The sequence below is a fragment of the Coenobita brevimanus genome, chromosome 46, assembly GCF_032717465.1.
Source record: "Coenobita brevimanus isolate Jiangsu-jjx chromosome 46, ASM3271746v2, whole genome shotgun sequence".
In the NCBI taxonomy this organism is placed as follows: Eukaryota; Metazoa; Arthropoda; class Malacostraca; order Decapoda; family Coenobitidae; genus Coenobita; species Coenobita brevimanus.
Window position 1 is genome coordinate 22,612,739 of NC_136999.1, and position 144,179 is coordinate 22,756,917.

Below are 144,179 nucleotides of genomic sequence, written 5' to 3' on the forward strand. Positions count from 1 at the left end.
AAGCTAAACTCTTAAACCTAGGAAAATACGAAAAGGAAATACTGGTCAGAGAGTGGAGTAAGCGGATGACTAGGTGTCGTTGAGGAAGAACACTGCACTCGCTGTCTCTCGCCAATCAGCTATGTGGACTGTGGGAACTAGGTGTCATTGAGGAAGGACACTGCCACACACAACCTACCTCTGTGACACTCAAATCTTGACTGACTAACTCGTGGGAAAGAAGGGAGCACTGTGGCCTGATTTCTAACGGCTAGAATGAGCGAAACACTCCCAAAACATATCGCTCAGTGGAAGCACTAATGTCTCACACAAAGACGATCACTTATGACAGTGAAAAATTGATTTGAAAACACTCCCGGCAGAGTGAGTGGTTAACTGAACGATAAACTGGGATTCCACTAGAGTTCGCGGTTTCCCACAAAAGGCAGTGTCACTATCCGACTTGTGACACTGGGCAAGTGTGGAAGCGTGCATGGAAAAATTAGAAAGGAATGGGAGAGTGTTTTTGACTGGCGTTATCAATAGTAAAGTAGGGAATGTGAAGGTAGATAGAATAGTTTGTGACTAGGGTGGGTCTGTTGAGACAGATGAGAATGGCAGTGCTTTAGTGGACATTTGTGCCGGGAGGGGGTTGGTAATAGCCAATACACTCTTCAGATACAAAATGATCCATAGGTATACGTGGCGAGTGATGAGGAGGATGGATGGTGAACTGAATGAACGGAAGGCAATGATTATGTGTGTGTTTATGAATGGATGAAAGTGTCTAATGGATGCAAGAGCATACAGAGATTCGGGGAGTGGACTTTCGGACCATCACCTGGTGGTGGTGAGAATAAAGGTCCAAGTGAAATGGAGAAATAGAAGATGTGAACGACAGGAGGAAGTAGTATATGCAAGGAAGGTGGAATAGTTACATGAGGATGGAAATAAGGCAGAATATAAGAGAGAAGTGGAGGAGCCATTGGGTAAATATGGATTGGAGCAGATGGGGGACGTGGAAGGTGTGTGCAAGATATTCACAATAGAAATTTGTGCAGCATGTGAGGTGGTGTGTGGGGTGAAGAGAAGACAAAAGGGGGTGCAAGGAACAGTATGATGGAATGAAGAGGTGAGAGAGGCTGTGGTACAAAAGAAGAAAGCATATAGTGAGTGGATGAGAAATAGGGACATGGAAGAAGTCAAGGAACAGAAGAAAGAGTTATATGTAGAGAGGAAGAAAGAAGTGAAAAGATTAGTAAGAGAGAGGAAGAGAGTGGATGAGGAATTTGGAAGGAATTTGAGTGTAAAGTGGAGGGAATGTAAGAAAATGTTCTGGAAGAGGTAAAGAGAGTTCGACAGGGTGCCAAAGAAGTTAGTCTTGGAGTGAAAGATAAAAATGGTAGATTACTAGTGGAGAAGGGAGAAAAAGTGAGCAGATAGAGAGAACACTTTAAGGAATTGTTGAACGTAGAGAATGAAAGTGAGGAGAGTATAAGTGGCTGGGGAATGGCTGGGAGAGGGAGGGATGTGACAAGAGAGGAAGAAATCAGTAGGATAAAGTTGTGGTAGCAATGAAGAAAGTTAAAATGGAGAAAGCCCCAGGAATAGATGAAGTGTGTGGTGAAATGCTTAAGCATGGGGGAGAGATAGTAGTAGAACAGATGTGGAAGATGTGCAGATTGGCCTGGGAGGAAGGTAGAGTCCCGGAGGATTGGAAGTCAGGTATAATTATGCCGTTGTACAGAGGAAAAGAGGAAAAAGAAGTGTGCAGTAATCATAGGGGCATTTGTCTTCTTAGTGCTATATGAAAAGTATAGGATAGGATACTTATTGACAGAGTTAGGGAAATAACAGAGGAATTAGTTGGAGAAGAACAGGGAGGTTTTAGCAAGGGAAGAAGTTGTGAAGATCAGATATTCTTTCTCAGATCTTTAATGGAAAAGTTTCTAGAGATGGGAAAGAAGTTGTATGCACCCTTCATGGATTTGGAGAAAGCATATGACAGGGTGGATAGACAAGGGTTGTGGAAAGTATTAAGAACATACGGAGTAGATGAAAAGTTGTTGAATATTGTGAAGAATATGTATGAGGTTGGTAAGGTTGCAGTGCATGTAGAAAGTGAACTGAGTGAATTTTTCTATTTGAAGGTTGGCTTGAAACAGGGATGTGTCCTGTCTCCATGGTTGTTGAATCTGTACATGGATGGGGTAATAAAAGAGATACAAGGTAGCGTAGTGGATGTTGGAGTGGCCCTAATGAAAGAGGGCAGTGTTTGGAAACTCCCTGTACTGTTGTTTGGAAATGGTACTGTGTTATGTGAAGATGAAGGGGAGCTGCAAGGCTTGGTGGATGAGTTTGGGAGAGTGTGTAAGAAACGGAATCTAAACGTGAATGTAGGGAAGTGTAAAGTTATGGTCTTCGAGCAAAGTGAAGTCAGGGAATGTACAGTGAGACTGGATTAGGAGGAAATGGCAAATCTGAGTGCATTTTAGTATCTCGGTAGTGTGATGAGTAAGGATGTAACTTAAGAGGGTGAAGTGTTTGAAAGGGTACAATAGGGAAGAAAGGTTGCTGGTTCCTTGAAAGCAGTGATAAGAAACAGGGAAGTGAGCATGGAAGTGAAAGAGTTTCTGCATGACAGTATTATGATACCAGCTCTAACGTATGGAAGTGAAGCTTGGATCTTGTTGGAGGGACAGAAGTAAAGGGTGAGAGCAGTGAAAATGAGTTATTTGAGAAGAGCATGTGCAGTCACAACGAGAGACAGACTGACAAATGAGGATGTGAAGAGACGTTGTGCTGTTGATGTGGATGTGATAAGATGCGTTAGGAGAAACACATTGAGGTGTTCGGCCATGTGGAGAGGATGAAGGGTGAGAGACTGACGAGGAGAGAGTATGTGAGTGAGGTGGAGGGGGGGAGATGGAGGAGGAGGCCAAGGATAAGATGGAGGGATGGAGTGGAGAGGTATATGAGAGAGGGGTGTGTGAGCTGGGTGTAGGGCAGCGAAATGGAGGGAGACAGGGTGACGTGGAGGCGATTGTTTTGAGGCCACCCCTTACGAGATTAATGTATCTGGCAAAAGATAGACAGAATACAAATTTTAGGCCTGATCCACCTAACACTGACCCCCTACCGCTAACGGGAGAGTCACCACCCCTGATATAATGTGGCATGTTGTAGGATGAAGATTTAAAAGATGGACATTTAGGTTTTGGTTTCTTGTCGGGATGGCGAATTTGAAAGAACTTATGGAAGAAAAAAGAAAAAACGAATTTTTACCCATATTTTTTACATTTTATGAGCCTACAGCCTGTGCCTTGCCCAATTTGGCCCAAAATTTAATCCGGGGATCAGAATGTCATAGCCCTTCAACCCTGTAATTTTAGTCAAAATCGCACTAGGAGTTTGCACCTAAAGCTGTTAACAGACAGACAAACAGACAGACAAATCGAGTGAAAACAATATCCGTCCCTGAGCCCCTCCGGGACGAGGACGAGTAATAATGGAGATGAAATAAATATTAGCACTGATAATATATATTTTTACTCATAATGATATTCATGGTAATGGAGAGGCAGAACAGAGGTGAATTCTGTCGTGTTGATCAGATGATGTGTTGGTTCCTGGTGGGTGACAGTCGTAGAGGGGTAGAGTGAGGCAGCCTGTTATGTCTGTGTCGATCAATCTGTATTATAATAGTAAGCTACTATCAACACTGAGAATGGAAAGGTGTGAAGAAGCTCCCAGCATTTGACAATAATTTCTGAAGGATGTGATGATGATAGAACATGTCTGACCTTTCTGTATTGCTGCTGACTACACTCTTTAATGTGGGGTGCAACCTGATCACATCCAGTCTACTGTACATAAAAGATCACAAAAAATAAAAGGGTTGAGTCTTTTTCAACTAACTTTTAAATAACGAACTGACTGCCAAGTTTGTCTGGATATGTTTCCGGCCTTGGGAAGAATCCTGGCTGGACCCGTTATAGCCGCTGGCAAGACCAGATGAGTCAGTATCACAAGGACAAGACCCTGCCACCCTGCCCCACAGCTGTCAATGCAGTGGATAGTGAATGGCGAAGGATTATAGCGTACCAGTTTAGCCTCAGATGCTGATGGAGGGGGGAAAGGAAATGGAGTACACAGTGCCCAGCAATGCAGAGAAAGGAAGTCTGTCCACACTGTCAAAGTCGGAGGTATACGAGTAAACCTCATGAAGGCCACAGATGTCGAGGTTAGTCAGGAGACAAATAATTTTTTTTTTTTTTTTTTTTTTTTGTCTATTAAAATACCATGCTTAGAGGAAAAATCACTGATTTGCAATGGATGGGCTCTGCATCAGATCTTAGACCCTGAACTGGTAAATATTTGTGTTTGCGATTATTTACTATGAGTAAGCACTGAGATCTGACCAGAAAGTATCCGACCATAGGCTCTTAAAACAATAAATAGCTATCCAGTTGAGCGAGGACACTAACTTCTATCAAAGTAGGCCCCTTCTGACTTAACACAAGTAGCCCAGCATTGTATGCGCTGCCTGAAACATTTTTCAAAGCTTGTTTTCGGTATGTCTTGCAAGTGCTTCACTCCATTCGTCATGATCTCTTTCGTCTCAAATCTGGAAAACTTCAGCGGAGTTTTCAGCTTGGGGAATAACCAAAAGATGCACAGAGCCGTTTCTGGTGAGTACGGAGCCTGTCGGACCTGTGGGATGTATGCTTGGTCAAAAATTCCTAAATCAGTTGAGAAGTATGGGCAGGGGCATTGTCATGGTGCAGCTGCCCCACTGGTGGAAATCTTTGAAAAGCATGGGGTTAGTTCCCCCAACTAAAAGCATATAAACCGAATTCTGGTTCTCATTGCTCACTCTTCATGCCAAGTACGCTCTGTGCTGTCTTTTGCTAGTTTCCACCCACAAATGTGAATGGACAGGTGATCTAAACTCTCGAAAACATGATTTTTTTTTTTCAAATACATTGGGAAAGCTCAATTCCCTATCCAACATTGCATTTTTGCATGACACCACGTTCTTCACCATCCTCTTGCTATGGGCCCCATTGTTCGTCGGGGTTGTTCCTGTGACACTGATACGTAGACAGCCACTGCAGCATACAGCTGTTGTCTTTTCCTGAGGGGCTGAAGGCCCACTCTTTCTCAGACAACTCCAGTGGGTAAGGCAGACAGGATCTGAGTCCGTGCACTCTTCCAACGATGAATATTGTGATTTTCAAATATTCAGTGTTCTCTATGCTCCCGTTTAGAACGAATTCAAGTCTTTCATGGAGATAATCAAGGAAGTGTTGTAGAACTACTTCCGGTTTATCCACCGACACATTAATGCTCCTAGTGATGAGGGAGAAGTATCGTGTTTGGACGTTCCGACCGTCAGTTAGTTTTACCAGAATGGAAGCATGGCACCCTACGCTCAGAGACAGCACCTTTCCAATCGTTTCTTACACATTTCAGTCAGCATTTCGAGAAAATAACTGAAATGACGCTGTACATACATGACAGGGTCTTGGTTCTCATGTTTAGGAACGGAAAAAATATGGCTATGTAAATATCATTAAACATCTCTACTATGTTAAAAACATGGGGAGCACATTATTATCATCTTCATCCTGTACAGCCTTCCCCTCTTCCTCTCCTCCCTCCAATACTTTCTCCCAAACCTGGGGCTGGTTGTTCTGTACAACGTATTTCCCATGACTGTGTCATGGGTTGGGGGATATCACTCTTGCTCGTGTTGGGGGAGTGTAACCACTCGGTTTTGGTTTGGGGGAAATCACTCTCACACATATTGGAGGTATGCATTCGTTAGAATCCGGAAGGGATTAAATCGCTCTCGAGCATCCAATTTATTACCATTATTCCGGGAAGTGAACCCGGGACTCTCAGGCCCACAGTGGGGGCAGAGGGACTTTGGTTACAAGGTTGTGACAATGTGAGATAACTTTTACCTGGTCGTGACGCTGCAGATTGTTGCCTGACTCTCAACATTTTTTTTATGCAAGGAAGAAGAAACAAAAGGCCAGGAGCCCGCAAACCGTTCGTTCCAAGAAAAAACACAAAAACAATACAAAAGAGAGCCAAATTCAAGATCCGTTCATTTCGAGATGCTTGGACACACTGCGTTTGAAAGACTGGAAATCGTAGGAAGTAGGAAATACAGACAGAGGGAGAGAGTTCCAGAGTTGATCTGTTGCATAATTTAAGGACTGGAAGTAATGGTCCAGGGTTCGATTCCTGGCATAATGGTAGTATATTGGATGATTTTTCCTGTGTAAAGTAGAGGTTTTTCTCTTCATTCTGGCTTGCTGTAAGTGCTCGAGATTGATTTAAAGCATCGAGGCTACTTACCCGAGTGCCAGGGGGTTATCTCACCCTCTTCAGACCCACAACTGGGGCAGAGGGACATTGGTTACAATATTGTGACAATGTGAGATGACTTTTGCCTGGTCGTGGCATAGTTGATTGCTGCCTGGCTCTCACCAGAGAATTCTAAGTTCGATTCCCGCCATAATGGTAATATTTTGGGTGATTTTTCCTGTGTAAAGACAAGAGGATGAGTTAACCCCCTGCCAGGGGGTTAACTCGACCTCTTGACGCCCACAGTAGGGGCGATGAGACATTGGTTACAAGATTGTGACAACGTGAGTTAACTTTCACCTGGTCGTGGCGTAGTGGTACGTTGCTTGGCTCGCACCCGAGAGTCCTGGGTTCGATTCCCGGCATATTGGTAATTTATCAGTTGATTTTTCCTGTGTACAGTACAGGTTTCTCTCTTCTTTCTGAAAACTGTTATCACTGGAGATGAGAGTTGGATGCACAGGTACAACCCAGAAACTAAAGCACAGTCATCCCAGTGGCAGGGTCGTCTCGCCTACAAAAAGCATCACAGGTCCACAGAGGGGTGAAATGAATGTGGATAGTGCTCTTTTTTTTTTTTTGGACTACCGTGATGTGCATCAGGAATACGCACGAGGTCAGACTATCAACAATCATTACTACCTCGACGTTATCCCTTGCATTCGTGATGCAGTTTGTCAGAAGAGACCAGCTCTTTGGAAAGCAGCAGGTTGCAAGCTGCACCATGACAATGCCCCTGCCCATACTTCTCAACTGATTTAGGGATTTTTGGCCAAGCATACATCCCACAGGTCCGACAGGCTCCGTACTCACCAGAAACAGCTCTGTGCATCTTTTGGTTATTCCCCAAGCTGAAAACTCCGCTGAAGTTTTCCCGATTTGAGACGAAAGTGATCATGACGAATGGAGTGAAGCACTTGCAAGACATACCGAAAACAAGCTTTGAAAAATGTTTCAGGCAGCGCATACAATGCTGGGCTACTTATGTTAAGTCAGAAGGGGCCTACTTTGATAGAAGTTAGTGTCCTCGCTCAACTGGATAGCTATTTATTGTTTTAAGAGCCTATGGTCGGATACTTTCTGGTCAGATCTCAATGCTTACTCATAGTAAATAATCGCAAACACAAATATTTACCAGTTCAGGGTCTAAGATCTGATGCAGAGCCCATCCATTGCAAATCAGTGATTTTTCCTCTAAGCATGGTATTTTAATGGACAAAAAAAAAAAATTATTTGTCTCCTGACTAACCTCGACATCTGTGGCCTGCATGAGGTTTACTCGTATACCTCCGACTTTGACAGTGTGGACAGACTTCCTTTCTCTGCATTGCTGGGCACTGTGTACTTCACTTCCCTTCCCCCCGCCATCAGCATCTGAGGCTGAACTGGTACGCTATAATCCTTCGCCATTCACTATCCACTGCATTGACAGCTGTGGGGCAGGGTGGCAGGGTCTTGCCCTTGTGATACTGACTCATCTGGTCTTGCCAGCGGCTATAACGGGTCCAGCCAGGATTCTTCCCAAGGCCGGAAACTTATCCAGACAAACTTGGCAGTCAGTTCGTTATTTAAAAGTTAGTTCAAAAAGACTCAACCCTTTTATTTTTTGTGATCTTTTATGTAGACTGGATGTGATCAGGTTGCACCCCACATTAAAGAGTGTAGTCAGCAGCAATACAGAAAGGTCAGACATGTTCTATCATCATCACATCCTTCAGAAATTATTGTCAAATGCTGGGAGCTTCTTCACACCTTTCCATACTCAGTGTTGATAGTAGCTTGCTATTATAATACAGATTGATCGACACAGACATAACAAGCTGCCTCACTCTACCCCTCTACGACTGTCACCCACCAGGAACCAACACATCATCTGATCAACACGACAGAATTCACCTGTGTTCTGCCTCTCCATTACCATGAATATCATTATGAGTAAAAATATATATTATCAGTGCTAATATTTGTTTCATCTCCATTATTACTCGTCCTCATCCCAGGGGGGCTCAGGGAAGGATATTGTTTTCACTCGATTTGTCTGTCTGTTTGTCTGTCTGTTAACATCTTTAGGTGCAAACTCCTAGTGCGATTTTGACTAAATTTACAGGGTCGAAGGGCTATGACATTCTGATCCCCGGATTAATTTTTGGGCCAAATTGGGCGAGGCACATGCTGTGAAAGATAGAAATGGTAGATTACTAGTGGAGAAGGGAGAAAAAGTGAGCAGATGGTGAGAACACTTTAAGGAATTGTTGAACGTGGAGGATGGAAGTAATGCGAGTATAAGTGGCTGGGGAATGGCTGGGAGAAGGAGGGAGGTGAGAAGACAGGAAGAAATCACTAGGATAGAAGTTGTGGAAGCAATGAAGAAAGTTAAATCGGGGAAAGCCCCAGGAATTGATGGAGTGTGTGGTGAAATGCTGAAGCATGGGGGAGAGATAGTAGTAGAATGGATGTGGAAGATGTGCAGATTGGCCTGGGATGCAGGTAGAGTCCCGGAGGATTGGAAGTCAGGTATAATTATTCCCTTGTACAAAGGAAAAGGGGAAAAAGAAGTGTGTGGTAATCATAGGAGCATTTGTCTTCTTAGTATAATAGGAAAAGTGTATGGTAGGATACTTATTGACAGAGTTAGAGAAAGAACAGAGAAATTAGTTGGAGAAGAACAGGGAGGCTTTAGGAAGGGAAGAGGTTGTGTAGATCAGATATTCATTCTCAGATCTTTAGTGGAAAAGTTTCTAGAGAAGGGAAAGAAGTCGTATGCGGCTTTCATGGATTTGGAGAAAGCATATGACAGGGTGGATAGACTAGGATTGTGGAAAGTGTTAAGAATATATGGAGTAGATGGGAAGTTGTTGAATGCTGTGAAGAGTATGTACGATGGTGCGAAGGCTGCAGTGCGTGTGGATGGTGAACTAAGTGAATTTTTCTCTTTGAAAGTTGGGTTGAAGCAGGGATGTGTCATGTCTCCATGGTTGTTCAATCTGTACATGGATGGGGTAATAAAAGAGGTACAAGGCAGGGTAGTGGATGTTGGAGTGGCCCTGGTGAGAGAGGATGTGTTTGGAAACTCCCTGTACTGTTGTTTGCAGATGATACTGTGTTGTTGAGTGAAGACGAAGGGGAGCTGCAAGGCTTGGTGGATGAGTTTGAGAGAGTGTGTAAGAAACGGAATCTAAAGGTGAATGTAGGGAAGAGTAAAGCGATGGTCTTTGAGAGAGGTGAAGTCAGTGAATGTACAGCGAGGTTGGATGGTGAGGAATTGGAAAATGTGAGTACGTTTAAGTACTTGGGGAGTGTGATGAGTAAGGATGGAGGTTTGGAGGGTGAAGTGCTTGAAAGGGTACAGCAGGGAAGAAAGGTTGCTGGTTCTTTGAAAGCAGTGATAAGAAACAGGGAAGTGAGCATGGAAGTGAAAAAGTTACTACATGACAGTATTGTGATACCAACTCTAACGTACGGAAGTGAAGCTTGGACGTTGTTGGAAGGACACAAGTCAAGAGTGAGAGCCGTGGAAATGAGTTATTTAAGAGGAGCCTGTGGAGTCACATGGAGAGACAGGCTGACGAATGAGGATATAAAGGAGCGTTGTGGTGTTGATGTGGATGTGATAGGAAGCGTTATGAGGAACACACTGAGGTGGTTTGGCCATGTGGAGAGGATGGAGGGTGAAAGACTGACGAAGAGAGTGTATGTGAGTGAGGTGGAGGGGGAAAGAGGGAGGGGGAGGCCGAGGATGAGATGGAGAGATGGGGTGGAGAAGTATATGAGAGAGGGGTGTGTGAGTTGGGAGCAGGGGAGTGAAATGGCGGGGGACAGGGCGACTTGGAGGCGATTTGTTTGTGGCCACCCCAAACGGGATTGAGGCGTCTGGCAATAGATAGATAGATAGACATGCTCTAGGCTCAAAAAATGTAAAAAATAGGGGTAAAAATTTGTTTTTTCCTTTTTCTCCATAAGTTCCTTCAAATTCGCCATCCCGGCAAGAAACCAAAACCTAAAGGTCCATCTTTTAAATCTGCATCCTACAACATGCCACATAATATCAGGGGTGGTGACTCTCCCGTTAGCGGTAGGGGGTCAGTGTTAGGTGGATCAGGCCTAAAATTTGTATTCTGTCTATCTTTTGCCAGATACCTTAATCTCGTAAGGGGTAGCCACAAAACAATCGCCTTCACTTCACCCTGTCTCCCTCCATTTCGCTGCCCTACACCCAGCTCACACACCCCTCTCTCATATACCTCTCCACTCCATCCCTCCATCTCATCCTTGGCCTCCTCCTCCATCTCCCCGCCTCCACCTAATTCATATACACTCTCCTCGTCAGTCTCTCACCCTTCATCCTCTCCACATGGCCGAACACCTCAATGTGTTTCTCCTAACGCATCTTATCACATCCACATCAACAGCACAACGTCTCTTCACATCCTCATTTGTCAGTCTGTCTCTCATTGTGACTGCACATGCTCTTCTCAAATAAATCATTTTCACTACTCTCACCCTTTATTTCTGTCCCTCCAACAAGGTCCAAGCTTCACTTCCATACGTTAGAGTTGGTATCACAATACTGTCATGCAGAAACTCTTTCACTTCCATGCTCACTTCCCTGTTTCTTATCACTGCTTTCAAGGAACCAGCAACCTTTCTTCCCTGTTGTACCCTTTCAAACACTTCACCCTCTTAAGTTACATCCTTACTCATCACACTACCGAGATACTAAAATGCACTCAGATTTGCCATTTCCTCCTAATCCAGTCTCACTGTACATTCACTGACTTCACTTCTCTCGAAGACCATAACTTTACACTTCCCTACATTCACGTTTAGATTCCGTTTCTTACACACTCTCCCAAACTCATCCACCAAGCCTTGCAGCTCCCCTTCATCTTCACATAACAGTACCATTTCCAAACAACAGTACAGGGAGTTTCCAAACACTGCCCTCTTTCATTAGGGCCACTCCAACATCCACTACGCTACCTTGTATCTCTTTTATTACCCCATCCATGTACAGATTCAACAACCATGGAGACATGACACATCCCTGTTTCAATCCAACCTTCAAATAGAATAATTCACTCAGTTCACTTTCTACATGCACTGCAGCCTTACCACCCTCATACATATTCTTCACAATATTCAACAACTTTTCATCTACCCCGTATGTTCTAAATACTTTCCACAACCCTTGTCTATCCACCCTGTCATATGTTTTCTCCAAATCCATGAAGGCTGCATACAACTCCTTTCCCATCTCTAGAAACTTTTCCATTAAAGATCTGAGAAAGAATATCTGATCTTCACAACCTCTTCCCTTGCTAAAACCTCCCTGTTCTTCTCCAATTAATTCCTCTGTTATTTCCCTAACTCTGTCAATAAGTATCCTTTCCTATACTTTTCATATAGCACTAAGAAGACAAAAGCCCCTATGATTACTGCACACTTCTTTTTTTTCCTCTTTTCCTCTGTACAATGGCATAATTATACCTGACTTCCAATCCTCCCGGACTCTACCTTCCTCCCAGGCCAATCTGAACATCTTCCACATCTGTTCTACTACTATCTCTCCCCCATGCTTAAGCATTTCATCACACACTTCATCTATTCCTGGGGCTTTCTCCATTTGAACTTTCTTCATTGCTTCCACAATTTCCATCCTACTGATTTCTTCCTCTCTTGTCACATCCCTCCCTCTCCCAGCGATTCCCCAGCCACTTATACTCTCATCATTTTCAATTTCTATGTTCAACAATTCCTTAAAGTGTTCTCTCTATCTGCTCACTTTTTCTCCCTTCTCCACTAGTAATTTACCATTTTTATCTTTCACTCCAAGACTAACTTCTTTGGCACCCTGTTGAACTCTCTTTACCTCTTTCCAGAACATTTTCTTACATTCCCTCCACTTTACACTCAAATTCCTTCCAAATTCCTCATCCACTCTCTTCCTCTCTCTTACTAATCTTTTCACTTTTTTCTTCCTCTCTACATATAACTCTCTCTTCTGTTTCTTGACTTCTTCCATGTCCCTATTTCTCATCCACTCACTATATGCTTTCTTCTTTTGTACCAAAGCCTCTCTCACCTCTTCATTCCACCATACTGTTCCTTGTACCCCCTTTTGTCTTCTCCTCACCCCACACACCACCTCACATGCTGCACAAATTTCTACTGTGAATATCTTGCACACACCTTCCACGTCCCCCATCTGCTCCAATCCATATTAACCCAATGGCTCCTCCACTTCTCTCTTATATTCTGCCTTATTTCCATCCTCATGTAACTATTCCACCTTCCTTGCATATACTACTTCCTCCTGTCGTTCACATCTTCTATTTCTCCATTTCACTTGGACCTTTATTCTCACCACCACCAAGTGATGGTCCGAAAGTCCACTCCCCGAATCTCTGTATGCTCTTGCATCCATTACACACTTTCATCCATTCACAAACACACACATAATCATTGCCTTCCGTTCATTCAGTTCACCATCCATCCTTCTCATCACTCGCCACGTATACCTATGGATCATTTTGTGTCTGAAGAGTGTATTGGCTATCACCAACCCCCTCCCGGCAAAAATGTCCACTAAAGCACTGCCATTCTCATCTGTCTCAACAGACCCACCCTAGTCACAAACTATTCCATCTACCTTCACATTCCTTACTTTACCATTGATAACGCCAGTCAAAAACACTCTCCCATTCCTTTCTAATTTATCCATGCATGCTTCCACACTTGCCCAGTGTCACAAGTCGGCTAGTGACACTGGCTTTTGTGGGAAACCGCGAACTCTAGTGGAATCCCAGTTTAACGTTCAGTTAACCACTCACTCTGCCGGGAGTGTTTTCAAATCAATTTTTCACCGTCATAAGTGATCGTCTTTGTGTGAGACATTAGTGCTTCCACTGAGCGATTTGTTTTAGGCGTGTTTCGCTCATTTTAACCGTTAGAAATCAGGATACAGCGCTCCCTTCTTTCCCACGAGCTAGTCAGTCAAGATTTGAGCGTCACAGAAGTAGGTTGTGTGTGGCAGTGTCCTTCCTCAACGACACCTAGTTCCCACCGTCCACATAGCTGATTGGCGAGAGACAGTGAGTGCAGTGTTCTTCCTCAGTAACGACACCCAGTCATCCGCTTAGTCCACTCTCTGACCAGTATTTCCTTTTCGTATTTTCCTAGGTTTAAGAGTTTAGCTTCTGAGTGAGCGAGTGAGTGCGATCTCTTTATGTTGAATTCATTTTGAAATGTAATGTTAAATTTATTTCTTTGTAATCAATAAATTTAACAGTTCTTTTTCTCGAGCTTAATGTAATGTAAACTCGTGTTTCATTTCTCCATACTAAGCTTATTTCTCTATTAGCTCCTAGCTTGCATAAGCGCTTTGCTATTCATAACTGGTACTTAGGCCAGTCTTGTTGTATTAAGCTTAAAATCTGTTGTGCCTTCTAGGAGTTAACACATCAGCAAGAACCTGATATGTATTAGTTATTTATTGTCAGGGGTGAAGTCACTTTCTCCAGAGGCTAACAGGACTAATAAACAGCAATTGTGAGTAATTAGTCTCTGCTGTGTACTGTTGAGAAAGTTTATAAATTCTCGTTCTGAGAGAATTGGCGAAGCAAGCTGGCATAGTGTAATCATTGCTTGATTTAGCAAGACAATCATTGTCCCTGCTCATCAGTATTATTGAACATCATTTAATATTGTATAATCTTAAAAACTCCATGACAATTGGTGACCTCATTCCAGGATATTAACTCCTAGCTCTAAAGCTATTCACGAGATAATACTCACTTTTTCATACTTAGGTATTTATTATTAAGGTCTATAGGCACTACCTTACTAGTGATTATTGATTCATTTTTATTATTTTACATAATAGTTTTGACAGTCAGTTGTTTGTTCAATTGTCGTTCTTTACCAGTTTAATTAGATAAAACTGGTCACCACTAAACCGTGCCTATATTCTTTATTTTTTATTATTGGTATCTCTCTGAAAAAAAAAAAATCGCAGTCAGTACTGAGTTGCTAGTTATTTAGACTGAGCTAGCATCATGGCAGCCAGTGTCTATGTACAGGAAGCTAAAGATATGGGCCTCACTGACCCAGAAAAAAATCAAAGTTACGTCCTCTCATGGTTTAAGTACGAGCAAGAACGTGAGAAAGATGCTCGTGAAGAGCGTAGAATCCAACGCGAATACGAGCGAGAACAGCATGAATACGAGCGAGAACAGCGTGAACACAAACAAAAACAACGTGAACTCGAGTTAGAACAAGAGCGACAACAACGCGAACACGAGCAGAAACAACACGAACTCGAGTTAGAACAAAAGCGACAACAACGTCAACATGAGTTAGAACAATGCAAGAGAGAACGTCAACACGAGTTAGAACAACGTGAGAGAGAACGTGAATACGAGCGTGAACAACGAGAACATGAACGTGCCGAGCGAGAAGCACGCGAAAAACACGAATTTGAAATGCTGAAGCTCAAGCGAGATTCCTTGGCTTCAGACACATCTGGTGCAGTTGGTCCAAGCTCCACGACCGTTCTCTCTGCACATGTTATGGCGACCCCACACATCAAGCTTCCCCCATACAAAGATGGCGAGCGAATTGAGCCATACATAGCTCGTTTTGAAGACATGGCTCAACTGTACCAGCTGGATGATGCAGCTAAGCGGCTTCAGTTTCTTAGCGTGTTTGAGGGCCCTGCCCTCGATATTCTCCACAGAATTCGTGGAGACAATTTCACGTATGAGATGATGAAGGCCGCACTTGTCAAAGCGTATGGTCTCACAGTTGACGACGCCAAGAGTCAGTTCATGAGGGCACGTTTACAGGATAGACTGCCGTTCAGTTTCTTGACCGGCTTACTGCTTACTTAGATGAGTGGATGGAGAAAGATGAAACTCCTTCCACGTGTGAGGGGATAATTGACGTTATGCTGCGCACGCAGCTAGAAAAGTCGTGGCCTGCTGAACTTATGGCTCAACTTAAGATCTGGCAGTTAAGAGATGCCAGCCAAATGGTGAAGAAGGCTGATGCATATTTCACTGCATACGGGTATCAAACTCGCAAGCAGCATACCTGGAACAGAAAATCTGATAAATCTGGGAAACCGTCTCAGACTGAACTCCAGCAACAAGGCCGTTTTCAGAAAAATGGCCAAGGTCCGAAACCGCAGAAAAAGGACCATGAGCAAAACACTCACAAACCTGAGTGGAAGCGGTATGATAAACAGAACCCTAACCAGCAGCAGTACCGGTATTTCAAGCAGCAGCAGGGCAAGGACAAACCACGTAACCCTCAGTCAGGACAATCGACTTTAGTGTATCGGAGGCAGGATGCAAATGCAGCCCTTATGCCACAACAAGCGTACAGTGGTGCCAACCCCACCAGTACAGGTACTTTGCAGTTCACTAGTTCCCCAACGACAGTGAACCCTTCTCCACATGTGGTCAATGCTCCAGCCCTTCAGATGGTGAGCACGACCCCTCAGGTACCAAGTTCTTAGGGCACCACATTTGCTGCATGGTTTATTCCGCAGTCTCACTAATGACTGGCTGCTAGCTCCTCAGACCCTTCCACCAGTAACACTGCCTTTCTTGTTCAGCCAGGGTTTGTGGGAGGTGTTTCTGTAAATGTCCTGAGAGATAATGGTTCCTCAGGGTGCTCTGTCAAACAAAGTTTAATTCAGCCCGACGAGTACACGGGTAAGCAGATCCAAGTTAGACTTATTGATGGTCACTGAGATTGTTCCTTGATGCACGTATCCAGGTGGCATCTCCTTTCTACACTGGCTTGACAGCTGCTGTTGTCATGCCAGAACCCTTGTTTGACCTCATTATCGGCAAAATACCGGGCATCAAAAACAGTTGCGCCGTAGATGTTGCTACTCAGACTTCAGCTGTTACAGTAACACGAGCCATGGCCAAGGCTCCGAATCGTGTCATCCCATTGACCGTCGCAACGCCGCAAGATTTGATTCGTAGTCAAGACATTGTCCAAGAATAACAGTCTGACACGACACTTGCCTCAGTGCATAAGAAGCTAGAGGGTAAATTGATTAAGTATTCACGGGGAGTTCAAGCCAGGTTCCTTCACAAGCGAGGACAGCTGTACCGTCAGTCACAAACACCCCAGGGTGAGGTTCGATTGCAGTTCGTCGTTCCCACGAAGTATCGCCGGGCAGTGTTCGAATTGGGTCATTGTTCAGTCATGGGAGATCATATGGGCCAAAAGAAAACCTCTGACCGCATCCATGCTGACTTTTTCTGGCCAGGAATGGGACAGGAAATAAAAAGGCTTGTGCGTTCCTGAGATGTGTGTCAGCGTACCACTGACCTGGGACGTGTCCCTCCTGCGCCATCGAAACCAATGCCTGTAATCTCTGAACCGTTCGAGAGAGTAGCAGTTGACATTGTTGGGCCAATCTCTCCTAGGGGTTCGCAGTTCACCTCTTTAATGATGAACTAAGCATTCAGGTTGTTGTCCATCCAAGGCCTGCGAACTACACCTTATCATCCCATGTGTAACAGGCTATGTGAGAGGTTCAATGGGACTCTCAAGAAGATGTTAAGCACATGGCTGCCGAACAGCCAAAGGAATGGCCGCGGTTCTTTGCTCCTCTTCTGTTTACTTATCGAGAAGCCCCACAGCACTCCTTGAAGTTCTCACCCTTTGAACTGGTGTATGGAAAGTCGGTCCGTGGACCATTTCAAGTCCTTTGCGAGTTGTGGGACGATGAAGAACCTGATCCTGAAGTCAAGACCACCTACACCTACGTCCTTGATCTAGCTGAGCGCCTCCAGTCGACATGCGAGTTAGCTAAGGAAGAATTGATCAGGGCGCACGAAGTTCAGAAAGCCTATTATGATGAGAAGGCAAAACTTCAGAAGTTTAGTCCAGGCGATAAGTGCCTGGTGTTACTCCCCACTGCCCAGAACAAGTTGTTGGCGCAGTGGAAGGGTCCATTTGATGTAGTAGAGCGCATTTCAGACCTCAACTACATAATTCAGATGGGGAATCTTTGCCAAAGGTTCCACATTAAGATGTTGAAGGCTTATCATGAGTCAGACCCTGAGGAGACTGGCCTACGAGTAGCTGATGATAATGACCAGCCACTGGAAGAAACCGGGGCAGCTGCGGTGATCCCAGCTGATGACCATGATGACGAGCCCTTAACCGCTCAGTCCCATCAGGAAGAGACTGTCGGAGATGTTTTACTTAATGCTGACTTAGCATTAGGTGATCAGAATGCCATAAGGTCACTGCTCTGTCAGTATACTGATGTCTTCTCTGACCAACCTAGACTTGCAAAGGTTGATTGTCACAAGATTGAGTTGACCAGCGATACTCCCGTAAAGGTTAAGCCATACCCGATTCCCATGCGACTACTGGGCGCAGTAGACAACGAAATTGCCGACATGGAGATTGCATGTATTATTGAAAAGTCCTCATCTCCTTACTGCAGTCCAATGGTAGTAGTTCGCAAGAAAGATGGTGGAGTCAGGATTTGTGGCGACTATAGAAGGCTCAATGCAATCACCAAAGTGGATGCTGAGCCGATGAGTGACCACATTGCCATCTTCTCCAAGCTGGCAGGGTCAAGATATTTTACAAAGCTCGATTTGGCGAAGGGATTCTTCCAGATTCCCCTTCACCCCGAGAGCCGTCAGTTCACTGCCTTTGCTACTCCTAGGAGGTTGTACCAGTATAGAGTCCTCCCATTTGGACTTACCAATTCCCCAGCAGTATTCAATCGTGCCATGAGACAAGTGCTCCATGGTATTGTAGGAGTAGAGATGTTCGTTGATGATGTCCTCGTTCATTCCACCACGTTGGAGGAGCACCTCAGACTCTTGGAAATTGTCTTCAGTAGAATCCAGAGTTTCAACATGACTGTGAAGCCTAGCAAATGCAAGATTGCTCACAGTGAGGTGGAGTTCCTCGGACATATTGTTGGCAACAATCACTGCAGGTGTCAGGGTGACAAGATCAGGAAGGTTAGAGAAGCCCCGAGACCCATGACCAAGAAACAGGTTAGGGCATTCCTTGGCGTAGTGGGATATTATAGGAGTTTTATCCCCAACTTTGCTCTCATTGCCCAACCGTTGTAAGAGGTGCTACGGAAATATGCTCCAAACACCATTGAATGGGGAGAAGCGCAAGAGTGATCTTTTATCGCTCTTAAGAACATGTTGTGCAAGGAGCCTATCTTGTAGTTGCCTGATTCCAACAAACCTTTCATACTGTGCACTAATGCTTCACAAGATGGAGTAGGTGCCGTATTGATGCAGGAATCGGAAGGTGGAATCTTCCCAGTGGCATACCACAGCCGTAGGCTAAAACCCGCCGAGAGGAATTACAGTACTGTTGAGACGAAACTCTTGGCTGTGGTTGATGGTGTTAAAAAATATTATTATTATTTGTTTGGGGCACCATTCACTCTGGAAACTGATCATCTGCCACTCACTAGTCTTAGCACGACCAAGATGGCTAATGCAAGATTGACACTCTGGACACTGTATTTACAGCAGTTTAACCTTGTTGTGAGATACATCATGGGAAGTGATAACGTAGGTGCTGACCTGATGTTTCGCCTGCTAACTGATGACTAACACGGGTAACTTGTACACTGATTCTGGAAGGCGTCCTCAGAGATTTACGTAATCCAAGGACCAGCCTAGTTTCCATATCTGGATTCGCGAGCCCTCTGTGGCCGTGAACTCTTTTGAATTCATTGTTAATAGTGTACCAGTAAGACCTGATGTCTCGCCCGTTGGTCCCACAGGACACATTATGTCCAAGACCTGTATACACGTGTTCCGTAGTTTAAGGGGGGGAAAGTTTGAGAACCCGCAGAGGCGACCCGAGGCTGTGTCTGCAGACACACGAGCCCGAGTTTGCGTAAGGATTCTCAGCTGTCCCGATATTGTATATACATGTGTACTCTAGGCTAAAGGGGGGAAGTTTGAGGACCCATGTGCAGTCCGAGGCTGTGTCTGCGGACACACGAGCCCGAGTTTGCACAAGGATTCTCAGCTCCCTGATATTAATATAAGTACTGTAGGTTAAGTGAGAAGTTCGAGAGAGAACCCCACAGAGGCGACCTGAGGCTGTGTCTGCGGACACATGAGCCCGAGTTTGCATAAGGATTTTCAGTTGCCTGATATTAATATAGGCACTAGGTTAAGAGGGAGGTTGAGGACCCGTGTGCTTTCCGAGGCTGTTTATGAGGACACACGAGCCCGAGTTTGCACAAGGATTCTCAACTTGCCGACACTAATCGTAAGTGTAGAGTTAAGTTTAACCACTAAACTACACGAGTCCTCGAGACCAACGGCGTCCAAGGACTACGTTTCCTGGTTAATAATGTACCTAATGAATTAATGGCGACCTCGAATGTACGAAGCGTAGGCTGTCACTCGTATTTTTCAGCTAGAGCGTACCTTTCATAGCATGTACTGATTGCTAGGCAGAGAGAGTAATTGTAATGTAATAAGAATTTTTGTCTTATTGACACTTTTGATGCTCCACCTTAATTGATTTTGCAGGTACAGCGATGGGTTTAGCAGTTTTGCTGTGCGGGCCAGCTGATCGTCTGCCGCACGCTGCCGCCTCTTCTCCTCTGCCTTCGTCGTCGCCATATTATTAAATTTACTGTATCATTTTACACGTAGGTACAGTTACATTACAACTGTCACACCTACACCGTGTATCACATACACCACGCTACACAACAATTAGTTGTCAGTGTAAATGTAGCGAACTTTCGCTCAGTTTGACCTGAGTACAGGATTTTCACCGTCGTCAACTGCAGTCAGCCTCACACCGCCGTTCACTATAAGAGTTTTATTTTGTTGTGCAACGATGAAATAAGATTTACCGAATCTTATGTAAGAGGTAAATAAATCGCTCTAAATTTCCGCAACTGCTACTCCCTAAGGCTTCAATCGATGACAGCAATGCACTAGAAGTCAATGAGTGACTTACGTTTGTCAGGTTAAACAGGGTTTAATAATGGCGATGGAGATAGTACGGGAGTGTACTGTTATACTAGATAAAAAAGAAAAAGTTATCATGGCACATAATAAGTAAACATAAAGCTAGAAACGAAGGAAAAATTAAATGAAGTTCTGGTATGCAACAAGGAAATGTAAGGGCATTAACTTGCGAACACAAGCCACTTCTCAAACACAAGCAGTCCTGACCTCACCCATCCCTTGCACAGAATATATAGGACCTTCTTTAAACTAGTTTTGGAATACCTAAAATAATGAGAGAGAGAGAGAGAGAGAGAGAGAGAGAGAGAGAGAGAGAGAGAGAGAATGATTTTATACATGCCTTTAGTACTGTACCTCCAGGCTTTGTGTTGTGCAAGCAGGTTTTGTTGTACTTGGTGTAGTGCTTCGTTGTATATTGTGGTGTGCTTTGTTTTGCTTGTGTGACGCTGTTCTTTTTTTTTTTTTTTTTTTTTTTTTTTTTTTAGTGTTGTGTTGTTTTCTGTGAATAGGTTGGCGGCATTGTTTATGCCGGGGTTGTACCGTGCCGAGTCCACTGTTTTCTGTAGTTGTGAAAGTGACTGTGTGTGGGTGTGTGTGTGTGTGTGTGTGTGTGTGTGTGTGTGTGTGTGTGTGTGTGTGTGTGTGTGTTTTATGGCTTGACAATCACAGTGACATATTTGTTCGTTGCAGAGTAGGATTACGTCACGTTAGGAAGAGAAATAACAGCTTTTGGACAGACATCACAGCCTATGATGCTAAGTTTCATCCTTAACATCTGTTGGTTTTCCTCAGTATCTGTTTATCGAGTAATATGGAAGGTACAAGCTTACACAGTGCCAAGGGTGGTTAGACTTATAGTATTTGATGAAGCTCAGTGTAACTGATTGCTGGTAATAAGAGTGAAAAAAACAGTGTGATCATGCTGAAGCGTTTAATGAAATATTATTTATAAATTATTCTATGCGAGGCTTTCCTTAATCTCATGGATAAAATCGGTTTGGTAACAAGAAACAAAACTACAGTACATGAAAGAGGTATTAGGAGTGAAGGGGTTAATGTTTGTTTTGATGGCTATTTCTGTTGCAGGGAACTAGAGCTTTAATGAGGTCCTAAAAAATTATTCTCGTATTACAATTCCAGGAGAACATGAAGCTAAACGGCAAAAAATGAGGTAACAGCCAGCAAGGCTGTAACCTTTGCTCAGAAACGTGAAGGACTACGGAGACTGGAAAACAGAGGAGTATTGTGAACAACTACAGAATTAACGATAAATGTAGGGAAAATTACATAAGGGCATTTAACCAGAACAAGAAAGGAAAGACTTTAAACTATTAAATTGTTATAAAGAATGCAAGAAAGAGTTGGAAAAGATGGGAAATCAGACAGAAAGAGGATTAGTGATAAGGAAAAGGAGAAAATGATGACCAGGGTAGTGTAAAAACTGTAAAGGATCTGAAAAACCTTAACTGAGATAATGGATGCGTGGAAGAGAAAATGAGAGACGAAGAGACAGAGTAAAGGTAGAAGTTACAATAGGAAAAAGTGGCTTATCAGTGATAAGAGAGTTAATTTCAGCAGGATCACCAACGTAATACAGACACTAGGTGAAAATCTAAAATGTGGAAAAGGGATATATGGAAATTAGATGAGAGAGTAGCGTGAAGAAGAAAATACACAGAAATAATAAGCTACATCATTAGTGAGGGTAACAAGGGAGTGATTTGAAAAAAAAAATAACAGTAGGAATGAAATGTGTGTGGGAGGACTGTTATCTGTCACTTTCATCAGGTCGAGCACAGAAAATCAAATGTCAGAGGGCAGAGGTTTGATTCAGTGAAGGAAGGAAAGTGACTTTCATACTGTAGGATGCTTTGATTTCATTGCCATTATTATTCATAATTATCAATAGTCTGCATAACATTCATTGCACGACACTGCCAGTTAACATCTCTGCTTTGACCTTATGATTGTCAGCTTGTTAATCCTCTCTCATTCCATGTTTAGCATTTTTAGGTTGGTAATCACACTGTGTTACTACTGCTTGTACTACAAGTAAAATATACGTTATAAAATATTAGTAACAGTCATCAGCTGCGGAATTACAAACTAATTGAACTGTCATATCCACGGTTACTAGACGTACGTAAAAAATAAATGGTCGAAGTAAATAAAATCCAATCTATAATCCAAATATCCGTCATAGTGCGAACCTTTCAGTTTTCAGTTACATATTAACACAATGAGCGATGGTGTTCTGTTAGAACTCCATATTTGCATGAACGGTCGCTAACCCGTGTGTGATATTTGTTGTATAAACAGTGGAATTACTGATGCTGAATATGGACGGATATAACAAGCGTTTTGCCTCACTCGCTAGTGTTCTCTGTGTGTGGGCGCGCGCGTGCGTGCGTGCGTGCGTACGTGTGTGTGTGTGTGTGTGTGTGTGTGTGTGTGTGTGTGTGTGTGTGTGTGTGTGTGTGTGTGTGTGTGTGTATTTTCGTTCCAGCGTTCAGGTAGGTATGTACCAGTGTGTTTACTCATTTAAAGGTGTTATGCTCTTTACATTTTACGCTCCCAGCCACCTCATATATCTTTAATAATTACATTTTGCCATAAATCCCGAAAAGGAAGTGTAGTGTGTACTGTGCATGTAATTTGGTGCTGACAGTTTGAGAAACTTGTATTGGAGAGCATGCTGGCCTACTCTCTGTGTTACTGAAACACTGAAAAAGTTCAGCAAAAGGGGATGGCCAGGAACTAGTCCCGAGGACTGATGAACGGGAGCTCCGGCTCTCCCTGTTATCAGCTTTACACCCACCTTGGGAGTACTGCTCTGCTCGACTGGTGCTACGGTCTACTCCTCTACAGGTATACTCCAGTTTAATGATGTAACTGGTTGGCTAAAAACCCATCGTTAGGCAAGGTATCATATATCGGGGTGGATTTAACATGTAAAGTAATGGAATGCATTTTTCAAGCTAGGGTTCCCCCCTCCAAGTCCAAAACCCACCCAAATGAGCCCCAAAATAAGTTTCAAGTCAATACAAATGGCCCAACAGCTGTAAAAGAAGCTAACTTATTCCTAACACCTGTAAATAATTCACTGATTCCAACAACAAAAATCTGAAAATCGTCAAATATGTCTGGAAAAAATCAGACTTAGTAAACAGTACCCCAAAATGACAATGTTCACCTCATCTGTGACTAAAACATTAATCTAAATTTAAAAACTGTTTATAAATCAACATAAACATATAGTGTTAGTCAAAAATATCATCAAAATCGGTGAAAAAAAAAAAATAAAAACCCATCATTTAACCTTGGTTTGTCCAGCGTTAGGTGGGGTATGGTGGTATTTCTACCCCCATCATTAAGCCAGGGTATTGCATCTAGGGGTATCGTATATCGGGGTATTACTGTACTAAATGTCAGTATTCATTGACAATCACTGCATTGGTATAGGGGAAAATAATATTCGAATATCTGTTCTCTGCCTTCTACAGTATTGTATTTCCTTTGTTTTTCTTTATTTAGGAGGTTCAACAGACTGAGAATGAGACCGTAAAGTCTGTATAACAAGGCATGCATCATGGTTTCTCAAAATGAGGAGATAGGTGGTGAGATTCTGATCAAAATGAAGGTGTAGGCCATGATACAGTATTGAATGAGGAAAGATTTTCACTAATTATGATATTTTTAGGTTGATGTAGCCAATTTACTTCGTAAGATGAGTACAGTATTGTACTGAAACCAAAGATGTCCATGCTGTATTTATATATAAATAAAATATCATTTTCTCCTTACAGATTTAGCTTTGGAGCAGCCTGGAGCCAGCACACATGATGGTGCAGTAGACAGTAGCCCAGGAGATGACTGCTCATCAGTACATGACACAGTCACAAATGTACTGCATGATTCCCCGACTGATGACAGTTATACGGTGGTCAGTACAGATTCTGAGCCATCATATGTGGACAGTCATTTCAACAATAACAATGGAGAAGAAATGTTAGAAAATCTTAATCATGTATTTGGTAAGATAAAGCACAGAACTGTATGGACTATTAGGGGCAGACCTTATTATACAGAGTGAGAGGAAACTGTTAAAAACAGCTTTTCACGCCAATGTTAAAACTGGTTATGTGCCAAACTGAATGAAATCAGGACAGCAATAGCCACAAATAAGCTGTTCCACCAATTTGCCATAAAGCACCCTAAAATAGACATAAAAATCAAAGGAGCCTTGCAAAACTTTATAATGAAAATAGAAGAATGTAATTAAAACATCATTCATGATGGTCATAAGACCCATGGGAAAATCCCCCTTCCAAGCAATTCTGTAAATTAAAATGACTAAGGTTGTGAAAGTGTTTGTGTATGTGTATCTGGTGTGTGTGTGGAGGGGTGAATTGGAAATTCATAAATTTATTGTCCAGTTTATCTTATTTTTGAAGGCAGCAGTGTGGTAGGTGGGGGCACTCAACATCCACTCACTCGTTTATATTCAAGGGGTGGCTTGGATTTATTGCTCATATGATGCCATTCAGGGATGAGTGAGGCTGGTCACTCATAACTGTCAGGCCTAACTTGTCTAGCCCCGGGCTCCTACGCTCCTCATCGGGCAATGTAGGATTGAATGATGAATGAAATCATATCAGACAATTAGGTATACCTGGTGTTGTGTATGGAGCAATTTTTGTGTTAAATACTATGTAATAGGTTTGTTTCAGTACATTTTGCCTAGTAACTGATTTCCATAATTTTATTACTGTATATCAATGTTTCTTAAAGTGTGGTCCGTGGACCCCCAGGGGTCCGTGGAATGTTCCAAGGGTTCCACAGGCTAATCTGAGTATAAGATAAAACATGTAATAAATTGTAGAATGAATAATGTTATGACAGTTATGTGAAGTAAAATTTGAAAAGTTACTTTCAAGTTAAGCCATTAATATATAATTCAGTACCAATGTTATTATATTATAGTCTACAAACACCTTTAAACTCAAGAGTCAGGGTAGGAGGGAAATCTACTCATAATTAAGAGTCCACCACATGATTAGTTTTAATAAAAAGGGTCTGCTGCACGAGAAAGTTTAAGAACCACTGCTGTATATGATCTGGACTAGTGTTATATGTGGCCAGATCATCCCACTTTTGTGACCGAACTATCCTGACAGTGAGTGATGGTTCAGACGTTTTAGATTCCTCGCTTTGACATCCTCAGCAGAAACTTAAAGCACCAGAGGTTTGAATATTACACATTTTTTGGCCGAAGGATGGGACAACATTTTGGCATTAAAGCGTTGTAGTTGCTGTTAATACCCTTTTTGACAAATATTTTCCTTAAAAAGTTGCCAAACCATCACCACTCTCCGCTACATAATGTAATTTGCAGATTTAATAAATCATTTTCTTGTGTAAAAGATATTTTCCTTAGTTTATATCACAGTATACTATACTGCAAGTAGAGAATTATACCTGTACTATTATTAACATTATGTCCACAGATGTCTCCAAAATGAGGATATAAACATGTTTACTTTAAGTGATTAAGAGTCTTTTTTCAGTGGAATATTACTCGTACATTTCACTACGACTAAACACAACTATTTTGCCATTCATTCGTCCTTCCTTCATTGTGACTGCATGAGGCGACTTGCTGTGTTGCCATGATACGTGGCAACACACTCACAGTACCTTTATCTTTAGTATTTACCCATTCTGTTGTAAGATTATTTGTGTACGACTCAATACATTGTTTGTGGCATTTTTAAAATTAATCTTTATTGTTCATGAATACTTATGGTAATATAGGTTAGTAATGAACAAGTAAAATTACGAGTACTTTAAGCATATGTAGACTCCCTTACATGGGCTAACAACAAATGGAAGTCATGGATTCAAGATTACTCCTTGTAAAATATTAAACAGATGAAGAAGAAAATGAACAAAAAGGTGTTGTTGCTTAACCCAGGTCTGTGGCAAAACAGACACGTCAACCACATGTAAGCAACTGCCTCTGCGGAGCAGTCGTACAGGTAGGAACCAGTGCCTCACAAGGGTCCCTCCGAAGAAGAGGAACAGGGTATTGTGAGGTTTACCTCCTGTGTGGACATCACAGCGGCTTCTCTCCACCCAGTGTACACAGGGTCTCCACGTGTTGGCTCCTCGTTACCCTCTAAAAGAAGTGTACAAGACATTAGTGGTAAGGAGAGGAATAGGGAGGGGGGGGGAGGAAAAGTGGAAGAAATAAAGGAGCTGGGGATGAAAGGAAAGGGTTTATAAAGAAACAGGGTCATGATGGAAGCAGAGAAATAGGGAGGGAAGGAGAAGCGAAAATTATGGAAATGGATGGAAAGAGGTAAGTAAAGGAGGAACGTGGTGAGCAGTGAAGGAAATGGTGAGTAGAGAAGGAGAGTTGCGAATACGATAGGAATGTCAGCAGGTAAAGAATGCAGTCGAAAGTCACCAGTAGGGAGGAAAAATTTTTCTGAAGGTCAGGAAAGCAATCTGTAGGGAAGAAGAGTGGTGAGTAGGGAAGGAGAATGGCGAGCACAGCAGGAACGTGGTCAGCAGAGAAATAAAATTTTGATGAGTGGTCAGCAGAGAGACTTGTCAAAAGTGGTCAGCAGGGAAGGACAGTGGCAAGTAAGGAATGAAATGGTTAGCAACGAAGGAAAATGGTCAGCATGGAAGGAAAAGAGTCACTAGGGAAAGAAAGTTCCCAGCAAGGAAGGCAAGTGCTCAGTAGGGAAGGAAAATGGTCATCAGAGAAAGAATGTGGTCACCAGGGAAAGAATATGGTCAGTACGAAAGGAAAGTGATCAGCTGGGAGGGACGAGGGTAAGTAAAGCAGGATAGTGGTCAGTAGGTAAAGAAAATGGTCAGTTGGAAAGGAAACTGATCAGCAGCGAAGGAAAAGGGTATGTAAAGAAGGAAAGTGTTCAGCAGGAAAGGAAAGAAGCTGGTAAGGAAGGAAAGTTGTCAGTAGGGAAGGAAAGTGGTCAGTGGGGAATGAACGTGATCGGTAAGGAAGAAAAGTGGTCAGTGAGGAAGGAAAGTGGTCAGTGCGGAAGAAACGTGGTCAGTAGGGAATGAAAGTGGTAGGTAAGGAAGGGAAGCTGGTCAGTTGGGAAGGAAAGTGATCAGTAGGAATGGAAAGTGGTCAGTTAGGAAGTGGTCAGTAGTGATGGAAAGTGGTCATTTGGGAAGGGAAGTGGTCAGTAAGGATGGGAAGTGGTCAGTTAGGAAGTGGTCAATAGTGATGGAAAGTGGTCATTTGGGAAGGGAAGTGGTCAGTAAGGATGGGAAGTGGTCAGTTAGGAAGGAAGACGGTCAGTTGGGAAGGAGAGTTCAATTGGAAAGGAAAGTGGTCAGGTGGAAAGCAAAGGTCAGTTGGGAGAGAAAGTGGTCAGGTGGGAAGGAAAGTGATCAGTACGGAAGGTTAGTGGTGAGACGTCAAAGTTCAATGGTAGACTGATAGTGATAACAAGAAATATATATAAATATGGAAGAAACAGTAAAAATGAGATGATGGTGTAACGGCGAGTTAAGGAGGATGGGAAGACTCAAGTAAATGGAAGAGATTGAGAGTAAAATGACAAACATGGCAGAAACAGCTAGGCAGACTACTGATAAATCTGACACCCACTCTTGTACATAGGTGCCTAAAGTGTACGTCAGTAACGATGAAACCTAGTGTTTCGGTGGTTCTACATTGGTTTTTCATGTTTCATTGTCTGGCAAGAAGTCTTGGTTGTTAAATAAAGTGTTTGAAAAAGTTTCATTCCCAGTTTTAACAGAAGACAAAGGAAATGTCAATATACAACAAGGAAGCACTAGTCATGGAATTAAAATGTCCACACACACACACCCTAAAGACGTGTTTTTATATAGTTTAACGGAAGCTGGTCTTTCTTTTTCTTCCAGAATTATTTTGTATAAGTGGTTTTTGAGCACATACCCAAAGTTCAATGAATTCTATCGATTTTTAACACAAATATATACAAAGCACAATAAGAGTGCCAGGCTGTGCACCGATGCTCTGACGAGTGTCTATGACGAACTTAAAAACTCTACTGCATTTTTTGTGCCTGTAATAATCACAGTAATAAAAAATCGATGGAGGTATTAGAGTTATTTTTATCTGTGTGCATCGGATATTGTATAATCTGAAGAAATGAAAAAAAAAAAAAAAAAAACAATACGCTCCTACAGAGAAGTGAGAAATCGAATATTACTAGATTTAACCCCTCAAAAACATATTTTAATATCAGCTATTCATCAGTTTGACCACTACATATGAATTTTTCGTCAAAAATGTATAAAGTAACACCTTAACCATAAAAGGCCAAAACCTACAACCACGAATTAATCGACTCAGAAATAAAACATCTTAAGTAAAGCTCGTTCTAATAATAATAATAATAATAATAATTATACTAATAATGATAATGATAAAAACAACAGCAACAACAACAACAACAACAACAACAACAACAACAATAATAATAATAATAATAATAATAATAATCGAAGACAAGAAGAATTCGGCATTTAAAAGATATCATCGTAATGAAGGAAATAAAGATATGCTTTGAAATATATATGTTTTTAATGCTTCAGTACAAGTGGCCATGTGAGGGTAACAGAAACCTGTGAAAGACGTCCCGGTACTGAAAGGATTAAATTATTTGTTGACATGTTTTATCTTGTTGGAATTTTGTTCTGGTGAATTTTTCGCATGAGTGTGTGGTCAGAATGCTGTTATTTCGGTTACTATCGTGGGATGAATTTATGGAATGTAAAGTAAATTTGGATGATGATAGGCTGCACAGTTTGTTAGTAGGCTACATTTACAGCATCTGGTTAGTAATCGTAGTGACTGTACTGTATGTGTTATTTTCTCTACAAAGCGTGAGATTCAGTGTACTGTATATGAAACTTATCCATGAGGATCTAAAGGATACCGTTGTTTTCTATGATGCATTAATCCTGTGCTGATAGAGAATTTATGAAATTTGGCATCTGTTGCCAGGTTAAATTAATCTTGGCATCAAAGATGATGTTATGTCTGATTGCAGAATAATTAGTTCAACAGTCACGCGCATATAACAAAGTTACTCTTGCCAGGAGAAACAAAATTCACACGAATAGACACATTTGGCTTTTATTAGAGTGTGATGAGCTCTATGAAAGCTTGTATACTGTGTTATAATTTACCAATGGATTAGGACTAATAAGCTCTTTTGCTTTCTTTATAGTGAAAGCATACTAAAACAACATTCATATTTAATGCAATGGATAATGCTGCATTAAAAGAACATTTCAAGAAGATGTAGTTGTCAAATTTAATGAAAGTATTTGTCACGAATCAATTCGCGACATTTCCCTTTTGTGAGAAGCCACGAACTATTAGTGGAAAACTCATTGTGTATCGCTCAGCTAACCGTTTCTCCCTCCATTTAGGAGTATACTTTTCAAAACATTCGTCACCGTTTTCAAAAGTGACCGATTTAATGCACGTCATTAAGTGCTGTACTGAGCGATACTATTGTTTTTTTATTGTTCGCTCCTGCTCACTCGACCGTTAGAAAATGCGGCCTAGTGCTCCGCTTTTCTTTCCCACGACTTGGTCAGTCTAGTGTTTGCTGTGATGGAGAGAGGTCCTGTGTTCCAGAAGTGCGAGAGAAGAGGTCGCTAGCGCCCAAGCTCCACAGAGTACGGTTTCTTCAAACTCCCACCTTGGTGATACAAAGCATTCATCGACTATAGTATTTCCTTTTGTATTTTGTAGTCTTAAGAGTTAGTTAAAGTGTTTTTTTTTCCTAGGCGTAAGTATTTAGCTATTGCGTGAGTGAGTGAGTGCGTCTCATTAATTTGATTTGAATTGTAACGTTAAATTTATTTTTTGTAATCAATAAATTTAACAGTTCTATTTCTTGAGCTTAATGTAAAGTAAAATCTTGTTTCATTTCTCCATAATTAAGCTTATTTTCCATATAGCTCCTAGCTTGCATAAACGTTTGCCTTCATAACTGGTACTTAGACCAGTCTTGTTGTATTAACTTAAAATCCGTTGTGCCATAGGAGTTAAGCATCAGCAAGGACGTGATTATTATTATTAGTATTAGTTGTTTATTGTCAGGGGTGAAGTAACTTTCTCCAGTGGCTAACAGTACTAATTCAGCATTTGTGAGTAATTAGTCTCTGCTGTGTACTGTTGAGAAAGTTTATAAATTCTCGTTCTTAGAGAATCGTTGCTTGATTTAGTAAGACAATCATTGTCTCTGCTCTTCAATATTATTGAATATTAATATCAATTTAAATAATATTTAAGCATTTATATTCCAAAATTACCGTGATATTATAAAAACCCCGTGACAATTGGCGACCTCATTCCAGGATATTAACTCCTAGCTATAAAGCTATTCACGAGATAGTGCTCACTCGTTCATATTTAGGAATTTATCATTAAAGTTTATAGGCACAAGTTTACTGGTGGTTACCGTTGATTTAGCAAGTGAATTTTTGCTTTATTAATCAATAGAGTACTTAACTCTAGTTTATTCTTGGTAACGCCAGACGATTTTATTCGCTCCTGGGTAGCCGCCGTACCCATTGTGTTAATTATTGAGAGTTCTTAGTTATTCGCATTTTTGCTTTAATCTTTGCCAGTTAACTAGATAAGACTGGTCACCACTAGCTCGTGTCTGTATTCTTTACTTGTGTTTATTAGTATTCGTCGCTAAGCAGTCAGTACTCAGTTTCGGTTACTTAGTAAATTGAGCTAGCATCATGGCAGCCAGTGCTTATGTACAGGAAGCCAAAGATATGGGTCTCACAGACCCAGAGAAAATACAGAGTTACGTTCTCTCACGGTTCAATTACGAGCAAGAACGTGAGAAAGATGCTCGTGAAGAGCGTAGAATTCAGCGCGAATACGAGCGAGAACAGCGCGAACACGAGCGAGAACAGCGCGAATACGAGCGAGAACAGCGCGAACACGAGCAGAAACAGCGCGAACTCGACTTAGAACATGAGCGAGAACAGCGTGAGGAACGAGAGAGAGAACGTCAATACGAGTTACAACAACGTGAGAGAGAACGAGAGCACGAACGTGCAGAACGTGAGGCACGCGAAAAACATGAACTTGAAGTGCTGAAGCTCAAGCGAGATTCCTTGGCTTCAGACACGTCTGCTGCAGTTGGTCCAAGCTCCACGAGCGTTCTCCCTGCACATGTCCTGGCGACCCCACGCATCAAGCTTCCTTCATACAAGGAAAGCGAGCGAATCGAGCCGTACATAGCTCGTTTTGAGGACATGGCAGACTTATATCAACTGGATGAGGCAGCTAAGCGGCTTCAATTTCTTAGTTTATTTGAGGGCCCTGCCCTCGATATTCTCCACAGAATTCGTGGAGACAATCTCACATATGAGATGATGAAAGCTGCACTCATTAAGGCGTATGGTCTCACAGTAGACGACGCCAAAGTTCAGTTCATGCGAGCTTGTCTCCAAGACAAGGAGACAGCTGTGCAGTTCCTTGATCGTCTCACAGCTTACTTAAATGAGTGGATGGAGAAAGATGAAACTCCTTCCACGCGTGAGGGGATAATTGACCTTATGCTGCGTACACAGCTAGAGAGGTCGTGGCCCGCTGAGCTCATAGCACAGCTTAAGATCTGCCAGGTGAAAGATGCCAGCCAAATGGCAGAGAAGGCTGACGCATTCTTTACTGCATACGGGTATCAAACTCGTAAGCAAAACACCTGGAGCAGAAAAGATACTGCCAAGTCTGGGAAGCCGTCTCAGACTGAACCCCAGCAACAAGGCCATTCTCAGAATAATGGCCAAGGTCCAAAACCGCAGTGGAAGGACCAGAGGCAAAACACTCAGAAACCTGAGTGGAAGAGGTACAACAAGTACCCTAACCAGCAGCAGTATCAGCCACGCAACCGACCGTCGGGACAAACTTTTTCATCACCAGATCAAAAGAGGCAGGAAGCGAACGCAGCCTTCATTCCTCAGCAGCAGCATGGTGGTCACGTCCCTACCAGTGTGGGTACTTCCCCACAGTTCACTAGTCCCATAGTGACAGTGAACCCCCCTCCACAGATGGCCAATGTTCCATCTTCCCAATATAACCCTCAAGGGACAATGTTTGCCACATCAATTCAGCAGCCTCATGAGTGGCTAGCTGCTTCCTCCACAGGCCCTCCCACAGGTGACAGTACCTTCCTTGTTCAGCCAGGGTTTGTGGGAGGCATTCCTGTGAAGGTCCTGAGAGATAATGGTTCCTCAGGTTGCTCTGTTAAGCAGAGTTTAGTTCGGCCTGAGCAGTATACAGATCGACAGATCCATGCAAACCTTATTGATGGATCAGTGAGATTGTTCCCTGAGGCATAAATCCAGGTGGCATCTCCATTTTATACTGGTACGACACTTGCAGTTGTCATGCCAGAACCTTTATTTGAACTCATCATCGGCAACATTCAAGGAGTCAAGGATAGTTGCTCCGATGATGATGCTACTCAGACTTCAGCTGCTGCGGTAACACGAGCCATGACTGAGGCTCCAGACTGTGTCACCCCAGTGATCATTGAATCGCCACAAGATCTGATGTGTAGTCAACTTGTTGTACAAGAACAACATTCTGACCCGACACTTGCTGCCGTGCGGAACAAACAAAAGGGTCGAGTGATTAAGTATTCACGGGGAGGTCGAGCCAAGTTCCTTCGCAAACAAGGACAGCTCTACCGTGAGTCACGAACACCCGAGGGCGAGGTTCGACTGCAGTTTGTCGTTCCCGCCAAGTACCGCCTAGCAGTGTTACAATGGGGTCATTGTTCAGTCTCAGGAGGTCACATGGGCAAAAGGAAGACCCAGGGCCATATCCGAGCTGACTTTTTCTGACCAGGGATGGGACGGGACATAGATAGTTTTGTCCGTTCTTGCAGTGTGTGCCAAAGTACCACCACTAATCAGGGACATGCCCTTCCTGTGCCATTTGTAACTACACCTGTAATCTCTGAGTCAGTTGAGAGACAGGGTAGTGGTGAAGTGGGTGTAGATCTGATGTCTCGCCCATTGGCCCCACAGGACACAGTATGTCCAGAGCCTGTACATACATATTATGTACCGTAGGTTAAGGGGGAAGTTGAGAGGCGACTTGAGGCTATGGAAGACCCGAGTTTGCACAAGGATTCTCAGCTTCCCGGTACTAATAAGTACTGTACGTTAAGGGGGAAGTTCGAGAGAGAACTCCGCAGAGGCGACTTGAGGCTATGGAAGACCCAAGTTTGCACAAAGATTCTCAGCTTCCCGATAATAATATAAGTACTGTAGGTTAAGGGGGAAGTTAGAGAGAGAACCCCGCAGAGGCGACTTGAGGCTATGGAAGACCCAAGTTTGCACAAGGATTCTCAGCTCCCCGATACTAATATAAGTACTGTAGGTTAAGGGGGAAGTGAGAACTCCGCAGAGGCGACTTGAGGCTATGGAAGACCCAAGTTTTCACAGGGATTCTCAGCTTCCTGATATTAATATAAGAACTGTAGGTTAAGGCACAGGTTGAGGACCCGTGTGCAGTTCGAGGCTATGGAAGACCCGAGTTTGCACAAGGATTCTCAACTTGCCAACCATAATCGTGTGCGATAATTAATGGCGACCTCGAATGTACGTCGTAGCACTGACTGCTAGGCAGAGAGAGTAATTGTAACTTAATAAGAATTTTGTCTCACTGACACTCTTGATGCTCCACCTTAATTGGTTTTGCAGGTTCAGCAATGGGTGTAGCAGTTTTGCTGTGTGGGCCAGCTGATCGTCTGCCGCACGCTGCCGCCTCTTCTCCTCTGCCTTCGTCGTCGTCATATTATTATTATTGTGTCATTTTACACATAGGTACAGTTACACTACAACTGTCACACCTACACCGTGTATTACATACATCACACTACACAACAATTAGTTGTCAGTGTAAATGTAGCGAATTTTCGCTCAGTTTGACCTGAGTACAGGATTTTCACTGTCGTCACGGAGTTTTTCCCTCAAGCTTGCTTCTATTAACGTAAATACGAGGTTTTTTTGCTCACTGGCGACTGCAACTTTCTCCTGTAGCAGGATAGCAGACACACCACAGTGTGAATCTTGTGCGAATGACTTAGGATGTGTACATATATATATATATCCACAAATTTTTTCCCATAAGGAAAAAATTTAATTTTGTAGGGGCGTAATGTCATGAATCAATTCGCAACATTTCCCTTTTGTGAGAAGCCACGAACTATTAGTGGAAAACTCATTGTGTATCGCTCAGCTAACCGTTTCTCCCTCCATTTCGGAGTATACTTTTCAAAACATTCATCACCATTTTCAAAAGTGACCGATTTATTGCACGTCACTAAGTGCTGTACTGAGCGATACTATTGTTTTTTTATTGTTCGCCCCTGCTCACTCGACCGTTAGAAAATGCAGCCTAGTGCTCCGCTTTTCTTTCCCACGACTTGGTCAGTCTAGTGTTTGCTGTTACTGAGAGAGGTCCTGTGTTCCAGAAGTGCGAGAGAAGAGGTCGCTAGCGCCCAAGCTCCACAGAGTACGGTTTCTTCAAACTCCCACCTTGGTGATACAAAGCATTCATCGACTATAGTATTTCCTTTTGTATTCTGTAGTCTTAAGAGTTAGTTAAAGTGTTTTTTTTCCTAGGCGTAAGTATTTAGCTATTGCGTGAGTGAGTGATGCGTCTCATTAATTTGATTTGAATTGTAACGTTAAATTTATTTTTTGTAATCAATAAATTTAACAGTTCTATTTCTTGAGCTTAATGTAAAGTAAAATCTTGTTTCATTTCTCCATAATTAAGCTTATTTTCCATATAGCTCCTAGCTTGCATAAACGTTTGCCTTCATAACTGGTACTTAGACCAGTCTTGTTGTATTAACTTAAAATCCGTTGTGCCATAGGAGTTAAGCATCAGCAAGGACCTGATTATTATTATTAGTATTAGTTATTTATTGTCAGGGGTGAAGTAACTTTCTCCAGAGGCTAACAGTACTAATTCAGCATTTGTGAGTAATTAGTCTCTGCTGTGTACTGTTGAGAAAGTTTATAAATTCTCGTTCTTAGAGAATCGTTGCTTGATTTAGTAAGACAATCATTGTCTCTGCTCTTCAATATTATTGAATATTAATATCAATTTAAATAATATTTAAGCATTTATTTCAAAAACTACCTTGATAATAAAAGAAACCCCGTGACAGTATTGTTACGTTCCAATCCTAACACTGCCACTGGCTCCAACAGCAGTAGTACAGTGTAGGAAGGACGTTGCCCGGTGAGTTGTTCTTCTTATGGTCACCCTTTAGGTGTGCAGTACACAAGATCAGTTGAGGGGAAAATAAACAATGGCTTCTTAAAGTTCACTGTCTTCATTTTCCAAATAATTCCACTTAAATCTTTCCAACTTCACTGTTCTCACAAGCACTGGAGCTACTCACTTTACCGATTGCAGTTACACTTAATGTTTAACAACACTTCACAGTTAGTACATTTAATGCTTGCTAACACTTCACTTATTACACAAGTACTGAAAATAATCTTCAATGACAGTAATTACACTTAATACACTTTACTGACTTCTTAAGTTCCATTGATATACAAACTTCAATAACACGTCACTGTTTGCCACTGTTTTCACAAGTACCAAAAATATACAATCCTCACTTACATTAATTACACTTATGACTGCAAAGCAACTCTTCCCAAACTTCACAAACAGCACTGCACTGACACTACACTAAAACCGACTGATCTTCACTCAAACTGACCTGAAACCCGACTGAACTCCAAACCGACTGACTAACTAACTAAGCTCTTCCCTATCCTTATATAAAATTGCATTGTTCTAGAAAGACCTACTTCTCAAACATTCTCGGATGTGCTGGTCTTGCATCAGCCCTAGTAACAACAGTTACCAACTAGGAGACATCAAAACATCCTAGAGCTGTCTCACACTACATAACACTCTAAATCATTTACCATACGAACTTAAATTACATAATTTAACAAGCATTCACTTAACCCACGCCGTCCTGGCGACGTGAATTAACGTCCGCACATGATGTGCACTCATGTCCCGGCGACGTGAATTAATGCGGCAACATTGCAAGGTCCCTAATTTGCACAATTTTGAATTTTCGCGAGTGATTTCGCGAGTGATTTTTGGCATGTATACACGGGACACCTTCCCCTATTCCTCTACAAGATGCCAAGCAAGGACAATGCCTTACACCGCATAACCTCCCCCCCCCTGCACGCCATTGTCTCAGCAATTCACCTGTTACCAGTGACCTGGCCAATAAAGACATTCAGGGCCAGAGTGATTCCCCAATCGATGACAATGTGGAGGACAAAGTTTACATAGCATTAGAGGAAAAAACAGTAAAAAATGATGATCAGGTATTGTGGGAAAAAAAAGGTCATGAATGGTGATGAGTGAGTGAAACAATGCTTATAATGCCTATATTGCTGTTTGAAAACCAATATACTCTTGTACTACATATAATTTCGTACCAAGTAAATAAATAAATACTGTTTATGAGTGGATAAAATAGTTACCCTCCCATAGAACTCGTTTTCTTTAGTGCCAGCCTGTTAGAAAACCCAGTCAGGTAAGGAAGTACTTGTACATAGATCGAGTACTTTAAACCTCAGGTGAGTGATTTCTCTATGAATTTTCGATGTTTCTCACCAAAAGCGGATGTTTGAGCCAAAAAAAAAAAAAAGGTCCAAAAATGTCAGGACTGGGGCGTACCACTGCCCAGAAAACGTTGGGATGGGGCGGGTTAAATAAAACATTATAAAGAAGAAAAGCATAAAAATAAATTAATGTCTAACTTACAAAATAACTACGCTTACAAACACCAGGCAAACTGGCAACTCTGACGACTCGTACCGAAACTTACGGTACTAGAAACGTCTCGATGGTACGAGACTACCTAACTGGCAAATCCCCCTTCATAACACTACCCCCTCCCTAGTTCTTTGTTGTTGCGACAAAACTACACAATATACACAAACATAAACCTTAATTCTATTGAAACCTCTAGCTATACGCAAAATAATCTTTCAACTTATCAGGTCTTCTTCTATTCCGTTTCCGACGATGTCCTTGCTCCTCCACACAATCCACTCCTCCAGGAAGGTCTTGGTCCTCTTCTTGACACAGCACAAATCACATGTCCGACACCACTCTTCAACATCCTGACGCATGCCAAACCAGTAGAACTTGTGTCGCAGCCTGCTTAGAGTTGTCTTCACTCCCAGGTGCCCACTAGTGATCTTGTTATGGGACTCATTCAAGATCTCAGACTGCATCTTCTTCAGAACCACCAGTTGCCAACACTTGCTGAGACCATTGGGCATCTTCCACTAATGCTCTTGTAGTCCGTTGCAACGGAGAAGGTCCCACTGACTCCAGCAGCTCCCGGTCTCCTCCCCATGATGGTCGCACTGTACTCTGCTGCAACCACTCCAGCACCGGTTGCAAACATGCACCCTCAATCTGCATCCTTCCCAGGTCTTCTCCGTCCAAAGCCAGCCTCGTCACTACAGTACAGCTGCATTTCTTCCTGTGATTCCCATTCCTACTACACTCCATGCTGTCTGTTCCTCTGTCTTCTCGCACACTATTCATCAAAGTTCTCCTGCATTTCTTAAGTGGTGGTTCTTCTGTAGCCCTCTTCTTATCATCCCAACCATGATCCGCAAGTAACTGAAACTGTGCACGGTAAGCTTCCCAAGATACTCTACCATCAAATTCTTGAGGTTTCTTCTTAATTGGATCCCCATTATAGCCATGCACTTCACTGGTTTGATGCCTGAAAACTTGGGCATCATAATTAAGTCCAGGACTTAAACTTTCTGCATTCTGATTATTCAGCCCTGCAGTGCTACCTTTAGATGCTTGGGATCTGTCAAGATTCACCATACGCTGTCCATTCCCTTCATATGCTCCCTGTACACTAACCTGAGGCTCAACAGTGCAATATTTCTCTACAGCCTCAATTTTCTCACTATCTTCTCATGATTGACTACATGCTTCAACTGGTTATCTGCATGCCGTCTGCACGCCGTCACTATTTCCTCACTAATTGACTTCAACTGGTCGTCTACATGCTGTCTGCACTCCGCCACTATTCCCTCACTAATCTTCAGCTGGTTGTCCACATGCTGTCTGCACTCTGTCGCTACTCCCTCGCTAATTTTCAGCTGGTTTTCCAAATGCTGTTTGCACTTCGTCACTCTTTCCTCATTAACTGTCTTCAATCGTTCATCTACATGCTGTTTACACTCTGTCACATTATTGCTTAGCTCATACTTCTGCTGCTCTAGCTTGGCATCTACTTCCTCCTTAAGCTGTTGCTGTACTTCCTTGATTTCCCCAGTGAATGCATCTGGCTGTCCTTGCATGGTCAGTTGTAATACCCCCTGTTGCTCCTCTGATGCCTCTTGAAGTTGTTCATATCGTTCTTTTTGTTCTTCACGTTGTGCCTCTAGTTGTTCACTCTGTGGCTTCAATTGTACACTTCGTGCCTGTAATAGTTCTTTGAGTTCCTTCCCCACTTCATTTAGTGAATGTATTTGTTCTTCAATATTGTTTCTGTGCTCTTTCTTTTCTTCACTTAGGGCCTCTAACAGTTCTTGGAGTTGTCAAATTTTTGCTTGTACTAGCTCCAAAATTGCCGCCAATGGCACCTCGTCCTCCTGCCCAGCTGGAGAACTTGTCTTCACACCTTCTGCTTCCATGTCGAAGGTTAGACTCACTGATGCCCTGAAATAATCCTACACTCCTGGAACCAGTGTTACGTCCCAGTCCCCACACTGCCACAGGCTCCAACAGCAGTAGTACAGTATAAGAAGGACGTTGTCAAGCGAGTTGTTCTTCTTATGGTCACCCTTTGGGTGTGCAGTACACAAGATCAGCTGAGGCGATACACTGGCTTCTTAAAGTTCACTGTCTTTATTTTCCAAATAATTCCACTTAATGCTTTCCAACTTCACTGTTCTCACAAGCACTGGAGCTATACACACTTTACCGATTGCAGTTACACTTAATGTTTAACAACACTTCACAGTTAGTACACTTAATGCTTGCTAACACTTCACTTACTACACAAGTACTGAAAATAATCTTCACTGTCACTAATTACACTTAATACATTTTAATGACTTCTCAAGTTCCACTGATATACAAACTTTAATAACCTATCACTGTTTGCCACTGTTTTCACAAGTATCAGAAATATACAATCTTCTCTGATAGTAATTACACTTAATGGTTGCAAAGCAACTCTTCCCAAACTTCACAAACAGCACTGCACTGACACTACACCAAAACCGACTGATCTTCACTCAAACTGACCTGAAACCCGACTGAACTCCAAACCGACTGACTAACTTTTATTTTTTTGTTTTGCTTCTTTTATTTCTGGCCTATCAACCATTGGGGCCGAAGCCCCTGGTCATTAAGGCCATATATATATATATATATATATATATATATATATATATATATATATATATATACACACACACACACACACACACTTCCATGAATACATACAGACACACTTTCATGCACACGTATATATATATATATATATATATATATACGTGTGCATGAAAGTGTGTCTGTATGTATACATGGAAGTGTGTGTGTGTGTATATATATATATATATATATATATATATATATATATACACACACACACACACTTCCATGTATACATACAGACACACTTTCATGCACACGTATATATATATATATATATATATATATATATATATATATATATATATATATATATATATATATATATATATATATACTGTATATAATTTTTATCTTTTTTTTTCTGTTTTATATTTTTTATACCTTATATTGTAAAGAAAAATTAATCAAAAGACCCTAAAACTAATCACCTAACAGACAAATCGCTAACCTATATTAAATCCTACAGAGACAAATAGCTAGACCTACACTAATGATAAAAATACCTCGACTAACAGACCACCATCGACTGCAGATATGTAATGCCTCTCTACATGACATACCTGCACTCATCACCTGGTGACTGTCAGTCGAGGCACAACCTAATATAGGGAACATCAATACATGAAAGGCAACCAGACGAGTCAGGAACATTTCCATATACGTGAGCTGTCGGCCCTAATTAGAACAACTTAAACATGATGGTACAGTATAAGGTATCTACATAACATGTACAAAAAGTGAAGGACCTCGTCCAACAGACCACCATCGACTGCAACTGCCCAATACTTTCTATATTGCACACTTACACTCATCAGCTGGTGACTGTCAGTCGAGGACCGGGGTTTAATGTAGGGGACATCAATATTAGAAATAGATCAGTGGGAAGGAGGAACTATTTCAAATATGTCAACTGTTAACCCTAATTAATAGTACAATATATACATAATTACAGTCAATAGAAAACAAAACCATATAGTAAAAAAGTCACATCACTCTGATCAGTCCGGTCTCTCTCAAGAAAGCCATCAATTTATCAGTCATAACAATGTCCTCATCACCCAGGATGGTGGAAAGGGTGAAGGGGACGTCTGCCGCTTCGCAGTAATTTATAAGTGAAGCACGTTCACGAATAAATCGCCAAAAGCGCACGATGATATGACTGATAGATAACACTGCATCACAGATGTCACAGTGCGGTGGGAATCGTTTTTCCATATAAGGTTTCATGTGAGTAAGCATGGTGGCATTAAGCTGTAACCACCCCAACACTTTTTCTTCCAGGCGACTGGGAAGGTTGGCAGTGGCCCAGTCGCCCAGGTATGGCTTACACGTTCGAATATTTAGTCTGGTCCACTGACCTTGCCACAGAAGATTTATTGATTTCTTTCCGAGAGAGAGACTCGACTGTAGATCACGAGGAACGTCCCAAGTCTCCTCGAGTTCTACAGCCGCCTTTGCAAGTAAGTCAGCCTGCTCATTGCCATAGATGCAACAATGACCAGGCACTCAGATCAGCGTGAATGACTTGTTGCATGAATGCAACTTATTAATGATGCGGTCCTGGATCTCGTGAGAGTCTGTAGTACAAGATGCAATTGCCTGAAGGGCTGATTTTGAATCCGAAAATATGGCAAATGAGTCATGCCCAGAATTGAGAGCATAGTCTATGGCTTTGTCAATAGCAAAAAGTTTGGAGGTAAACACAGATGTATGAGTCGGCAACCGATACCTGAGGGCACATTCGGTCGACCATACACTTGCACCCACACATTCACTCGACTTGGAACCGTCGGTGTAAAATTGGTGGGACCCCAAGTGACGCATGATGATGTTATGAAACAAGTGGTGGACCTCCACCTCCGGCGCCTTGGCCTTTGGTGCTGGGAGCCATGATATGTCAATGGTAAGGCCGGGTGGCTCCCAAAGCGCTATATTTTTTAACACCAATTTGTCACAGTCACTGAGGTCCACACCAAGCTCCTGAGTCAGTAAGTGGAGGTGAACGGCAAGTGGCCGACGCACCTCCCCGCAGGAGGTGGTGGTATTGATGCAGGGGGGTGCAGGCCACATTGCCGATATTACTTTTCTTCGATGTTCTGAGGCAATAGGACCAAGCCAGGTGGTCACGGCGAATACGGAGGGGAGACACATTCGCCTCCACTTCCTTAAGAGCTACACGGGTACACCAGACGGCTCCAAGACACATTCACAAACATTTATTCTGCAACACATTCAATCCTTTCAGCATGGCATCGGATGCCGAGCCATACACCTGTGTGCCATAGTCTAGCTTTGATCGAATAAGGGACTTATTCACCATTAATAAATATTTTCTGTCAGCACCCGAGGTAGTACCTGCTAGGTACTTGAGGACATTTACAGATTTATCACAAAGAGCAAGCAAATTATTAACATGAATTTTGAAGTTCAACCGATGATCAAAATGAATTCCCCCAAATTTTACAGAATTTTGAAAAGGTACCACCTGATTATCCAATGTTAAGCACAAATTAGGTACGTTATGATTAGTGAAGACTACAGCGGCACACTTAGGGACGGAAAATCTAAATCCCCCACAGCAAGGCCCATTGGTGGATGGAGCCAAGGGCTGCTTGAATCAGCCCGGCCGAAAATTGTGCATTATGGGAAGAGTGCCATACTGCACAATCGTCAGCGTAGAGCGAGTATTTAAGATTCCTCGGGATGGGAGCTGATGACAATATCATTGATCATAATGCTAAATAAAGTAGGACTAAGCACACTTCACTGCTGCACCCCGTTTTCCTGGATAAATAAATCCGATGTTACGTTATGGGGTCTTTTGACAGAGAAAGTCCTGTCCCTTAAGAAATTTGAAATAAAAATAGGCAAATTTCCTCTTAAACCATAAGCATAGGGCTTCATTAGTATACCGTGTCGCCATGTCATGTCACAGGCTTTATGGATATCCAAGAACACCCCTATCATGAATTCTTTATTGGCAAATGCCTCTGCAATACAATGCTCCAAATTCATTAAATGATCTAGTGAACTTCTGTATTTACAGAAGCCACATTGTTGATCATTTAACAAATTCTTCGACTCTAAAACAAAAAGAAGCCTATTGTTTACCATTTGTTCCATGACCTTACATAGACAAGAGGTCAACATAACAGGACGAAATGAAGTGGGATTCATAAGACAACCAGCCTCTTTGGGTATCGGTATGATGTGCCCAAAGTGCAATGAGTTTGGGAACGTTCGAGATGCCCAAATCTCATTGTACAATGCTAACATCTTAATCAGGTTGTCCTGAGTAAGATGCTGGATCATACCGTACGTGATGGTGTCAGGTCCAGGGCTGGTGTCTTTACAGGATTTAAGGGCAAGGAGCAATTCATCTAACGTAAACTCTTGATTGTACGGGGAGTCTACATCTTCTGTGGCAAAGTCTATTAACTGTAGCTCAGCTGTGCGTTTATGATGTTGAAAACGTGGATCATAATTGGCTGAGTTACATGAGAAAAACTCCTGGCGAGGATGTTAGCAACGTCCACGGGCTCGTCATAGATGTTATTATTGATCTGCAGGGTGGCAATAGTGAAGTATGGGCCTTTATTATTTAATATTCTTATGGTGGACCCGACTTTACTTAATGGTGTTGTACGAGTCACCGTGGACACAAATGACCGCCAGGAGTCACGTTTGGCCCTTCTTATTATTCTCCTTGCCTCAGCCCGTGCCTGTTTGTGTGCAATAAAATTTTTCTCAGTGGGCTGACTATCAAAAATCCTGTATCTCCTATTGCGTTTTCTTAATGCTTGTCGGCAATCTATTGTCTCCCAGATATATCTAAATTGGCGATCCTTGAGAAAGATCCCCAATCTGCTTTCTTACAGTTGAATTTTGGAGGTGGAGGGTCTGAAACGATGTCGCGTGTATAAGAAAGAGTCGTCATAAGGGTCCCATGAGAAATCTTGATGTATACCAGGGGAGGCCAGAGATAAGTCAATGGCCGAAAAGTTACCAGTATGATCATCTACAAGAGTTGCTCTACCATCGTTCGGAAGACAGATGTTGGACTGTAGTATTAGGTCGGCTACTTGCTCCCCACGACCATCGATCCTCAAGCTACCCCATTGATAGTGATGGTCGTTAAAATAGCCCAACACTAACTTACTGTTAGGAAGATGTTCGAATAGTGAATTTAAAGCATCACTATCAATGGGGCCATGTGGAGGACAGTACAGAGAGCAAATAGACAGATATGTGTTATTAAATTTTACTCTGCACACGACAGCTTCCAGAATAGAATTTAGAATCACTTCCGTTTGTGGGTGTGATTTGTGTGTGTATATGGCAACTCCGTGACCGTCATATCTTCTATACGAGTGATAGTGTTTGAACTGTGGAGGATCAGGATGATCCTCCAGGCACGTCTCCTGTAAACAAACAATGTCTGGCCTGTGTAAGGAAAGCAAGATTTCTATATTTTGTAACTTATTCCCGACACCTCTACAATTCCACTGTAATATAGTGAATGCGACGGTTTAAGATTTACGGGGGTGGCCAGTGCTCTTAGTTTTTTTATGCTGCCCGCCAACAGGCGAGTGGCTACCAGGGGACCTTTCCCGGTGCTTGTTCATGGAGACCTCCATATTTTCGTCAATGACAAGGCTCCCAGACTCCACCGAGGAAGAGCTATTCTTTCTCTCCTTTGCTGGACCAGGAGTGGGAAGAACATGAGGACGTGACTGTTTGGTGAAGGTTGTCAAGTTAATCATGTCAAACTTGTCACACTTCTGTTTTGGCCGCACTGACTGATAAGGAGCAGCAGCAGCCTGGGAGTATTAAGTAGCAACAGGGATGTCCGTCAGAGAGTTGGAACGTACAGGAGGCTTACACTGAGAGGTAGGGCGTGAGGCATGAGGCACGAATGTAAGGTCAGTCTGTGTCTCCACGGTGCACATCACGGGATGGGACACAACCGCCGATACATAGGAGATATTAGGTTTTGGAGTTGCATGCAACTCCTTCACCTTCTTCCTAGCATCATAAAAGGATATGCCCTCCGTCGCTTTCACTGTGCATACCTCTTTCTCCTCCTTCCACTTGGGACAAACCCGAGAGGAAGTGGGATGAGCACCCTGGCAGTGAAAGCAACTTTCAGTCTCTGATGTACAGTGTTCAGCAGAATGTCCTACAGCCACGCACTTGCCACATACTACATTAGAAGATCGACAAGTGTTTTCATGATGTCCATAGATCTGACATTTTCCACAATGAAGGGGATTTGGGATAAAAGGTCTGATATTTACAATTTCGTATCCAACTTTCACATTAGCTGAAAGAGATACTTTACCAAAAGTCAAGATAACGGTTGCAGTCTTTGTCGTCCTGCCTTCCGTGAATCTAGTATTAAACCTTGCCTCTTTTACATCTTGCTGAGCAAGTTCCTGTACAATTTCTTCCTCTTCCATAAGCACAAGATCCCTGCAGGTGATAACACCCTTGCAGGAATTCATGGAGTGGGGGATCGTCGTCTGGACATCATAACAGTGGAACTTGCTCAGTTTCAGCAAATCCTTGACCTGGGAAGAATTTATCGTCTTTACCAAGAGATCTCCACTAGCAAGTTTTTTTACTTGTTCCACCTCACCTGCACCATCAATCACCTTCTTGATGATGAAGGGATTGAGGCTGGACAGGGGAGTGGAACCAACCACATGGATCAAGACAAATGATGCATTATTTACACTGATATCAAGTGCCCGGGTCCGGGGCCGTTCAATCGGGGGACAGTCCGTCCATTGGTCAGTCGGGAGTCGGTTGGGACTACCTCCCCCCCTAAAGGGGGGGGAGGCAGTAGGGGCATCCGCCATAGAATCCACTCCCCCCTAATGGGGAAAGTGGGAAGGAGGAGAGAAAACAACCAAAGGATAAAATACCTGGGGTACAATGGCTTTGTCTGAGGTTGCCCTCTCACACCACTCCAGGGAGGCCCGACCGTGTCTATTCACGCCCCAGAGCGATCAGTGGGGGGGACCCTCCGTGGGCGAATAAGCAAAGATAAACTCAGTGTAATGGCACAGACACCTACTGTACCTAGTTACAGGGAGGGGAGGAATATGAGGAACTAGCTATCCTATCGCACACCAGAAGGGTGAAAAAAAAAAAAAGAACTAATGCCAGTGAGGCAACCCTAGAAAGCGTGAGAAGAGAGCCAACGTGCATACATCCACTCTCCTCATGACCATGCATCAAAGTCCAACTAACTAAGCTCTTCCCTATCCTTATATAAACTTGCATTGTTCTAGAAAGACCTACTTCTCAAACATTCTCGGACTTGCTGGTCTTGCATCAGCCCCTAGTAACAACAGATACCAACTAGGAGAATCAAAACATGCTAGAGTTGTCTCACATTACATAACACTCTAAATCATTTACCATACGAAATTAAATTACATAATTTAACAAGCAATCGCTTAAATAAAACATTATAAAGAAAAAGGGCATAAAAATAAATTAATGTTTAACTTACGAAATAATTACGCTTACAAACACCAGGCAAACTGGCAACCCTGACAACTCGTATCGAAACTTACGGTACCAGAAACGTCTCGAAGGTATGAGACTACCTAACTGGCAAATCCCCCTTTATAACAGTATATTCATTTTCACAAATGATTGGTATATATATATATACGATGCATTAATGTACTGTACTGTACAGTATATCTTACAAACCTTTGTACAAATTATTTATAGCTGAACACATCAGTGTTAATTGGTCTTCTCTTGAGTCACATAAACACACTGCGATACTCTAAATCAGCGATTCTCAATATTTGGGTCGGGACTGACAGGTGAGTTGTGTGAGAAATTTCGGTGTGTTGCAGAGAGTGCTCGGATGTTTCGGCCATGGATGTTTGGGCCACGGACCTTTGAGCCATGGGCCACCACCCTAGAACGTTTTGGGCATAGGTTAGGTTAGGTTAAATTAGGTTAGGTAAGGTTCACAACACTTTACATTTCAAAACGTCTTAGGTTGGCGGCCCATGGCCTAAACGTCCGTGGCCGTAACGTCCTATATTCGTTGTAGAGACATAGAATTGGTACAATACTTTTGATATATTTCACTGACTTCATTCAAACTGTATTATCGTTATTACATTGAAATGTTCGTACCAACTATCATTGACTTTATACTTTGTACTCAATATACTCGTATAAACGTGCAGAACATTGTTAATCTTGTCCCTTGTGAATAACTTAGATTTTTCGAGTAACTCCCCCCCCCCCCAGGTTTCCTTCCCTCCGTTCTCCCTGTTACACAACATCATATCACACACTCATTTTCATTTCTAAGCTCCAGTGGTACGTATGGCAATGGTAGCAGATTCACAATAGTGCATTAGCGGTATCACAAAAAATCTTACTTTTTTTTTTTTTTTTTTTTAGTCAGCAAGACTGCTTGATACTTGATAGAATTTGATGTCATTGAAGTTTTCGTCTGGTGTTTATATTTTATGTGTACAGCTCTAAATATAGCCTTGGTGATCCATTCCCATCGAGTATTGCTTAATTACTGTATTATTTTTCCTTAGACTAAGAGGTCGCATGCATATAATGCTGTGTATTGCCAGCAACAAAGATATATGCATTATATGGTATGTGGCTGGTTACATGGAATTTTACTTGCAGAAACAGCAACATACATATAATCAGTTTTAAGTTTCCTGCTAACATTGGTATTCGTACTGAACGTTGGCAGCATTATAACACGCGTAATGACTGAATGAAATTATGAAAGCCAACTTTCATGTTCTAATAACGCCAGCTACGTGCGGTCCTTTAATTAATCAACATTAACTTAGACTTTGTCCTATTTGGCTCGATGCAACACCACACCTATGTGCAGGGTTCCCCTATCTCTTATATCTGTGATTTCTTTGCCAAGCTAGGAAATGTCTAAGATTATTGGAACGATTACATTTTTGCTTACAATTTCCCTGAAAGTATGACAACTTTGTGAATCAAATTTTAGCACGACTTATAACCTGCAGTAGCCTCATTACAATCTTTTTGTTTGACTCGTCTCATTAAAGTGTGATCGGAGCTCGTGAAGCGTTTTGCTGCTAGGATTTCATACACTGATGTATGTTTTCGCCCAGTTGGTGACATACGAACTTAAATGTTTTAAAGATACAACCTGGATATGCACTATACTCACTGCAGACTTTTCTATCTGATATTACTTGACCAGCAAGGGAAAGATTTGTCAATGGTTACCGATCTGCAACCCTACGGAAGGACTGGTCTTGAAGTGGATCATTACATCCTCTAGTATAGGCTTAACACTACCACCGGAAAGATCCGCCCCCCCCCCACTTTCAGCCTACATCTGGAATAAAATGATTAAGTTTCAGTATGTTTAAAGGGGATTAATTTACTGCTACTACTGTTACTACTACCACTACTACTACAAGCCTCCTCCTCCTCCTCCTACTACTACTACTAAAATGAAATATAATCATTCTTATGTGTGATTCAGAGTAACGTAACGATAGTGCAATGTTTGCTGTGTGTAAGGAACGAACAGCGAAGTGAAGCTTTCCTTGTCAGGGCAGCTTTAATGCATGTTACTGTTATGGTCGTGTAGGGAGCATTTTGTTGGGCGAAGTAGGAAGCGTCAGGTGGTACGACCATTGGCCATTGTCCTCGCTTTCAGTGTCATCGAGAAAACTGGTGCTCAGGGGAGAAGGGAGAGGAAAATTGCGGGAGAAATAACTCGAACTAAGCAAACATCTTGCTTGAAATAACCCGCTTAAGATGACAGTTACTTCTCTTGGCTCCCTGCCCCCACCTTTATGACCAGCTCATTTCTTTTCTCCATCACGTAACATTTTTTCACAAAACCCTTTTTTTTTCAGTTTTCAATTAGTTTTTTTTTTTTTATATATATAATTTCAATCTATAAAATTTGTTTACATACGAATATTTTATTACAATATGTTTGCATTTAGAATTTTTAATATTAATGTTCGTGTGTAACATAACAATGTTAACCAGAATATAGCTGGAACAAAACACAGGACTATATCATACCAGTATTGAAGTGGAACAAACATATAGTAGCGTGACTCAGTTGACTAGTGCTATTGTAAATTTCTGTCAGTTTCATTTTTTTTTTTTTTTTATCACAGTGATACTTACGGGAGAGTTTTATGCGACGTCCGTGGATTTGAAAAATGCATATGACAGGGTGGATAGACAAGGAATGTTGAAAGTATGAAGGATATGTGGAGTAAATGGGAAGTTGTTGAATGTCGTGAAGCGCACTGTATGTATGCGGGTGCTACGGCTGCAGTGCGTGTGGATATTGCAGTGTGTGCATTTTTGTGTCTGAATGTTGTATTGAAACCGGGATGTGTCATGTCCTCATGGTTGTTGAATCTGTATATGGATTGGGTTATAAAAGAGGTATAATGTAGGGCAGTGAATGTTGGAGCGACTCCAATAAGAGAGGGCAGTGTTTGGACACTCCCCGTATCGGTTGTTTGCAGACGGTACTCTGTTGTTAAGTGAAAGCGAAGGGGAACTGCAAAGCTTGATCAATAAGTCTGGGAGTCTGTGTAAGAAACGGAATCAGAGGTGAATGTAGAGAAGAGTAAAGTTCGACCTCTAGACCTAGCTGACCTAATCAGTTACTTATCTCCTCATACTGGATCACTGTCAAAAGTTTGGTGAAATAATAATAATAATTATTATTATTGTTATTATTATTTGTGGTAGGTGGGGGCACTCACCATCCACTCACTCGATGTAGTGCTGCTCTCGGGTATCTGCCCTTTCCTTTTCTCCATCCTTCTTTCCTTCCATCCTCTTCTGTCTTTCTTTCCTTCATTCTTTCCCTGTCCTTCTGCCTATGGGTGACTTTACACTCCCTCTTCTATCTTTCTTTCCTTCATTCTTTCCTCTTCCTTCTGCCTGTGGGTGACTCGACACTGAGTGACAAGTCAAGTGGTTTCCTGAACACCAGGAAACCATTTACTACGCTGGATGGTAACCATATAACCAAATTTTGGCGCCTGGTGGTTTAGTGAGTAATTGTGGCACTCCAATCGGATTGAGCCGGTGAAGGTTTATATCCAAGGAATGGTTGGGGTTTATTGCTCACATAATGCCATTCAGGGATGAGTGAGGCTGGTCACTCTCATCTTAAATGTCAGGACCAAATTGCCTAGCCCTGGGCTCCTACGCTTCTCATGGAGCAATGTAGGATTAGATGATGGCTGGATGGATGGATGATGATGATTATGATGATGAAAATACACGATTCTAAGAAGAATTCGGCATATTAAAGATACCATCGTAATGAAGGAAATCAAGATAGGTTTTAAAATATCCCTTATATATATTTTTAACGCTTCAGTACCAGGGGACATGTGAGGGTAACAGAAACCTGTGAAAGACGTCCCGGTACTGAAAGGGTTGAACTGTTTGTTGACATGTTTTATCTTGTTGGAATTTTGTTGTGATGATTTTTCGCATGAGTGTATGGTCAGAATTCCTGATGTTATTCTTGTTATTATCATGGGATGAATTTGTGGAATGTAAAGCAAATCTGGATGGTGATAGGTTGCACAGTTTGATAGTATATTTACAGCATCTGGTTAGTAATTCGTAGTGACTACTTTATGTGTAATTTTTCTTTACAAAGCGTGAGATTCTGTGTACTCTTCATGGAACTTATCCATGATTATCTACATGATACCGTTCTTTCCTATGAGGCATTAATCCTATGTTGATGTAGTATTTATGAAATTTGGCATCTGTTTCCGGGTCAAATTAATCCCAGCATCAAATGTGATGTTATATCTGACCTTCAGAATAATTAGTCCAACAGTCACACGCATAAAACTATTGTGTTACGCTTGGCGGGAGAAACAAAATTCACACAAATAAACACTTTTGGCTTTTATTACATTGTGATGGGATATATGAAAGCTTGTATACTGTGTTATAACTTACCAATGCATTAGGACTAATAAGCTCTTTTGCTTTATTGGATAGACACAGGGACGAAGAAAACATTCGGGAGTATAAGGAGACGAGGAACATAACCAAGAAAGAGGTCGCTAAGGCAAAAGAAAAGGCATACCAGAAGCTGTACGAGAAGTTGAACAGTAGAGAAGGGGAAAAAGATCTGTACCGATTAGTCAGGCAGACAGACAGAGCTGGGCGGGATGTGCAGCATATTTGAATGATAAAGGATGCAGATGGCAATGTAGCCTACTGACAAGTGAGGAGAGTGTACTAAGAAGGTGGAAGGAGTATTTCGAAGAGTTGATGAATATAGAAAATATGAGAATGGGAAGGTTGGAAGAGTTGGAGGTAGTGAATCAGGAAATGCAGGAGATCAGCAGAGAGGAAGTGAGGAATGCCATGAAGAGGATGAAGGATGGCAAGGCAGTGGGCCCAGATGGTATACCAGTGGAAGCATGGAGGAGCTTAGGAGAGATGGCTGTGACGTGGTTTACCAGATTGTTTAACAAAATCCTGGAGGGTGAGAGGATGCCGGAGGAGTGGAGAAAAAGTATTCTAGTTCCGATTTTCAAGAACAAGGGTGATGTGCAGTGCCGCAGCAACTACAGAGGTATAGAGCTGATCAGCCATGCAATGAAGGTATGGGAAAGAGTGGTGGAAGCTAGGCTGAGAAGAGAAGTGAGGATCTGCGAGGTGCAATTTGGTTTCATGCCAGGGAGAAGTACTATAGACGCCATATATGCTTTGAGAATGGTGATGGAGAAGTACAGAGAAGGGCAGAAGGAGTTGCATTGTGTGTTTATTGACTTGGAGAAAGCTTATGATAAGGTACCGAGAGAGGAGCTGTGATACTGTATAAGAAAGTCAGGAGTGGCAGAGAAGTACGTGAGGGTGGTGAAAGACATGTACGACGATAGTGTAACAGCAGTGAGATGTGCAGCAGGAATGACTGAGGGTTTCAAGGTGGAGGTAGGATTGCATAAAGGATCGACTTCGAGACCCTTCTTGTTTGCAATGGTGATGGACAGATTGACAACTGAGATTAGACAGGAGCCTCCGTGGACAATGATGTTCGCGGACGACATTGCGATATGTAGTGAGAGCCGGGAGGAAGCTGAGGCAGAGCTTGAGAGATGGAGATATGCACTGGAGAGAAGGGGAATGAAAGTAAGCAGCAGCAAGACTCAGTTCATGTGTGTAAATGAGACAGATGACAGGGGAACCGTGAGGCTGCAGGGTGTAGAGGTGGGAAAGGTAGATGAATTCAAATACTTGAGGTCAACTGTACAAAGAAACGGAGACTGTGGTAGAGAGGTAAAAAAGAGAGTGCAGGCGGGATGGAGTGGGTGGAAAATGGTGACAGGAGTGATCTGTGACAGAAGGGTCTCTGCAGAAATGAAAGGGAAAGTTTATAAGACTGTAGTGAGGCCAGCCATGTTGTACGGAATGGAGACAGTATCATTGACAAAAAGACAGGAGGCACAGTTGGAGGTAGCAGAATTGAAGATGTTGCGTTTTTCGCTAGGAGTGATGAGGTTGGACAAAATTAGAAATGAACATATTAGAGGGACAGCGCACAGAGGTCAGTTTGGGGACAAAGCTAGAGAGGCAAGACTGAGATGGTTTGGACATGTGCGGAGGAGGGATGAGGAGTATGTCGGGAGGAGGATGCTGGGAATGGAGTTACCAGGCAGGAGAAAGAGAGGAAGGCCAAAGAGAAGGTTTATGGATGTAGTGAAGGAGGACATGTGGGTGGTAGGTGTGAGAGAAGATGCAGAAGACAGAGTAAGATGGAGGCGGCCGCTGTGGCGACCCCTAAGGGGAAAGCCGAAAGGAGAAGAAGAAGAAGAAGCCCTTTTGCTTTATTAATACTGAAAGCATACTAAAACAGCATTCATATTTACTATAATGGGCAATGCTGCAATAAAAGAATATTTCAAGAAGATGTATATAGTTGTCAAATTAATTTATATTTATTCACCGCCACAAATGATTAACATATAAAAAAGATGCATTAATATACTGTATATCATACAAAACTTAGTATATATTACTTACAGCTGAAGACATCATGCTTAATTATAGGGTCTTCTCAAGAGGTACATAAATACATTATGATGCTCTAAATCAGTGGTTCTCAACTGGTGGTCCATGGTGACTTTTTAGGTGGTCTACAGGACGTTCACTATAAATGGTAATAAACTGGAGATTGGTGCATATATTTTTAAATTTATTGAAAATTCAGTACGAAAAATTTCATCAAAGTAAATAATTGGCCATTCATTTTATTGTATTATTCCTATTGATTATTCCAGTATGATTGGTACTTACCCATCTCTGTCAACACATGCAGTTAGATGTCTTCTGCCATTTGCATCAACTTCCATGTGAGAGAGCAGATTTTCATGTTTGTTGCACATTAAGTCCAAACAGAGGAATCGGCTTGCAGTGGAAAGCGATATTCATTGTGCATTATCAAGTACCACACCTAACATTGAAAAACTTGTCAGTGAGAAGAGAATCCAAAAGTCTGGTTGCAAAGAAAAATGTTGGTTGTATACTTCTACATAATCTCAAAATTCTGTTCGTTAGAAATAAATTTCACAGCAAAATGTTAGAGAAGTATTCATGTATTTCCTGGAAATTATGTTTGGAAGAAATATATTTCAGACCAAAATGTCAGCTGTCTACTATTTTATATCATTTCTCGAAATTCTGTTTGTAAGAAATATATTTCTAACTAAAATGTTTGTTATCTATGCTTTATTTATCATTATTCAAAAATGAAATGGTCCAGGATATTTATTTTAATTGGGCTGGTGGTCCATGGCCTGAAACGAGTTGAGAACCACTGCTCTAAATCAGCGGTTCTCAATATTTGGGTCGGGGCTGACAGGTGAGTTGCGTGGGTAATTTTGGTGTGTTGCAGGGTGTGCTCGAATGTTTTGGCCATGGACGTTTGAGTCAGGAGCCACCAACCTGAGACTTTTGGGGCACAGGTTAGTTTACGTAAAATTCACAACACTTCACACTTCAAAACGTCCTAGGTTTGTGGCCCATTGTCCAAACGTCCATGGCTGAAATGTCCTACATTCGTTGCAGAGAAATAAAATTGGTTTAATGCTTTTAATATATTTTATTCACTTCATTCAAAAATAGGTTTTTGGTGTTGGAAACGTTGGAAGAGGAGGAGAGAAGTGTAGATGAGATGTGGGAGGATGTGAACAAAGTTTTGCATGAGACTGCTGAATGTACGATTGGAAGGAGACATAGATTCAGGAGAAAGAAATGGATATCAGAGGAAACGTGGGATATGATAAAAAAGAGAGGTGCGGCTAAATTGAGGAGTGAGATGCAATGAGTTGATGAACGAGAGATTGAAATAGCAAGAGCTGCGTACTGGAGTTTGAATTCAGAAGTAAGAAGGTTAGCTAGGAGAGATAAAAGAAGATGTGTGGATGAAAAGGTTGCAGAGACTGAAATCTTAATAAACAAAAATGATGGACAGAGTCAAAGAATAGCATATGAATCGATTAGAAAACTGAGTGGTAATGCAGGTAAACGCAAGGAAATACCAGTTAGAGACAGGGAAGGAAATTTATTGACCAAAGATGGAGATATTAAAAATAGATGGAAAGAGCATTTTGAGTCAGTTCTTAATAGACCAATACCACCAGAAGAGGATATACCGTCTGCTCAGGAAGATTTAAATATAGAAACAGGAGAGTTGAGGCTTGCAGAAGTGGAGAAAGCAGTAAAACAGTTAAAGAATAATAAGACACCAGGGGAGGATGGTTTATTTCCGGAAATGTTTAAAGTGGAGGGGGATAGATTAATAATGATCTTGACCAAGCTATTCAATAAGATATGGGTGACGGGGTTACTACCATCAGTTTGGAAGAATGGTGTAATTGTTAAAGTTCCGAAGAAGGGAGACCTGAGTGAATGTGGTAATTGGAGGGGAATCTCTTTGTCACCAATAGCTTTGAAAGTTTTCAGTAGAGTGTTGTTAAATAGGTTGGAGCCGGTGGTTGAGGGTATTCTGAGGGATGAACAGGCTGGTTTTAGAAAGGGACGTGGTTGCAATGATCAGATCTTTATAGTTAGGCATTTGATGCAGCAAGTTAATGAAATGAGAGTACCGTTAAGTCTTTGTTTTGTTGATTTTGAAAAGGCTTTTGATAGTGTTTCGAGAGAGACTATGGGGAAGATCATGAGACATTATGGAATACCAGAGGAGTTTGTGAGGGTCATTATGAACATGCATGAGGACACATTTTGTAAAGTGATGGTTGATGGTTGTCTGAGTGATTCGTTTGAAGTCAAGTCCGGAGTAATTCAAGGTGGTATTCTATCGCCTTTACTATTTATATTGGTCATTGATTACATTATGAAACGCGTTGGAACAGAAACCGGTGCAGGTATACTTTGGGGAGAGAACAGGAAACTTTTGGATTTAGATTATGCAGATGATATAGTTTTGATTTGTGATGGGCCAGAAGAGATGCAGTGAGTGTTGGACTGTTTGGTGAGTGAAGGTCGCAAGGTGGGTTTGGTTATTAACCCGCCCCGTCCCGACCACTTTTTCACCACTGGTACTCCCCAATCCCGACCATTTTTCGACCCTTTTTTTTTTTTTTGCTAAAACTTTCGCTTTTGGTCAGAAACAATGGTCAGTGTCAAGGAAATTGTTCCCCGGGGTCTATAATTACCCTAACCAGGTATGCCTTGGTCCCACCTGGCCCCGTGTTCTCCGTAGGCGGTCTGAGCCTCTAACGTTTTCTATGGTATTATAAGTCTGGGAAACCAATGAAAGTAAGTAGATATGTATTTATTACAAACATAAAAACATGTGATAAAAGAGTATATTGGATTTTATACAAAAATAGAGCAGAAATAAGCATTGTGCCATCGTGCGAAACGAGCAAAATCGGGCAACTTGGTCACGATGAATCGCTAACATTCGAAAATCATGATACATATCATTTTTTTTACTTACATAATACTTCTACAATAACATTATACCATTTTACATTTTATTGAACTGTTTTTACGTATTCACAGGCCTTTTGATAACATTTAGCGTAATGTTAGCGCTTCTTTACGTAGTGAGTGAACTCACTGTGACTGTTGTTTCAACTCGTATTGTGTTTTTTCTACTTACAAAATACTTTTCTAATAACATTATACACTTTTCAACTTTATAGAACTGTTTTGAGATAATTTCAGGCCTTACGTAAATATATAGCATAATAATAGCGCATAATAACACACACGGTGAAGTCGCTATGACTACTATTTCAACTTACAACCTATTTTTGTACTTATATAATAATTCTCCACTACCATTGCACATGTTTACACTTGATATAATTGATATCACATAATTTCAGAACTTACGATGCAACTGAGCGTCATATTAGCGCGTACTTACACAGGGAGTGTTATCACGACATCATTTGTTTCATCTTACACTAGTATTCAACTTATAAAATACCTTACTACTAACATTACAACAAATTCCAGTTTATATAAATCCTATCACATACTTACTGACCAGAATGTGGGTGTACTCGTGACATCAATTATTACAACTTACACTATTGTTCAGCTTATACCTTTTATTCATGCTTACATTACACCCGTTTCCACTTTATATTCTTGCTATCACATATTTACTGACCAGAGTGTTATACTGAGCGTCATATTTTCGCAGATTTATACAGTGGGTGTAGTTTTCATATCACTTCGTTCAACTTACACTATTTCTCAACTTATACATTACTTTCCTGCAAACATTACACCCGTTTCAAGTTTATATAAGACTTGGCACATACTGACTGGCCTTACCATTATACTGGGTGTCATATCGCCATCCCACACAGTTTCAGTAGTGTAGGAAGTTATGGTACTCTCTGAAACATGGCTGAAGTCACAACGCAACATTGGTGGTGGTGGGGGAGGTGGAGAGCGGCGCCTTTCATCACTCGCACTTCTCTTCCCTCTCCCGTTTCCTTTACCCTTTCCCTTCCCTTTCCTTCCTTTCCCCACATCCTGGGGCTGTGTGGAGGAAGTTTGGGAATATTGTATGGCGAAAGACGTGCTGGGGAGTGGCTCCACCTCCTCTCCCCCAGGCCTACGTGCACCACGTGCTCGTGCTGCCTCCCTCACACCACTTCCCTTTCACCCCGCACTCCCACCACACCACTTTCGCCTTCCCCAGACAAAACACTAGGCCATACTTTATTTGCCTTCTCGCCCCATCTTCTGATCCTCGGGGTGAGATTTTTTCCTTCCCCAACCACGAGGCAACATCATGTCCTAAGCTGACGTCATCGTCATCATCTTCATCCTCGTCCCCATCAGAATCTCTCTCTAGGGGATGGAGAGAGGTCCATGCAGGTGTTTTGGGTGCAGGCTGGCCTTCCCTTGCCTTACGATACGTGACATACCGCTTTTTCTGGGGCGAAGGGACCTCCTCATCACTGCTTGTTATATCCTCCTCAGGCTGCACATAATCTCGATCCACCACATCATCATCAAGTGGAGAATCACTATCTCCAGTGAAGGCATCCAGGGCGGATTGTATTTCGTTGTCTGAGAGACCTTTACGCGCCATGTCTGACCTGGGTCACTGCTAACAGGTGAGTGACCGAGACAAGAGCGAGCGCAGGTCACGCGGGGTCTGGGACGCTGCCTGCCTGGGGGCAGGTAGGGGAGGCTTGGGTACGTGGGCGAATCGAAAATCTCGCGCGAATTTTGAAAATTGTGGAAATTATGAACCTTGCAATTGCAGGACGTTGAAGTACGTCAACGGGATTGGCAGTGAGGACGTGGAAGTACGTCGACGGGACGTCGCAGGTTAATTGTGGAAAAACTGAAATAATCAATATGAATATGGAAAATGAGCAGGAATGTGTAATTGGAGGTATGGTTGTAAAGCAAGTTGATAGGTTTAAATATTTAGGTACTTATTTAGCAAATGATGGTTCTTTGAACTTTGAATTCGAGGAAAGGTTAAAGTAGGCTAATCAGGCAATGGGAATGCTTAAAAATATTTGGAATAATAACAATTTTTCTGTGCATACAAAAATCAAACTTTATAAGGTAATGGTTAGGAGTATCTTAATTTATGGACACGAGTCTTGGTACAGCACAGTGACTATGGAAAATAAATTCTTGGTGTTTGAAAACAAAGCACTTAGAAGAATATTAGGAGTTAAGTGGTGGGAAAGGATACCAAATAGTAGAATTAGAGAAATAACGGGAGTGCAGCCAGTCGATGAATATGTTAGGTTCTCACGATGGAAGTGGCTAGGACATGTGTATTGGAGACAGGGAATAATACGAGGTACACCAGGGTGGGTGGCACTTGGTAGGAGAGGTAGAGGAAGGCCAAAAGAGACGTGGGTGAGGACAATGAGACGGGAAGCTGGAGATGAGTGTTGGGGAGATCTTGAGGAGTTAGCACAAGATAGGATGTGGTGGTGTGAGTTCATTGAGGCCCTATGCATCCCCGAGGGTGCCACAGGAAATGATTGATTGATTGATTGATCAAACTGCAATATCGGTATTACACTGAAATGTTCGCACTAACTATCATGGAATGTATACTTTGTACTCATTATACTCGTATACACGTGCAGAACATTGTTAAACCTCTCCCTTCTGAAAACTTAGATTTCTCGAGAGTATCTCCCCCCAGGTTTCCTTCCCTCCAATCTCCCTGTTTCATAACATCATATCACACACTCGTTTTTATTCCTAAGCTCCAGTGGTACGTATGGCAAGGTTAGCAGATTCACAATAGTGCATTAACTATCACGAAAAGTCTTTTTTTTTTTTTTTTTTGTCAGCATGACTTTGCTTGATACCGGTCTATCTATCTATCTATTGCCAGACGCCTCAATCCCGTTTGGGGTGGCCACAAACAAATCGCCTCCAAGTCGCCCTGTCCCCCGCCATTTCACTGCCCTGCTCCCAACTCACACACCCCTCTCTCATATACCTCTCCACCCCATCCCTCCATCTCATCCTCGGCCTCCCCCTCCCTCTTCCCCCCTCCAACTCACTCACATATACTCTCTTCGTCAGTCTTTCACCTTCCATCCTCTCCACATGGCCAGTACTTGAAAGAATTTGATGTCTTTGAAGTTTTCGTCTGGTGTTATATTTTATGAGTCAAGCTATGAATATCGGCTTGGTGATCCATTCCCATCGGGTATTGCTTAATTATTGTATTATTTTTTTCTGGGACTAAAAGGTCGCATGCATATACCGTGGTATATCGGCAGCAACAAGGATACTTGCATAATATGGTATGTCGATGGTTACATGGAATTGTACAAATGCCCAAAGAAGTGATGACCCGATTCCCAGTACCTTTTGCTCAGAAAGTCGAATCTGGCAACTGCCACGGTCTAGTTATATTTCCTATAGTGCACATCGGAAAGAGCAGTAATTAGGTAAACAACGCCAAAGGGCATTATATAAGTGTTTTTACTGTTTATATCTCGCATTACGTGAGAGAAAACCACAATATACTAAAGTTGAGATATAACCGTATGACAAATTTGAAATGCACAGCCTATCACTCAACGGTATCAGGGTTAAACTGTGGAGAAACTTGTAATACTTATTTTATATCCTAAATCAACACTACTGAAGAAAAATGTCCTATAAAAATAACACAGATAATAGTAATGTCGAAATCACAAGTGCCATCAAATCAGGAAAATTAAACATCTAAGGCTATATAAGTACGCACATTTAATTCTGTGTGCGGATGATAATTACAGGGGAATACCAGTGAGTGCTGTATACAAGATGGATCGTCAAAACTATACAACAGACTGTCAATGCAAGCAGATTATTGCTCTTTATATAGCAAATACTCCAGAGAGACTGATATCCTGGCAGCTTTACCCTCTCGTACACGCATAAGTTTTATAAGTTCTACTGAGCACGATTTTAATTGAACGGCTACCAGGCCAGCCCGCCCATGCACCACTGAAAACACGTTATCTCGCCTTATATTCGCCACCCAAACGTCAATATACAGCCATGAAACCTACATCTTCTTATTCGTGGATGTTTGTTCTAGCCGATAAGCACAAAAAAAGAAAAAGAAAAAAACAGAAAAACACAAATAAGAGTACATTAGGCAGGCGTGAATAAATATTTCGGAATGTAGCTCTCACGTCCCAACATCACAATTCGAATGTTTTCAATCATACAGTAAGTGTTATTAGAATTTTTTGATAGAGAATTTCATCAGCTTTCTAATGAGCTTTGTCCGGTTGTGATACGATTTGTAATTTCCGCGAGAATAGCCAAAAACTGACAGCCATAAAAAAAAAAAAAAAATGATTTTTGTTCAGGGAGCTCTACTGCAAAACTTTTCATGCACACCTTATGTTTTTATTTCACAGTATTGTGTAGAATTTCATGAGCTTTCTCATGGTACCAGCTGACTTTCGATAGGCCTCATAGTTTCCGAGTAAATTACAAAAAGCTACTGGGTACTCACAACTATGCTGCACTTTCGTCATGCACGCACAACAACCGTTATACTCCCGCCTACGTAACAACAACTTTTTATCAGAGATATTACATCGTTATGTCCTGTACATACGTAGAATTCACTGATCTTTATCATGGTTCTTACAGGAAATCGATACGTCCAATAATTTTCAAGCACTTGGACGACAAAGTTAGAATACCCCTCTGAGCGCTGCCTAGTTTTACCACAAGTGAGATAAAAAAACACTCTCTTTCCCCGCCTTTACCTAAGAAATATGTTCCTAAAGGCTTACATTTTGGTAATGAGCATACGTGTAATTCACTGATCTTTATCGTGGTTCTTACAGGATATCGATACATCCAAGACTTTTTGAGTAATTGGACGACAAATTTAGAATACTACTCCAAGCGCTACCTACTTTTACTGCCCCCCCCCCCCAAAAAAAAAGTGTTCCCCTGCCTTTACCTTAAAAATATGCCCCCAAAGGCTTATATTTTGGTAATGAACATACGTTTAATTCACTGACCTTTATCATTGTTCTTACAGAAAATCGATATGTCCAATAGTTTTTGAGTAATAGGACAACAAGGATTACTCCTCCAAGTGCTGCCTAGTTTTACTGCAAGTGAGAAAAAAAAAAAAAAAAAAAAAACACTCCACGCCTTAACCTAAAGAATATGCTCCCAAAGCCTTTTTTTTTTTTTTTTTTTTTTAATGAACAGACTGTACAATCTCCAAGGTTTGTTTTTATAGTGCTATAACCTAACAGACATAACCACTTCTCTTTTTCCTAGTTACTGATGATGAAGCTGTACTTTCTGTCACATGTGTAATATGTAGAAGAAAAAGGTTATTTGTGTGAAAAATATAGGGATATTGATATAGGTCAATATACAGATCAACAAAATTCGAAAAACTCACTTTCTCCATGGGTGTTGAGCTGCTTGCAGGACCTTGTAGGGTTTGAAGATGAGGAGTTAAGTAGTTCTTACCTAATTATATTAACCTAATTGTTACTTTACAGGAATGAGTCAAGCTCGTACTGTCCCGTGTCTTAACCCGCCCCATCCCGACCACTTTTCCACCACTGACTCCCCCCAATCCCGACCATTTTAGGAAATTTTTTTTTTTTTTGGCTCAAACCTTCGCTATTGGTGAGAAACATCGAAAATTCATAGAGAAATCGCTCACCTGAGATTTAAAATACTCGATACAGGTAGGAGTACCTCCTTACCTTACTGGGTTTTCTATCAGGCTGGCACCAAAGAAAACGAGTTCTATGTGAGGATAACTATTTCACACCACTCAAAAACGGTATTTTTTTATTTACTTGGTACGAATTTATATGTAGTACGAGAGTATATTGGTTTTCAAGCAGTAATATAGGCATTATAAGCATTGTTTCACTCACTGATACCTGACCTTTTTATGCCACATTACCTGATCATCATTTCTAACTGTTTCTTCCTCTAATGCTATGTAAAGTTTTTCCTCCACATTGTCATTGATGGGGAATCACTCTGGCCCTGAATTTCGTACCGGGGCATGACATGGCTATACTGGTCAGGTCACTGATAACAAGTGAATTGCTGAGACAATGGCATGCAGGGGGGGAGGAGGTCATGCTGGGTAAGGCATTGTCCCTGCCTGGCATCTTGTAGAGGAAGGTGTCACGTGTATACGTACCAAAAATCACTCGCGAAAATTGAAAATTGTGCAAATTAGGGACCTTTCAATTTTTCCGCATTTATGTACGTCGACGGGATTGGCAGTGACAAAACGTGTGGACGTTAAAGATCGTCGACGGGACGCCTTGGGTTAAACCATATTTATCGTACATATCCTTAAATTTGTGAATTGTTTTGGGACACATTATTTCATTCGGTAGTGCATTCCACTGATCAATCACTCTATTTGGGAAACTAAATTTCCTTACATCTTTATCACCTCTCTTTTTATTCAATTTTTTTGCAGTGTCCTCTTGCTGATGCTTCCCCATAGGTTAAGGAATCATTTATGTCTATTTTCTCCTTCCCTGATATGCATTTATATTGCATAATCATGTCACTTCTTTTCCTTCTCTCCTGTAGTGCTGGTAGATTCAGTTTATTTAGTCTTTCTTCATAGCTTAGATCCCTTAAGCTTGGTACCCATCTTGTAGCGGCCCTTTGAACTTTTTCAATCTTGTCTATGTGTTTTTTGAGATGAGGACTCCAGACTACTGATGCATACTCCAGGGTTGGTCTGATGAATGATGTTACTATCTTTCTTAGCATGTCTTCATTTATGTATGTAAACGCTATTCTCATATTGGCAAGCAGTGTATACATGTTCCGTACCTTCTCATTGATGTGGTCAGCCGGAGATAGTCTGTTATTGACAATCACACCTAGGTCTTTCTCTCTTTCTGATGTGTGTAGGGTTTTATTTCCTAACATATAATCCCAATCAGGTCTTTTTCCACTTTTACCAAACTTGATTACATGACACTTGTTCACATTGAATTCCATTTGCCATGTATTACTCCATTCATGAAGTTTATTTAATTCTTCTTGTAGCTCTTTACAAGAGTTTGTGTTAGTATTTCCCCTTTGTATTTTTGCATCATGTGCAAACATATTTAGATAGCTTTCATTTTCAGTGTTACTGTTTATATCATTTATATACACTAAAAACATGATTGGTACCAGCACTGAGCCCTGTGGTATTCCACTAGTCACTTCTCTCCATGATGAGTAGTTTCCCCTTAGTATTATTCTCATTTTTCTTTTCATGAGAAAATCTTGCATCCAATAATACAGTTTGCCTCGAATTCCTCCTTGATGGTACAGTTTCCATAAAAGTCTTTGGTGTGGTACTGTGTCAAATGCTTTCTTGAAATCTAAATAGATACTGTCCACCCATCCTTCTCTTTCCTGTAATGTGTCTGTTACTCTGTCAGAGTAGCTCAACAGATTAGTAACACATGATTTTCCTTTTCTGAAACCAAACTGTCTTTCTGTTATCATATTGTGTTCTTCTAGGTGATTTACCCAAGCTTTTCTTATAAGCTTTTCTAATACCTTACTTACAACACTGGTTAGTGATACTGGTCGGTAGTTAAGTGGATTTTGTCTATTCCCTTTCTTGAATAAGGGAACAATGTTTGCTTTCTTCCAGATATCAGGTAGTTTACCTTGACTCAAGGATTTCTTGAAAATTAAAAATAATGCTTTACTTAACTCCTTTGCACATTCACATAGCACCCAACATGAAATTTCATCAGGACCATTTGTTTTTCCTTTGTCCAATTTACTTAGCTCCTGTAATTCTTTTTCTGATGTCTGTATATCTGGTAGTACGATGTGTGGGCATGCATGTTCCACATAATCCCTCTCAAAAATTTTTTTCTTCTGTAAAAACTGATTGGAATTTTTTGTTTAGTGCTTCACAAATATCCTTCTCTTGTGTATAGGTGATTCCATCGTCCGTAATGGATTGTATTTTATCTTTTACTTTGATGTGGATGTGATAGGAAGCGTTAGGAGGAACACACTGAGGTGGTTTGGCCATGTGGAGTGGATGGAGGGTGAAAGACTGACGAAGAGAGTGTATGTGAGTGAGGTGGAGGGGGGAAGAGGGAGGGGGAGGCCGAGGATGAGCTGGAGGGATGGGGTGAAGAGGTATATGAGAGAGGGGGCTGTGAGTTGGGAGCAGGGCAGTGAAATGGAGGGGGACAGGGCGACGTGGAGGCGATTTGTTTGTGGCCACCCCAAACGGGATTGAGGCGTCTGGCAATAGATAGATAGACAGACTTTGGTTTTGCTTCTAATGTAGCTGTAAAATAGCTTTGGTTGATCGCTACTTTTGTTTATGATGTCCTCCTCAAACTGTTTTTGGGCTTCCCTCCTTATTCTTCTATAACTGTTTTATGCCTGTTTGTAATTATTATATGCCCTTTCACTATTGTGTCTTCTGTATCTATTCCACAACAAATCTTTTTTTTCTTTTGACTTTTTACATTCTGTATTGAACCATTTCTTTATTTTCCTCTCTGCTTCTTTGTGCTGTGGGATGTAATTCTGGACTCCTATTTCATAAAGTTCACAGAACTTTTCATATATAGCATTTAAATCTTGTCCTCTAAGCTCCTTTTCCCAAGCAATTTCTAAGAATTCTTTAGGTCATGATACTTTCCCTTTTTATACTTTAGGCTCTTTTTGTATCTTTCATTGCTGTTATCTATATCATATGCAATCCTGAAGTTGCAATTTAGTACTGCATGGTCGCTTCTGCCGAATGGAGGGTGATATTTTAAACTGTCAATATCGTTTTCTTGCCTAGTGAATATGAGATCTAGCATTGAGGGTACATCGAGTCCTCTTTTTCTGGAGCTTTCCCTTACAAGTTGCGTTAGGAAAAACTCTTGCACAAGATCCAGGAGCTTTTGGTCCCAACAGCTTTCTTGGCTTATTATATCTAGAGTATTCCAATTTATGTTTGTATTAAAATCTCCAGTTAGTATAATTCTTTCCGATTTCTCTTCCATTTTATGTAGTAATGATCTTAAACTCTGAATTGTACTCTCCACCAGGTCCTCATATTCGTCTCTTTCCCATGTGTTTGATCTGGGTGGCATGTACAAAATAGCTACAATTACTTTCCCTTCAGATGTATTTATCTTTACTGCAATCAGTTGTACTTGTGAAGGTATATCTAATTCTATTTCTTTGACTTTTAGATTTTTCTTAGTTAATATTATAATTCCTCCTCCTTTTTTTAAGTTCCTATCTCTTCTCCATATATTATATTCCTCTAAGTTTAGGATGTCATTCGATATCCTTGGTGTTAATTTTGTTTCAGTTAAGCATATTATATATGGTTCATCTTCTCTGACATAATCATTCATCTCTAATAATTTAGATACCATTCCATCCGCATTTGAGTACATCAACTTAATCATCTTGTTTATATACTTGTCATGATTTGGTTCTACTACCTTCCTCCTTTTTATTCCCTCCTGTTTATGTACCACTTTCGTACCTGCAATACAATTGCTTTGTAAAAAAAATGTGTTCTTCTCCTCCTCCTCTGATTTTCCCTCATTTTTTTGTTTTTGCTTCCTCCCTCATCTCTTTCAGTAATTCCAGTTCCTCTTGTGTTAGGCATCTTTTTATCCATACATTTTTGAACTCCTCTTTTACCTTAAGATTCTTTGCATTTTTTAGTATCTCCTCCACGGTGTTTACACTCTGGAAGGTTACCTTTAGGGGTCTTGATTTACTTCTCTCGTATTTCCCTAATCTTTTGTGTTCCTCTATGTCTTTACTACATATTTCCTCTGATACTTCTTTCAATATGCCCATTACATTTGCCATCTCCTTTTTGTCTCTTTGAGATCTTGTTTTTAACTTCTTCCTCTTCTATACCAGTGATTACTATAGATTTGTTAATATCTACTGAATCTCTGACTAACTTAGGATTGTTTTGGATTATTCTTTTCACTTCCTTTTTAATACTTTTTTCTTCCACCCTTGTTTCTAAGTCTTTCTTTACTTTCTCCATTTCAGCATATGTGGTTTCCGCATCATTTTTGTAGCTTTGCACAGCTTCATTCACCTGTGTTATCTTCTCCTCAATATCACTGCTGTGATCTATCAGACTGCTTACTTGCCTAATTGTCTCTGTATCACTTTTGAACTCTTCCATAATACTCTCGTTGTTGACTACTGCACTTGCCACTTCACTAATTTTTCTCCTAAGAGTACCCACTTCAACTGTTCGTTCTCCTATGGTTATGTCTTTCTTGTTGACTTCCTTTCCTAAGTTTTCTATTTCTTCCTTTTGCAAGTGCATCTGTTTCTTAATTTCATCAATTTCATTTGAAAAGCAGTCTCAAGCCTGTGTACTCGTTCAACCAGTTTGTTATGAGTCTCCATTTCAACCAGTTCTTGGTAGAAATCATCGTCCTGCTTTCTACCTTTATCCCTTTTCTTTTCCAAATTTGCTTTACTAAAGTATGTGTTCATGTTGCAGTACTAAAAACACATATGGTACTTATATTCCCTGGGGCAGATTGTAGACTAAACAACGATCAGCTGACTGTGCACATTCTTACTCTAATTTGTTTTCTCTTCTGTCTGAACAAGTCCTGCTTTGAAACTTTTTTTTTTTTTTTTTTTAGAACATCATTTGGTCTAACCTGGTACAGAGCTTGACTCATATAAAGATACAAATTTAGGTAATGCCTCTGGCCAGGTTGGCTGTGTATGGAGCGATGTCTTCGTGCGTCTGGTCTCCGTGCCTTGTGTGTGTGTGTGTACATTTCACTTGGGAATACTTCGCTCGGCATGGTTCTGTTCAAAGCAATCACCCATGCAAAGCGGCACATCACAAACAGGACACATGTGACTTGTGTCCCTCCTCATTTTCGCCAGGGCACATAGGGCACACCGGAGCCTCCCCTGATTGGGGATCCCCTCCTGTCGATGGCCCAGTGTGTGATCCGACTGCACTCTGTCGTTGATGGCTCTCCGATGCTTGGTTGGATGTCCTCCTGGTCTTCCTCAGTCCAGTTGTCCTGGAGATGCAGCTGCAAAGGCCGGGCATGGCAGCGGCGGCAGATTCTCCCAAAGGACCAGGAACTGTTGGAGATAGTCATCTTGACTCCTGTGCTGGTCCTGCATGTGATGGTGGTGTTGGCTCCTGTGCTGGTCTTGCTCCTGGAAATGGTGGCATTGGCACCTGTGGTCTGGTCCGGGAGACAGTGCTGGCCCAGGAGATGGTGGTGCTGGGACCTGTGCTTGTGCTGCTGCAGGTGCCATAAGTGCCATAAGTCCTGTTGGCCATCAGGTTGGAAGGTCAGGGCCATAGTGGATGACGTGCCCTGATGCGGGCCACTCTGCTTCATCAAAGAGGAGGAGCTTGTTAACTATCTCCTCCACAAATTCCAGCAGACTGACTGACCTGTGCAAGCACTTCGTATACTGGTCAAACCCGTTGAAATTGGGAATCTGAATAAAGTAGAAGGTGACCTTGGTCCACTTCACAGTCCGCCGCTGGATGGGGTAATACTGGACCATCTGGTCAAAGTGGTCCACCCCACCCATGTGTTGATTGTAGTCCTCCACCATGACGGGCTTGTCCACGGTCTTCTGGACATAAGTTGTCCTCCCGTCAGGACCTCTGGTCTTCCCTCGAACCTGCTTTTGAAAGGTGCTTGTGCAGTGGAAAGTGGAGACCATATTGACGATGCGCTTGTCCTTCCACAGCGACACCACCACATTGACCTTGTGCCTTGCTGCCATGCCCCCCTCTGGCAGACTTTTGGCCCTGGCAATGTCTTGCAGCTGCATTGGTGCTCCTCTTGCCAGGTGTAGGGTCGCACACACAGAAGTTCCTTGCACTGAAGAGGCATTCACACAGGGATACAGAGTTATAAAAGTTGTCCATGTAAACTTTGTATCCCTTGTCTTTCAGCAGTTCTATGAGACTCCAAGCAGTGTTCTCCAGCTTCTTCTTCTCTCCCATATACGCCTCGAAGTTCCAGATGTACCCCGAGGAAGCCTTAGCCAGGATGTAGAACTTTATGGAATACTTCGATGGCTTCAAGGGGTTGTAAAGGAGGAAGCTGAGGCGCCCCTTCCGCATCAGCATGGATCCACCCTCATTCCTGGGGAGCCTAAGAAGGGCCCATTACGTGGTGTGAATGGGCCACTGTTCCACTCTGGATCCTCTACGGCAACACCTCCCGCAGTGGTGGCACTGGGTCAGCCTACTGACACCATTATGCCTCCTTGGCCAACCCTTGGCTGCCCCCTGTAGCCGGGCTGTGGACCACGGTGGGCTTGTCGAGGTGGTGGTGGTTCCAATGATGAGGATGACGAGGCTGTCTCCTGTTGCTGCAAAACATCGGGGGGGATAAATGCTGTCGGAGACAGCACCCTCATCGACTGGGCAGGGGATGATGACAGTTGCATCCTGTACCAGTTGCGCCACAGACACTGTGCCATGTGCAAGTGCCAGTGTCATGTAACTTGGCCGTGCTACCGGTGACATGGGCTTGGCCAAGGGGGAACTGGAGGCTAGAGGTGGAGAGACCACAATGGCTGCTGGAGTGAGAGGTCCAAGCAAAGGCGATGCCTGTCATCCAAGTGAAGACGATGGCTGGGCTGATGGTTCTGAGGCTGGTGGTGGTGTCTGCTCCCATGTTGGTAGGAGTTGGGGCAAAGCCTCCCGATGGGAAAGGTGTGAGACATCATCCCAGTCCTCCCCACTTGAAGCATCGCTCAGCAGCTCCTCCTCGCTCTCGGTCTCCTTATCAAAGAGAACCTCCTGCCACTCCTCAGAAGACAAACCCTTCTTCTCCATCATGGCAAGCACTGACTCACTAGAGTCCAGTATGAGCTATAGGTTCTCAGCTGAAAAACAAGAGATATTAGTCCCTGTTACGAAACATCTTCCATTGAGAGTAGCACCACAGAAGTGATGTTAAATCTTTCCGTACAACCAATCGCTGCACCTTTTACGAACAGTTCACATAAACGATAGCTTTTCAGTGTCTTTGCACGGTGTCATACCTGTCCACTGTCGTCCGTTGGTGTATGCCATATATATATATATATATATAGTGGTAGGTGGTGGCGACCATCATCCACTTATTTGATGTAGTGCTGCCTACTTCTTCATTAGCGTTTATCATTCTTATTCTGTACCTGCCCTCCGCTCTACCTATTTCTCCCATCTTTCCTGTCACTTCTTATTGCTTTTCTTTCCTATACTGGTGGGTTTACATTGACAAGCCAAATGGTTCCTGCAAGCCAAGAAACCATTTACAATGCTGGGTGGTAAGCATATAACCAAACCATACGTGCTCCCTATGGGTCAACAAGTGGAATGGTGGAGAGTTAGTGCCCCTCCCTGTAAAACAAATAACTCAAAGTCAAATGGCCACCCCTTATGGGATTATGGCATCTGGCAATATATACAAGTATATATATATATATATATATATATATATATATATATATATATATATATACATATATATATATATATATATATATATATATATATATATATATACATACATGTATATATATATATATATATATATATATATATATATATATATATTATTTTTTGTTCTTCCCCTAAGATTTCCCCCACATATGATATACACCATATTAATAGCTCCACGAACACTCGCGGCACACATCACTAACATTTCATGTAAATCATAAGTTATCCACCAATGGCTTTGCAAGGTACAGTTTATACCTGTCCACAGACGTCCGTGGGTGTGTGCCATATATATAGATAGATAGATAGATATACTGTATATAGATAGATAGACAGATATAGATATATTTTTCCTTCTTCCCTAAAGTTCCCCCAACACATGATACTATATCTCGACGAGCACGCGTGACACATATCACTAACATTTTATATCAATCATAAATAATCTACAATTGTCATAGCAAGGTACATTCCCTGTACTGACCTCTATCGTTCCCCCGGCGTCCTTACGTCACCTGCACACCTGCTGCAAGGTATCCCTGACATAATCTATGCACCCACAACATCCCAGAACGAACACTCGTAACACATATCACAAACATTTTATATAAATCATAAATAATCAACAAATGTCTTAATAAGGTACGGTACCAGTCCACTGACGTCCGTCGTTGCCCGGCGTCCTTACGTCACCTGCACACATGCCGCTAAGGTATCGCTGACATAATCTACGCACCCACAATATCCCAGAACGAACACTTGTGACACACATCACAAACATTTTATGTAAATCATAAATAATCAACAAATGTCTTAGCAAGATACAGTACCTGTCCACTGACGCTGGTTGTTGCCTGGCGTCCTTACATCCCCGCACACCTGCCGCTCAGGTATTGCTATTCTACACTACGCACCCTAAATTATCCCTTCACGAACACTCGCGGCACATTTCACATACATTGTACATAAAGTATAAGATCTCACTAAATGTCTGAGCAAGGTACAGGACCTGTTCAATACCATCCATGGATCCTTGGTGTCCTTACTTCCTGTACACCTGCTGCTAAAGTAACACTAACATACACTATGCACCCACAATATCCCTTCAGGAACACTTGCGGCAAATTTCACGTACATTCTACATAAAGTATACGTTCTCACAAAATGTCTGAGCAAGGTACAGTACCTGTTCAGTGACGTCCATGGTTCCTAGGTGTCCTTACGTCCCTGCACACCTGCTGCTAAGGTATCACTAACATACACTACATACCCTAAATTATCCCTTCACAAACACTTGCGGCTCATTTCACGTACACTTCACACAAAATCATACGCAAATACATGTGTACCACAACGATTCCACCCCTACGTCCGCAGTTATTATGTTCCTTACTATGGTACAACAAGACCGTGAAGCAGCACCTTCGCCTCGAGATTTATGACACACCGCTATATTGACACACATCACACTTCTTCACAAACACTCGCAGCATGTTTGGCATATATTTCACACAAATTCTTTATCACTATAAAATTCCATCCCTAAACACCTCTAATAATCCTTTCCCGACTACGGCATACAGGTAATGCCTGCCGCATTCCACACTATGGCCATGGCATATGTAACTCATGCTAGTTCCAATTTATCACAAAGCCAGCCACTATATCTTTCACACAATATACAGTTTAGGCATTGGCTTCACTATATACGTATATGTACTCACAGCATTGGGTCCAGGGGAGGTGGAGTGGCAAAACCCCACTACAGTGAACATGTGTCTTGCCCCTAGGCCTAACGGCTGATATCTATGTTCCATTGACACAATCACATGAATATATGCTCAGAAATAATATATTATCACACCCAATTAAGACGGGTTTTGGCTCAGGTAGGAGGAAATTAGAGGCATTTAAAGGGTCAATGCGACCCTAGATCCTGACTCCTTGTGAGGTATTGAGGTTTATCGCTACAGGCAGGGTCCAAGGAGGCTCTATAATGTTGCCAAGTGTTTACCTTGGAAGAGGGACCCATCCGCTAGAATGCACCAAAATTTGACGCAAATCGGCCAAACACTTCCCTTTCGACTTTTTTTCTGCTTTTTCACGCAATTCACATCAATGTGTGATTATGTGCCAAACCACAAAGAACACAATTCACGTCAACATGCCTGGGAGGGTTAACATCAAGTAGATGACAACTAACGTATACATAAGCGATACAGAAAGAAGTAGAACATAGAAATTTTGCCAAATGGAGCACAAGACCAAGAAAAACAAATTATTGAATGTGCCCAAAAACCACTCCTACCCACCTGTGTTGCTATCAAGAAGCAAATTAATCTGCCAGTATTCAGTGAAACCAATGCAATTATGGGGGGGGAAATGGTCACTTTTATTCACACGAAAATCCAACATGTAATGAAATATGTAGGGCAGTTTCATGAAAGAACTAAAGAGGGATAGAATGATAGTCAAATGGAAGAGTGTGACAATGAAGAGAACTAAAGACGAAGAGGATTGTATCAAAAGGGGGGGGGGGAATCATGAAAAAGGCCAAGATTTCCACTCATACCAGTGGCATGATAGTGACTGATTGACATTAGGCCTGGCATGCAGTGTTGCCAAAGGAAAATGTAGAAATCCACTAGATTGGTCTCAAAAGTGGTAAAAATCTGCCAGACTGAGGGAAATTAAGGAAATAAACTCAAGACAAGACTTAAAAAAACGCAAGATATACAGAAAGTGCTTAAATTTTTACCAGCCAGATTGCGTATAAAACTTCTAAACGAAGTGGGAAAATTGCTTTATTGGTAACATTGCTGGCATGAATCATGATGACAAGTGAAAATGGGCCTGATGTTACTTTTTATTGAAGTATTGTTATTGACATAAAAAGAAATAAATGCTAAACTTAACTAATAGGTTCACAAGATTAGTTTTTTACACCATAAACAATGTCTGCAGGGTAGGCAAAGACTCTGCGTTTCCTAACTCCCAATCAAGTGAACGTTGCCAGATGCAGGGAGTTTGTCCGAAACTTAATGAAAGTGAGTCATCACTTATTTGGGCAATAGTACAGTACTTGACAAAACAGCAACATATATAATAACTTTTAAATTTCCTAGTTACACTGGAATTCGTACTGAACATTAGCAGAATTATAATACGAATACTGTGACTAAATGAAATTACGAAAACCAACTTTCTTGGTCTAAAAATGCCAGCTGTTGTCCATTAATTTATCAACAGTATTTAACCTTTTGTGCACGATGACTCAATGTGAGTCATAATCCTTGCAGTCTGAAGAGTAACCGATGATGCAACATGACACAAATTCCCTATAAATGGTCGTAGAAAATTTTCCTGTGGATGGATTTGTGTCAAATTTGCTTGAGTCAAAGCCGAGGGTGGCCAGGTCTAGGGGAACTATATGGCAACTCCTGGGAGCTTATCAGAGGGGCAAGCGGCCTATTTTTAGCTCATTGTTCTCCCAGCAGTTAGCCTCGAAGGATGACTGAGCGTGCAGCTGGCCATTTAAGCCCGCGTGTCCTACTACCGCACCATCCATGCTTTTCGTGTATTATAATGATATTGCATTACATATAGTGCAGTGTGCTTGTGAAGAAGGTTTATAAGTGTTTCTTATATATTTTCAGAGAAAGCCAGATGTGAAAATTTGTAACTGATTTTTACCATTCCCCTGCTGTTTTACACTATACCTAAAAATGTCTCGCAAGGGCTTATCTGAGAAAGAGTACATAAAATACTTGTTCAGTGGAAGTGAAAGTGAAGATAGCAGTGAAAGTGAATTGGATAGTGAATATGTTAAGGAGAGAGTGAGGAGCAGGAGAGCAAGGGCTATATCTAACCCCAAGGGAGATAAGCGCAAAGCCATGGTCAAGGTTGCAGCGATTAGCACAACAGGCAGTAGTAGCACCATCACTACCACCACTCCTTTCCCAACTGCCACCACTAGTGACTCCTGTCACTACTCCCATCACTCCTAGGACAGTTCCCTAGGATATAAGCCAGCATCAGCAGCAGCACCACAACCATCTCCTCCACAACCACCTTCACCACAACCATCACCACCACAACCATCTTTATGCTGTCATCAGTATCATACTGATAAAAGCATACAGCAGTAAATCACATCGCAAACACACACACACACACACACACACACACACACACACACACACACACACATCACAAATACTCACAGGTTGTGATCATACCTGTCCTCCTCTCTGCAACTCCATGTCCTCTTAAGAAACGCTACAACATTGCTAGAGGATGTGAATAACCAGCTTATTTGTCTAGTTTTTATACTATTGTACTGTAAGGTATAAATTGTGTTTACTATATATTTGTCATAGGGAAAATGTGGTACATTTCATTGCTATTCTTCCAGTCATTTTACTCGTCAAGTATAGGTCGCATAAAAAATCTGAAGAAAACATGATCAAGCTGATGATTTCTTATGCATACTTTTGTAAAGCAAAGTAACCTATGTGTGCAAATAACAGGGGAAAAGTTACGAAAGACGAACATACTCAGCCTACTTGCCAGAACATAGGTGCTGTCACCACGTGCAACCCATCAAAAGTTTTCAAAATTCATTTTCTCAATAACAGTAAAGGTTATAACACTTTGAATTATGTCATGGGCTTCCTTAACCTTTGGGCTAAAAAACTGGATCGAATTTACATATACGTTTGTTACAGTGTCACTAATAACGTAGGAAATAATAAACAAATAAGACGTTTTTAAGCAATTTTCGTAGTTTTTTCCGATTTACTCGACAGGACGTATCAATCTGAAACTTTCTCATATGAAAGATCGTGAAATTCTGCATATAGGCATGTCCTTTGCAACTGCACATCATGGGAAAAAATGTTCACGGTGATGTTGGGAAGTTATGAGAAGCTAGTTTTCACCTAAATACGGTTTATTCTGGCTTCATTTCTGTACATTTATTCATATGCTGTATGTTTTTTTTTTCTTATCTGATAGTATAAACATCAGTGAAGATGATGGGAAGCTATTTATGACAATATAAACACTTTCCGATGGTAAATTGAGCTATAGAGCTTCTTCCCTGCTACATGAGTGGAGCCAGCCTGAGCGAGAGATTTGGTTCTGTGCGTGGAACCAAAATTTACTGAAAACTTATGGTGCAGGAGAGGGTTAAGAACTTGTCCTATCTGGCTTGATGCAACACCACACCTATGTGCAGGCTTCTCCTATCTCTTATATCTGTGATTTCTTTGCCAAGCTAGGAACTGTCCAAGATTAATGGAATGATTTCATTTTTGCTTACTATTTCCCTGAACGCATGATAATCTTTAAATCAAATTTTTAGCATGACTTATGACCTGCAGTAGCCTCATTACAACCTTTTTGTTTCGCTAGCCCCATTAAAATGTTATCCGAGCTCGTGAAGCGTTTTGCTGCTAGGATTTCATAACGTGATGTATGTTCTCGCCCAGTTGATGACATGCAAACTTAAATTTTTTAAAGTGCACATGCACTATACTCACTGCAGACTTTTCTATCTGATTATTACTTGATCAGCAAGGGAAATATTTATCAAAGGCTATCGCTCTGCAACCCTACGAAAGGACTGGTCTTGAAGTGGAACACTATAGCCTCTGATAGTGGGGTGTTCGTAGGGAACCTCAATTTCAGAAGGAAGAGGACAACTAGCGTTGACGTGAGCAGCATCTTTATTCAAATGTTTCGACATCTAAAATGTCATCATCAGTGATCTAAAAGTGGGAAACAAAAAAATCAAATCAAAACACTAAAACCACAATATTGTGCAGGTGAAAAAATACACAGATACATACGGTCTACATATGACGGAAATAATATAAGGGTATGGGAAACGATACTAAAAGTTACGTAACACAAAGAGGTACTGAAGACATAGTGTTAGGTAGAAATGGATTATGGGACTTTATATATATACTGATTCTAGTAATCTTAAGTTTTTATTTGATGAAGAAGCTAATATTTTAAAATACTCCTCTTCAAGTAAGATATCACAAGATTCACAATGGTCTCTTACTGCCGAGTGAGGAGGGGACCTGAGTCGTCGGCCTGTCCTGCACGACTGACCCATATGTTTGTCTGGCCTAACCTTGAAAGCACTACAGCCTCTAGTATAAGCTTATCACTGCCACCGGGAAGATCGAGGAACCCCCCCTCTCCCCTTCTGCCTGCACCTGGAATAAAATGATTAAGTTTCAGTATGTTTAAAGGGGATTAATTTACTGCTACTACTGTTACTACTACCACTATCACTACTAGCTTCCTCCTCCTCCTCCTCCTACTACTACTACTACTACTACTACTACCACCACTACTACTACTTCTACTACTACTACTACTACTACTACTACGAAAATGAAATATAATCATACTCGGGTGTGATTTCGAGTATAATAACAATAGTAGAGTGTTTGCTGTGTGCAGTGAACCAACAGCGAAGAGAGGCTGCCCTGGTAGGGCAGCTCTAATGCATGTTACCGTTATGGTCGTGTAGGGAGCATTTTGTCAGGCAAAGTAGAAGGCACCAGGTGATACAATTATTGGCTTTTGTCCTCTCCTTCAGTGTCGTTGAGAACACTGGTTCTCAAGGGAGATGGGACTGGAAAAGGGGAAAACTACGGGAGAAATAACTCGTACTGAGCAAACACCTTGCTTGAAAAAACGCGCTGAAGAAGATGACAGTTACTTCTCTTGGCTCTCTGTCCCCACCCTTATGACCAGCTCTTTTCTTCTCTGATGATATTTGTGGTAAGGGCAACAGTGCCCAATTTGTTTCTTTGTCACGTGATGGGATGATTGTGATATTAATTCGCAGTACAGAGCCGCACTGAGCCACAAAAAGAGATTAACTTAAGCTGGGAAGATTATTTAAAGCTAACATGAATGTCCAGTAGTAATGTTCAGCCATGAACAAAAGTTCGCCGACAATCCCCAACCAGCAATGTGTCTTGCCTGCCACATTTTTTATTCTTCGCTAAATGATAGAAACTCTTTCCTGTTGATAGAAATCTGTGTATGTGTGTGTGTGTGTGTGTGTGTGTGTGTGTGTGTGTGTGTGTGTGTGTGTGTGTGTGTGTGTGTGTGTGTGTGTGTGTGTGTTTCATAGTACTCTCACATAAAAACATTTCAAATAGCATCTTCCATTGTCACACCCGGCAGAGAAGTGTCGACGAACCTTTGCTCATGGATGTACCGGACAAGTGATAATATTATATGGTCAAAATGACTCCAGTTGCCTCCTGGGGAAATGAACCCATGGTTGTCATATGACCATCATAGTGACTCGCGACTCAGACTATTAAACCACATATCAAAAAGTACTCTAATAGCAGTAATGGGACGCTTAAAAATTAGTAACCAGTATTGTTTTAGTACTATTTTTTCCTCTTCCTTCTGCCTACGCTTGACTCTACACTTTCTCTTCTGTCTTTCTTTCCTTCATTCTTTCCTCCTCTTTTGCCTATGGGTGACTTTACACTGAGTGACACACCATATGGTTTCCTTTACACCTGGAAACCATTTACTATCCTGGCTGGTAACCATTAACCAAATTATGGCGCCCTGTGGTTTACTGGGCAATTAAGGTGCTCCAGTCGGATTAAGCCCGTGCAGGTTTCTATCCATGGAGTGGTTGGAATTTATTGCTAACGTAATACCACTCAGGGATGGGTGAGGCTGGTCACTCATCTTAAATGTCAGGACCAACTTGCCTAGCCCCGGGCTCTTATGCACCTCATGGAGCAACACAGGATTAGATGACGATGTTGATGATGATGACTATATACACTGCTGGTCATAATAATTCCTTTGGACAAGAGGGGGTTCCATATTTCTAACAGAACTCCAGTCTTTCTAAATTGGCTAGATGAGGCCTCATCAGCTTTTGACATAGCTCATGACAATGCAAAAGAAACACTGAATATAACCGTACTGTAACTTTTATGCAAATACGGTACAGTGGCAGTAAAACTACAAGAAGAGCAAATTCAAAATATGGAACTCTGATTTAGACCACAAGGAGCTGGCAAAAAATCACTGATGTTTGCTTTAAGGTAAGACAATCGACGTTAACAATAGCTTTGATTCCCAAAGGGTAATGTGGGGAAACCTGGAAGTAACTAGAAGAAGAAGAAGAAAAAGGAGTGCCTAATCAGATCATGAATAAGGAATGGGGGGATAAAAATTGAAGAACAACGAAGCAAAATACCCGAAAATAAAATTAGTGCAAATTGCAAAACAAAGGACTATAAATCAAACACAGCCAATCTCATGTTACCCGTTCTCTGGGCGAAGGAGCCAGAGACTAGCAGGTGTGGACCAGAACATTTGAAGGATTTTAATGTTTTGCAGTAATACTTCTCCAGTGAGATGCTTGTTACGAGAGTTTTTCCACGATTCTGTATGCATATTTATGTCAGATTTTTCGACCGTTGCCTAAGTATTTACGTGTCATCATTAGCCTGTTTCTAGTAGGGTTGTGAGACACGTCTGGACGATTCATGCAAAGTAGGCGGCAGCGTCACCAGGGAGGACACATCACACAGCCAAGTTAAAGCTTGCTCATGTTTTCTTGTCGCCGAATGAAATTATCTTGAGTCTTGGGAGCTACAGCAAGACTTGAAGAAGAGAATGGAAGGAGATAACTAGGTAGCTGGGGATGAACGAGGGGAAGGGGGGGGGAAGGGGAGGAGGAAAGAAGAGAGCAATAGGAAAAAGGAGGGGATGCAAGGAAGATATATACACAAGCACGAGAGAGGTGGGTAGGAGATAACAAAGGGAAGGAGAGAGAGAGAGAGAGAGAGAGAGAGAGAGAGAGAGAGAGAGAGAGAGAGAGAGAGAGAGAGAGAGAGAGAGAGAGAGAGACGATCTTAATCAGAATAACATAGGTATACAGTACACTGAAAATACTGTTTTGACTATTTCATATCTTTTTACAAACATATATACTGAAAATACTGTTTTGATTATTTCATATCTTTTTACAAATGGTTTCATTTTTTCCATCATGTAGGATTTTTTTTCACAAAACCTTTTTTTTTAGTTTTCAGTTACAGTTTTTATATCACTTCAAACTAATCAGTTATTGAGATATGGATATTTTATTACATTGATAATACGTTTGCATTTAGAATTTTTAATATTAAAGTCCGTGTTAAAAATAACACGATTAACATAGCTGGAACAAAACACAGTGATTAGCTATACCGTAACTGGAGTACAACAAACGAATCTCAGTGTGATTAAGTTGACTAGTGTGCTTGTAAATAACTGTCAGCGTAGTGTTTCTTTTTTATCACAGTGATATTTATGGGAAAGAATTAACCCCGGCCTCCGTGGATTTGGAGATAGCATATGACAGGGTGCATAGACAAGGAATGTGGAAAGTATTAATGATGTATGGAGTAAATTGGAAGTTGCTGAATGCAGTGAAGAGTATGTATGCGGGTGCTAAGGCTTCATTGTGTGTGGATAGTGACTTGTGTGAATTTATCTATATGAATATTGTATTGAAACCGGGATGTGTCACGTCCCCATTGTTGCTGAATTTGTATGTGGATGGGGTTATAAAAGAGATACTAGATCGGGCAGTGGATGGTAAGAGAGGGCAATGTTTGGGAACTCCCTGTACCGTTGTTTGCAGATGGTAATGTGTTGTTCAGTGAAAACGAAGGGGAACTGCACGGCTTTGTGAATGAGTCTGGAAGTGTGTGTAATAAACAGAATCTAAGGATGAATGTAGGGAAGAGTAAAGTTATGGTCTTTGAGAGAAATGAAGCCAATGAATGTACAGTGCGGCTGGAGGAGCAGAAAATGGAAAATGTGAGTGCATTTAAGTATTTGGGTAGTGTGATGAGTAAGGATGGATGTTTAGAAGGTGAAGTGCTTGAAAGGGCACAGCAGGGAAGAAAGATTGCTGATTCTTCGAAATCAGTGACAGGGAACAGGGAAGTGTGCATGGCAGTAAAAGAGTCACTGCATGGCAGTATTGCGATACCAACTCTAACGTATGGAAGTGAAGCTTGGCTCTTGTTGGAAGGACACAAGTCAGGAGTGAGTGCAGTGGAAAGAAGCTGTTTGAGAGGAACATGTGGAGGTACACGGAAAGACAGACAGACAATGAGGAAGTGAAGGAGCACTGTGGTGTGGATGTGGATGAGATAGAAAGCGTTAGGAAAAATACACTGAGGTGGTTTGGCTATGTGGAGAGGATGGAGAACAAGACACTAATGAGGAGAGGGTATGCAAGTGAGGTGGAGGGAGGGAGGGAGAAGGCGAGGATGAGATGGAGGGATGGGGTGGAGAGGTATATGAGAGAGAGGTGTGTGAGCTGGGAGCAAGGCAGTGAAGTGGTATTGGACAGGGCGATATGGAGGCGATTTGTTTGTGGCCACCCCTAACGGAATTGAGCTGTCTGACAATAGATAGACATATAGGTAGATGGATAGACAGATAGATAGATAGATAGATGTCAATGGACGTAGCCGAGGAGTTTAATTAGATAAAGAAGGTTATCTGGTTGTATCGTCAATGGGAGTGGCACAAGGAGAGTATTGGTGAGGCACTGTAGATGTCAGAGTAGGCCTTCTCTGTTCCGTTCCTGTTCGTATTTAAGTGGGGTGATGAAATAGGCGGATTGGGGTCGATGGAGTTTATTGTGAGACTATTACCTTAATAAAAGTTAAGAGCTTGGCATTACCTATGTAAAGAGAGTAGCAGTCTGTGCTCGCTGCGGTCCTCCTACTTTACTTTCACTCTCCTACTCCCTGTCGCTCTCCGGAAATCTCTGTCCTTCTCTCCTGGCCGTCTCTGGTTCTCTCTCCTTCTCTCCTGGCTGTCTCTGGTTCTCTCTCCTTCTCTCCTGGCTGTCTCTGGTTCTCTCTCCTTCTCTCCTAGCCGTCTCTCTGGTTCTCTCATTCTCTAACCATCCTACATGTGATATCGGACTTATATCCCCCTCTAGCTTCCGGCTAAATTGTGTGTGCGTACGTGTGTGTGTGTGTGTGTGTGTGTGTGTGTGTGTGTGTGTGTGTGTGTGTGTGTGTCTGTCTGTCTGTCTGTCTGTCTGTCTGTCTGTCATGTTTCCGGCACCTGATCGAAGGTGTTTGGCATTTTTGATTTTTCTAGGCTAGCACCTGATCGAAGGTGTTTGGCATTTTTTATTTTTCTAGGCTAGAGGATGTGTAATTGTCTCTTCCTGGAGAACTTCAGACATAACTACCTGTTTTCCATACTGTTACCTATAGCTATATAGTTACTTACCGTAATTACATATAGTATTATGTCATAACATAATTATGCCTACATATTGCTCGGTCATGCAAATGTGTCGTACCAGTGACAGTAGATATTGTCATAACATATTAATTCATATTATATACACATCACAATCAGCTTGTAAGCTAATTAAGCGAAATATATAATATTGTAAAAGTAACATAATTGTGATAATATTGTATGATAATTGCAGTTACATTGTGTTAATGCAACTGTAGTTACACTGTGTAATGAAACTGTAGTTACATTGTGTAAATGCAACCGTTACAGAAGGGTCACTTTAACATGACATTGTGTTAATGCAACTGTTACAAAATTGTGGTTGTAACAGAACTGTAGTTACACCTTGTTAATGCAACTGTTACAAAATTGTGGTTGTAACAGAACTGTAGTTACACCTTGTTAATGCAACTGTTACAAAATTGTGGTTGTAACAGAACTGTAGTTACACCTTGTTAATGCAACTGTTACAAAATTGTGGTTGTAACAGAACTGTAGTTACACCTTGTTAATGTAACTGTTACATAATTGTGGTTGCAATAAAATTGTACTTACATCATGTTAATGCAACTGATGCATACTGTAACTGTGGTTGCAATAAAATTGTAGTTGCATCATGTTAATGCACCTATCACAAAATGTGGTTGTAACAAATTGTACTTACAAAACTGTAGCAATTGTAACATAACTGCAATAATGCTAGTGTTTGTAGTTTCATACTTGTAGAAATTGTAACATAATTGCAGTAATCTAGTGTTTGTAGTTACACAATTATTGTAACAATTGTAACATAATTGCAGTACTAGTGTTAGTAGTTACATAATTGCAGCAAATGTAACATAACTGAAGGAATCAAAGTGTCGTCATCATAGCTACATACCTGATACGTATGCATATAATTTTTACAATACAGTAATAGCAATATAATCATATCATGAATCAACCATATTGTACTTGTTTATTTAAAACATCATAGGTGTATTGACTTAGTTATGTTGCACAGTATCTATTTCTGTCTCTCTATCTATTGCCAGACGCCCTAATTCCACAATGGGTGGCCAGAAACAAATCGCCTCCATGTCACCCTGTCCTCTGTCATTTCACTGCCCTGCTACCAGCTCACACCCCTCCTCTCTCATATACCTCTCCACTCCATCTCTCCATCTCATCTTTGGCCTCCCCCTCCCTCTCCCTCCTTCCAGCTTACTCACATACACTCTCCTCGTCAGTCTCTCACTCTCCGTTATCTCCACATGGCCAAATCACTTCAGTGTGTTTCTCCTAAAGCTTCCTATCACATCCACATCCACATCACAACGTTCCCTCACTTCCTCATTTGTCAGTCTGTCTCTCCATGTGACTCCACAGGCTCCTCTCAAATAATTCATTTTCACTGCTCTCACTCTTGATCTCTGTCCCTCCAGCAAAGTCCGAGCTTCACTTCCATACATTAGAGTTGGTATCACAATACTGTCATGTAGTAACTTTTCACTTAAAAGCTCACTTCCCTGTGTCTTATCACTGCTTTCAAGGAAACAGCAACCTTTCTTCCATGTTGTATCCTTTCAAGCACTTCACCCTTTAAACTTCCATCCTTACTCATCACACTACGCAAATACTTAAGTTTACTCACATTTTCCATTTCTTTCTCATCCAGCCTCACTGTACATTCACTGACTTCACTTCTCTCAAAGACCAAAACTTTACTCTTCCCTACATTCACCTTTAAATTCTGTTTCTTAAACACTCTCCCAAACGCATCCATCAAGCCTTACAGCTCCCCTTCAACTTCATTTAACAACACAGTATCATCCGCAAACAACAGTACAGGGAGTTTCCAAACACTGCCCTCTCTCACTAGGGCCACTCCAACATCCACTCCTGTACCTTGTATCTCTTTTATAACCCCATCCATATACAGACTGAACAGTCATGGAGACATGACACATCACTGTTTAAATCCAACGTTCAAATACAAGAATTCACTCAGTTCACTATCCACATGCCCTTCAGCCTTAGCACCCTCATACATCCACTTCACGGCATTCAACAACTTCCCATCTACTCCATATATTCATAATAATTTCCACAATCCTTCCCTATCCACCCTGTCATATGCTTACTCCAAATCCGTGAAGGCCTCATACAACTTCTTTCCCTTCTCGAGAAACTTTTCCACTAAAGATCTAAGAATGAATATCTGGTCTACACAACTTCTTCCTTTCCTAAAACCTCCCTGTTCTTGTCCAACTAATTCCTCTGTTATTTCCAGAACTCTATCAATAACTATCCTGCCATATACTTTTCCTATTACACTAAGAAGACAAATGCCCCTATGATTACCACATACTTCTTTTCCCCCGTTTCCTTTGTACAGGGTAATAATTATACCTGACTTCCAATCCTCCGGGACTCTGCCTTCCTCCCAGGCCAATCTGCACATTTTCTACATCCATTCTACTGCTATCTCTCCCCCATGCTTCAGCATTTCACCACACACACCATCAATTCTTGGGGCATTCCCCATTTCAACTTTCTTCATTGCTTCCACAACTTCCATCGGACTGATTTCTTCCTCTCTTCTCACATCCCTCTGTCTCCTAGCCATTCCCCAGCCACTTACACTCGCATTACTTTCATTATCTATGTTCAACAATTCTTTAAAGTGTTCTCTCCATCTGCTCACTTTTTCTCCCTTATCCACTAGTAATCTACCATTTTTATCTTTCACTCCCCAACTAACTTCTTTGGCACCCTGTCTAAGTCTCTATACCTCTTTCTAGAAAATTTTCTTACATTCCCTCCATTTTACACTCAAATTCCTTCCAAATTCCTCATCCACTCTCTTATTACTCTCTCGTTACTAATCATTTCACCTCTCTCTTCCTCTCTACATTTAACTCTCTCTTCTGTCCCTCAACTTCTTCCACGTCCCTGTTTTTCATCCACTCACTGTATGTTTTCTTCTTTTGTGCCACAGCCTCTCTCACCTCTTCATTCCACAATGCTGTTCCCTGCACCCCTTTTCGTCTTCTCTTCAACCGAAACACCACGTCACATGCTGGACAGATTTCTTCTGTGAATATCTTGGACACACTTTCCACATTCCCCATCTGTCCCAATCCATATTTACCGAATCACTCCTCCACTTCCTACTTATATTCTGCCTTTTTTCCATTCTCTTGCAATCCTTCCACTCTCCTTGCATGAACTACTTCCTCCTGTCCTTCACTTCTTCTATTTCTCGATTTCCTTTGGACCTTGATTCTTGGTGGTCAGAAAGTCCACTCCCCCAATCTCTATATACTCTTGCATTCATTACAAACCTTTTCATCTTTTCATCCAAACACACATAATTAATCATTGTCTTCCGTTCATTCAGTTCACCACCCAACCTTCTCATCACTCGCGATTTATACCTATGGATCATTTTGTGCCGGAAGAGGGCATTGGCTATCACCAGCCCCCTCCGGGCACAAATGTCCGCTAAAGCACTGCCAGTCTCATCCATCTCTGCAGGCACACCCCACTTACCAACTTCTCCATCCACCTTCACATTCCCTACTTTTTCATTCATATATCCAGTCAAAAACACTCTCTGATTTCAAACTTTTCCATGCACACTTCCTCATTTGTCCAGAACTCTTCTCTCACTCTGCTTGCATGATCTTGCGTTGGCACATACACGCACACAGTCACCCACAATTGTAGTCCATCTTTCATTCTTACCCATGCAATCCTTGAGCCAACCGATCCATACTCTCTCATATTCTCCTTCCATCTGTTACTAACAATAATACGCACTCCATCTCTTGCCCTCTCATTTGCATCTACTCCTATGCGTATATCCCATCCATACTCCCATTCTCTCACACTCTCACCTCACCTTTTAGTTTCATTTAATCGACATATATCCACTTTCCCACCCTCAAGCACCTGGACAATCTCTCTTTCGCTCACCTCATCATTTGCACCCCTTACATTCCAAGTACCTATCCATACCATGTCTTTTGTTCGGTCCTTAGTCTTCACCTTTTGGTCAGTCCTGGTCCAAGGGTTCTTGTTCGTATTTTTAGTTAGTTGTTTTCCGGGGAGGGGCACTAACCCTCCACGAAGCCACTTACTGTCACGTAAGAAACACGTGTTGGTTGGTTATAAGGTTGCCACCCAGCGATGAAAATGCTTTCCTGGTTTACAGGAAATCATTTAGCGTGCCACTCAATGTAGAGCTACCCTAAAAATAGAGTACCACTACACTAAGTGGGTGGATGATGGGCGCCCCCACCCACCAGAAAGTTTATATTTAGATGGTATTATACATAACCCCATTTTTTTTATATATATAAAATTAAATAAATAATATTTACTATATGTACCGTGTTCACTTAGTTTGTTTTGTACCACACATCACTTGATACTATAATCCTCCAAAGGTTGTGAAGTCAACTTGATATGTTTGCTCCTTTTAAAATTCATCTTTAGGTATACGTTGCAATACTAATGTTTGTGGTTGTGTATAGCGTACTGTTGTTACTTGCTAGCTCCATTTGCGTTAGGCATTTTCACTTGATTTTCCTTGTAACTGTAATATGAAGGATACGTGTGTACTTTTAGTTTAATTCTCTGATCTCACTCGATTTTTATATGTATGTATTATATGCTGATGCAAGGATATATATTGTCTATCACTGTGTATATAGGTAAGGTTGTATATAGATGAAGTAGTATAATTAAACTAATAGAGTTAATGCTTAACTCACTGATAATAATTGTCGTAGTGATGATGATAATAATGTTGGCTGAAGGGTGTTGGCAGGGTTCGGTTGAGGTAGGTCAGGGTAATAGTACGACTGCGTTAGCAGTCGGTGTCATTTAATGTGGGGTAGGCAGACAGGCTAGCAGGCAGGCAGGCACTACGACTGATTGATGTGTTATGATGCTCTTAGCAAATGATGACACTGGTGACTCACTGCCATACTCTGGTACTTGTGGTGGAGACGATGGTGGTGGTGGGGAAAAGTGGTGGAGGTCGTGGTGGGGTGGTGGAGTAGGTGGTGGAGGTCAGCTGTGCTGTGCTTAAGTCAGCTGTCACACAGTTCATTCACTTCCTTGTTCGCTTCTTCTTTTTCTTAATTTGTAGTATTCCCTGCTTGTTGAGATTAACTTGTAGGCTCGTAATGTTGTCGATAGACGTAGTTTATCGTAAATCGCGGAGTGGTTGAGGTGGTTAGGAGCAGTTAAGTTGCGTTGATGCTTCGCCAGCTCTAGGTTTCTGCTTTGCTTTTTTTTTTCTTGTTATTTGTGACTGCGTGAACATAAGAACATAAGAAGAGAGGATAACCGCAGTAGGCCGGTTGGCCCATGCTAGGCAACTCCTAGAAGAGTAATTGAACTACTAGAATGAGATAAGGACAGCAAAGAAGAAGGCTATCCCCCGCTCTCCAAACCCTCCAGCTGAAGCCGGCAGGAAAAAGTCGGAAAGAACACCACGCAGTATAGAAAAACTGGCTTGGACATTTTATAGGAAAAAAGGTTTCTGAACTCGATTCTTCTGAATTCTCTATACTCTGCTTCGGCTTTCCTGTCATTCTCTGACTAAATATATCTGTCCTGTTTACATATCCCCTAATGCTACTGACTATCAAAAATTCTTTGATTATCTTACTTCTACGATGGAACACATTCTATCCATTTCTCCTTTCTCAGAAATCTCCGTTTTAGGAGATTTCAGTGTTCACCACCACCTTTGGCTCTCCACTCCTTTCATGATCCACCGGGTGAACAAGCCTATCCTTAATGACCTAGAGCAGCTTGTACAGTACCCTACCTGTAACCCTGACTGCCTTGGAGAGAGCTCCAACATACCTGACCTCTTCCTTACAACTAATCCTTCTGCTTACACTGTTAATCTTTTCTCTCCGTTGGGCTCCTCCAATCACAACCTTATCACCTTAACCTGTCCTATTGCTCCAGTACGGCCTGTGGACCCTCCAAAGAAAAGTCGTCTGTGGCACTTTGAAGGTGCGGATTGGGAGGCCCTGAGGCAGTCTTTTTTTTTATTTTCACTGGAATGATTATTGCTTCCATGGCTGGGAGCCATCTGTGTGTGCATTACGAAGGTTATTCTGTTGGCCATGAAAGAATACATTCCTTTCTCATATCCTTTGTCTAATGCAAGAAAGCCTTGGTTTAATCACGCTTGTTCTAATGTTGTCTGCAACAAAGAGAGGGCCTATAAAAGGTACCGGAACCAACCCAACCCCGAATCACATCTTTTATACGTTTCTGCCCGGAATCGTGAAAGTCTGTTCTTTGCTCTGCTAAAAATAATTTCATCCGTACTAAATGCTCTCAACTCTCCAAATCGAATTCTTCCCACTTCTTCTGGCACCTTGCCAAAAACTTTTCTAACAACTTTACCTCATCATCCTTCCCTCCTCTTTTCTACTCTGATGATTCTGTAGCTATTTCTTCTAATGATAAAGCAGATTTCTTCGCTCAGACTTTCTCCTCCAATTCCACCTTAGACGATTCCGGTGCTGTTCCTTTATCACTTCCCCCCTCTGAAGTCCTCATGGCTGACATTAAAATTTATTCAGCTGATGTATTTTCTACCATCACAGGCCTCAATACTAACAAGACATATGGGCCTGATGGAGTCCCTCCTATTCTTCTCAAGAACTGTGCTTCTGTGATTACACCCTGCCTAGGCAAACTCTTTGACTTTTTTCTATCAACTTGTACCTTTCCTTCTTGCTGGAAGTTTGCTCTCATTCAGCCGGTCCCAAAGAAGGGTGACCATTCCCAACCCTCTAACTATCGTCCAATTGCTTTAACATCCTGTATCTCAAAAGGTTTTGAGTCAGTTCTTAATAGAAAAATTTTAAAGCATCTTTCCTACCACAACCTTCTTTCTGATCGTCAGTATGGGTTTCGTCAGGGACGCTCCACTGGCGATCTTCTCACCTAACTTTCAGACTCCTGGTCATCCTTCTTTCGGGACTTTGGCGATAGCTTTGCCATTGCACTTGACATCTCAAAGGCTTTCGATCGAGTCTGGCATAAATCTTTAATTTCCAAACTGCCCTCTTACGGTTTCTATCCTTCTATCTGTGCCTTCATCTATAGCTTTCTTTCTGGTCATTCTTTAGTCGCTGTTGTAGACTGCCATCGTTCTCCTAGATATATCAACAGTGGTGTTCCTCAGGGCTCTGTCCTATCACCAACTCTCTTCCTTTTATTCATCAATGACCTTCTAACCCTATTCACTCGTACGCTGATGACTCCACCGTTTACCTTTCTATTCGTTTCCCGCAATATCGATCTCAGCAATTGCATCTTTATCCTTTTTCTATCGCTACTTCAGTGGTCACTGCTCCTCTGAACTGTCTGCTTGCATTCCTCCACCTCTACAACGGGTGCGTAGCACCCGTCTAGCGGCAAACTCTCATCCCTTTTCTGTCCATCTCTCTAATGCAAGAGTTAACCGTTACTCCCAGTCCTTCTTTTATGCAACAGGCCAACTCTGGAAGTGTCTCCCTCTGTCTGTATTTCCTGCTTCCTATGATCTCCAGTCCTTCAAACGCAGTGTGTACAGGCATCTCGAAATGATCGGATCTTGAATTTGGCTCTCTCTTGTATTTTGTTTTTCTTTTGGAAGGAACAGTTATTGCGGGCTCATGGCCTTTGGTTCCTTTTTCCTAGCATAAAAAAAATGAAAAGAAGAAAGTATGAATTAGTATTGGTTATGAGATTTTTTTTCTATACCCAGCCTTTATTTGTCATATGCTTATGTACTGTAGCCTATGCTTGAAACTCTGAATGGAAGAGGCGGCAACTTCTTTACTTGGTAGCTTATTCCATTTGCCTACTGCTCTCTTACCAAACCAATTTCTACCTATTTCCTTATTGAAACGGAATTTTTCTAGTTTGAAACCATTACTTCTAGTTCTGTCATGTATGCTCACTTTAACCCTAGTTCAGTAGCGTCGTCCGGGATTCCGAATTTAGGCCTACTTTGCATTGTGGAGGAGATGCTCCAAGGCCTACGGCGCTCATTTGCCATGACATTTCAGTTTGTACTCTGTCCTGTGTGTGTGAGGTGTGTTCGTGTTGCTCCCATTTTTTTTCATCTGCTGTAGTCAATTGTCCGGTATTCCGTACAACGCTATTAAAATAGGACCTTGTGAGTGTGCCTACGAAACATATACTGTAAAATGTCGAATTTTGTCTAGGAAGGCTGAAGCATATCGGGGGATGTCTGGACTTCATGTGTGGCACAAGTCATCACCATCAGGCAACACTGTGGCTGGCAGTGGTGAAAAGATTACAAGGATGTAGCATTGTTTGTCATTTTTACACTTTTTCTTTTTTATAATGTTTTAGTTAAATACATTTAGTTCATAGTTCCTAGAGTTAACATTAGCATCTAATTTAAGTGAAATTTTTTTTGAAATAAACTGTACCATTTCTATATGTATATTTATACCCCCAAAGTTTGTCCGGGATTCCGGACATCGTTAGTAGGCACGTGATGCTGACAACGCTACTATTCCAGGGTTAAGTACCTTGCTAATATCTCCTTTATTTATACCCTTCATCCACTTAAACACTTCAATTAAGCCTCCCCTTACTCTACGCCTCTCTAGTGGGTGCAGACTTAGTGTTTCTAGTCTGTCTTCATTTGCCAGGTTCCGAACATCATGTATCATTTTTGTCATTCTTCTCTGTACATTTTCTAACGAGTTAATATCCATTCCATAATAAGGATACCAAAATTGTAATGCGTAGTCAAAGTGTGGCCTTACCAATGCTAGATAAAGTTGCAGAATTTCTGTTGATGACCTATTGTTCACACTTCTCGAAATAAATCCTAGGACCCTATTTGCTTTATTTCTCGAATTAATGCACTGTTGCCTTAGTTTGAGGTCGTTACTGACCATAACTTCTAGATCTCTCTCGCAATCCGATTTGCTAATTTCTTTGTTATCTAAGCTATATTTAGTATCTCCAATGGTCATGCCTACGTTAAGTACTTTGCATTTCTCAATGTTAAATTCCATTTGCCAAGTTTTAGACCATTTGGACAATATATCGAGGTCCTTTTGTAGGCCATGGCAATCATCAGTCGAGTTAATGATAACCCTGTTTTTGTATCGTCGGCAAATTTGCTGACACTGCCAGTGATTCCCAAGTCTAGATCGTTTATATATGTAATAAATAATAAGGGACCTACTACTGAACTCCGTGGTACACCGCTAGTTAATAATCCCCAGTCCGATTTAGTTTCATTTATTAATTCACTCTGGTTTTGTCCTTTCAGCCAGGATTCTATCCATTTTAAGATATCGCCATCTATACCGTGTGCTCGAACCTTTCTTACTAATCTTTCGTGTGGGACCCTATCAAAAGCTTTACTAAACTCCAGATAAATAATATCGTAAGCTTTATCGCTATCTACTGTCTGATAGACCTCCGAGAAGAATGAGAACAAGTTTGTGAGACAGGATCGTTCTTGCCTGAATCCGTGCTGACTTTTGTTTATAAGATTAAATCTTTATAAGTGTTCTCTAGGCTTATTTGCCAAAATTGACTAACATTTTTCCTACTATTGATGTTAGACTTATCGGACGATAATTCGATGCAGCTGATTAATCTCCTTTTTTAAAAATGGGTACTATGTTTGCGGCCTTCCATGCCTCTGGAACTACTCCTGAAACTAAAGAGTCATTAAATAACGTTAAAAGTGGCCACTCACTACCAATGTCAATGAACGTAGTTTATTGTATTTTACCATAGTTCACCATGTGTCGATGAGCATAGTTTGATTGTAGTTTATTCGTTTTCACCACTTGCCACCAATCTCGATACACCAATGTCAATGGATGTATCCGAGGGGCTTAATTAGATAGAGAAGGTTATCTGGTTGTATAGCTGATGGGCGTGGCACAAGGAGAGAGAGTAATGGTGAGGCATTGTAGGAGATGTCAGTATAGGCCTTCTATGTTCCGTTATCCTCTTCATATTTTAAGTGAGGTGATGAAAGAGGCAGACTGGGGTTGATGGAGTTTATTGTGAGACAGTTACCTGAATAAAAATTAAGAGCTTGGCATGACCCGTGTAAGGTTAGTAGCAGTTTGTGCTACCTGCGGTCCTCCTACTTTACCCTTGACACGAATTTGCGAGACTGTGTATTTATACAAATTCGTGACATTGTACTTTGGTGGGAAACCACGAACTCTGGTGGAAGACCCACTGTATATCACTCAGTTTAACCGTCCCTGTATGCACTTTGATCGGGATGTTTTTTTTGGAATATTCGTCACTGCTCCAAAAGTGACTGTTCTCATGCATGACATTAGTGCTTCACTGAGTGATTTTATTGTGTGTGTATATCATTCGCCCTGCCTCCGTTGACAATTGAAGTTAGGCCACGCCCACTTCTGGTGAATATGCCTATTTCTCCCCCCCCCCCGTACCAGGCTTGGTTACATTAGTTGGTGTTGGACGGACACGGGATTAGGAGTTGTTGAGCGCAATGCAGAGCAGGCCCCTCATCATAGCACCTACAGTCTCTAGCAGTTCAATGATTTCCCGTATCTCCCCACCGAGTTGGTGATCGGCTGTGCAGCTAGCTCCGTTTCCTCCACTGACTAGTATTTTTGTTCTTTTTCCTAGGCTTAATTAACCCTTTGAATGTGAGTGTCTTTCCATTGACATTTGAATACGTTTTTGAGATACTTATAACAAATTTTTGTTGTAATTAATAAATTTACAGCTTAATGTAAATGTAGAATCGTGATTGACTTCTCCACATTGTGCTTTCTTCAATTTGCTTATCCCAGTTTGCACACATTTCAAATATTATTCACAACTGGTATTTAGGCCAGTTCTTTGGTATTAGTTCTTAAAGCCGTTGTGCCAACTAGGAGTTAAGCACCAGCAAGAACCTATTTCGATTATTATTATTACTGATTGTCAAGTGGGCAAGGATCACACTTTCTCAGAGGCCAACAGTATCAATAATTCAGTATTCGTGAGTCATTAGTCTCCGCTGTGTACTGTTGAGAAAGTTTATAAAATTCTCATCTTTAGAGAATCGACAAAGTAAGCCGGCATAAAGTAAAACTTACTAGATTTCACAAGTCAATTCCTTGTGTCTACCGACAATATATTAGCATTTTATTCGTAATTCCACTGTCCCCTCTTGACAACCCTCACTCTCATACTCCCTATTACTCTAGGCTAGGGGAACCTCTCTCCTTCTCTCCTGGAAGTCTTTGATTCTCTCTCCTAGCCGTCTCTCTGGTTCTCTATCATTCTCTAACCTTGCTTCATGTGATATCAAACTTATATCCCCCTCTAGCTTCTGGCTAAAGTGTGTGTGCATACATATGTGCATGTGTGTGTGTGTGTGTGTGTGTGTGTGTGTGTGTGTGTGTTCTTACCTAATTGTTCTTACCTAATTGTATCTTTACAGGAATGAGTCAAGTTCGTACTGTCCCGTGTCTTAAACCATATTTATCGTACATATCCTTAAATTTCTGAATTGTTTTGGCACACACTATTTCATTTGGTAGTGCATTCCACTGATCAATTGCTCTATTTGGGAAACTAAATTTCCTTACTTCTTTATCACCTCTCTTCTTATGCAGTTTTTTGCAGTGTCCTCTTGCTGATGCTTCCCTATAGGTTAAGTAATCATTTATGTCTATTTTCTCCTTCCCTGATATGCATTTATATAGCATAATCATGTCACCTCTTTTCCTTCTCTCTTGTAGTGCTGGTAGATTCAGTTTATTTAGTCTTTCTTCGTAGCTTAGATCCCTTAAGCTTGGTACCCATCTTGTTGCGGCCCATTGAACTTTTTCAATCTTGTCTATGCGCTTTTTGAGGAGAGGACTCCAGACTACTGATGCATACTCCAGAGTTGATCTGATGCATGATGATATTATATTTCTTAGCATGTCTTCATTTATGTATGTGAACGCTATTCTCATATTGGCAAGCAGTGTATACATGTTCCGTACCTTCTCACTAATGTGGGCAGCTGGAGATACTCTGTTTTTGATAATCACACCTAGGTCCTTCTCTCTTTCTGATGTGTGTAGGGTTTTATTTCCTAATATATAATCCCAATCAGGTCTTTTTCCACTTTTACCAAACTTGATTACATGACACTTGTCCACATTGAATTCCATTTGCCATGTATTACTCCATTCATGAAGTTTATTTAATTCTTCTTGTAGCTCTTTACAAGAATATGTGTTAATAATTCTTCTTTGTATGTTTGCATCATCTGCAAACATATTTAGATAGCTTTCATTTCCAGTGTTACTGTCTGTATCATTTATAAACACTAAAACATGATTGGTGCCAGCACTGAGCCCTGTGGTACTCCACTAGTCACTTCTCTCCATGATGAGTAATTTCCCCTTAGTACTGTTCTCATTTCTCTTTTCATGAGAAAATCTTGCATCCAACAATACAGTTTGCCTCGAATTCCTCCTTGATGGTACAGTTTCCATAAAAGTATTTGGTGTGGTACTGTGTCAAATGCTTTCTTGAAATCTAAATATATACTGTCCACCCATCCTTCTCTTTCCTGTAATGTGTCTGTTATTCTGTCATAGTAGCACAACAGATTAGTAACACATGATTTTCCTTTTCTGAAACCAAACTGTCTTTCTGTTATCATACTGTCTTCTTCCAGATGATTTACCCAAGCTTTTCTTACAAGCTTTTCTAATACCTTGCTTACAACACTGGTAAATGATACTGGTCGGTAGTTGAGTGGATTTTGTCTATTCCCTTTCTTGAATAAGGGAACAATGTTTGCTTTTTTCCAAATATCAGGTAGTTTACCTCGTCTCAGGGATTTCTTGAAAATTAAAAATAATGGTTTACTTAACTCCTTTGCACATTCACGTAGCACCCAACATGAAATTTCATCAGGATCATTTGCTTTTCCTTTGTCTGATTGACTTAGCTCCTCCTGTATTACTTTTTTCTGATATTTGTATATCTGGTAGTATGTGTGGGCAGGCATGTTCCACATAATCCCTCTCAAATTGTTTTTCCTCTGTAAAAACTGATTGGAAATTCTTGTTTAGTGCTTCACAAATATCCTTCTCTTGTGTGTAGTTGATTCCCTCGTCCGTAATGGATTATATTTTATCTTTTAATTTGATTTTGCTTCTGATGTAGCTGTAAAATAGCTTCGATTGATCACTACTTTTATTTATGATATCCTCCTCAAACTGTTTTTGGGTTTCCCTTCGTACTCTTGTATAATCGTTTCTTGCCTGTTTATAATTGTTATATGCCCTTTCACTATTGTGTCTTCTGTATCTATTCCACAAATCTCTTTTTTTCTTTTGATTTTTTACATTCTGTATTGAACCATTTCTTTATTTTCTTTTCTGCTTCTTTGTGATGTGGGATGTACTTCTGGACTGCTATTTCAAAAAGTTCACATATTTTTTTTATATATAGCATTTAAATCTTATCCTCTAAGTTCTATTCCCTACCAATTTCTAAAAAGTACTTCTTTAGGCCATGATACTTTCCCTTTTTATAGCTGAGGCTCTTTTTGTAACTTTCATTGCTGTTAACTGTGTCATATGCAATCCTGAAGTTGCAATTTAGTACTGCATGGTCGCTTTTGCCAAATGGAGAGTGATATATTAAATTGTCAATATTGCTTTCTTGCCGAGTAAATATGAGATCTAGCATTGAGGGTACATCGAGTCCTCTTTTTCTGGTGTTTTCACTTACATGTTGCATTAGGAAAAACTCTTGCACGAGATCCAGGAGCTTTTGGTCCCAACAGCTTTCTTGGCTTATTATATCTAGAGTATTTCAATTTATATTTGTATTAAAATCTCCAGTTAGTATAATTCTTTCCGATTTCTCTTCCGTTTTATGTAGTAACGCTCATAAACTCTGAATTGTACTCTCTGCCAGTGTCACAAAAAGGACTTTGTAGTTACTTGTAGAGAAGTTATATATATATTGAACTTGTGGATGAGCGGTTGTTATACTTGAGTAGTTTTGTAAGTAGAAAATCTTGGTTCCCTTTTGTCATTCAATGACAGGAGAGGTAAAGAATAGTATGGGACTATTTTTATTTGTCTTGGAATATTAACAAAGTCTCTCCCACACAAGTGAAGTATAAGTAGAGTCCCGCTAGCTACCTCCCTGTCTCGCTCTCTCTCTCTCTCTTCCAAGTTGCTAAGCCTTTCTCCATACTCCCTGCCGATTCTATGGCCTGTCTCCTTCTGCCTCTGCTTCCTAAATTCTGGTGTAGCAGGGGTCGTGTCACGTGTGTTACACTGTGATTGGAAAGTTCTAGAAGCCTGTGTGTGAGTATGTGTGTATGTGTGTGTATGGTCACGAGGCGCTGTCATGTGCCTATAAAGCATTCCTTGAGTTAAGAGTGTGTAAGCATGTTTAGCATTGCTCGATTCTCGCAGACACAATACCTTCTCATCATCTGACTTCCTGCTTCTATCTGTCTCTCTATCTATCTAATTATCTATTTATCTATTATGATTTGTAATTACAATATGGAGTCCTAACATATGCTCGGCCACGCCGCTGAAGGTCCTCCGACGGCAATCATCATTGACATATGCTAATCTATTAGTATATAATATTGGTTATAATATTGTATACACATAATATTCATAGTAAATTGCAATGATTTTAAACAAGTTGTATACATATTTGAATAAATGCAATGGTTGTTGTATGACATTGTGTAAGATGTGTATGTATAACAGACATACGCATATAATTGTGCGATGGTAATACTAAGTTATTACATTACATATTGAATTATCTCTTTAGTAATGTCTAATATTTCACCTAACCTGTAAGATGATTTTGGTAGTACAGAATTGTGGTATAATTGTATGACTTTACATAATATTGTAGTAATATTGTGGTAATACATAATTGTAACATTTTATGAATTGTGACATAATATTGTGGTATTGCATAATTGTGTTGGCCTTATAATTGTAGTTACGTTTTGTTAATGCAACTGTTACATAATTGTGTTGGCCTTATAATTGTAGTTAAAGTTACATAAAAGTTACATCTTGTTAATGCAACTGTTACATAATTGTTACTTTGTTTGTAGTTACATAATTGTAGTTAAAGTTACATAAAAGTTACATCTTGTTAATGCAACTGTTACATAATTGTTACATCTTGTTAATGCAACTGTTACATAATTGTTACATATTGTTTGTAGTTACATAATTGTAGCAAGTGTAACATAATGCAATCGTTTGTCGTTACACTTGCTACAATTATGTAACTACAGACAATATGTAACAATTATGTAACAGTTGCATTAACAAGATGTAACTTTTATGTAACTTTAACTACAATTATGTAACTACAAACAATATGTAACAATTATGTAACAGTTGCATTAACAAGATGTAACTTTTATGTAACTTTAACTACAATTATGTAACTACAAACAATATGTAACAATTATGTAACAGTTGCAGTAACATGATGTAACTTTTATGTAACTTTAACTACAATTATAAGGCCAACACAATTATGTAACAGTTGCATTAACAAAGTGTAACTAAAATTATAAGGCCAACACAATTATGCATTACCACAATATTATGTAACAATTCATAAAATACTTAAACATCGCTACTCAGTATTCACCACAGCTACCAGTGTGGGAAGCCGACGTCACCATGTGCTGAGATGACATCACAACGCGAGTTTGCCACGCCAAGCAACGTGTGACTGACACCAGGCACTTCTCACCCACTACTCATTACACTCATTACACAGAGACAATTAGGCAAGCAAGCAGTCTTATGGACCAGAGCAGTGATATTCAGGAGAAGATAACACAGGTGAATGAAGCTGTGCAAAGCTAAAAAAATGATGTAGAAACCACGTATGCTGAAATGGTGAAAGTAAAGAAAGACTTAGAAACAAGGATGGAGGAAAAAAGCATTAAAAAGGAAGTGAAAAGAATAATCCAAAACAATCCAAAGTTAGTCAGAGATTCAGTAGAGATAAACAAATCATAGTAATCACTGGTATAGAAGAGGAAGAAGTTAAAAACAAGATCACAAGAGACAAAAAGGAGATGGCAAATGTAATGAGCTTACTGAAAGAAGTATCAGAGGAAATCTGTAGTAATGACATAGAGGAACACAAAAGGTTAGGGAAATACGAGAAAAGCAAGACAAGACCTCTAAAGGTGACTTTCCAGAGTGTAAACACTGTGGAAGAGATACTAAAAAATGCAAAGAATCTTATGGAAAAAGAGGAGTTCAAAAATGTATGGATAAAAAGATGCCTAACACAAGAGGAACTGGAATTACTGAAAGAGAAAAGCGAGGAAGCAAAAACAAAAAATGAGGGAAGATCAGAAGAGGAGAAGAAGAAATTTTTTTACAAAGTAATAGGATTGCAGGTACGAAAGTGGTACACAAACAGGATGGAAGAAAAAGGAGGAAGGTAGTAGAACCATGTCATGACAAGTATATAAACAAGATGATAAAGTTGATGTACTCAAATGTGGATGGAATGGTATCTAAATTACTAGAGATGAATGATTATGTCAGAGAAAATCAACCACAAATAATATGCCTAACTGAAACAAAATTAACACCAAGGATATCCAATGACATCCTAACTTAGAGGAATACAATATATGGAGAAGAGACAGAAATTTAAAAAAAGGAGGAGGAATTATAATATTAACTAAGAAAAATCTAAAAGTCAAGGAAATAAAACTAGATATACCATCACTAGTAGAACTGATTGCAGTAGAAATCGACACATCTGAAGGTAAAGTAATTGTAGCCAATTTGTACATGCCACCCAGATCAAACACATGAGAAAGAGACGAATATGAGGACCTGGCAGAGAGTACAATTCAGAGTATAAGATCATTGCTACATAAAATGGAAGAGAAATCGGAAAGAATTATACTAACTGGGGACTTCAATAAAAATATAAATTGGAATACTCTAGATATAAAGAGCCAAGAAAGCTGTTGGGACCAAAAGCTCCTGGATCTCGTACAAGAGTTTTTCTTAACGCAACATGTGAGGGAAACCACCAGAAAAAGAGGACTTGATGTACCTTCAGTGCTAGATCTAATATTTACTAGGCAAGAAAATGATATTGACAGTTTAATATATCACCCTCAACTCGGCAAAAGCGATCATGCAGTACTAAATTATAATTTCAGGATAGCATATGACATAGTAAACAGCAATGACAGTTACAAAAAGAGCCTAAACTATAAAAAGGGAAATTATCAAGACCTAAAGAAGTATTTCTTAGAAGCTGATTGGGAAAATGAGCTTAGAGGACAAGATTTAAATGCTGTATATAAAAAATGTTGTGAATTTTATGAAATAGGAGTCCAGAAGTACATCCCACAGCACAAAGAAGCAGATAAGAAAATACAGAAATGGTTCAATACAGAATGTAAAAAATCAGAAGAAAGAAGAGATTTGTTGTGGAATAGATACAGAAGACACAATAGTGAAAGGGCGTATAATAATTACAAACAGGCAAGAAACGACTATACAAGAATAAGGAGGGAAGCCCAAAAACAGTTTGAGGAGGATATAATAAATAATAGTAGTGATCAATCAAAGTTGTTTTACAGCTATATCAGAAGCAAAACCAAAGTAAAAGATATAATAAAATCCATTACGGACAAGGGAATCACTTATACACAAGAGAAAGATATTTGTGAAGCACTAATTAAGAATTTCCAATTGGTTTTTACAGAAGAAAAAAATTTTGAGAGGGATTATGTGGAACACGCATGTCCACACATACTACCAGATATACTAATAGCAGAAAAAGTAATACAGGAGGAGTTAAGTAGATTAGACAGAGGAAAACCAAGTGGTCCTGATGAAATTTCATGTTGGGTATTACGAGAATGTGCAAAGGAGTTAAGTAAACCATTATTTTTAATTTTCAAGAAATCCTTGAGTCAAGGTAAACTACCTGATATTTGGAAAAAAGCAAATATTGTCCCCTTATTCAAGAAAGAAAATAGACAAAATCCACTCAACTACCGACCAGTATCACTGACCAGTGCTGTAAGCAAGGTATTACAAAAACTTATAAGAAAAGCTTGGGTAAATCATCTAGAAGAACACATTATGATATCAGAAAGACAGTTTGGTTTCAGAAAAGGAAAATCATGTGTTACTAATCTGTTGAGCTACTATGACAGAGTAACAAACACAATACAGGAAAGGAAGGATGGGTGGACAGTATCTATTTAGATTTCAAGAAAGCTTTTGACACAGTACCACACCAAAGACTTTTATGGAAACTGTACCATCAAGGAAGAATTCGAGGCAAACTGTTTTGTTGGATGCAAGACTTTCTCATAAAAAGAGAAATGAGGACAGTACTAAGAGGAAACTACTCATCATGGAAAGAAGTGACTAGTGGAGTACCACAGGGTTCAGTGCTGGCACCAATCATGTTTTTAGTGTATATAAATGATATAAACAGTAACACTGGAAATGAGAGCTATCTGAATATGTTTGCAGATGATGCAAAAATACAAAGGAGAATTACTAGCACAGACTCTTGTAGGGAGCTACAAGAAGAATTAAGTAAACTTCATGAATGGAGTAGTACATGGCAAATGGAATTCAATGTGGACAAGTGTCATGTAATCAAGTTTGGTAAAAGTGGAAAAAGACCTGATTGGGATTATAAGTTAGGAAATAAAACCCTATACACATCAGAAAGAGAGAAAGACCTAGGTGTGATTATCAATAACAGACAATCTCCGGCTGACCACATCAGCGAGAAGGTACGGAACATGTATACACTGCTTGCAAATATGAGAATAGCATTCACATACATAAATGAAGACATGCTAAGAAGGATAATAACATCATTCATTAGACCAACCCTGGAATTTGCATCAGCAGTCTGGAGTCCTCATCTATCTATCTATCTATCTATTTATTGCCAGATGCCTCAATCCCGTTTGGGGTGGCCACAAACAAATCGCCTCCAAGTCGCCCTGTCCCCCGCCATTTCACTGCCCTGCTCCCAACTCACACCCCCCTCTCTCATATACCTGTCCACCCCATCCCTCCATCTCATCCTCGGCCTCCCCCTCCCTCTTCCCCCCTCCACCTCACTCACATACACTCTCTTCGTCAGTCTTTCACCCTCCATCCTCTCCACATGGCCAAACCACCTCAGTGTGTTCCTCATAACGCTTCCTATCACATCCACATCCACACCACAACGCTCCTTTATATCCTCATTCGTCAGCCTGTCTCTCCACGTGACTCCACAGGCTCCTCTTAAATAACTCATTTCCACTGCTCTCACTCTTGACTTGTGTCCTTCCAACAATGTCCAAGCTTCACTACCGTACGTTAGAGTTGGTATCACAATACTGTCATGTAGTAACTTTTTCACTTCCATGCTCACTTCCCTGTTTCTTATCACTGCTTTCAAGGAACCAGCAACCTTTCTTCCCTGCTGTACCCTTTCAAGCACTTCACCCTCCAAACCTCCATCCTTACTCATTACACTACCCAAATACTTAAACGTACTCACATTTTCCAATTCCTCACCATCCAACCTCGCTGTACATTCACTAACTTCACCTCTCTCAAAGACCATCACTTTACTCTTCCCTACATTCACCTTTAGGTTCCGTTTCTTACACACTCTCTCAAACTCATCCACCAAGCCTTGCAGCTCCCCTTCGTCTTCACTCAACAACACAGTATCATCTGCAAACAACAGTACAGGGAGTTTCCAAACACTATCCTCTCTCACCAGGGCCACTCCAACATCCACTACCCTACCTTGTACCTCTTTTATTACCCCATCCATGTACAGATTGAACAACCATGGAGACATGACACATCCCTGTTTCATCTCAAAAAAGCATATAGAGAAGATTGAAAAAGTTCAAAGGGCCGCTACAAGATGGATACCAAGCTTAAGGGACCTAAACTACGAAGAAAGACTAAATAAACTGAATCTACCAACACTACAGGAGAGAAGGAAAAGAGTTGACATGATAATGCTATATAAGTGCATATCAGGAAAGGAGAAAATAGACATAAATGATTACTTAACATATGGAGAAGCATCAGCAAGAGGACACTGCAAAAAACTGCATAAGAAGAGAGGTGATAAAGACGTAAGGAAATTCAGTTTCCCAAACAGACCAATTGATCAATGGAATGCACTACCGAATGAAATAGTGTGTGCCAAAACAATTCACAAATTTAAAGATATGTACGATAAATATGGTTTAAGACACGGGACAGTACGAGCTTGACTCATTCCTGTAAAGATACAATTAGGTAAGAACAATTAGGTAAGAACATAGTTCCTACTCATACTCATTTATTTCCACAGTATTGAGTTGGAAATTCGACGTTCTATGCTGAGGTTTGCCTGTGACAGCTGTTAACCACCACAAGCACCAGTCCATGGAATTTCCTGAGTAATATCGTCCATCAACACAGCACTAGAATTATCAAGAGATCTTCAATCAACCCTGCATTTTTCTTCCGAGATCGACTTTTGTATCGACACACCTCTACGATCTGTATGAAGTAGGTAAAATTATACTTACTCATTTCTTCTAAAAAAAATGAGCTAGATTCAACTTTTTTTACTTATTTCCATATATACACTTATACATTCACTGTCTATCATATATTTCATTTTATTTACTCATCTATTTTGTTAGGACATAAATAAACAAAAGGCGTATTTCATAACACCATATCTTAATGACAGGAATTTTTTCGTCACCGCCCACGTTAATACCAGATGACACACAAGTAGCCACAACAACAGACTCACAATTAAGAGAGCACCACGGCAACACACCAGATGACACATAATTAGCCACAACAACAGACTCACAATTAAGAGAGCACCAAGGCAACCCACCCCTTGTACAAACCTCACCACAAACTAAAGACCAAGAAATAAATACGGCAGTTTCAGATGATGAGTGGGAAACCCCCTCTGACGTAGCAAGTGAGGACTTTGTCGCTGACTTGCACACGTATGCCAACATACTTAACAGGGTTCACCGGTCCGGTCGAACATATTCCACCATTCCCTCACACAACGATAAACAAGTCCAAGTTAAATTAACAGAGCAAACAGTGCAAATGAATCAAGAAACAAATACCGAGGATCTAACAACCACACCTCATGTGTTCGTATACCATGAGGATAAAACTGCCCCAAAATTCTCTGGCACAGAAAAAGATCACATTGATGTCATTTCATTAGTCAGTCAGTGCGAACAAATGTTCATCAAGCGCCACATACTAGATGAACAAGAGAAAATTGCTATTTTTTCATCTTGCATAAGCCAAGAAAGATGTCCAGCAAGCAATTTATTGCGATCAGATAAGCTCCATAAAGCTAGGACATATGATGAATTTAAAACTGAATTTTTGAAGAAATTTTCTGGAGGTATGAACTTCTTGCCAGGTATAATTCCAGAATTACATAAAATTGTAGATCTTGTAAGGGAGCACACTACAAACCATGTGCTTAGTGAAATAACTGCTGATGTCTCCACAGTCAAAAGAACATTGTTAGTTACTTTGGAAAACTCAAATTGGATAACAGATGATGGAAAGATGTCCCCAGACCTCGTCGTGGACATCACTGGTTATGTTGCTGCCTTGTGTAAATTACCTGATAGGACCCTTAAGATCGCCAAGACGATCGCGTACACCCCAGGCATGTGCTTACTAGACTTAATGAATGAGGTAGAGATGCAGTGCAGTAAAGCAGGTATGGTCGACACACCCGCACATTCTAGTAGAATGAGGGTACCTGAGACAGTATCAGCTGTGAAAAAATCTACACCGACCCCAAACAGAGAACAAAATCGATCGTGACCCGAAAGCAGGCAGAACAAACAACCAAACATGACGAGGCACTGTCGTGTGCCTATAAAGCATTCCTTGAGTTAAGAGTGTGTAAGCATGTTTAGCATTGCTCGATTCTCGCAGACACAATACCTTCTCATCATCTGACTTCCTGCTTCTATCTGTCTCTCTATCTATCTAATTATCTATTATGATTTGTAATTACAATATGGAGTCCTAACACCAGGTCCTCATATTCATCCCTTTCCCATGTGTTTGATCTGGGTGGCATGTACAAATTGGCTACAATTACTTTCCCTTCAGATGTATTGATCTCTAATCCAGTTCTACTTGTGACGGTATATCTAGTTCTATTTCTTTGACTTTTAGATTTTTCTTGATTAATATTATAATTCCTCCTCCTTTTTTTAAGTTCGTCTCTCTTCTCTATATATTATATTCCTCTAAGTTTAGGATGTCATTTGATATCCTTGGTGTTAATTTTGTTTCAGTTAGGTATATTATATGTGGTTCATTTTCTCTGATATAATCATTCATCTCTAACAATTTAGATACCATTCCATCCACATTTGAGTACATCAACTTAATCATCTTGTTTATATACTTGTCATGACTTGGTTCTACTACCTTCCTCCTTTTTATTCCCTCCTGTTTATGTACCACTTTCATACCTGCAATCCAATTACTTTGTACAAAAATGTATTCTTCTCCTCCTTTGATCTTCCCTCATTTTTTGTTTTTGCTTCCTCCCTCTTCTCTTTCAGTAATTCCATTTCCTCTTGTGTTAGGCATCTTTTTATCCATACATTTTTTAACTCCTCTCTTTCCATAAGATTCTTTGCATTTTTTAGTATCTCCTCCACGGTGTTTACACTCTGGAAGGTTACCTTTAGGGACCTTGACTTGCTTCTCTCGTATTTCCCTAACATTTTGTGTTCCTCTGTGTCTTTACTACAGATTTCCTCCGATACTTCTTTCAATATGCTCATTACATTTGCCATCTCCTTTTTGTCTCTTGAGATCTTGTTTCTTACTTCTTCCTCTTCTATACCAGTGATTACTATTTATTTGTTGATATCTGCTGAATCTCTGACTGATTTATGATTGTTCTGGATTATTCTTTTTGCTTCCTTTTTAATGCTTTTTTCTTCCACCCTTGTTTCCAAGTCTTTCTTTGATTTCACCATTTCAGCATATTTGGTTTTCACATCATTTTTGTAGCTTTGCACAGCTTCATTCACCTGTGTTATCTTCTCAATATTACTGCTCTGGTCTATCAGGCTGCTTACTTGCCTAATTGTCTCTGTATCATTTTTGAACTCTTCCATAATACTCTCGTGGTTGAGTACTGTACTTGCCATTTCACTAATTTTCCTCCTAAGTGTACCCACTTCTACTGTCAACTCATCTATGGTTGTGTCTTTCTTGTTGACTTCTTTTCCTTATTTTTTTATTTTTTCCTTTTGCAAGTGCATCTGTTTCTTAATTTCATCAATCTCATTCTGGAAAGCCATCTCTTGTCTGTGTACTCGTTCCACCAGTTTATTGTGAGTCTCCATTTCAACCAGTTCTTGGTAGAAATCATCATCCTGCTTTCTACCTTTATCCCTTTTCTTTTCCAAATTTGCTTTACTAAAGTATGTGGTCATCCTGCATTACTAAAAGCACATATACTACTTATGTTCTCCGGTGCAGTCGTAGACTAAACAAATGATCTCGCTGATTTTGCGCATTCTTGCACTACTTTGTTTTCTTTACTGTTTGAACAAATCTTACTTAAAGCTTCTTCTTTTTTATATTAGAACACCATTTAGTCTAACCTGGTACAGAGCTTGACTCATATAAAGATACTAATTTATGTAATGGCACTGGCCAAGTAGGCCAGGTATGGAGCGGTGGTGACGTGCGTCTGTTCTCCTCGGTGCCTCGTGTGTGTGTGTGTGTGTGTGTGTGTTTCAGTCTTGTTTCCAGCACATGATCAGAGGTGTTTGGCATTCTTGATTAGTCTAGGTTAGGGGATGTGTAGTTGTCTCTTCCTGGAGAACTTCAGACATAACTACCTGTTTTACATATTGTTACTTATAGCTATATAGTTACGTTCCATACTGACATAATAATGTGTCATAAAGTATTATGCCTATATGGATATTCATGGAAAATTACAGTTTACTTAAATGATCCTTGGTTTTTTGCACTGACATCAGTGTTCTAGTGCAGAAACATGGCTGAGATTATAATGATGAAGAATGGACACTTTTTACAGATTCAACTAAAAGAAGCCTGAAAGGGATACTTCTACATAATGGTAATAAATATGTATCAATACCTGTTGCTTATTCTAAGTATTTAAGAGAAACATACCAGGATTTGGCAAATCGTCTCAAGATGAAAGAAAAACATTTGGTAGCTGAATGCTAATCTCCCACCAGAATATGCTGTTGGCCAATACCAAGATTTAGGCAATATTTTGATATCCTGAAAGTTTCATGTTGATAGCTCAAGCTGTTCATGAAAATTAATGGTGCTAAAGGCGGGAGATAAAAACTAGTTGACCTTTGGCAGCCATTTTGGTGACCTTGACCTTGACTGCATGTGTCCATTTTCGTACGTCTCCAAGATTATGGCCATATCTTGACACCCTGAAGGCTTCATGTTGATATATCAAGCCATTCATGAGAAACAAGGGAACACACACACACACACACACACACACACACACACACACACACACACAGAGGCATGCAAAAACATTACCACTCCACCTTCTAAAGGCAGGCAATAAAAGTAAGCTGCAATGAACAGTTATGTGGGTCACTGAGAGTTCTGTGTATCTTACTAGGTCAGCAGTCAGGGTATACAAAACTCTTATATTACCTCTGTGAGTGGCAGCAAAACCTGTCACAATTTAGTGACACTAAATGAGTATAGGACTCTATGAACAGTAATGTAAATCCCTGTTAGCTTTGCTCAGTTCTAACAGTCCCACATCAGCACTCCAGCTAGAATAAATTCTCAAAACATCATTTTTTCAGATGAGGCTGTTTATATGCAGATATCTGTGTATCACTGAGCAAAATTAGTATAAATATACTGTTCGCCCACTCCTGTAACCACCTGGAGAGGAAGCTCAGCCCTCTTCCCATGATGTAAGGATTAAGGATTAATTTTGTTGTAATTCATAAATTTACAGCATTTCTTTTGAGCTTGATTAACCCCTTCGCGAACCATGACTCAATACGAGTCAAAGCGGTTTTAGTCTGAAGAGGAACCAATGACGCACTATGATGCACTTGCAGTGGTGGTCTGAAGGGATACTGGTTTGGCAGTTCTGGACAAAAATAATCACCAAAACTTATGTTTTAGCATGAAATGCATCAATATTTGGTGTGTCATAGGGGAGAGTGTCTATTTCCGGGCCAACAATCTCAAATAGTCGGAATTCTCTTGGTTTTTACTTCGGGGGGGGAGGGGGCATGTGCGCAATTGTTGGCGATTTACTCAAAACCATTGGCCGTATCAGAATCCCATCAATACCACGTCAAAGATCTTGAAATTCTGCATCTAGACACATGCTTAGCTCTTGCATCATGTGGGCAAAGATTTGTGCTACAGTGTAGGGCTGTTATTTTCATTGTTGAACAACAGTATTCCTACCTCATTTCAGCACTTTCACAGTACTTTTACTCATCAATTTTGTGTTTTTATTAGCCCTTGAGGAGTGTACAATTCAACACAAACATGAGCGTGAGCAGTGCGAGAAGCATGAAAGAGAATGCTAATACAGGAGTAAACAGCGTGGGTATGAACATGCTGAATGTAAGGTACATGAGAAGCACAAGCTTGAAGTACTGAGACTCATGCTAGGCTCTCAAGATATAACAGCATCAGGTTCCTGTGACCCTAGCGCCTTGCACATCTCTCCAACACCTGTCTTGGCAACTCCTCATCTCAATCTTTCTTCAGTCAAGGAAAGTATGCAAATCGAACCGTTCAATGTCCATTTTGAGGACACGGTGCAGCTATATCAGCTAGACGAGTCAGCCAAGCAAGTCCAATTTCTTGGCCTGTTTGAGGGCCCAGCTCTCAATATTTTGCACAGAATTAGGAACGACATCTTAACTTATAAGATGATGAAGACCACACTCATCAAGGCATATGGTCTCACTGTAGATGACACAAGGAGTCAGTTCGTGAGGGCTCGTCTTCAAGAAAAGGAGATTGCCATCCAATTAGCCTACTCAGTCACCTTACAGTGTACCTTAATGAGTGGATGAAGAAGGATGATAGTCTCAACACCCAAGTGGGGATAAATGACCTTATGCTCCATATCCAGTTAGAAAAATCGCAGCCTACTGAGCTCACTGCTCAGTTAAATATTTGTCAAATAAAGTATGCCAAACTAATGGTGGAGAAGGCTGAATCATTCAGTAATGCATATGGTCCCAGACTCGTAAACAACAACAGCCCTGGAACAAAAAATATACCGCCAAGATTGGGAAGCCACCCCAGTGCGAATCCCAGCATCAAAGCCGTTCCCAAAATAGTGGCCAAGGTCCAAATAAATTGCAGAAAAAGAACCAAGGGCACAATAATCAGCAACCTGACTGGAAGAAGTACAATAATGCTGTATTTTGGCGGACCAAGCGGCGGATCGGATTCGAAGCTGGTCTACGGTGAAACCAAGCTACCCCGTTTTGGCGGACCAAAGGATACGAAGCTCGGCCCAATCCAAGGCCATAGAAACCAAGCGCGTCTTCGTATCTCACCGAAGCGTGATTGGGAGCAGTCTTGGTGGACAAACAAGAAGGAGAAGACTCTGGTGTAGCAATTCACAATGGCCAGCAATGACAAGTAAATATATCATGAAATTATCCATACTTACATCTGGCTGCTGGTGACAAATACCAACGACATAATCATATAGAGGTTCAGTTGATATAATTAAAAGGGCAGACTGTGAATTGTGAATTAATATCACATCAAGCAGGTTAATTCTCGAGATATTTCCACTCTTGCAGGAGAATGAAAAACAATTTTGATTTGTAGAAACTCTCTGTGATGGTCTTGCCTAATGCAGGTCTGCTGTAATCTCTAGAATGAAAGTACAGGTAAGAATAGGCGAAACATTGTTATGGCTGGGTGGACTTCTAATGAAAACACCAAAAGTTTGGTAGATATAAAAAAGGACAGGAAGGGGAATTCACTCCAATTATTAACATGGTAAAAGAGAAAAACCTGGGTAAAGCATCAGGTAATTGTTTAGTTCAAAACAGTTGTGTATTTTTTTCTTTCTTTTGAAATTTTTAAGTGAGGCGGGTTTTCATCTTAACACTGTTTGGTTGCAAATGCACATTTATGGGTAAATTTATAGTTTCAACCATCCCTATTTTACAACTTTTAACCATCATTTTCCACTATTTCCGACCATTCTAAGGCACTTTTCTTCTCTGGCATTTCCGTCGCAAATTATTTTTATTTTACTCTTGAAAACAACCAACCAATCTTACCCTAACGTGCAGAAGTTCAGTAAAAAAAATTTGCAACAGAAATGTTATAGAGAACCCCCCCCCAACCCCAATTTTGGTAGCTTAGGCCAAAAAGTAGCGTGGAAAAACCTAGAAGGCCGGCTGGTTGAAAGTAAAGATTCCCATTTATGGTGGTAAAATACTTGTCCTGTGTTGAAGATCCATGCTTAAAGTAAGGAAAAAAAAATTGTAAAGCAACAGGTAATTGTTAAGTTCAACACAGTTGTGTACTTTTTTTTCCCACCCTTTTATAAGTTTTTAAGTGAGCGGGGTTTTCATCATAGGTTTTTCGGTCTAAATGCACATTTATGGTGGTAAAATACTTGTCCTGTGCTCTATGGAAAATTATCAGTTCATGTTAAAAAGAGATTGTGGTCTGTTTACACTGCAATCGGCAAGTGTAATTTTTCGGCTTTCTGTTTTGGCTGACAGAAACCAAGCGCCCCTAGACGAGCTTCGAATCTGAAGCTGTAGCTTGGGCCGCCAAAATGCGGCTTAAGTACTCTAACTGCAGCTTTACCCTAACCTGCAGCAGCACATGGGTGACCACCAGAATAATAAACCATGCTACCAAGAATCATGACAGCTACCTTTAACACCAGCCACAGAGTTTCGGAGGCAGGAGGCATATGCTGCTTACATCCCTCAACAATTGTAAGGCAGTGCCACACCCAGCAGCACACGTTCCCCCTCACAAATAACTAGTCCCTCTTAGACAGTGAACCCTCATAGTCAACGCTCCAACTTCTCAGATGGTGAATACGGCCCCTAAGGTATCTAGTCCTAAAAGCACCATGTTCGCTGCTTCGTTTGTCCCACAGTCTCATCAATAGCTAGCCACTCCCTCCTCAGACTTCCACAGTTAACAGTGTCTTCCTTGTTCCACCAGGGTTTGTGGGAGAAGTTTCTGTAAATGTCCTGAGAGACAATGGTTCCTCAGGTTGCTCCATCAGGCAAAGATTAGTTTGGCCTAAGGAGTACACAGGTAGACAGATGCAAGTTAATGTTATCGATGAATGATTGACATTATTTCCTGAGGCATGTATCCATGTAGCATCTTTTTTACACAGGTTCAACAGTAGAAGTTGTCATGCAGAACCTCTGTTTGACAATTATTATAGGGAACATTAGTGACATCATAATTAGTTGTGCCATAGACGTCCCTGATCAGGCTTTGGCTACTTCAGTAACATGACAATGCCCAAGGCTCCAATCTGTGTCACCTTGCTGACCTCTGCAATGCTGCATGATCTGATTCATAGTCAAGATGTTGTCCATGAACAACAGTCCGACCCAGCACTTACCATAGTGCATAAGAAACTGGAGGGTAATGTGATTAAACATTCACAGGGAGGTAAAGCCAGGTTCCTCCATAAACGAGGACGGCTGTACCATGAGCCACAAACACCCCAGGCAAGGTTCAACTACAGTTTGTCGTTCTTGCAAAGTATAGCCTAGCAGTGTTCGAATTGGATTATTGTTCAGTGCTGGGAAGTCACTTGGGGTGAAAGAAGGCCTTTGACTGCATCCACGCTGTCTATTTCTGGCCTGGAATGGGACAGGAAATAAATAGGCTTGTGCATTCCTGTGACATGTGTCAGCTTACAGCTGGCTGGGGATGTGTCCATCCTGCATCACACATGCGCATAATCTCTGAACGATTTGAGAGAGTAGCCCTTGACATTGTGGGGCCAATCACTCCTAGGGCTAGTGATGGATCAAAGTACATCCTCACTATCATTGATTCAGCACTTAGTGGCCTGAAGCCATGGTCCTTAACCCGCCCCATCCCGACCGATTTTCCACCACTGACCCCCCCCCCCCCCCATCCCGGCAGAGTTTAGATTTTTGTTTTTCTGGCTCAAACCTCCGCTTTTGGTGAGAAACGATGGCATATCACAAAGAAAGTGCTTACCTGAGACTATAAATGGTCAAAACGGGTGAGACACCACGCACCTGTAAGACACCACGAATTCTGTAAAGGCACTCGGCTGCTGTTCTATTTTATATGATTGAGGTACGTATTGGAAATCACTCAGAATTGGTAGATATTTATTAATTTGGAGCAAAATAACATGTAGGACAAGAATATACTGGTTTTCACACAAAATACAGGCAAAATAAGCACTGTTCCATTGAGTGAGCATAGTGAAATTGCCCAAATCGGTCACATATGATTCGCTATGACCGTTTTTCAACATATATCTCATTTTTTCTATTTACATAATATTTTTCCACTAACATTATACCAATCTCCACTTTACAGAACTGTTCTCACATATGTATAGGGCTTACGATTGTATTTAGCGTATTTTTAGCGCATATTTACATAAGTGAGCGAACTCGCTATGACTGTTGTCTCAACTTGTTCTTTTTTTCTTTTTTTTCAACTAATATAATACTTTTCCACTAACATTAAACCCATTTTCACTTTATATAATTGTTATCACATATTTACTGGCCATACTATTATACTGAGCGTCATATTATCACGTACGCACAATGAAAGTCAAAACTATCTTCCCAGTTCCGTCCAAAGATAATTTACACCTGGCGAAATACTAGGAAAACCCAATCTCTACTACTGCGTGTTGCAAATGGTTCAGTTTTTCCACTAAATGTTTGTCAAACTTTGGGAAGATAGTTGTCTTTGTACGTAGTGAGTGAACTTGCTATGACTGTTGTTTCAACTTCCACTCTATTTTTCAACTTACGTAATATTTTTCCACTAACATTACACCCGTTTCCACTTTATATAATTGTTATCACACATTTACAGGCCTTACTATTATACTGAGCGTCCTATTATCGCATATGTACAATGAAAGTCAAAACTATATTCCCAGTTCCGTCCTGAGATAATTTACACCTGGCTAAATACAAGAAAAACCCAATCTCTACTACTGCTGTGTTGCAAATGGTTCGGTTTTTCCACTATATGTTCGTCAAACTTTGGGAAGATAGTTGTGTCTTTGTACATAGTGAGTGAACTCACTATGACTGTTGTTTCAACTTACACTTTTTCGATTTATATAATACTTTTCCACTAACATTACACCCGTATCCACTTTATAAAATTGTTATCACATATTTGTTGGGTCTGGTTAGTACTTGGATGGGTGACCGCCTGGGAACACCAGATGCTGTTGGCATCCCTAAGTGTCAAGTGGGGTTGGTGGAGGATTAGTGCCCCTCCCTGTAAAACAATTAACTCTAAGCCATTGGCCACCCCGTCTGGGATACATGGCGTCTGGCAATGAATGAATGAATGAACTATTATACTGAGCGTCCTATTATCGCATATGTACAATGAAAGTCGAAACTATCTTCCCAGTTCCGTCCAGAGGTAATATACACCTGGCTAAATACAAGAAAAATCCAATCTCTACTACTGCGTGTTGCAAATGGTTCGTTTTTTCCACTGTATGTTCGTCAAACTTTGGAAAGATAGTTGTGTCTTTGTACAGTCGTCAGAATAAATTCGCTGCAAGTCTACTAGTGTGATGCAAGCCCTTTTGTCTGGCAACAGTGTAAAGGGACGAGTTGCCACATACTTTTATACACTTTAACCACGTGTTTTTCAAAAGTGGTACTAGAGACTGCCTAGAGTACAATTTTCTGTATACCGTAATTGATTAGTGTAAAAAACTGCAAGAGTTGACAGTGTTATGGAACGATGTATGAGCGTAATACTCTGGTATTCTTCATTATAACCGTGTCTAAGCTCCCTTCCCCTCTCTCCCCCTTACTCCTCCTGATGTTCCCCCCCACCCCTCCCTCTGCCTCCTCTCCCCCGCTTACTTTCATGCCTCTCCACTGTCTCCTCTCCCCACCCTCTCCATCTTCATTCATTTATCCACGGCACTAACCTGATCGGCGCATCGCAATTCTCTCTTGACTGTTTTCTAAACCCAGTCTGCCATATTCCCAGTTGCTTGCAGTACTACCAACTATATCCAAGGTTTATTATCAGTATTCCTTCCTGTTCTAGTCCCATTCTTACCCTCCTCGTCTCCTTCCCACTCCTCTCCAGTTGTCTTTCTGTTCTCCATCTTTGTCACTACCAACAGCCGGGAGATACAGGAACACTGAGGTCTCGTTCTTGTGATCTATCCCTTGCTAGTATTTGTTTGAGTGAGCCTTTTTTTTTTTTTTTTTTTTTTTATGTGACCGACTCTGGGCATAGGCTTCACAGCCTGATTTCAAGGCCCAGTAGTCCTCCTACGTACCGCACACCTCTACATTTTTTTTTTTTTTTTTTTTTTATGTGTTCGACTCTGGGCAAAGGCTTCAGGGCCTATATCTTGGGGGCAGTAGCCTATCCCAAGGCCCAGTAGTCCTCCTACACCTCCACATGTCAACACTTCGGCGCTAACACCCACCGTCCATATTGAATACATGCTAGGGCTGTCTCATACAGGACTGGTGTATTGGTATTAGCGGGGGTATTTTTACGACATGTCGGCGGGTCATCTGGTAGATCAGGAAAGTCTGCTTTTAATGAAATTCAAATCCTTAAACTGTTCCCTGCCCCAGCCGGGATTCGAACCTGGGTCCATCAGGACTGCAGGCCAACTCTCTACCGATTGAGCCACCGCCTGGAAGTCTGTGCCTATTATATCAGTAGGCGAAATTAAACAAACATTTGTGCCCACTCCTCCTACTTCTCGCCCTCTCTCTTCCCTAGAAAAATGTTCCCATTCTCCTCGTACTGTTCACTGAATCACGAAGCAGTATCAGAAACACTAAAGTTTCGAACTGCTGCATCATGTTTGGTGTACCGAATAGGAGAAAGAGACTGTTGCATGGCATGAAACTCTCGAATGTTGAGCAAAAAGATTACAGGAATAGACAAGAAATAAAGAAGACTGCGGTTTATTACGTAGATTAGTGTTGTGGGTGATATAAGGTAGACAGGGCGGAGAGAGAGAGGAGTTGAGATGAAGGATAGCGGGAGAGGGAAGGAGGAGGGGAGGGTGGGGAGGGACAAGGGATGGATGCGAGGGAGAGAACAGAAGTTTCCCCATTCGACAACATTCATCTGTCGTCTTTTGCACATTTTTATGCTAAAGATATAAAGAATATTGTATTCTGGGTGATTTATAGTACTAATTCTTACAAACACGTCTTTAAAGTATATAAAAGCATGTGTGGCAACTACTTCCCATACACCGTTGCCAGACCAAACAACCCACATCACACGAGCAGGCTTGCAGCGAATTTGTGCTGACGACTGGACATAGTGAGTGAACTCGCTATGACTGTTGTTTCAACTTACACTCTCTTTTTCGATTTATATAATACTCTTCCACTAACATTACACCCGTTTCCACTTTATATAACTATCACATATTTACAGGCCTTACTATTATAGTGGGCATCATAATAACGCATATGAACATAGTGAGTGAACTCGCTATGACTTGTTTCAACTTATACTCTATTTTTCAACTTATATAATACTTTTCCACTAACATTACACCCGTTTCCACGTTATATAATTGTTATCACATACTTACAGGCCTTACTATTATACTGAGAGTCATATTATGGCATATGTATAGGCCTTACTGTTACAGTGAGCATCATATTATAGGAAGCACACACAGTATCAGTAATGTAACAAGGTGTGATATTCCTTGTCAGGATGAGGAGGAGAGGGTGGTGGGGGAGGTTGGGGAGGAGGAGAGCGCCGCCCTTCCCCACTCGCCAAACTATTATACTTTACCTTTTCCTTTCTAATTTCCCATCCCTTTCCTTCCTTTCCCCACATCACGGGGCTGTGGGGGGGAAGTGTGGAAATACTGCAGGGCGAAAGACGTGCTAGAGAGCGGCTCCTTCTCGGCTGCCTGCTGCCCACATACATCACGTGCTCGCACTTCCTCCCTCCCACCACCACTTTCCCTTTCACCGCTCACTCCCACCGCATCATTTTCCCTTTCACCCCTCACTCCCACCACACCACTTGTACCTTCCCCAGACAACACAGCAAGACCATACCTTATTTTCCTTCTCGCCGCACCTTGCCTGCGTTTACGTACCAAAAATCACATGCGAAATTTGAAAAATGTGCAAATGACGCACCTCGCAATTGCAAAATGTATGGATACATCATCAGATGTCACCATGAAAAAACGTGAGAATGTATCTATACGTCGTCAGAACGCCTTGGGTTAAGAATATAGAGGCCATCGCTGTTGCTGAGGCTATGGTTGAAGTGTTTTGCTGGGTAGGTATCCCCAGTGATGTCTCAGGCAACAGGGGTTTGCAGTTCACTTTTGCAATGATAAATGAAGTATTCAGGTTGTCTATTCAAGACTTGAGAACTATGCCCTACCATCACATGTGTAATGGATTGTGTAAGGTGTTTAACTGTAGTCTCAAGAAAATGCTAAGGCACATGGCTGCTGAACAGCCAAAGGAAAATCCCACTGTTCATTGCTTTTCTTGGGTTACTGAGAAGCGCCACAGCATTCTTTGAAGTTCTCTCCTTTTGAACTGGCGTACTGGAGGTCGGTTCATGGGCCACCTTAACTCCTTCGTGAGTTATGAAATATCAAAGAACCTGATCCTGAAGTCAAGACTCTACGTCCCTGAATTATCTGATCGCCTCCAGTCTATGTGCAAGTTAGCTAAGAAGAATTGGTCAAGGCACATGAAGTTTAGAAAGCTCATTATGATAGGAAAGCAAAGATTTGGAAGTTCAGTCCAGGTGACAAATGCTTACTCCGTACTGCCTAGAACAAGTAATTGGTGCAGTGAAAGGGTCCATATGGGTTAGCAGAGGATGTTTTAGACCTCAGCTACATAATTCAGGTATGAAGTCTTTGTAAAAGGTTCCCCATTAACCACTGAAGGCCTATCAGGTGAGTGAAACCCTAAGGAGACTGCTGTACGAGTGGTCAATGACAGTGACCACCCTCCTGAAGAAAATGAGGCAGCTTGGGTGACCCCAGCTGATGACCAGGATGACGAGCCCTTAACTGTTCAGTCCTGTCAGGAAGAGGCTGTCTGGGACGTTCTAGTGAATACTAGCAGGGAAGTGGGAGACCAGAATGCGATAAGGGCTCTACGTTGTCATAATGCTGATGTCTTCTCTGACCAACCTAGGCTCATAAAGACTGAGTGTCACAAGATTGAGTTGATCATCAATACTCCCACAAAAGTTAAGCCATATCCAATTTCCAGGTGACTACTCGACGCAGCAGATAAGGAAATTGCTGACATGGAGGCTGGAGGCATTAATGAAAAGTCTTCATCTCCTTCAAGCAGTCCAATGGTAGTAGTTCGTAAGAAAGATTGTGGAGTTAGGATTTGTTGTGACTATACTGTAGAAGGCCTAAAGCCGTTACTAAGGTTGATGCAGAACCAATGAGTGACCATATTGCTTTTTATTTTTTTTTTTAGTAACATGGTCATGATACTTCATTAAACTCGACTTGCCAAGAAATTTTCCCAGATACTCCATCACTCTGCCGTCATTTCACTGCTTTTTCTGCTCCTAGAAGATTGTACCAGAATAAAGTCCTTCCATTTGGCCTTACCATCTCTCCAGCAGTATTCAGTCAAGCATTGAGGAAAGAGCTCCATGGTATCGAAGAAGTAGTAATCATCATTGACAATGCTCATATTAATTCGGCCACATAAGAGGAGCACCTCAGACACCTGGAAGGTGTTTTCAGTAGACTCCAAAGTTTCATTATGACTGTTAAGCCCAATAAGTCTAAAGTTGCCTACAGGGAGTGAAGTTTTTAGGATGCATAGTTGGAAATAGTCACTGCAGGTGTCAAGGTGACAAGATCAGCAAGGTTATGGAATCCCCTAGGCCCACGAACAAGCAGCAGGTCAGGGCGTTCCTCAGTTTGGCAGGGTATTACAGTAGCTCTATTCCTAACTTTGTCATCATTGGTCAGCCGTTATACATGGCACTAAAGAAGTATGCCCCAAATACCATCGAATGGGAGGAAGTGCAGGAAGTCTTTTGACACTCAAGATATATTGTGTAAAGAACCTGTCTTGTAGCTGCCTTACTTAGTAAACCCTTTATTCTGCACGCTCATGCTTCACAAGATAGAGTAGGTGCCTTACTATGCAAGAATCTAAGGGTAGAATTCCCAGTGGCGTATCGTAGCCGCAAACTAAAACCCACCAGGAGGAATTATAATGCAGTTGAAATAGAACTTTTGGCAGTTGTAGATGACTTCAAGAAATATTATTGCTATTTGTATGGAATGAAGTTCATTTCAGAAACAGATCATATGCCACTTAGTCTCAGTACCACTATGACTGCTAATGCATTGTACCTGCAGCAATTCAACCTCGTTGTCAGGTATATCAGGAGCAGTGACAGTGTGACTGTAGACCTGACGTCTCGCAAGTTGACCAATGATTAACCCGAACAGGGACTCGTACACTTGTTCTGTAGGACATGTTTTGTCCCAGATCTTTAAAGGCCTACTGTATACATATATACTGTAGGCTCAGGGGTGAAGTTCAAGAACCTCACAGAAGCATTCTGAAGCTGTGTTTGAATTACTGTCTGGTGCTATTGCTAAGGCTAGTTAAACCATATAAATGTTCACACCTGCAATGGGTGTTAAAATGTGACCTGCCCGAGTTTGCTTAGAGATTCTCCACCTCTACCCATATTAGTTGTAAGGGTAGAACTTTAACCCACCCCATCTCGGCAGATTTTCAACCAGTGACCTCCCCCAATCCCGGCAGATTTTCAATTTTGTTTCTTTGTTTGTTTTTTTGGCTAAAACCTCTGCTTTTTATGAGAAACATCGAATATTTGTAGAGAAATTGCTCACCTGATGTTTAAAATGCCAATACAGGTAACACTACCCTTACCTGGCTGTGTTTTCTAAGGGGTCTGGCTCCAGAGAAAACATGTTCTATGGGAGGGGTAACTGTTCCAAACCACTCATAAGTTATTTATTTACATATTTGGTACAAATTTATATGTAGTACAAGAGTATATTGGTTTTCACACAGTAATGTAGGCGATATAAGCATAGTTTCACTCACCAAACACATCAACATACCACATTTCTTTTGGCGATATTACCTGATCATCATTCCTGACTGTTTCTTCCTCCAACGCTATGTAAACTTTGTCCTTCACATTGTCATCGATTGGGGAATCATTCTGGCATTGAATTTCGTACCATGGTGTGACTTGTCTTTACTGGCTAGGTCACCGGTAACAGGTAGGTTGCTGAGACAATGGCATGTGGGAGGGGAGGGCATACAGGTTAAGGCATTGTCCACACCTGGCATTGGGTAGAGGATGGTGTCCCATGTATACGTACCAAAAATCATGTGTAAAATTTGAAAAATTTGCAAATGACAGACCCTGCAATTGCACCTCATTGATATACGTCAACGGCAGTCACATTGACAAAACGTTTGGATGTATATATACATCAATGGGATGCGGCAGGTTAAGTATCCTCTTAGTTATAGGGTTTAACCAGGGAACAACTCGCAATTAACCCGTACAGCGTCGCGGTGGTATACAGTATATACCACCTGAGCTCCCAGTGACTAGAGCGTCGCGGTGGTATATATACCACCTCATATTCGCGCACTTGTAGTAAGTCTTTACATGTCGTGACAGTGTGAACGCGACCTTCTATGAACACCATTGTTTCATTCCACTGTCTCACTGTACAACCTGACCCCTTCAGGCCTCCCTTACCCCCTCCTTGGCCTACCTAGGCCATCACTCTGAGTTGAGCTTTTACGCTGTCAAGATGTCTCAAGCTCGTCGTTCCGGTCTCTCCCAAGAAGAAATGGACAAAGCTCTAGACGATACTGTATCGTCTAAGATGAATGAAAGTGTGGTATATGCTGATAGCGATGCATCATTAGTGGATAGTGATAGTGAGGATGAGTATTTACCTCCTAATAACGAAAGTGAAACATCAGAATCTAGTGGTACTGGCAAACGAGTAGAACTGATGAAAGGTGAAATAACTTTACCAACAGTAACAGGGGAAGACAGTGAAGAAAGTGAAAGTGAAGATAGTGAACAAGTGTATGACATAGATCCAAAGAAAGCCTGGTTGTACTCGGAATCGATGATGAGAAAGCGTGGTAAGAAGCGGGGCTTATCAGAGGAGAGCAATAACCTGCCATTACCCCACAAACAACCACGAGATACCGCGTCACTCTCACACTCACATTCACGTTCCCCACAGCCTTCAACCAGCAGAGCCATTTCCCCACAGCCTTCAACTAGCAGAGCCATTTCCCCACAGCCTTCAACTAGCAGAGCCATTTCCCCACAGCCATCAACAAGCTATGGAAGGGCTGAGGAGAAGGAAATTGACGATCCACAATCTCTTTCCACTCCACAAAAACATTCATCTGATCTCCCCCCTCAAACATCCACCCCCGTGACCGGCTTGGCTAGCCACGGTCACTCTTCCCTCCCCCCTCCTTTGTCTCCCATACCCCGCACCCACACTGCCCACCGCAACATAGCTGCCTCCTTGAACAAAGGTCAGCGTGGGTTGGGGGCTAGGCGTAGTGGGCGTGGTGGGCGCCGAGGTGTTGGTGGTAGGCGTGGCCGGGCACGCCGCAAGCGCCCTACACAAATAAGGAGCAGTGGTGATGATGATGGTGATGATGGTGATGAAGGAGAAAGTGACAAGATGGAATGGGACTGGCAAGAAAATGACGATTTTCAGCCAACTATATTCCCTTTCATGGACGATAACACGGCTGGGAACACAGACCCCACACTGACCCCACAGACATCCCGAATGGGGTTTTTCAAAGCTTTTTTCACGGACCAACTCGCCCAAGATGTAGCCACAAACACCAACCTTTACAATTGGCTGTACCTTGGTGGTAAAATTGTAAGAGAAAATACACGGCGCCTGACATGGAGTGCAGTGACTATGGGAGAAATATTTATTACAATAGCATTAGTCCTGATTATGGGGATTTGCAAACAGTCCTCTTATAAAAAATATTGGACTACAGACCCTATCCTCCACACCGGTATCTTCAGCAAATGCGTGGCACTGAACAGATTTGTGGATATCATGGGCAATCTGCATTTCTCTGATATCTTGGCACTAAACTTACAAGACCTTCCAAAGGATACCATGAGGAGAATACGACCGGTATTCGACCACCTATGGTCGAAATTCAAATCTACATTCCGGCCCTACAAAAAGCTGTGCATTGACGAGAGTTTAGTCCTGTGGCGTGGCAAGGCCTGGTTTAGACAATACATTCCCAGCAAGCGTCACCGATTTGGGCTCAAGCTATTTGTCCTTTGTGACTGCAAGACTGGGTACTCCAGGATATGCTACTATACACAGGTACACAAACCCAAGTCTTTCCCCCAGCAGGTATGGGGCTATCCGGGCAGGTGGTGCAAACACTCCTCGCAGATTACCTTGACCGTGGGCACATCCTGTACACGGATAATTATTACACCAGCCCACTCCTCGCACACTACCTCAACACCATGAAAACCAATATCTGTGGCACAGTCAGGGCCAAAAGAAAACACATGCATAGAAAAAGTAAAGTCACAACCAAGGGAGAAGTCAAATTCTACCAGGCCAACAACATCATGGCAATTCAATGGTTTGATAAGCGAGAGGTCAACCTTCTCTCAACTGCCCATCGACCTCTCATGACTCGCACCCATAACATCGACTGGGACACCGGCAGGAGGAAATGGAAGCCTGAAGCTGTGGTCGATTATAACATAAATATGCGACTGGTCGACAAGTCAGATGCTCTTATTTCCTCGGTCGAGTGTGCGAGGAAGAGTATGAAGTGGTACAGAAAGATGTTTTTTCACCTGCTGGATATGACAACCCACAACGCCCACATCCTTCTTGGTCATGTCACGGGTGTCAAGGAATCTCTAGAGGACTTCATTATAGAACTTACCTGTGAGCTGCTGGGGGAACATGCTGAAATGAGGACTCCCTCACGCCCATCACTCGGTCGAGCCAGACCACTCGACACTCCTCTGAGGCTGGTCGAACGACATTTCATAACCTCCATACCATCAAAAGAGGGAGGAAAAAAAAATCCACAAAGAAAGTGCCACGTCTGTAGCCACAGCCAGCTACGCCCAAGAAACACAAAAAAGTACACCAGGTACGAGTGCAGGTCCTGTGATGTGGGACTGTGCCTTGGGCCATGCTTTCAAGAGTACCACACCCTTCAAGTATTTTGAAGTGAAAGTGACATGCGATAGAGATGCACAGATTTAGAATAATACGCATTTCAAGTTACGTTGTCATGTTTATCATTATTATTTATCACAATAAGTACATTTTTTGAATAGTATACTGTACTTCAAGCGTTTTGGTTGTTTATGTAAGCATTGAATACGAAAATGTAAGCCTAGAATTGTCATAACTGCATTTTTATTTTCCCCCACCAAATATACGTAAAATCTCTGAAGTCTACGTGATGGGAATGAAAAGTAAACATTCTTATATACGAAAAAAAAAAAGTATTTCCTTGTGGATTTGAGTGACTTGATCTGTGAAACTCATGTTTTTTTTTTTTTACCTATTTATTAGTATTCCTTTTTTCCAAATACCTTACTTTTCTGTTACAGTAACTTTTCTCTAATTTCTATACCTTTCATCTGCATTTTATGTTACATTTTTATGCCTACAATATATAATATATCAAGATATGTATATTTTGTGAATAGTTTAGTCTGTTGTAAGTATTTTGGTATCTTAGACATGTGTAGTAAATGGATAAGGCTTACGAAAATCGTTGTTGACTAGCCGCGACCGAATTACGTAAGGGCTGTAAAACTCTATGGGGGAAAAAACGTAATTTTCGGCAATGCCCGACATGGGAAAAAAAAACAATCTTCGAGTTGAAAACGAACTTTTTCATGAATGAAACTCATGTTTTTTCAGCATTTCTGACCCATCTAGCCAATAAAATTTTTTTCCATAGTCCCGACGCTGGGCGTGTACATATAAACCAAATCGGCCGACGCTGTACGGGTTAATTATGAGTGGTTTGTCAACCCAAGAACTAGCTAACATTATTTGGTTAATAGACTAACTGGAACAAATTTAATCCCAAAAGATCTCATATCATTAACCCTGCCTACCCCTGGACAGCAAAAAGGGACTGATTTTTCAACTTTCACCAAGGTAAAATTTGATCTTATTAATTTCAAGTGTTTGATTCTAGACACCAGAAAATGTATATATCACTCTCATATTGTTGGTCTAATGGTTACCATACTATCAACCACGAAAGAATGTCAAAAATATAAATATTTACCCAAAACACATAGAGACAAAAAAACAAAAGCACCAAAGTAAATTTGTGTTTTCTGGATTTTAAGAGCTTCATTTAACACACCAGAAAGTGTATACTTCGCTCTCATATGTCTAATGGTTACCGCACTGTCGACCATCAAAAATAAAAAAAAGTCACTCCTCACTATGAGCAAGAATTGGACGTCATAAAGGGGAATAGGGAGTTGGAGGAATGTGGGGGGGGGGGCATAAGGAAGAGGGGGAAATGGAGGGAATATGCCTGCCACACATAACCAATATGGTCTAGGGGGGTATATATATATATATATATATATATATATATATATATATATATATATATATATATATATATTGGTCTAGAGGGTATATATATATATATATATATATATATATATATGTATATGTATTGGTCTAGGGGGTATATATATATATATATATATATATATATATATATATATATATATATATATATATATATATATATATATATATATACCCCTGGGGGTAGGGGGTATATATATATATATATATATATATATATATATATATATATATATATATATATATATATATATATATATGTATTGGTCTAGGGGGGTATATATATATATATATATATATATACCGTAGGTAGATAGATATAGATACAGATAGATAGATATATACTGCCCCCCCCCCCCCGTAATCACCGGAGAGAAAGCTCCGCCCTCTTCCCACGATCACTGCTGTATCAGGCATGAACGGGAAAGCTGGAGACGGGAACCACGAGAGAAGGACGTAGGGCACAGCAGTGCAACAACCATTGACCAGCAAAGCTCATTCCTGGTGTCTTGAGCAGTGGATCACCTAGTCTCGTTGCAGTTCTTTGACCCCATAATTGACCTCGGATCAGGAATGTGCAACCTCAGCAGTGACCAGCGTAGGCCACCAATGGTGCCTAGGTGGTGTCTTGGCTTCGGCAGATCACCCAGGCTCCTTGCAATTCTGTGACTCCACATCTCCCCATATATCATTGTTTTCTTTCTAGTTATCTAGATAGGTAGCTTGAGTTAGTAAGTGAGCAAATTTACATGCCTTACGTTCTCTTGTAATGTAAGCATTCAGTTGCTGTTATTAATAAATTTACAGCTTTTGAGCTCATTCGAATGTAAAATCGTGTTTCATTTTTCCAAATTGTTCTCATTTAATTACTTTGCTCCCAGCATACACAAACTTTTCTTGCTATTAATCATGATTATCTTCGAGAGAGGTGAAGTCAGTGAATGTACAGTGAGGTTGGATGAGGAGGAAATGGAAAATGTGAGTACGTTTAGGTACTTGGGTAGTGTGATGAGGACGGATGGAAGTTTGGAGGGTGAAGTGCTTGAAAGGGTACAGCAAGGAAGAAAAGTTGCTGGTTCCTTGAGGGCAGTGATAAGAAACGGGGAAGTGAACATGGAAGTGAAAAAGTTATTACATGACAGTATTGTGATACCAACTCTAACGTATGGAAGTGAAGCTTGGACGTTGCTGGAGGGAAACAAGTCAAGAGTGAGAGCAGTGGAAATGAGTTATTTGAGAGGAGCCTGTGGAGTCACATAGAGAGACAGACTGACAAATGAGGAAATGAAGGAGCGTTGTGGTTTGGATGTGGATGTGATAGGAAGCGTTAGGAGAAACACACTGAGGTGGTTTGGCCATGTGAAGAGGACAGAGAGTGAGAGACTGACGAGGAGAGTGTATGTGAGTGAGGTGGAAGGAGAGAGAGGGAGGGGCAGGCCAAGGATAAGATGAAGGGATGGAGTGGAGAGGTATATGAGAGAGGGGTGTGTGAATTGGGAGCAGGGCAGTGAAATGGCGGGGGACAGGGTGACGTGGAGGCGATTTGTTTGTGGTCACCCCTTATGGGATTAAGGCGTATTGCAATAGATAGATAGATAGACAGAATCACGATTGTAGTTAAGCCAGTTCATTCATATTAATTCACAATAAAATTGTTCACGCAAGCTAGGAGAGGCAAAAGGAAGAGCCTCGTTTAGTAATACTAAGTTACATGGTGAATTACTAATTGTTAGGGGCAGGCTCCATCTCTAGAGGTTCCTTCATCGCCAGTAAGTGACTGTTCCATACTGAGTACTGTCTGAAGAAAAAGCTTAAAAATTTCTCGTAGTCAGGGAATTGGCGATGTAAGCCAAAATAAATTGAACTTTGAGACTTTATTTTCATATGTAGAACAACCTGTCTAACCCACCGAGGTCCGGAGCCATACGGATTCGGCCATGCATAGTCTGCGGACAGTGCCGGAGCCGTACCTGTACAGTCTGTAAATGCAACCGGCGTCAACATGCAAATTTTCAAATTTGGTGGGAGATGACTGGCATGGACATGCACGCACCTTCCCCATACCTGTGCCCACTTCCTATATCATCTTTATACCCAACAAGAGTGTCGTTGACTCGAATAGCCTAGTTAACGATGAAGGGAACGAAGATCTTCTACCTCAACTCAGTGGGTGTCAGCAACGGCCGATAAAGTCTGTGGGCGTTACTCCGAAGTTTTCAAGCACCTGCTCAGGGAGAATCGACCTCAAAATCGACCTAAATGGCTTCTGTGAGCACTTTTATGGTTGTTCTCCATGTTTTCTTATCATTTCTAACCTATCTAGCAAAGAAAAAAACGATCGAAATTGGTCGGCACCATGGCTCCATGAGGGCCCAAAGTCTGCTGGCACACGGTGAGTTAAAACCCCTCTTTCTTTTCACAGAGCCAAGGATTTACATTGAGCTCAGAAGGAATGGCAACTCTGAAAAAAATATACACCTTTGTGCCAAAAACATCATCAGACCTAGCTTTGTGAATCCAAATAGAATGCTGCTACCACCACTTTATATTAAGCTTGGATCAATGAAGCAGTTTGTCAAAGCCCTCTCTAAAGATGGAGTGAGTTTTATGTATTAACCCCCAAAGTTTCCTGGTTTGTCTGAGGTTAATTTGAAAGAGGGCGTATTTAAGTGCATATGAAACTGAAAGACGTTTCTGATACAGAATTTGATGGTTAGATGAACGACCTGGAACAAGTGGCTTGGGTATCATTTAGAGAAGTAATATCAAAGTTTTTAGGTAATAATTAGGATCCAAATTACAAAGAAATTGTGTGAAATTTGTTGGTTAAGTTTAACGTGTTGGGTTGCAATGTTAGTCTCAACATTCACTTTCTGAATTTGCAATAGGAATCCCCTCCCACCCAAATCTTGGAGCGGTGAGTGAAAAACAGGGAGAAAGATTCCATCAGGATATTAAGAAAATGGAAAGAAGGTACCAGGAATGTTGGGATGTTAGTATGATAGCGGACTACTTCTGGGTGATTCATAGGGAGTCACCAGAAAGTGTACAAACGACTTGCCAGCAAACGAAATTTTGGAACAAAAATATTGAGAAGTTACAAAGACTAGAGAAGTTATATGTGGGTCATGAAATATATTGTGCCGTTTCCCTTGTTTATATGTTTAGAAAATTACATTGACCAAACATTTTCATTTTCAGTTAATTTAGATACCGGTAATATTGTAGAGATCATTTGAAATATATAATTTGCTACATTTAAATTAAATTTCTTTTTTATTTTGTATTTAAATTATATTCCATATATCAATTGAAATTTACAATTTGCTACATTTAAATTAAACTTCTTTTTATTACTGTATTTAATTATGGTGTTATGGAAACATTCTAAACGTATTTTTATTGTGTTCATAACTGCAAGAAAATGTAAGTACTCAGTATTCTAACAATAATTTATTATTATTATTATTATTATTATTACACCAGCCTAGGTGGTTGAGGCTTTATGTGATTGGTCAATGAGTCCGTGCATTCATGGGATCATGCATCTATAGCATTCTTGTGGGCACACTATCTCTTGAAACCATCACTGGATTTCCATCAATCTTTTGTCAGTGATGTAGTCTAAGGAGGTGATGAGCTGATTAGGTCAGCTAAGTCAAGGGTTTAAAGTTCAAAGTTATATGGGGATGACTTAGTTCATCATTTTGGGAGCCTTATCTTTGAACCCCTCAGTGGATTTCGACCAAACTTTTGTCAGTGATAAAGTATGAAGGGACTGATTAGGTCAGCAAGGTCAAAGGGTCAAAGAACAAGGCCATATGGGTGTAGACGCAATATCTCCTGAACCCCTTGATGGATTTTGACCAAACTATTGTCGATGATAGAGTATGAAAGGAAGATAAATTGATTGGGTCAGTAATGTCAAGGTCATAAGGGGTCTACCTAATTTAACTTTAGTTTCATTTTAATCCACAATGAACCTTGTCATGGAAGGTGTATGGCAAGTCCGTGCGCAAGGCTTGGCTAAGGCATATCGAGCAACGTTTTGCGTCAACAGTTCGGGGGTCGAGCTCTCATTGCATCATTATTATTAAAGTTTCCCACCCTAATATAAGGTCTTAAAAATATTAACCCAAAGAGTCCTGCAGGGAAGGCAATCCAATTAAGAAAACAAAGTAAAACAAGATGAGAAAAAATTTAAAAGTAGCTTACAATACAATATTCCTGACTTGGTCTATTGAATATTTTAAAAAATAAGTTACCCTCTGCCCCATTTCAAATGTTCGAAAATTCCTTTTTGTATCACAGAGCTAGGCAGTCCATTTCATAGTCTTACTGTATTTGGTATAAACCACCAGATAAAATGGATTGTATGCACACGAACAGGTAAAAAATAATGCAAATTCAAAGTTGTATTTTTTTTCGTGACACGCTGGGCGTGAAACATATCAGGAAGGAACCTATTCAGATGATAATTCAGAATATGAACAGCTTTGTGCAACTGAGAAAGTTGATCCGAAGATCGTATCTTAAGCTACGAATAATAATGTGAACGTAACTCTAATTTCTTTCTAATTAACAGATGCATTAGCCCAGACAAAAGAACAAACAGTTCTTGGGAGAGAAAATATTGGCACGTCGCAACCACTTAAATGAACAACAAAGAAGAGGAAAAATTTGAAATCAGATTGCATTCATAACATGCTTGATAAACAAGGCAAGTGGAAAAATAAGAAATGGAAATGGAAAAAAAATATGAGCAGAAAAAAAAATGCTTGAAAATGTTAAATTATAAAAGAAATGCATTCAAAATATGTGCAAAAAATGGAACAAACGGCGAGAAAGGAGAAGAGAACAAAATACGCAGCTAACAGAAATACTGCATCTTATACACACACACACACACACACACACACTTTTTAGCTCGGCCAATACCAACAACCAAATATTCCTGACTGAAGTTACTTCTGTATTGAAAAAAAGAAAAAAAAGAAAATCTAAACTGGCACAAATTACCCTGAACTCACGCCGACCACAACCACTTTTTCATGACATCCGAACATACATTTCGCAGTTAGAAGGTGCATAATTGTACTGTCGATAATTACGTTACATCATTTTAGTTTCCCATATTCCCCAGTTATCAGTTCATACATCACCCCACTTACATTATCCCGGTGTCTTTCCCCTTTATTTAGTTCTTTCACCCATACTTCATCACCTGCAGTATCCGACCTTCTGTATAAATTCTTCATCCCATTGCGTATCTTCCGGTTCTTATCATTATTTTCTACTTTATTACCACATTCAGTTTATATATTATCAAATATATTTCGGACTGTTTCTGTGCTATTTTTCTCTTTTACTCCCCTCCTCCATCCCCCCCTTCTTCTTCCTCATCGTGCCCCCGGTGACCAAGGGGAGCGCTGACCCCGAATACACTCCAGGGCGGCAGGACCAAGTATCTGGTCGGGAAATACTGGTTCATTAGCGCCAGCATCCAACCGGTATAAATCACAGGACACCTTAGCTCCACCAAGGGTCAGATTGTATAAGGTTTCAAGTTGACGTGGAAGTTGATGTTATTTTTGCCGCAACCTCAGGGTTAGCCTAATACAGAGCTTGTCCCTAACTGTGTCACTCCCTCACTAGAGCCACTCGTTTCCTGAGTTGCTGTACGTTCTTTTAGAATTGTGTCCAGGCCTTATGGGACGGGCGTTAGGAAAACGAAATTTTAAGCAATGGTGAACTCCACCCAGGTGAGATTTCAGGAAGGATAGGATTCCTGAAGGCTGCAGACAAGCTGCAGCCCAAGGTGCCCCAACCGAAACAGAAAGACATGACCTATTTCGTTTTCTTCTTTTTTAACTAGGAACACAAATTTTCACACAAGAGTACAGTTTCACTAGTCCAATGTTACAAGGATAGAGCACTCCTAGCCATGCTTTGGGAAGGATGGAATTCGAAGTTCTTACGAATACCAAGTCAGTTTGCTTTGGGATGACAATGCGTACTTCTCGCACATTAGATTCCGTTTTTCCCATCACAGGGGGGTCCAGCTCTGAGTAGGCGTTAGTCTGCATCTTGATGGCATATGGAATGACGTTCAGCTTGTGAGTAAAATGCTGAGGAACTATGCTGTGCTTGGCTGTTTAAATTGGGCCTGCATAAGCTTTTAATCCACTCCAAAGGATTAAGACCTTCGAAATAAAGGGACTTCACTGTGCCATCCACAGAAGGCCATGTATGTTAGTGAGCCTAGAGTCTGCAGCCACCATTTCAAATCCAGTGACTCTGAAGAAAATTTAATATATGAACTTATTAGCCTCTTTGTACCCAAAACATTGAAGAAACTAAAAGCTGGCACATTACCCACACTTAACCTAACAACATGTAAAGGCAAGTCTTATGATACTTTAAAATAATTATTTGTTATTAATCCTGGATAGGTAATGTGGCGTGCACCAGCACCCGACCCTGATTTGAAAAGCAGGAGGCTGAAACTCCGTGTACCTTCCAAGTTCTCTGAGCTGTCACAGGGGGTGTCTGTATAAGTGCACTCTTTTTGCCGCGTGCAACCCAGCAACATGTCTGGGATGAGGCAGCACCCCAGATTACCTATTGTGTGTAGCACCACAGATTACCTTTTGTGTGTATTTTAGTATAATTAAATGAATTTCCAATTCAGGTGCATATTTTTTCAGATACACACATATGTACATATTTTCAAAATGATGTTAACCAGTACATAAAATAATTAAAACAATTTTAACATAAACATAAATAAATTAAGTAAAAAATGAATATGGACATTAATAAATATATATATAAATACATATATATGTACAAAAAGTACATGAAACTCGTACATACAAGGTTTACGTGGGGACAAATATACTATATGGAATATCCTATATCTGCCCCCCCCCCCCAAAAAAAAGGCAACATTTCACTTGTCTCGTCTGGGATGTCTTCATTACCAGGCCTGCCAGTCCACTCAAGTCATTATCAGTCATTGCAGTGCCTCTTGAGGAACAGCGATGTCCATGGAGAGAAAAGTTTTTTTTTTTCACATTTCTTGCAAGAGGCAGCATTTCCTCCCCCTCAAAATGCAACTTTTTCCTTCTCTAACTTCAGTAGCCCATTATATTGAATATTTTCTTAAGGCTTTTAAAGTTAGTGCTAACCTTCAATGTGTCATTTACAACAGGAATCTTCAAAATATTGGTTAGCTGATTTTTGGCAATTTTTTTCTCTCTAGACTGGTGCCACACCTCGCATTGCCTTTATACTGTATTTTTTTTTTTTTTTTGTAAGGAAGAAGGAACCAAATGCCAGGAGCCAGCAAGCCATTCTTTTAAAGAAAAAAAAAACAAAAAAGAGCCAAATTCATGATCCGGTCATTTCGAGATGCTTGGGCACATTGCGTTTGAAAGACTGGAGATCATAGAAAGTAAGAAATACAGACAGAGGGAGACAGTTCCAGAGTTGGCCTGTTGCATAAATGAAAGATTGGAAGTAGCGGTTAACTCTTGCATTAGAGAGTTTGACAGAAAAGGGATGAGAGTTTGTTGCTAGACGGGTGCTACTCACCCGTCATAGAGATGAAGGGATGCAAGCAGACAGATAAGAGCAACAGTGACCATTGAAGTAGCAATAAAAAAGAGATAAAGATGCAATTGTGCGGTGATGAGACAGAGGTTGAAGGAAGCCAGCAAGAGGAGAGTTAATGAAACGAAAAACCTTTGACTCGATCTTGTTGAGAAGAGCTGTATGTGGGTAGCCTCCCCACACATGAGAGTTGTACTCTACACAGAGGATTAATGACTCCCATGTATGAAGTCAACAACTCTGCAGAGGTAAAGAAGTTACGGAGTCAGCTTAGCACACCTAATCTCTTGGAAGCAGATTTTACATGAGATGTAATATGATCTTTCCAAGGTAAAGGGTGACCCAGAAAAACCTCCCACATTTCAAAGGTAAATGAATAAAAATGGTTAAAGATAATCAAAATATTATTTGCACACATGAAACTTCATTCAATACAGTTGTTATTCATCACGTTTTAAAGATGACATCCTCCAAATGGTGGCTGTCATTGTCTACACACGCTTGGAGGCCATTTCTGAAGGCTGCCATGGCTCGACGGGTCATGTCGGGTGGAACAGTGGCTATCTCCTGCTGCATAGCAACCTTAAGGGCTGCAGGAGTTTCGGGTCGATGAGTATACACTCATGATTTAAGGTAGCCCCACAGAAAAAAATCACAAGTGGCGAGGTCAGGGGAACGGGCCGGCCACCCAACATCGCCACGCAATGAGATCACCCGATCCGGAAACATTTCCCTTAGCACTTGCAATGATCAAGCTGTGTGTGCCGTAGCTCCAGCTTGCTGAAACCACACATTGAGTTCTTCAAGCTCAGGGTGTTCGAGTTGTGGCCTTAGAAAGTTTTTGAGCATATCAATGTAACATTCAGATGTTACAGTGACAGTTACACCATCCTCTTCAAGAAATAAGGACCCATGATGCCAACATCAGCAACAGCACACCACACCACACAGTCACTCGATCGGAGTGCAATGGTCTTTCATGTGGCATGCAAGGGTTGTCTTCAGACCAGTAGCGAATTTTTTTTTTTTTTACAGAGCCACTCAAATGAAAATGAGATTCGTCACTGCACAAGAAAACAGCATCTTCTGGAACACGTTGCAGAATGTTCTCGCATAACTCCCTGCGGCTTATCCAGTCTCTTCCACAACGATCATTTTGTATGGATGGAAGTGAAAGTCTTTGTATAAGATTCTCCTTACACAAAGACCTTCACTTCCATATCTCCGAGATATCTCTACAGCTAAGGCATGCTTCTGCGCAGAAAGTCTCGGAGACTGCACAACAGATTGCCTCAATGCTTCAATATTCTCAGGCGTATGAGCACTCCTAGGTCGACCAGGTGATTTTCTTTTTAAAGCTGAGCCTGTTGCCCTGAAATTTTCAACCCACTTCAAGATGGTTTTCCGATCTGGAACGTTTTGGTTCCGTGGAATGTTGAAACGTCTTCGAAAGGCCCTCTGCATGGCAATCACAAAACGGTTTGTGAAAAACACTTCGACAGCGAACGCACGGTGTACTCCGAACCACGCCATGTTGGCGACTGAGGACGGTTGGGGTTGAGCTACCAACAGACCCTAGCCCCGCCCCTCCCGCCTCACTACTGCCAGTGCTACAATTTTTCGAAATGTGGGAGTTTTTGGGGGGGTCGCCCTGTAAATTCAGAGAGAATGAAACCCCAAGCATGTTCAAGTATGATGCAGAATTGGGCGAGATATCATTAGACATTAGTTGATACTCTTGTGAAAGATTTTGTCGGTTTGATAGGTGTAAGAACTGGGTCTTTGAGGCATTAAAAACAACAAGGTTGCTTTTACCTCAGTCAGAGATATGAGCCAAGTCAGACATTAGGTGTGCCATGCTTTGTTTGCTGAAGTAACTGCTGGGATGGATGTTGTGGAAACCAAATGGAAAAGTGAAGGGTGGAATCATCAGCATACGAGTGGACAGGATTGGATGTGCAACTTAGAAGGTCACTGGTGAATAAAAGGAAGAGTTGGTGATAAGACATAGCCCTGAGGAACACCACTATTGATAGAGCTAGGAGAAGAACGATGGGCTTCTACAACAGCAGCTATAGATCGACCAGAAAGGAAGCTATGAATGAAGACACATATAGAAGGACAGAACCCATAAGAGGGCAATTTGGAAATATAAGATTTTTGCCTGACTCTATCGAAAGCCCTTGAGATATCAAGTGCAGTGGCATAGCTTTTGCCAAAGTCCCGAAAGGAGGATGACGAAGAGTGTGAAAGGTAGGTAAGGTCGCCAGTGGAGCGTCCCTAACGAGCCCATACTGACGATCAGAAAGAAGGATGTGATAGGAGAGAAGCTTTAAAATATTTCTGTTAGGAATAGACTCGAAAAGTTTTGAGACACAGGATGTTAAAGCAATTAGGCAATATGTTAGAGGGTTGGGAATGGTCACCCTTCTTTGGGATTGGCAGAATGAGTCAGCAGGAAGGAAATGTACAGGTTGATAGACAAAGGAGAAAGAGTTTACCTAGGCAGGGTTTAAGGACAGAAGCACACTTCTTAAGAACAACAGAAGGGACCTCATCAGGCCCATATACCTTGTTAGTACTGAGGCCAGTTATGGCAGAAAATACATCAACTGAAGTAATTTTAATATCAACCATGAGGAAGTCAGAGGAGGAAGTGATGGAGGAACAGCACCAGATTCGACTAATGTGGTTTTGGAGGAGAAAGTCTGAGCAAAGAGATCTGCTTTATCAGTAGAAAAAATAGGTACAGGGCCATCAGACTAGAGAAGGGGAGGGAAGGATGATGTGATTATGTTGTTGGAAAGGTTTTTGGCAACATGCCAGAAGGAACGGGAAGAATTTGAGTTGGAGAGTTGAGAGCATTTAGTACAGATGAAATAATTTTTAGCAGTGCGAAGAACAGACTTGGCACGATTCCGGGCAGAAGCATAAAAAAGATGTGATTCAGGGGTGGGTTGGCCCCTGTACCTTTTATTGGGCTTCTCCTTGTTGTGGACAGCATTAGAACATGCGTGATTAAACCAAGGCTTTTTCCATTAGTCATAGGATATGAGAAAGGAATGTATGCTTCCATGCCACACTCAGATGGCTCCCGGCCATGAAGGCATTAATAATTCTAGAGAAAAAAAAAAATGCTTGAGAGCCTCCCAATCAGCAGCTCCAAAGTGCCATAACCGACGTTTCGTTGGAGGGTCCACAGGCCATACTGGAGTGATAGGACAACTTAAGGTAATAAGGTTGTGATCGGAGGAGCCCAATGGAGAAGAAAGATTAACAACATAAGCAGAAGGATTTTTTTGTAATGAAGAGATCAAGTATGTTGGAACTCTGTCCAAGACGGACAGGTATATGAGTAGGGTGCTGTACAAGCTAGTTACCTACCTAGGGATAAAGAAAGGAGGCTCCTTCCAATGTTATTAACCCTCTTGCGCACGCATAAGTTTTAAAAGTTTTGCCGACACAGGATTTTACTCCACCCTCCTCCCCACCAGCCCACCCGTGCGCCGCTGAAAACACGTATTCTTGCCTGATTTTCGCCACCCAAACCTCTATATATTGCCATGAAACTACATCATCTTATTCGCCGATGTTTGTTGTAGCTGATAAGCATATATATATATATATATATATATATATATATATATATATGAATAAAAGTACATTACGCCACCGTGAATAAACATTTTCGAACGTCAATCTCACTTCCCAACATCCTAGTTTGAATGTTTCCCATCATACAGAAAAATGTTATTAGAAGTTTTGATAGAGAATTTCATCAGCTTTCTAATGGGATAGTCCGGTTGTGATACGTTTTGTAGTTTTCGAGAAAATAGCAAAAAACTGAAAGCCATTATTTGAAAAATGATTTTTGAACAGGGAGCTCTACTGCACAAGTTTTCTTGTACATGTTATGTTTTTATTTCATACATCTTGTGTAGAATTTCATGAGCTTTCTCATGGTACCCGCCAATTTTTGATAGGCCTCTCATAAAGTCTGAGTAAATCGCAAAAAACTACTGGGTACTCGTGTCCGTGCTGCACTTTTGTCATGTGCGCACAATAACCTTCGTATTCCCGCCTGCGTAACAACAACTTTTCATTAGAGATATTATATTGTTAAGCCCTGTACATACGTAGAATTCACTGATCTTTGTAATGGTCCTTACAGGAAATCGATACGTCCAATAGTTTTCGAGTAAATGGACGACAAACATAGAGTACTCCTCCTCTCCCGCAAGTGAGATAAAAACACTCTTTACCTGCCTCACCCACACTACATATTTTCGCTCATTAGGTTATATTATTTTCTTTTTTTACTCAAAGTTACACGTAAAATGTGATAAGCTTTTTGATAGTGCTCTCAGAAACTCGACATGACCACTAGTCTTTTTACTAGATAGTGATACTGAGTCTGAACTTTCTTCCATCTCATATGTGTATATGTAAAAAACAATACTTATCTGTGTAAAAATTATAGAAATATTGAAATAGGTCAATATATAAAATCAACAAAATACGGATAACTCACTTCCCCCAGAGGTGTTGTGATGTTGGCAGGACCTTGAAGGGTTTGAAGATGAGTTATGTAGTGTGTGAGTGTGTGTGTGTGTGTGTGTGTGTGTGTGTGGGTGTGGGTGTGGGGGGGGGGGCATATTTTGTTCTCTCCTCCTTGCACTACGTTTGCCTAACACATGCAATGCACACAATAGATTTCTCCACGAACATTCACTGCATGACATACGTATACAGTATATGTGTGGCATATTTCTTGTCTCTGATCTTTGTGCTAGGTTTTCGCTAAGTCAGTCAATGCACGCAATATTTCTCACTGAACACTCGGTGCACTATTTTATACATAAATGTTTCACACTAGACCGTATGCAATATAGCACTGTCTGAGATTAGTACAATACCTTTTCACAGAAGTCTGTGATTGTGTGGCATATTTGTTGTTTCTGATATTTGCGCTAGGTTTTCGCTGAGTCAGTCAATGCATGCAATATTTCTCTGTTTTATACGTATGTTTCACACAAAACCATATGCAATATAGCAGTGTCTGAGACTGGTACAATACCTTTGCACTTAAGTCTGTTATTGTGTGGCGTATTTGTTGTCTTTGATACTTGCGCTAGGTTTGAGCTAAGTCAGTCAATGCACGCAGTATTTCTCAATGAACTCTCACTGCACTATTTTGTACGTATATTTCACACTAAACCATATTCAATATAAAACACTATCACACGATTCCATCCCAACCTCCTCTATTATTCCCTTCCTGACTCTATGGCGTATGTGACCGTTTGTTTCCTTAGCAACTATGGCATCTCTCTATGGCGTACATAACGCCTGCTATGGTAGGTCAGTTATTTCACTAATCCAGGCACTATATGTTTCACAAAATATAAGTATTGGCTTCACTATAAAGGTAAAATACTCATCATTTATGGGCAGGTGAAGCAGAGTGGAAACCCCATTATAACAAACCAGACTCCTGCCTCTAGGCCTAACGGTTGATGACGGGCCCCAATGCTTTACAAACAATATATCTATGTTCCATAGACACAGTCACTTCACATTATAGTCAAAAACACAGTACAATCGCAATATTTCAATAATGGCTTCTGCCTCGGGTGGAAGGGGGAAAATGGCGTATCTAAAGGGACGACTGACAGCAGCGCCACCCTTCAGCTTGGCTGGTCATGAGATACTAAGGTTTTTCTGCTGTGCATTGTCTCATCAGAGCAGTCACAGTGTTGCCAAGTGTTTACCTTAGAAGAGAGTTGCACCCACTAGAACGGACCAAAATTTGACACAAATCAACCGAAAACTTCCCTTTTGACGGCGTTTTTCCTGCATAACAATGCGATTTGTGTCTACTTACTTTTATATGCCAAACCACAAAGAACGCGATTCCTGTCAACGTGCCTCGGAGGGTTAAAAGGCCACTCAAATATCAAGCAACCACAACCTATTTGATTTATGATAATAACCACAGATGCAAACATGCCAACTTAAGTATTTTAAATGACACTAATTATCTTCAAAACATTATGAAAAAACGAATGGATGGACAGTGCGAAGAGAACATTAGATGCAAGAGGGATGTCTGTAGAGCAAGGAAGAGTGGCTGTGCATGATATGGATAAATGGAGAGAAATTGTGAATACATAAATGGTGACGTTGCCCCAACGGGATGTTCTCCCATATCTGGTCTGATCAGCTGATTGGGTCAGGTGTGGGGAAAGGGATGGGTACATTTGTCAGGACTCATAATAGATAAATAGATAGACAGAGAGACAGATAGAAGCAGCAAGTCAGATGATGAGAAGGTATTGTGTCTGCGAGAATCGAGCAATGCTAAACATGCTTACACACTCTTAACTCAAGGAATGCATTATAGGCACACGACAGTGCCTCGTGACCATACACACACATACACACATACTCACACACAGGTTTCTAGAACTTTCCAACCACAGTTTAACACACATGACACGACCCCTGCTACACCAGAGTTTAGGAAGCAGAGCTCAGAAGGAGACAGGCCATAGAACCGGCAGGTAGTAGGGAGAACGAGCCTAGCAACATGGGCGAGAGAGAAGAGAGGGAGAGAGAGAGAGAGGAAGCGAGACAGGGAGGTAGCTCGTGGGTCTCTACTTACACTTCACTTGTGTGTGAGAGACTTTGTTAATATTTCCAAGACAAATAAAAGTAGTCCCATACTCATCTTTACCTCTCCTGTCATTGCACGACAAAAAGGGAACGAAGATCATCTACTTACAAGCTACTCACGTATAACAACCGCTCGTCCACATGTCTAATATATATATAACTGAATTACAAAACATCACTACAAGAGCCTACAAAGTCTTTTGTGACATTCCGTGGCAGGGATAAACCAACTCTGTTGTCGGGCCCTGCTTTGGATGTCGCTGGATTGCACTTTGCAGATGACTCTTATGCAGTGTGCTGCAGTTGGGTGCGGTCCCTTCTCTCCTTACAGGCTAAGATACAGGTAAATATGTGTGTGTGTGTGTGTGTGTGTGTGTGTGTGTGTGTGTGTGTGTGTGTGTGTGTATGTGTGTGGATGAGTAATTTGGTAAGTGTGTCGTCCTGTCTTGGCAACCCTTCTATGGGGAAAAAGCCTAGGTATATAGATATATAGAATATTTATCCCCTATCTTGTTAAAAATTCATCACTTCACATACACTGTTTAGTATGGATAATGACAAACAACACTGCTGTAAACAAAAATATACCTATAATAATAATTTCGGTGAAGCCCATCAAGATTTCATTTCATTGGCATCATTAAAAATAAGAATTTGAAAACTTAAAACTGCGAAAGGAATGCAGATTCATACTGAATGACTGGGAGCTGGAGGATGTAAAATTGGAAAATGAATCTTCGAAAATAATATTTCAGGGAGGAAAACTTGTCTAGCTGGACAGGCTCTTGAAAAGTGTAATTAGCTGAGGTGGCAATGAAACATAGACTGCAACTAAAGGTGACATTGGGGGAGGCGGTGGCTGAATCGGTAGAGAGGCGGCCTGCAGTCCTGATGGACCCAGGTTCGAATCCCGGCTGGGGCAGGGAACAGTTTAAGGATTTGAATTTCATAACAGCAGACTTTCCTGATCTACCAGATGACCCGCCGACATGTCATAAAAATACCCCCGCTAATACCAATACACCAGTCCTGTATGAGACAGCCCTAGCATGTATTCAATATTGACGGTGGGTGTTAGCGCCGAAGTGGTGACATGTAGAGAGGTGTGTGGTATGTAGGAGGACTACTGGGCCTTGATAGCAGGCTGTGAAGCCTATGCCCAGAGTCGGACACAAAAAAAAAAAAAAAAAAAAAAAAAAAAAAAAATGTCAGTGATAAGGGGAAAGGACTATAAGGGGGAATAGGTTGGGTGCTGTTGGTAACACAGAAGTCTAAATTGCAATACCAAGTATTGGGAGTTCATGATAATTATAACTAACGATAATGTAACTGAACATCATCATCATCATCATAATTTAAGATATTAATGATTTGCCCTCAGATAATTGTCAAGATCATAATGTATGTATACTTATGGTAAATATAAAGTGGTGCACTAGGGGCAAAGATTATCAGGAGATAATGAGAGGATATCTTTTTACAGGGGAGGCGTTACCCCTAATAATTTACAGTTTAACTTTCAGCCGTTCTCTTGACTTTGCTAACTGATAACGTCTAAGCCTTGGCTCCTCCCATGTGCGGGAACTGGCGGTATTCTTATGGACTTCGAGAGGAATCATCGAGGGACAACCCTTACGGCAGACGGGAAGGAAGACTCTCGGGATCCCAGCAAAGCCATTATGCAGGGCCATAGTTTTTTATCTCATCAACAGTATTGTTTACGTATTACATTACATTTGAAGAAGGGTGGGATCTCCGATAACACCCCATGCGTCAATACCATGGCTTTATACCCAAGAATACGAAATATTACACATTGGAAGACCTTTGCTGGGGCCACGTTTTAGGCAAGGTGAGACCCCAAAAGGTCACCTTACATAGAGGAACTGCCAACGAAGATGCTCGTCAAAGCCTTTAAACACAGTCATGGTTTTTAACCAAGAAACACGAAATTGTTGACACTGGTAGATGTTCCTGGCCACATTTAGGCAGACTGAAACCCCTAATGCCCACTCCTAACACTGGGACTACTCATAAGGCAGACAACATCAACGTTTTTACACAGATAAACAAGTTTTGCACAGTATGAGACTTTCAGTCGGACAAAGAGTTTATAGACCTACAGGGTGGGACATCCATGGTTTCACCTTCCTCCATATTTTTTTTTTTTTCAACCTCAAGTATGGGTGCAGCTATCAACGATTTCCTTTGTCTTATCATCGTGCTATTTCAAGTTGACTACCGATAATCGTAATGTTTCTTGCCATAAAACCTTCCCTTACAGTGAATTTAGTTATGTTGTTCTTGTTTCCATCAAAAGACTATGTTTTATGATAACTTTTGTACGGATAGGGTTACCTAGTTTATGTTTCTGCAGCATACCTCCAATTACATTTTAAGTCCATAATACATTCTCGTTCTGACCACATTTCTAACCTTTTTCATGACCCAGATCTTGTCAGCCCCCACATCCTCCACATCACGTCCACTTTCCTGTAAGTCTCCATGCAGTCGCAGTATACCTCCGAGTTACAAAGGCTGATGTCATAATACTTACAAATGACTTCAGCTTTCTTCCCCTACTAAAATTCTTCTAAGCTATCAGTAAATCTCAAAACCGTGTGTGATACACATTTATTGTTAAATCCAACACAAGGCTTAGGACAACAGGCTTGTACCCGAAATCTAATAGTCCACGTACCACACACTAAAGAAGGACTGGTCTTTAGGAGCCCTCCACTATTTAATCCCATCCCTGTTTTTGCAGTACACGGAGAAAATTATACTTACATTATATATATATATATATATATATATATATATATATATATATATATATATGTATATATATATATATATATATATATATATATATATATATATATATATATATATCCAGGGTAATAAACTTTGGGAGTGTTCACCCGGCCACGTACTGCATTGGCGGACATCAGGGGTGCTGTGGTTGAACCAGTGTTGCATACTATAAAGTATGCTTGCACCCATTCTGCATGCACGGGCCGATTACACTTGATTCACAGACTACACACACATCCAAAGCCACTCCAACACTACAGTTACACTTACAAGAACTCCTCACCCTACATACAATCTCTAATAGACAGCCTAAGCCACGTGGTAGAGATGCATTAGCTGTATCGTCCCGACTTCGGTCGGGATAGGCCGGTCCTGCATTGGATACTCAAACGGCTGATGATGATGATATATATATATATATATATATATATATATATATATATATATATATATATATATATATGTGTGTGTGTGTGTGTGTGTGTGTGTTTTATGACGTCTGTGGGGCTTTATGGAAGAGCAGTGAATATGGTGAGTCGTACTGAAATGCACAGAAAGCATCATGAGCATGGCTTGGTGTATTTGACCTTCATTATATATTTACTTTTTTTTTTCGTTACTTCATTTTTTAATGTAGTTCTTCGTACTTTCAGACGATGTCATTCAGGAAGAAAATGTTATTTTAATAGCGATATTGCTTCATGAACCTTGCAACTACTAATGCACAAAAAAGCATATGTCTTTTAGAGTCTTCGGATTACGAATGTTGATCGTATACGGTAATCTAAAATGAGGGAAGTTCATGCTCTTGCTCCTCGCCTCAGTTTCTTACAGGTGTTCGCGAATAACTGACGGCGGCTGTTATGACGCAACTTGGAGCAAAGTGAGCAGTTGTTTTTCGCTAAGAAAAAAATTTGTTTTCCGTAATCTCTTGCGGTTTTGTTGGAGAAGAAGGGAGAGGAGGACGAGAGGAAAAGAACACGAGGAAAGCGAAGGAAGAATAAGGGATGAGGGGCGGAAAGGAAGATAGACGGAAATAAGGATGGAAAAAAATGTAATTGGAGAGATCATGACATGGAAAGGAGTGGACGGGAAGGATCATCTAATCCTAAATGAAAAGCCTGGGACAAACGGGAAAAATAGAACAAACGTGATAGGGAAGACTCAGAATAACAAAAATGTAAGGAATATATGACTGAGAAATATTAATCTATAGGATTATTGGGCTGGGTGTTTTTATAAAGTATTTGTTTGGAAATGTTTATTAATACCACTTCGCCGACTTTCAGGACATACCACATTCGAGGAAGAAGTGTGAATAAATGGACACATAAGTGGTAAACATGAGAGGTTAATTTGATCATCCAAATGTGTTATTAAACCTGGTAGCTGATATCGTTATATTCAATGGTGTTGGAAGATGTTGGGGTGAGATCAGTAGATCAGTAAGTGAATTGTGCATCAACGGTGGAGTGTTTGTGAGGTCATCATTTTGTATACTGTTTATAATTATATGCTTGTGTGTGTGTGTGTGTGTGTGTGTGTGTGTGTGTGTGTGTGTGTGTGTGTGTGTGTGTGAAATAAAATAAATGGGAAAAACCAAGGTAAGAGCAGATAATATACATTACGAAAGAAAATGACGGGGGGGGGGGGGCTAGCAACAGACGAAATCGTTTAGCTTCGGAGATACCTTCCACACTGCATGAAGAACTTAGAAGTTATCGTTATTTAAATCACAGCTCAGTATTCCCGTCATATTGGTTCCTTAATATTTCATTCCAATCTCTACCACTGAAAATCATTCACGTTAGGAGAGACCTTGTGGTTACAAATAATCACGACTAAAAACAACCTCCACTATGAGCGACTCAGACATTAACCCTGGCATTCGGCTTGACCCATATGAGTTAATTCAGGGGGTACGTGACCTACCTTATACACTCGTAGGTGGAATTTTTTACAACGCACCAAGAAGTTTTCTTATACGTACAGGGTCACGCCGTTTTGATGGGATATTAGACTATCATCTCTCATCCTCACCCGCTAACCTGAACCCAGAAACAAAGTAACAAAACCTATTATGAATACTTCATGCACTTTCTCTTTCATTCAGCATAGCATTAGCACCCTGGAAGACTCAAACCTGCCTAGGGAAAAAAAATGAAATTCAGTGCAAGCCCGACAATGACTAATGAACGAGAGGGAATTATAAAGAAAAAAAAAATAGCTTCAAGCTTGTTATGGCTTATTCAGATAACTGGCAACTCACTGAGACAATGACAGGAGCGAGTCCCACACTTATAGTTGCAGGTTTCCTAAAAATTAGAAAATTTTGACCTTAATAACTCCCCAGCGCTGGTGAGTTCAGCAAAAATACTACATTGGTTTGTGTGTAAAGTCATTTCGAAGACAATAATGCACACTCATTTGAGGTCATTTTTGTAGTGGTCGCCAAATTGGTGATATTGTCACATCAGGGCCTTGTTTGCAACCCCTCTACTTCAGTCCATGGGTTTAATACCCATTTATTCACTCAATGTCCAATACTGCCGCCGTCTATGTGGAGATGTATTAGGTCATTTGTTGAAAGTTTGGTGCACAGGTTCCTACTGTATTGTCTTGGTGGTGATGGAGGTTATTAGCGAGGAAAGTAAATGAGGACTAAAGTTTAGAGTACAGTATATTAATATTTATGAGGACATGTACACACACACACACACACACACACACAATATATATATATATATATATATATGAAGCGCGTGAAAGGGTACAGGAGGGAAGGAAGGTCGTTGGTATACTGAAAGCAGTGATGAGAAATAGGGAGGTGAGTATGGAAGTTAAGAAGTCACTGCATGATAGTATTGTGATCCCTACCCTGACGTATGGAAGCGAGGCATGGACCTTGCAAGAGGGGAACAAATCAAGAATGAGAGCAGTGGAAATGAGTTACTTAAGAGGAGCATGTGGAGTGACGTGGAGGGACAGGTTGACGAATGAAGAAGTGAAGGAACGCTGTGGGGTGGATGTGGATGTGGTTGAGAAGATTAGGAGAAATACACTGAGGTGGTTTGGACATGTGAAGAGAATGGAGAATGAAAGACTGACTAAGAGGGTGTATGTAGGTGAGGTGGAGGGAGGGAGAGGGAGAGGTAGACCGAGGATGAGGTGAAGGGATGGAGTTGAGAAGTATATGAGGGAGGGGGGGATGAGTTGGGGGGAGGGTAGTCAAATGGTGGGTGACAGAGCTACTTGGAGGTGTTTTGTCTGCGGCCACCCTTTGCGGGATTAGGGCGTCGGGCTATATATATATATATATATATATATATATATATATATATATATATATATGTCATCATCATAGGGACCTCCTTTCCCACCCAAGGGCAGGTTGAGGAGTAGCAATGTCCAGACAGCCCAAATTTGCCCAATCCCATGGACCACGATTCCATTCACTCATCATTCATGCCCCCGGAATCCTGACTCTATCAGATACACCAAAAACATTCACCACATTGTGTAGCTTCACATAAACGTATCCGATTGAGTGAATCCGGACGCTGCCATGTTAAAAAGGGGTGCCAAAATCCCTGATCATGCACTTCTCACAATATTCATGCAGCCAGCTCGATCTCTTGTCAGTTTCATGTAATATATATATCTATCTATCTATATATATATATATATATATATATATATATATATATATATATATATATATTCTTACTATTTACCTGTCTCATTGCACCACTCCATTGTGTCTATCATCATCTCTCGTCAGCCTTTCACCTTCACAGCCGTTTTACCACCCCTCAATACCCTTTCTTCCAATCTTCCACCCTCACTCCGTTGTCCTTCACACTTCTACCTCTCCCTGCTGGCCTGCCCACTTATCCACCCCTCACTAACCTCTCCGCCACTTAGCAACGACCCTTCACTAACATCCCGCTCATCTTCATCGTTGGGCAAAACAGGTTGTTTTCCTCGAAAGCATTTAACATTAAAAAGCGACAATCCGATTACAAAAGCATAACTTATTACATTCATATCGTCAATATAGGCTATCGATGTAACTTTACTGTTTTTTAATAGAATGCCAGATGCAAATTTTTCAAGTTTATTGTGTGTTACAATGCTTATGAAGTGTTATAATGCTTTTAGTTTCCAGCAAATTAAGTCTCTCTCTCTCTCTCTCTCTCTCTCTTTGTGCAACATTTGCGGCCTTTCCTCTAACTTTTTCTCTGTTGAGCATCACCCATCCTCTTCTAAACGTCACCTTCTCTTCTTAACTGAGACTCAGCTGTCTGAGGCAACTGACAGCAAACCCCTTTTCTGGATACTCCTATTTTCTCAATAGTCATTTCAAAGCCAAAGGAGGCTGTTGAATATACGTACGAAACAATTTATCTTGCTCTTGTGTTCCTGAAATTGATTCTTCTGAATTCTTTACTCTCTGGCTTCGGTTTTCCTGTCATTCTCTGACTAAATATATCTGTGCTGCTTACTTATCCCCAAATTCAACTATCTTCTAAGATGGACCACATCCTATCCGTTTCTTCTTTCTCTGAAATCTCCATTCTAAAAGACTTCAATGTTCACAACCACCGTTGGCTCTCCTCTCCTTTCACAGATCCTTCTGGTGAACAAACCAACATCTTTTCTATCCTTAAAAACGTAGTTCAGCTTGTACAAACGCCCAAAGAAGTGATGACCCGATCCCCAGGACTTTTTGCTCAGAAAGTGGTATGTGACATCTGCCATGGCCTAGTTTTATTTCCAATATATATCACACCGGAGACAGCAGTAATTAGGTAAACAACTCGAACAAGCAATATATAAGTGTATTTACTGTGTAAATCTCGTATTACGTGAAACCCCAGTATGCTAAAGTTGAGGCTTAACCGTATAAATGAATGTGATATGCACAGCCTGTCGTTCAACGGTTTCATGGTTCAGATGCGCTGTCGTTCAACGGTTTCATGGTTCAGATGCGGAGAAACTCTTGTAATACTAATTTTACATCCTAGATGAACATTGTTGAAGGAAAAATGTCACATAAAATAAAACCCACACATAATGGTAATATCGATATCACAAGTGCCATCAAATCAGAAAAATAATTGTTTAGGTATATATATATATATATATATATATATATATATATATATATATATATATATATATATATATATATATATAT